The 144,179-nt window shown below is 42.2% G+C and overlaps 6 protein-coding genes across 8 annotated transcripts in view; 4 read left to right on the forward strand and 2 right to left on the reverse strand.

The window, feature by feature from the left end:
- hyal6 (hyaluronoglucosaminidase 6) overlaps window positions 1–5,964 on the forward strand; it is a 9,338-nt gene extending 3,374 nt beyond the window's left edge. Inside the window, exons 3-5 of the mRNA XM_063911122.1 lie at window positions 1,811–2,779; window positions 2,966–3,055; window positions 3,590–5,964. Of these exons, the coding sequence (XP_063767192.1) occupies window positions 1,844–2,779; window positions 2,966–3,055; window positions 3,590–4,093 (1,530 nt within the window). The 5' untranslated portion in view covers window positions 1,811–1,843 and the 3' untranslated portion in view covers window positions 4,094–5,964. The remainder of the gene's footprint in view (window positions 1–1,810; window positions 2,780–2,965; window positions 3,056–3,589) is intronic.
- Window positions 5,965–18,762: 12,798 nt separating this feature from the next.
- On the forward strand, window positions 18,763–32,928 carry hyal4 (hyaluronidase 4). The gene is given in 5 exon segments (XM_063876534.1): window positions 18,763–18,859; window positions 28,295–28,525; window positions 28,527–29,285; window positions 30,394–30,483; window positions 31,654–32,928. Coding segments are annotated over 4 exon segments (1,551 nt in total). The 5' UTR covers window positions 18,763–18,859; window positions 28,295–28,327; the 3' UTR covers window positions 32,158–32,928.
- A 5,911-nt stretch (window positions 32,929–38,839) lies between these two features.
- LOC134858330 (hyaluronidase-4-like) lies at window positions 38,840–44,322 on the forward strand. Of its 2 annotated transcripts, XM_063874164.1 has the most exons (4): window positions 38,840–39,035; window positions 40,118–41,040; window positions 41,574–41,663; window positions 43,776–44,322. In XM_063874164.1, exons 2-4 carry the CDS (start codon window positions 40,123–40,125, stop codon window positions 44,103–44,105), a joined length of 1,338 nt encoding a protein of 445 aa, XP_063730234.1. In that variant the 5' UTR covers window positions 38,840–39,035; window positions 40,118–40,122; the 3' UTR covers window positions 44,106–44,322. The 2 variants fall into 2 exon arrangements, with proteins under 2 accessions (XP_063730234.1, XP_063730242.1); XM_063874172.1 differs by lacking the exon at window positions 38,840–39,035 and having other exon boundaries at window positions 39,926–41,040.
- A 1,451-nt stretch (window positions 44,323–45,773) lies between these two features.
- On the forward strand, window positions 45,774–52,606 carry LOC134874856 (hyaluronidase-5-like). The gene is made up of 4 exons (XM_063899085.1): window positions 45,774–45,997; window positions 49,540–50,483; window positions 50,722–50,811; window positions 51,087–52,606. The coding sequence occupies exons 2-4, from the start codon at window positions 49,560–49,562 to the stop codon at window positions 51,507–51,509; spliced, it is 1,437 nt and encodes a 478-aa protein (XP_063755155.1). The 5' UTR covers window positions 45,774–45,997; window positions 49,540–49,559; the 3' UTR covers window positions 51,510–52,606.
- A 7,047-nt stretch (window positions 52,607–59,653) lies between these two features.
- Window positions 59,654–65,095, reverse strand: gpr37a (G protein-coupled receptor 37a). 2 transcript variants are annotated; one of them, XM_063899207.1, is made up of 3 exons: window positions 63,599–65,095; window positions 61,466–61,888; window positions 59,654–61,323 (listed from the first exon to the last, which is right to left on the reverse strand). In XM_063899207.1, exons 1-3 carry the CDS (start codon window positions 64,691–64,693, stop codon window positions 60,913–60,915), a joined length of 1,929 nt encoding a protein of 642 aa, XP_063755277.1. In that variant the 5' UTR covers window positions 64,694–65,095; the 3' UTR covers window positions 59,654–60,912. The 2 variants fall into 2 exon arrangements, with proteins under 2 accessions (XP_063755277.1, XP_063755267.1); XM_063899197.1 differs by having other exon boundaries at window positions 59,654–61,326.
- A 1,334-nt stretch (window positions 65,096–66,429) lies between these two features.
- Window positions 66,430–119,134, reverse strand: pot1 (protection of telomeres 1 homolog). Its single transcript, XM_063899464.1, has 21 exons — window positions 119,098–119,134; window positions 102,359–102,492; window positions 101,495–101,567; window positions 100,646–100,746; window positions 96,030–96,137; window positions 95,145–95,216; window positions 94,657–94,783; window positions 92,443–92,573; window positions 91,994–92,290; window positions 90,435–90,590; window positions 72,858–73,042; window positions 72,477–72,574; window positions 71,054–71,101; window positions 70,200–70,259; window positions 69,866–70,022; window positions 69,404–69,600; window positions 68,869–69,004; window positions 68,605–68,690; window positions 67,631–67,725; window positions 66,896–67,001; window positions 66,430–66,768 (listed from the first exon to the last, which is right to left on the reverse strand). The coding sequence occupies exons 2-21, from the start codon at window positions 102,476–102,478 to the stop codon at window positions 66,626–66,628; spliced, it is 2,496 nt and encodes an 831-aa protein (XP_063755534.1). The 5' UTR covers window positions 102,479–102,492; window positions 119,098–119,134; the 3' UTR covers window positions 66,430–66,625.
- Window positions 119,135–144,179: the final 25,045 nt, after the last annotated feature.

Here is a 144,179-nt window from a genome sequence, read left to right on the forward strand (position 1 = left end):
TGAATCTGTTGGAGACAAAACATCAAGCTGAGGCTCCTGTGTCAGATTGGGGGGTCTGGAGCTGCCGTGTTTCCAGGCTTTCTGTGGTTTCGCGGACAGCCTGAGTGGCTTCACCGCACTGTGTTTGTCTTGGATCAATATCACCCATGCATCTGGAAGGATTATGAAACTGGTTTGAGCCTGAGGAAAAGCTTTGCCGGACATCATGAATAAACTTGATGAATTACAGTTTTTAAAAAAGGGAACATTTAGGGAAACATTTTGACAGTTTATTTGTGTATATGACTTCTTCTTTCACCCTCTTCTCCGCCAGCTCTTCACTCACTGATCCACATCCAAGATTACTGGGACCATAAAGTTCTCGTGCCATTAAATTCAGCAGAGAACACGAGCTCGAGGCCAGCGCCTCATCAGACACATGAAACGTTGAAATGATCGGAGAAGCCTCAGAACCACCGGCGGTTTTCCTGTCTCAAATGCTCTGGTTACAATCCCGCAAAAAAGGGAATGATGGGAGATTTTCCGTGGTGTCTTTGGAGGCAACCTCAGCAGCCATGTTTCCCAAGAGTGGGGTCACAATGTCTTTGGAAAAAGGGGAATATGAATTGCTTGCACATGAGGGGGCGCCAGGAGCAATTAGATGGGGCTCTTACATAAAGAGCCAGAGGGAATAGTTTCAAAAGGAATGACAGAGGAGAAAATAAAAAGCAGAGCTACAAAGAGACTGAGTATGTGTAACTGAGGATACACAAGATGGGTTTTCAAAGCTTTGAAGTTGTGGTTCCTAAATAAAAGTACAGAATACTGAGAAATAGCTGCGCAATTTTGAAACTATTGTCCGATACAACTTCTTCAAAGATTGTGTAAGTAGTCTTTTGAAGGTTGCATGACAAGGAATAGTTTTCCAGTAAATCAGACATCGGGCTACTTGCGATCAGTGGTGTAAACTTACTAAGTACATTTACTTAAATACAATTTTGAGGTACTTGTACTTTACTTGAGTATTTCCATTTTATTTGTACTTCTACTCAACTACAGTTCAGAGGTAAATGCTGTACTTTTACTCCACTACATGTATTTAATACCTTTAGTTGCTAGGCAGATTAGGATGAATGATGGTAAATATAATCTCCCTTAAATCAGACTTTAGTTCACCTGCAGTAAATCCAGCAGCTACCCTGCAGTATACAAAGCCATTCAAACTAGCTGCACCTTTACCAGCTCTGAGAACACTTTAATGATCAATCATTATAAAACATATCAGAGATATTATTCTGAAATGGACCAATCAGACAATGACTACTTTTACTGTCGCTACTTTAAGTACATTTAGAGGAGAGTACTTTCTACTTTCACTGGAGGAACATTTAGAATACTTTCACTGTGACAGAGTATTCCTACACTCTGGTACTTCTACTTTACTCAAGAACAAGATCTGAGTACTTCTACTTTACTCAAGTACAAGACCTGAGTACTTCTACTTTACTCAAGTACAAGACCTGAGTACTTCAGTTCAGTTTTAATTGGTGGAACTCTAACCTAAGGGAGAAGGGAAAGCTTATCCCGATTGCTCTCCATGTCCACAGTATATCTGCTGCTTTGGGATTTGATGCTGCGTTTGATCCTGCACCCCCCCCCACCCCCCCGAGAACAGGGAGGCTTTGTGTTTTGTTGTGTTGTGGAATCTGGAGCGTTCACTTCACTGATCATCCCTCACGTGTACTCTAGGCTGATTATCTCTGCTCACTGAAGCTCTTAATGTCTTTGTCTCCTCTCCAAACATGTCGATCTCTCTCCTCTGCCTGTGCAGGGCCACTAATTGCTCCATGAGGAATAAGGGGCCATGTCGTTGATGGGGCTCCATCTCCTGGCTCTGGCCCTGTGGGTTGCCGTTGGAGTAAAGCCCCAAGTCCGGGGGGACCAGATGAAGCCGGCCCGGGCACCTCTGATCCCTCATCGGCCTTTTGTCGTGGTGTGGAACGCTCCAACCGAGTCCTGCCGCCTTCGATTCAAAGTTGATTTAGACCTGAGTGTTTTTGACATCGTAGCAAACCTTAACGAGACCCTGAGCGGACCGAACGTCACCATTTTCTACCACAGCCACCTGGGATACTATCCATACTACTCCAACTCCGGGGTCCCGATCAACGGTGGCCTGCCGCAGAACCAGAGCATCTCCAAACACCTGAGCAAGGCCAGGGCGGATATTGACAAGGTAATCCCGCACAAGGATTTTCGAGGACTGGGTGTCATCGACTGGGAGAACTGGAGGCCTCAGTGGGTGCGAAACTGGGGCGCCAAGGTTATGTACCGCGACAAGTCCAAGGAACAGATCCGGAAACTTCACCCGAACTGGCCGGAGAGCAAGGTGGAGAAGGAAGCAAAGGAAGGCTTCGAGAGGGCCGGGCAGTCCTTCATGAACATGACTTTAGCTCTGGCTGAAAGTCGCAGGCCCGACGGGCTTTGGGGGTTTTACCTTTTCCCAGATTGCTACAACTATGGGTACAAGCAACACCCGCAACGGTACACCGGCGAATGCCCCAACGTCGAGCACGTACGCAACGACCATCTGATGTGGCTTTGGAAGGGGAGCTCTGCCCTCTACCCGTCCATCTACCTGGACTACGAGCTCAAGTCGTCCCCCAACACGGTCAAGTACGTCCACTATCGAGTCAAGGAAGCCATGAGGATCGCGTCCATCGCACGCATAGACTACACGTTGCCAGTTTTTGTCTACTCCAGACCTTTCTATGCCTACACATTTGCCGTTCTTTCAGAGGTAAGCTTTTCAGTTCTGTTCACAAACCTTTAGGCTTGGTGTCACTTTATAAATAGTGTAATTAAATGGAGTTGAAGTAGAGTACACTTTTAATTCTCTTATTTACCTCAAAGACCCCAACACATCTGTTGTCCCGTAGAAGAGAAGGTGTAAAGCATTTGTTTTTTTGGCGTCATTGTGTTTCAGAGCGACCTGATTCACACCATCGGGGAGAGCGCCGTCTTGGGAGCATCGGGGGTCATCCTCTGGGGATCATCCGAGTATTCACGAACACAGGTAACAGCACAAAGTATAACAACAAATATTGATCAAACTGAGCAAACACAAATTCCCTTTCGGAAGATTTTAAATAAGCTCAGCAGCTTCTATAATCAGAACAAAGGATGAGCCCTAAACCACATCTTTCATACCATTGCTTCCACATTATGGCATACTCAATTAAAGGACAATAAATGTGCAGTCACTGTGCATAAAACAAGGCATCTTTTACATCATTATTCTCTTGAATGTTTCCAAAAAAAAGTGATTTATTTTTCACCAAACCAGAAGAGAAAGCATCTGATTTGTGTGTGAACGTGGTCTGGATTTTTGTCGGAGTCTGTGGATTGTTTTACATCCTGTTTACAACATACTCAGCTGTAAATCCAGGAGTGGAAGAAGGTGTCATTTCAGTCATCAGACTCTTGAAACCCCTTACATACATCACGTAATCATCAGTGTTTACCCATTATTCAAACTTAATTTGTTCATGGGGTTAGGGTTAGGTTTTCGGGTCTCTAATTGACACTAATGACCTTTTGTGTCCTGCAGAGGAACTGCCTGACAGTGAAGAAGTACATCGATGGTCCGCTGGGACATTACGTCATCAACGTCACCTCTGCCGCCAAGCTGTGCAGCAAGGCGCTCTGCAAGAAGAACGGCAGGTGCGTTCGAAAGAGCCTCAACTCGGGCGCCTACCTGCACCTGAACCCTCGCTTCTTCCACATCCACCGAAACCCGGCACCCAGGGGCCCGCTCTTCCACGTCAGCGGACACCTTAACAACCACGACATCCTGGACATGAAGCACAAGTTCACCTGTCAGTGCTACCAGGGCTGGACAGGTGTTTACTGCGAGATGCCCCAGGCTCCAAACCCTCCTCCTCCTCCTCCTCCTCCTCCTCCCCTACCTGCTCAGCCAGCCGTCCCTTTTCCTCACCCCAGGGAGAACTGCCTGCTGGGGGAAATCCTGCTCCTCATATCCCTCCATTTCTCCTGCCTCTGTGTCATCCTGTTCCTGGGACTCTGTCTGATTATCAAGTGTTTCATACTGTAGACGTGAAGTGTGACCGGCTGCAGTACCTCTACTGTCCACTAGAGAACTGTGTTGAAATGAATGGCAACAAAAACAATCCCAAAAGCTGTATTTCCTTCCTCTTATGCAGGTTTTAAATCTCAGAAAATATTCTTGTATTAAAGGAATATTTATAATCTATGTTTTAAGAATCAAAAGCCACTTTTTAAAACATCCACTGACAAACTAAACCAACCCTAGCCTCCATGTTTCTCCAAAAGGACGTCTCTTCTAATCCACGTCTTTGTGTTCCTCTTTGTTTCCAGGGTTACGACAGCAACAGTACTTCCAATCGACCAAAACAAAGCAGGCCACAGTTTATCGTGCATGGAAAACCTATCAATTACATCTCATATTGCAACTCAGAGCAAACCGTTCGGTGCAAGAGTTATTTTTTTTGCCAAATAGGTTTAACATAAGCTTCTGTTGCTTTACTTAGGGGGAAATAATACCCTCAGATACACAGAATCATAAAGTTACCTATGCAGGAAGTGGTTTTCTAATGGCTCCTTCACTGTAAATTCCTAGAAAGCTGAGCCTGACCGGGTTTCCTTTAAGAGAAACCACTGAAGATTACCTGTACCTGCAGCCCCAATACTCCACTATTAAGCTGTGTGTTCAAAATGCTCTAACCACAACACAAAATATGTCTTAATAAGTTATGAAAATGGGTCCCTATGTGGATCTAACTACAAGTAATGATCTTTACAGAGACTACAGGAGGAGAATATACTCAAAAAGTTACACATTTGGTTGAGTTTTCCTACAACTTCAACTTTTTACAACTCAAATAAAACAGATGAACTCAAACTGTTAGCACACATAAATGTCTGAATACACCAAAAGTCTTCTGTCTCTGTTCTAAGGCCTTCGTTGTAGAGACTGCACGTTTTTCTTGGGTTAGCATTGTTGTTTCTCCACTTCAAAGACATGCAAGTTATGTTAAAAGTGACTCTAAATCCGTCTTTTATGACCATTTATTTGTATGTTATATCGTCTGGTGAAAAGCTGAAGAAAGAGAGAGTGATTGAGGTCATTTTTCCCAGCAAGAGGACACATAATACACATAACATTTCTGCAGGAACCTCAGTAAACAATCAATAAATCAACAAACTCCAACAAGACAGTTGGGTCGGTTCAGACATTGTTTAGTTTGGGATAATGACTGTAATGAGGCTGACATCACAGCCTGCTGAGTGGATATGTAGATGGGTGGTGATGGTTCAGTCGGTTAAATGAGTCATTGAGCTGTGGCGCGGGGGGGGTCACATGACCAAACAGTTCAACAATTGTGTCTGTTGGTCCCACGGGAAAGGGAGGGACGGACGAGTGCCAACAACTGTTTTGGGTGATGAGAGGAAGACGAGAGGAAGACGAGAGGAGGAGGAGAAGCTTCTGGAGTTCATGGATCACGGAGAAACTGTCAGAGTAAACTGAGGATTACAGAAAGTGTTGCAGTCAGCTGTTTATAAATCAAGGTCTTTGCCAAATCCACTTTAACAGCAGCTTCAGAGCTTCATTTCTGCTGCTGCTGCAGGAGGATCAGGAAAGCTGCATGACGTTAATGTTTATTTGACTTGTTTGTATATTTATTTGTGGTTTTTAGTGAGGAGGTTTACAGTTTGGCCTCATTTTACTGAAATATTTACGCAGATGGACAGCTTTAAAGGAATAGGTACGCTTAGCTTAAAAACCTGAATCAAAGATTAAAGGTATTTGATCTCCTAGGGTTTGGTTAAAGGATAGTTTTCTGAGGTTTTTGTAGAAGAATAATGTTTATTGTTCTCCTCCTTCTTGAGAAAATGAACTCCAGATCAGACACAGACAACTATTGAAGCATACGAGCACTTTATCTGGAGTTGTTGGATCCATAGAGAAACAGAAATGTCGCAATCACTGTTGGAGCTTTTATGAAGGAGCTGTGTGTATCTGGATAATAAACGTTTGATAGACCCACGGAGTCTTTGAGATTACTCAGAACAGCCTCGGGCATCAGCTGGAAGAAAAACCCATTAACACCCCAACTGGAAGCTTTCCAGTCGAACCACAGTGGGATCTGCTGGTCTCTAAACAGCTTTAATTGGTCCAGTTTTTTGGGAGGTTCAAGGATTTGCAGAAAACCACTTTAAATGATCGGAAAGATTCCAGTAAACTGACTTTGCATACATCAGTCGGGGACATGGTACAAGCTTTTATCGTGGTGACTTTTGCAGCTACACAGACACCTTTTTTGATATGCATGTATTACTTTAACCTACCTTTCCTGTCTGATCCTGATTCAGAATAGTTCTGCTTACTGTATGTCATGCTGGAACCAGGATCCCTCCGGTCCCCTCTGGATGGTTAAAGCCTCTTCTCCAATCTGGTAAAAAAAACAGTACAGTGGTCTTAAGAGTACAGTTTTTCTTCAGGATGTGATCTCCTGAACTCATTCTCTGCACTGCACCGCAACATATAGTTTCACTTATTACTACTAATAATAATAACTTGGATTCATAGAGCGCCTAGGATGCTTTACAACAGAACGCAAACAAATAATTGGATAAAAAACAGCAGAAATAGTAGTAGTTTGTTGAGTTGTGTGCTGACATAACACCAGATGTTTTCAACCATATTCAAACTAAATATCTATCATTTGAATCAGGGTAACAGACCGTTGCTTTGGGTCTTATGACATGGCGGCGTGTCCCCCCTTTGAAGCTGTAATAAATAGATGAAGGATTCTAATCAATATCTTGAGAAATAAGAGGAAGAAATGCTAGCGACTGCACTGAAAAAACACTGAATTAAAGGTTAGCTTTTCCTGTACTGAATTTGCTTGGATATAGTGCATTGTTTTTTCTTGGCTGGGATTAAATTATTGCCTGCACACTATACTGTATTATGGCAAAAACTACACACCCTAATCCAACAAGCAAAGGGACGTCTTGACTTTGCTCTTCTGAGAATCACCTCCTGATGACCCTCTGCCGGGCTCATTAAACTCAATGACTCAGAATAATTCAGAAGGGATAAAAGCATGCAGAGTTCGGCCAGCAAAAACACAATTAAGCAACTTTTAGTGGTTTCCCGCTCCTCAGAAGAAGGACTGTCGAACCGCCAAACCCCTCCACCCAGGGATGAAAATGCCCAGTTCACTCAGGAGGAACATTTATTCTCTTCTGGGTTTGTTGTTTTTGAAATACTGACAAATAATCACCCACAGAGCTCCTGCCCTCCTCAAAAACCTCCAGTTTTAGACCCCTTCTCTTCCTCACAGTCATTGGTCTTGGTTCTAACAACAGGATTCAGTACATTTATCCTATAACATATGCTTTTTCCCCAGGTTGTCTTACCGTTTGGTGATTGAATAATCCTTCTGCAGCAGTGGCTGAAGGTACATTTTGATGCCTGGAGTTCAGGTTTTCCACCTTAAACTGGAAAAAAGAGAGGAGCTTAGGTTGATGTGAAATTGGGAAACAGCGACACAAAGTCTGCCCTTACCCTCTGTGGCGTCAAACAAGTTTGAGTGTAAGACCAGCATCTGTGGAGGAACTCCAGGCTTGAAGGGGGCAGAGAGAGCTAACCTAGACACACCCAACAGACAAGATGCAAGCCATGTTTCTGGAGGGACTGATTTCACCTGCGCACCTCTAAACACGCAAGGGTATAAAATGTTTGGAGCTAGCTTAGCGAGCCCTCTTTGCTCGGTCTCCTCAGCCTACCGACACAGGTCGTGTTCAACCACAGACGCAACTGGTATGGACTGAGTCAAATACTTTGTTTGAAGGAATCATTTGTTAGCGGTTTGATTTTTGATCTGTTTTGAATTTGAATGTGAAGTCCAAGCTAAAATGTAATGGAAATGCTGGCAATTGGTAGTTTGATACTGATTAAGATTTTAAACCAAGCAGTAGGCTGGTGTAATTACTTTGATAAAACATGAGAAATAACTCACCGTCTACTGGAAGGACTGGGAAAAACATTCATAGTTCCCAGAGGATGAATCTTCATGATGTTAGTGATTCGATTGAGGTCAGAATTCATGGTTTTGAGATGAAAAGTCTTGACAAATTTATGTTCTCAAGAGGATGAACCAAAAAAACTCTTGCGATTCTTGGACTTTACCCATTGCAACACCAGCAGGTCAAAGTTTGCAAACATTCGTGGTTCCCAGAGGATGAATCCTAACGACTGGTTCTCATTCCTTAAGTGCAATTTTTAGGTTGGCATTCATGTTTTTGGACTAAAATGTCTTGACAACTATTAGATAAATAGATTAAATGGTACATGCATTCAAGTTCCCCAGAGGTTGAGCCCTAAAAAATGTGCTAATCCCACTGCATTTCGCCTTTTTCTGACTGCAAAATCTCAACATGTAATGGATGGATTTGGGCAATAATTCATTGTTCCCAGTGGATGATCCCAGAGGACTTTTAATCCCCTTTAGCATCAAGTTTAAATTCATGGTTTTGTGAGAAATAAGAACTATTGGATGTTCATTTTTCCCAGAAGTTGAACCCTAGAAACTTTGGCATTGTTCCGTTTAACACACCATGACGGAACGTTTAGAACTGAGGTTGAAATGAATGTTTTGGAGTGAAATTTCTGGCCAACTATTGGATGAATTGGATTAGTTTTTTAGACATGTAAGATCCCCACAGGATGAATAAGAATAACTTAGTGGTTTCCTAACTTTTCCCATAGATCTTTGTGCGTTTCTTCCTTATGTAGGGTCGGAGGAGCGAGTGCAGTTTATATTGTGGAGCTCTTTGAAGCAGATGTGTGACTTTATAAATGAAATGGACTTGACATCTTGTCATGAGGTTTTCCACAGGCTTATATTTGGACCTTTGAGAGGATCTCCAGGAAAGTCAGAGGATCAGCAGAGTCATTAGGATCCATCCTCCCTGGACAATGAATATCTGAACCGCATTTCACAGCCTTCCCATTAGCTCTCGTGACCTTTTGGCAGAGCTGGAGCTGACTCAGCGGAGTCGTTCTGTTGCTGTGATTATCGTATTATGATGACTGACAGACGAGGATGTCAGCCTCTGGAATCCAGAGTCCGGGTCCTTTTTATTCTCCGTCTTTCGACATGACATGTTAAAGAAAACTTCAACTGTTTTCACACAACCACATTTAAAGAGTTCACTTTCTGGATATCTATATCCAATTTATAAAATAAACTCCTAAAGGTTCATCACTCAGTATGTCTTAAACATACAGAAACCAAACACCTGTAATTCAGCGGCCCACAGACACCAGTTAGCTCCTGTACTTTAGCTAATAACCATAATCAGCTTCAGTTCAGTGTCAGCAATCAGTCGTCTGGAAAACATTCAACCTGAGCTTCATGTTCTCCTAAAAACCTGACAGAGACGGATCTGTCAGAGGACTTTTCTACTCTAACAAATCGAAACATCTGTAAATTGAAGCAAAGAACCGTCCATTCAACCCGAGGAAAAGAGCAAAATCTGAAATGTGAAAGTTGGTTTTGCAGTCCGTCGCTCCAGGCTCATTGGCTCAGATGCAAATTCCGAGTCGGCTCACCAATGTGTAGTTTCAATTCAAATAGATACATAAAAATAAGGCTTTGGTTGGGGACAAAACCAAGGAGACACACAATGGACCTACAACCTTAGACTAAACTTGGCCTGTTAAAGGACGAGTCAGGCGTAATATTTCTGTACGTTTTCATTTCTTTCATTGTCAACAAACCAAATCTGAAACGTGAAAGTTGGTGAGTCCAGGCTCATTGGCGCAGAGGCAAATCCTCAAACGTCTCACCAATATATGGTTTTATTTAAAAAGAACAAGGCACGTTATCCTCCAAAAACGGCTGGACAACATACTGTAGATTCTAGTAACTAATACTCAAACAGAAGGAGTTTGTTGGGGACTATTTGCAGCGGTGGATTCATTTGCATTTGGTGTTCTGGATTGTTTTCGGTTGGTGACAAAACCAGAGATCAAGTAGCGAATACATGCTAAATGGATCTACAATCATAGACGTTATGCTGTTAAACTTAATGTAAAAAACAACCAACATTTACAAAGTTTAGCCTAAAGATGTGTCTTACAACTGGATAATAAAAGCTATTTACTGCAGCTTCAAAGGGGGACACATCGCCATTACTTCAGACCAAAAGCAACGCTCTGTGACCCTGATTATAAGGATGGATCTTTAGTTTGAAAATGCTTGAAAACATTTGGTATTATGTCAGTACACAACTCAACACACTACATAGCATGGGTTAGGTTGTTCTTAGACATTTTAAAGCAGGAATATTTCACCTTTAAAGGTCCAGGGTTGGACCTATGGCCGGCTCAGTCTGCAGCTCTGATGGTTTATCATCCGCTCGTCTCTCCGCTGCTCCTCCATCAGTTCAATCTGCTGCTGATTACAGGCCGGGAGGGGAAGCAGAATAACATTTACCACCTCTGTACACAAACAATTAACGACGTCCAAACACTGACGACTGATGATCCAGATAGATGTGTCACCTCGTATGGAAAAATAACAACTTTCCAAACCAGCTCCACTTCCTCTTGATCCCTTAGCTCATGGAAAACCCATAATTTCCCCCATGAAAGTACAGAGGAGATTATCTGAGGAGAGAGAAAGGAGCGTTTACAGTTGCTGTGCATGTGGTTTCAGAGACAAACATTTAAATTGAGTCAACGGTTTCATGCTAATATGCCTCTGAGGTCAGGATGTTCCTCAGCAGATGGGTTTTACTTTATTGTCTTAAACACCACTTTAAATCAAAGCCGACTTTATAGTAGTGACAGGACGTCAATGCTATGATTGTTAGGAACGTGACACAGACACTTGGACTCAATTGCACGACTCAAAAGACTTGAGGTAAAGATAAAACGTAGAAAAACAAAACGTGGGAACTAAATACACTTGAATATGGAAAGGTTTCTCTCTTGACGACTCAAGAAGAACTAGCACAGGACAAAGCGAGGCAAGGACTATATATAGAAGAGGTAAGGGGACACAGGTGGCAACAATCTAGGGAGGGGCTGACAATCGCACACGGGCAGGAAGGCTCTGAGGGAAAGGTAAGTACAAAATAAAACAGGAAGTGCAATGACAAGACTAGCCATGAACAAAGAGACTTGACTAAACGTAAATCTAACCTGGACTTGAACTAAACATGAAACGTATAACATGAACCTGATGAACTAACTAACGGGATGTTACAAAAAGGCCTAGGGTCAACAAAGATGGATAGTAGCAGAAGATTTATATGAAAATCAATCAAAAGTAGACTAAATTTGAGAGATGTGGGAGAAAAGGTTTGTATTATCTGACCGATTTCTAACCAAGTTTATAAACAACCTCATTTTCTGCTCAACAAAACACTGAATCCCTTGGAGGCCTTTTTAAAAATGACTCCCCCAGTAAAACCACCAACATGGCTGCCGTCCAGAGACCTGGCGTCAGACTGTTGATCTTGAGTCCAGCCGACCCCTCAGATCCCGATCCTACATCAACACAACAACGCTCCGAAGCTCCTGGAGGGTCGTACAATGCAGAGTTAGGTCGGTGGGTGTAGATGGCATCAGAAACAATAATACGAGCATCGGGGAAAACTGGCAACTCTGCAGTAAAACACACAGTCTGAAAGAAACCACAGGACTGTGAGAGAGACCATTGTACACCTAAAACCAGCAGAGAAGCTCGAGTTACTGGAGGCCAAAGGTCAGAGGGAGAGAAATTGTGTCCATTTCCTTCTGTGTGATGGTCTGATAGAGAGGATCAGAGAGGTATAGGAGGCTGGTTTGAACAGGAAATGATGATTCTGCTTCACAAACTTTGGTACGTATCTCTGAAGAAGAGATATCACTAAGGAAGGGAAAATGTAAAATCTGCTGCTTTTCCTTCCTAACTTCGTACTGTCCATGGTTGAAGAGGCCCTATTCGGCACATTCAGGTGTATATCAGTATGTAGTGTCTCTACTTTAAAGAGTCCTCTCCTGCTGATGTTCAGGTGTATATCAGTATGTAGCGTCTCTACTTTAAAGAGTCCTCTCCTGCTGATGTTCAGGTGTATATCAGTATGTAGAGTCTCTACTTTAAAGAGTCCTCTCCTGCTGATGTTCAGGTGTATATCAGTATGTAGAGTCTCTACTTTAAAGAGTCCTCTCCTGCTGATGTTCAGGTGTATATCAGTATGTAGAGTCTCTACTTTAAAGAGTCCTCTCCTGCTGATGTTCAGGTGTATATCAGTATGTAGAGTCTCTACTTTAAAGAGTCCTCTCCTGCTGATGTTCAGGTGTATATCAGTATGTAGTGTCTCTACTTTAAAGAGTCCTCTCCTGCTGATGTTCAGGTGTTTATCAGTATGTAGTGTCTCTACTTTAAAGAGTCCTCTCCTGCTGATGTTCAGGTGTTTATCAGTATGTAGTGTCTCTACTTTAAAGAGTCCTCTCCTGCTGATGTTCAGGTGTATATCAGTATGTAGTGTCTCTACTTTAAAGAGTCCTCTCCTGCTGATGTTCAGGTGTATATCAGTATGTAGTGTCTCTACTTTAAAGAGTCCTCTCCTGCTGATGTTCAGGTGTATATCAGTATGTGGTGTCTCTACTTTAAAGAGTCCTCTCCTGCTGATGTTCAGGTGTATATCAGTATGTAGCGTCTCTACTTTAAACAGTCCTCTCCTGCTGATGTTCAGGTGTATATCAGTATGTAGTGTCTCTACTTTAAAGAGTCCTCTCCTGCTGATGTTCAGGTGTATATCAGTATGTAGTGTCTCTACTTTAAAGAGTCCTCTCCTGCTGATGTTCAGGTGTATATCAGTATGTAGCGTCTCTACTTTAAAGAGTCCTCTCCTGCTGATGTTCAGGTGTATATCAGTATGTAGAGTCTCTACTTTAAAGAGTCCTCTCCTGCTGATGTTCAGGTGTATATCAGTATGTAGTGTCTCTACTTTAAAGAGTCCTCTCCTGCTGATGTTCAGGTGTATATCAGTATGTAGCGTCTCTACTTTAAAGAGTCCTCTCCTGCTGATGTTCAGGTGTATATCAGTATGTAGTGTCTCTACTTTAAAGAGTCCTCTCCTGCTGATGTTCAGACTTAGCTACACTAAACTGGAGATGACAGGATGGAAAGAGAACCAGTGATCCCACAGTAGATAGGATGACAGGATGATGACCTCGATGTGCAGCGACACACAAACCAGTTTTTAGTTTCCCTCCTTTTAGGAACAAATTACATTTCTGTCGACCTCCCTCCTGCAGGAGCACGTTACACAGATGCAAGTCTGATCATTCTCCCCCCGAAACCTCCACATTATGCGGCGCGTATCGACTGCAGGGCGACCCTGAACCATCGCTTCCTCCCCGAGCAACTCGATGCCTCGTTACCGCCACGGCCATTAGAGCCAGCAGACATTTCCATAACACACTCCACATGTCGGAGAGGAGCTTTTATCCTCGGTGGTGGTGGAAAACGAATCTGCAGTCGGGATCACCGGCCAGGCCCCCCTCCCCCCCCCCATCACCACCACCATCACCACCACCCACTGTGGGAATGTGGTTTCCCACACGCACTCTGTAGGTGGGTTTTCCTGTGAGTCTGCATTTATTCGAACGTGTGTGTGTGTGTGTGTGTGTGTGTGTCATCTATAACCTAAGTAAAAGTAGTATTACTACAGTGTAGACCTACTCTTTTTTATTTGTGCTAAAGTACAGAGAGTAAAACTTTTCATGATTCAGAATTATGTTCTATGATATCATTAAATTGCTGCGGTGCATTAATGTGTTGAAACTTTAATTCTGCAGCTTTTAAAATGCTTGTTTTCTACTATAACACATGTTTCAGCTAGTTGGTAAAGCTGTTGCTTCATTGCATGTGTTTTGGCACATTTGTGTTTTTATATTTGCATTGTTTTTGAAACTACAGCGCCTTTTTCATAATGGGCTACTAAAAGGGAACTAAGAACTAAAAGGCTCAAGTAAATGTTGTGCATTAAAAACTGCATTTGCCCCAAAAAGATTAGATTAGATCAGAATCATTGATTGTTATTAAACAAGTACAATGGAGAGGTGCATTCAGAATAGAAATGCTACGACAGACACGCAGCATTCATACAAACATACAAGAATGATGGAATAAAGTGCAGGAAATAATTCAATTAGTAGACTAAAGTAAAGTGTGTATATTCAGTTATATATATATATATGGCACATGTATGGGTTATTGACTTCAGTGCCATTATGGAGAAGGTGATGGAGTAGAAGTAGATGTGGAATAAATTGGTGAAACTTATGTCCAATAGTAAGTATGCTACTATTTACACGAACACTGTTCAAAACCTTCAGTAACAGAGGCTCAGTGCGTGGCCTACATGGATTAAAACCACATTCTCAATCCTTTGATGAATAGAATAAAAGATAACACTAGTTCATAATGTGTCACGCTTGTGTTTGATCCTTTATTACAGATGCCATGGAGTTGCAGTAATCACAAAGGACGTTCATCAGTGCACCAATCAAAAGCTCCATGAGCTGCGCTGCTGTCTCTTTCTTGTCAAACCAACGCTTAACTTCCTCATCATTAGTCTAATTTACTGGCTGAGGAACGCTTGTGGCTCTTTTGGTGGAAAACAGCCGCTGGTTACTGAGGGAAACTTGGCTTTAGGCTAATTTTCCTTGGATTAGAAACGTGCATTTTCCCCAAAACTCCAAACACAGCTCGGCTTAAAAGCCACACCATTCTCGTATCCGAACTGAAGCTGCCGCAATCAAACGCAGATGACTTCACAACACTCACATTTCTCTTCACCCTGACAACGAAACAAACCGTGTGTGTGTGTGTGTGTGTGTGTGTGTGTGTGTGTGTGTGTGTGTGTGTGTGTGTGTGTGTGTGTGTGTGTTTCTTTTATAAGAATAAATTGTAAGGTGCACAGGGAGCAAATTAGAGAAAATTGCAGCTGATGCGTTCAGAGAGAAGATCTGAGGGATCCCTGAGGCTGGTGATCTCAAGGAAACACACACACACACACACACACACACACACACACACACACACACACACACACACACACACACACACACACACACACACACACACACACACACACACACACACCCTTTTCCAGCAACAACAGCATAAATAGATAGGGTTAGGGTTAGCAGAGAAAGGCTTCTTTAAAACACCGTAAAGAGACGGGGTTCCTCCCCAACCTTATTATGGGAAACAACACGTATGGCAGCCCACAGCGAGAGAACAACACTATTTTAACCCAGTTGCACATTTCAAGGATCAAAGAATCAAAGTCACTATCTCTTGAGGTATAGTGCTGTGGAAATGTATGCATGTAATTACAAAACCTGATCTTGCTTCAACGATGAAGCCCAAGACATGTCGCTCAAAGAGACCAGCACCACATGGACTCAAAATGAACACAAACCTTAAATAATTACTACAAACAGACAGCAAAAAATAACGCCATCAATTAAAACAATACACAGAAAGAGAGGCCTTATCTAAGTATCAAAATATACAAGTAATAACCTGACTACTTCCTGTCACCTTGGGATTACCTCAATATCAAATGGAAATGGAAAACAACAGAATTCAAATATAAGTTTGATGTTTTTTACTCGAGTGTATCATGTAAGAAAACAGAACAATTGGACCTTAGAACAGAAAAAATGAAGCATCAAAAGTTACATTTAATAATAACTACACCTGCCTTTCATTACACATATTCAGGAATTAGCCATATCCTGATTACGTCTTCCCATTACATGTAATCTGTTATTCCCCAAGCATGCATGCGCCTATAAGTGGCATTTTGCAGGTCTGTGCCCCCGGGTGCATTGTCTCGTGATCCGTTCAGGACAATGCCGGATTGTCTCGTTGTTTTTGCTCATTTTTTAGCCTCCAAGATCCTCAGAAACGCATCTGTGCAGCCCGGGTTTGAGCCTTATAAGAGTGCAGTCAGGTTATTTAAACAACACTAAAAGAAAAGAGTTCGTAAAAAGCATGACATGGGAAAAACACACAGTTTCTTCCTCACCACTTGAAGCTTTCTTTGCGTGAACTCTGCTGTTCTCATAATGAATAAACTCAGAGCTGATAATATCTTAATTATAAGTAAGGGACGAGAGGGGAGTCAGGTTTCTCCCATAATAGCACATTCTCACATGATTGTGTGCAATTAAACATGTTGTAATTCTTCCCACGGATGGAGATCACTGTAGTTGGAGGACATATTTACCCAGAATAAACGGTGTATATTTCACAGAGGGATAGAGTTCACTGAGACTTTTGTCTCCTGGTTGTAAATATGTGAGGTTAACCACAGGATTGTGAGCTGGGCTAAAGTGCCGGATCCACATGTAATGTCATTTAATCAGCGCAGCGACACCGAGAGAACAGCCTACAAATGACCGAATACGTGAAGATGCTCGTTAAAGATGTTTGTTGACATTTGACCGCGTGAGACCCCCGCTTTGCTTTCTCAGGGGTTTCTGTGGCTTTGCTTATTGAACTGGTTTTGAAGGCGGCAGACAGGAATGTAATGCAAGAGATTTCCTGTTGCAATGTTCAGCAAAATTAGAGAGAAAGCACGGCTACAGAAGTGCAGTGAGTGGGGCGAAATGCACCAGACGTGCAGAGTTGACACTCCATGTATCACTGCCTCACTGCTTGCTAAGACCTATTAACTGCAGTGTTGTATTTATTGAGTTATTCGCCTCATGTGATTTCTTCTGGCTTAGCATTAACATAACTGAAACAAAGGAACTACTACTACTACTACTAAGCACAATTGCCAGACAGACTCCATACAAAGCAATCTCGATAGTTTCCTCTTTCTTCTTTTTGCAATAAATTGTTCAAATATTTTAAAACAAGTTAACCTACAGACCGATTTCACTCAACCTGTCAGTGGCTATTTAACTGGTTAGCAAACGTTAGCTATATCTATCAAAGAAAATAGCAAACATTATCCATCCATCAAGCTAGCTAGCAATCGTTAGCTATCTACTTTAAGTTGACTATATATCAAACGTGCTAGAAAACATGATCTATCCATCCATTTACCAAACATTAGCTATCTATATAACAAGCTAGCTAGTGAACATTAGCTGGGGTAGCATTCACCAAATGGCTGGCTCTCATGAGTTAGCTTAGTTTTACTACCCAAAGGTTGAACTCTGTCTCACACATTTCATCCCCAGCAGCTCTAAATATCTGCTTACATTTCCTAAATGTGCGTTATTTGGATAAACTCATTTCCTATTTGCAATTTGAATGGTTATTTCCACGTCTGATAACTAATTAAACCTTCTTTTCGTTTAAAAGTGTAAAGAAAGTTCCATTGGCCAGTATAGGACGATAAAGCTGAGAGACGGAAATGTGAACGCGCCCTAGATCAGGCGAAGAAAAAGGTGAATAGCATTTCCAAATCCTAAAATGGCCCTGAGCTCAGGAAACCTGTACTGTAAAAAGACTCTGCAGAGCCCCATAAAGTTTAAATGCATTTAGTTTGATTTGAAAAGTGATCACACATTTCTTTGCTGCTTAGGCTACTCTCTTCCCCCACTTTTCCCTCCTCTCATCTAGGCTATAACTAAAAATGCAGTGACTGCTTAGTCCCCAACAGAAGACATAATACAAATACATTGAGCTTCACATGTTCCTCTTGACCGTCCAAACAGCTGACTGCACATCTTGGGCTTTGTGCATGTCACACCTTCTAAACTTTCCGATGCTCTCTACAGTTTTTACGACTCGGACTTCAAACATTCAACACATGAGTACATGAGCGAGACGATTCCCTGCACACAAAGCAGACCGAAATGAAATATAATTCCCCTCTGATTGCTCTCTCTGCATTAAAATGAAGATGGGGTGGAGTTATCTCACGTGGAAAATGAGCATGTAGATGTACACACTCATTACCCTGAGGAAGTTAAGTCTGGAATTCGAAGTTTAACCTTCAAACTAAAAGGTAAAAAGTATTTACACTCCTAAACTGAACGCACTTATTATGCATTTTAGGAGTCAAACAATATCACTCTATCACAGTTGGTGTTGTTACATAAATGCAGAGGAATAAAGAGTGCAATATCTGCCTCCAAATTGCAGTGGAGTACGTATGAATTAGCATAAAATGGAAAAAGTAAAGTACAAGTACCTCAGAATTGTACTCAAGTAAAGGATTGATAGATTTACTTTCCAACACTGACATTAGATATTCTATATTCGTCTTAAATTATGAATATTTTGTGGGTCAGAGCAGCACGTTTACAGTCATTACACAAGTTTGAAACAAAATAGAATAAAAACTTAGACAACACTTTTCTAGAATAACAGATCTATAACATATCCAGAGAAAGTTGGAATATTCTACAAACATAGTATAAACACACACCACACACAGTTGTTGTTGACGGTGTGTGTGTGTGTGTGTGTCTCTGTCTCCCGTCTAATGCTGATTGAAGAGGATGTGTTGGGACTTCTCTTCAGGAGAGGATCAAACCTCGGAGGAGCTCAGGAAACTCACGAGGATTTTAAACCTCTCCTCCTCCCTCCCTCCCTCTCTGCTCTGTAATCGCTGTGTTGTGGTTGTGAAGCTCCCTCCTCCTCCCCCTCCTCCTCCCTCTCCTCTCCGTATATAAGTGTGGATGTCTGCTTGTGTTTGAGACTCAGAGGGAATGAACGCACGCCTGTCGGACGTACAGAGCCGAGGGCCACCATGACCTCTACGGTGACCCCCAGAGATGAGACCCCCACATCTACAGGTGAGCAGTAAACCTCATAAATCTATTTATACCAGCAGCCTCTCTTCAGGGGAAAACAATGTTCCAATCTCTCTGGATAATCTACAAATTACTGGTTTCAGATTTCTTAAAGAAGTATTTGTTGACTGTGAGGTTTGGGAATTACGCAACAACGTAGAAAACAGTCATGACTACACGTCTATTCAAAAGCATTGTTTTTTTTATGTCAATTAACAGGTTTTAAACAAGTTGATTGATAGCCTGGAATATAGAATATTTAATTACCAGTTCAATATCAACGTGCTTATGGATATTGCATTAGTTCTATTATTCTATACTTCTGTATTTTCTAATTCTTAGACACAAAATAACTCATTTATTGAAAGTCAAAAACTTAAAGGAGCCGCATTCTCCCTCCTTTAATGTTCAGAAAGCTCTTTATGTTTCTCATACTGCCTGTGCTGCAGCTCCTCTTTTCACCCTCTGTCTGAAACCAGAGCCCAGTCTGCTCTGATTGGTTAGCTCTGTTGTGATTGGTCAACCAGCTTAGAGATGTCTTGCCCCCTTAGCCTATCACGTGCAATGTGTTGGAGCGCTAGCCAATAGAAGTGTGTCACTATGTTATGGAAGTAAACAAAGGAGTCCAATGGAGGTGGGGCACAGGGAGTTTTAGCTTTTGTAGACCATTGACGTGCACTAAAACCTATATAACACACTACAGGAAAAGGAAAACCACAGAAAAGCTTTGGACAAAAATGGTGTATTGATCTAAGGTTCACTCAGGTTTTCTTTACCTTTTTTTTAAGGCTACAGATTCCCTATATTTTCATAAAGTAGATCCCTCTCCCTGGAGCTCGATCGCGTTGCAGTTCCAGTTTTTTTTTTTTTGCGGCACGGGAGGCTGATAAAGTGTATTTATAACCTCCGAGGGAGGGAGGGGGCACGCTGGGTGTTACGCGTCTGTTTTGGGTGATGCAGGAAGGGAAAAGGGGGGAGGAGAGGAGGAGGAGGAGGAGGGAGGGAGCGCAATGCCATGCAAGGAATGTTGGCTCACCCTGAACAACAGTGGTGGAAGAAGTGCTCAGATCTTTTACTGAAGGGTGACATAATACGGTGGTAGGATCCTCTGCTGCATTGAGAATATGATATAAAAGGGTCTCATTCTGCTCATTTTCAGCTTCATATCTGAATGTTTCCACGCTTTAATGTTCAAAAAGGTATATTTCTCACCCTGCCTGTGACTGTAAATGACTTATTGATGCAGAGCTTGTAAATGTGGAGCTAATCTCAAATACTTTGTATACTGCTGCTTGATATCCGAATCATGGTTCATGCATGAGTTGATTTCAGCATGCATTAATCTGTAGCTACAGCTGTCAGATACACAGAGTGGAGTAAGGAGTACACTACTGACTTCCAAAGTATGGTGGAGTAGAAGTTTAAAGTAGCATAAAATGAAAAATGCTAAAGTAAAATACCTTAAAAATGTTACTTTATCACGGTCCACCATCCCTGATCTTTCTTTGATGATCTTTTTATTTAATTGGTGCTAGTCTCTTTATTTAATGGTGTACCTTACTCAACTTCAGTCTATAATTACTGTACAAGTAGCTTTATATTATGTACAAGCTAATAAATCTGTTGCTAAAGCTATCAGACAGTCGAGTAAAATATTGACTTCTAAAATGTAGTTTAGAACAAAGAGGTTTAAAATGGAAATAGTTATTTAAAATCCCTCAACATGACGCTGAAGTACACTGAGTATAAATACTTTCTTACATTTCTACACTGCTAAACAATACCCTAGATTGTTTTTGGCTCGACCGTTCTGCTTTAAAGCTGCACACCACGAGAGGAGACACTTAAAGTCTCAGTGAGGTGGAGCTTCAGTCATTTAAAGCGCTGACTCATAAAGACTTACAGTAAATATTCAAAGAGATGAAAAACACGGGAGGTCACGGGAGGTTTTCCTTTAAGGAAGAACATCTGGATTAAAGTTCATCCCAGGCGGCTGTTAAACTGTGTGTGGGAGCTGGTTGTGGTCCAGTCTGCCCTCCGCACAGAGGAGGTTAACAAGTCTGGGGTTAAAGATCAGAAGCTGAAGCAGCGAGTCTTGATTGGCTAACGGGATTTCAGGACTTGGCTCTGCAGCAAAGGTGTAAAGTACATTTACTCAAGGTACTTTGTACTTCTACTCCACTACAGTTCAGAGGTAAATGGTGTACTTTTACTCCACTACATGTATTTAACGCCTTTAGTTGCTAGGCAGATTAGGATTAATGATGGTAAATATAATCAGCCCTTAAATCAGACTGTAGTTCACCTGCAGTAAATCCAGCAGCTACCCTGCAGTATACAAAGCCATTCAAACTAGCTGCACCTTTACCAGCTCTGAGAACACTTTAATGATCAATCATTATAAAACAGATCAGAGATATTATTCTGAAATGGACCAATCAGACAATGACTACTTTTACTGTCGATACTTTAAGTACATTTAGAGGAGAGTACTTTCTACTTTCACTGGAGGAACATTTAGAATACTTTCACTGTGACAGAGTATTCCTACACTCTGGTACTTCTACTTTACTCAAGTACAAGATCTGAGTACTTCTACTTTACTCAAGTACAAGACCTGAGTACTTCTACTTTACTCAAGTACAAGATCTGAGTACTTCTACTTTACTCAAGTACAAGACCTGAGTACTTCTACTTTACTCAAGTACAAGATCTGAGTACTACTACTTTACTCAGTACAAGATCTGAGTACTTCTACTTTACTCAAGTACAAGATCTGAGTACTTCTACTTTACTCAAGTACAAGATCTGAGTACTACTACTTTACTCAGTACAAGATCTGAGTACTTCTACTTTACTCAAGTACAAGACCTGAGTACTTCTACTTTTACTCAAGTACAAGACCTGAGTACTTCTACTTTACTCAAGATCTGAGTACTTCTACTTTACTCAAGTACAAGATCTGAGTACTTCTACTTTACTCAAGTACAAGACCTGAGTACTTCTACTTTTACTCAAGTACAAGACCTGAGTACTTCTACTTTTACTCAAGTACAAGATCTGAGTACTTCTACTTTACTCAAGTACAAGATCTGAGTACTTCTACTTTACTCAAGTACAAGATCTGAGTACTTCTACTTTATTCAAGAACAAGATCTGAGTACTTCTACTTTACTCAAGTACAAGACCTGAGTACTTCTACTTTACTCAAGTACAAGACCTGAGTACTTCTACTTTACTCAAGTACAAGATCTGAGTACTTCTACTTTACTCAAGTACAAGATCTGAGTACTTCTACTTTACTCAAGAACAAGATCTGCGTACTTCTACTTTACTCAAGAACAAGATCTGAGTACTTCTACTTTACTCAAGTACAAGATCTGAGTACTTCTACTTTACTCAAGTACAAGATCTGAGTACTTCTACTTTACTCAAGTACAAGATCTGAGTACTTCTACTTTACTCAAGTACAAGACCTGAGTACTTCTACTTTTACTCAAGTACAAGATCTGAGTACTTCTACTTTACTCAAGTACAAGACCTGAGTACTTCTACTTTACTCAAAGCCTTTGTCACATGACTCTTGTCAGCCAATAAGAAGCGTCTCTGAATGCTTAGAGCTCTAAAATAATGAAGGAATACCAGAATAAACCGATTGAAAGGTTTCGATTCTCTACGTTAGTATTTTGATCTGCATTAATTTGGATCTCTGAGGTCATCCATCGCGTTTCTCTTTTTTTCCCTTTAAATCCTCCTCAAACCCGAACTCTCCATCTCCTTCCTTCTGTTGTTTGGCGCTGCTCAGTGGAAATGTTCCGGCCTTCCTCTCTGGCTTTTTTTCTCCGCCTCTCGTGTGAGGAACAAGAATCACGACCACATTTCAGCCACCAGGAATATTTGATGAAATGCTTCTCTCTGCTCTGGTTAACGCGCTTCAACCAGCGCAGTGTGTGAAGTGCTGAAGCAGAGTGGAGCTGCTGAGTGTGTGAGCTGGCGATGAAGGACACAAAACATTCAAATCTGTAATCCTTTATTCATCCTGAGGCGAGGCGCTGTACAGATGATTGGCTACCATTTAAAAAAGCTGCTGAAAATATTAAATTAAGAGGCAAGAAGAAGGTACACCACCATACATACAAATAACAGCAACTGTAGAAGAGGAACTCCCTCTGGAGGTAACAAAGGAATTCTAGCCTTGGTAGACCATTTACATGCACTAAAACCTATAGAACACACTATAGGAGAGGGAAAACCCCAAAAAGCATAAAAGAGCCTCTTCAAAGTTGCAGACAGACTTGCAGAAACTTAAAAACATGCAGGTATTTATTTATCAGTCACAGATTCAGGCCTGCAGGTGCATCACGGGACATCTTTCTGGCTGTTGGAACAGATTATTGCGACAGATGGTGCATGTGAGGGAATCTGTTATTTTGGCTCCTGTCGCTCGGCCCTCCATCAGGGGTCCGGCTCGATTCCCAAACATCAAACGGAGGACAAGCTTCTTCCTCTCCTGGCATCGCTGAATGTCCTCCTCAGCTTCATTTACTCCTGAGTTTGAAATGCTTTTCTCTGGGCTTCAAATCCACTCGTGTTCCAGGAGTCACTGGGGAGAAATTGAGCTCCTTCGAGGTTGCTGCGCATAAACGGCTTAAGGAGTAAATCATTGTGAAGGAATACATTTGTAAAGTACCTCTGTGTGTAAGGAGCCAAACTGAGCCCCAGCATTAAGATAGTGAACTGCTATCAGTAATTTGGAGATATGCAGGGTGCCAACATCATATCTTCCTTTTGGCCTTTGGCCCACATCATCATGTCGGCCAAAGACCCGTCCACACTTCAGACACTGGCAGCTTCCCTTCCCATTCGCCCCAGTTTTTCAGACAGAGACACTGTAAATTAGACGGTTGCTCTGCTTCGTGTTTTTGTTGAATGACTGCTCCACAAGAACCACAGACATCAACAGACTCTTATCTTAAATCGAAGCCAGACCGGTCCGCGGCTCCGAGCTACTCTGGATAAATAATTCACTTTGACACGAAGCCAGAGTTTAAACATGAACAGGAATGAATTCAATCGGAGGCGGCCCCCTCCATCCTTCACCAGCATCGAACCATTGACTGCGGAGCACGATGGATTGGTCCATCAGCCGTAGACTAAGGTTGCATAATAGTTTTTAATCAAACTACTTGTTGTCCTAACCTGAAAGACCTCTGCACCGTGGCTATTGACCAGTCTTGCAGGATTCTTGTTGTTCTGAATGTGTATCCTCCTCCTCCTCCTCCTCCTCCTCCTGCTCCTCACCAACCCTAACCTTAACTTTCGCTGACATAGTAGTACATCCTTTACTGGTTAGGAAAAACGGTATCTGCAAAAATAATATTTTGACAAAGGACTTACTGTTTCACTCCTCCTTCAATAAGTGGATTTATTAGACGCCACTTTGAGCAATGGGAAATGATCATGAGACATTTACCTGACAGACCTTTTATCAACTAAAGGAGAAAACCATCCAGAGTTTCATTTCAAATAATTGGTAATTCAAGTCCCCTTTAGAAAGATAGGTGTTTGTGACCTTTCGCTCAGACCTGTGACCTCTTCACACACGTTCACACACGTTCACACATGTGAGTGGGTACACTCTCACGCCTGTTCTTAGATTGGTTTTATTGTTTGGGGCTGAGCCCAGATGCTTCGTTAGACACCTTATGTGTGACCGGGATGTCACGTTGTCCTACATTGTTTAGTCTGCTACTCTGAGAATGTTGATTATTGGAACTAGTTAACACCTCTTCCTATCCCTGAGACCTTCAGAATTGGTTTGGCAACCGCTGTGGCAACTCGTGTCTACCGCAAATGTCTTGTCAATTCTCCGGCCGTAACTCTGAATAAATCCAACAGTGTTTTGACATCAAGTTCCTGCTCTCCAACGTCTCTCTGTTTTGTCTCCATTGCTTCAGAAGTTTCCACCACACTTAAACTGGGGTCACACCTTAAATGAGCAGTATTGACTTTACATACAACTCAAGCATGTATGTTCTGCAAAGGAAGCTCTGTGAGAGAGACACTGCTGCTCGAACACATCTGATGTTAATACATCTACAACACACACTGGATAATGTACTCAGGAATAACTGACAAACGCTATGAGAGTCAATTGAGAGCATAAAGACAGACAGAGTCTACAATGGAGAACAATTGCTCCCACATGCAAGTAAACAAAGTGTCTTTATCCATCTTGTGTTAGTAAGACAACCACTTTTGGTGTCCTCTGCTTATACACACTCTACCTTTACAGAGTTGTTTTAGCTGCCAGAGCTGAACCGAACCTGAGAGCTGATAGATCAGAAAGCGTTTGAATTAATTGTTGTTTTAAAAGGTGATATGAGTTGATTTGCAAGACTCAAGGAAGTTCATAAATAAGGTGGACAGGACCATTGATACTTCAATATGTTCTGAGTCTTACAATCTTTTGAGAAAGTTGGAAGCATCACCTGCAGAAATAAGCAGAAACTAATCAAATAAGTATCCACAGAGGTTCACTAACCAGTGTTGCATGTTGAGAGTTATGTATCTGTAAACTGATCAGTGAAGGGATTATAAAGATCTGTCAGTTCTGATGTCTCTGTAAGTAAAGTTCAGAGATTTCCAGCTCAAGGAGAATGATCAGACACATTCCTATCATCAAATCTCTCCCGTTCTGGAAGTGCTTTCAGCCTGACTATTATTAAGTCAGACGTTCACTGTAGTGCTGCAGCACAGTGGGCTTTGAAAGAGGATCTGCTTTCACTAAGTGCAAGCAGTCAAATTATTTCCAAACCTTCAGGGAGAAACTGGCAGGAGCACAAAGAGAGGAAACGACTTTGATTCCAAAACGACAGATCGGAAAAAAAAAACAACTCTCATAAACTTTGAACAACTTCTCAGGACTACTAGCCAACACGCTTAGCGGTGGAGACGTGAAGTCATGTGACCGTGCTGTAGTTCCTATATAGCCCAACATTAGCCGCCTTTAGCTTAGCGGTGGTGACGTGAAGTCATGTGACCGTGCTGTAGTTCCTTTGTAGCCCAACATTAGCTACCTTTAGCTTAGCGGTGGTGACCTGAAGTCATGTGACCGTGCTGTAGTTCCTTTATAGCCCAACATTAGCTACCTTTAGCTCAGCGGTGGAGACGTGAAGTCATGTGACCGTGCTGTAGTTCCTTTATAGCCCAACATTAGCCGCCTTTAGCTTAGCGGTGGTGACCTGAAGTCATGTGACCGTGCTGTAGTTCCTTTATAGCCCATGAGCTTTTTACTTCAGAACTCATACAGTGGTGTAAATATGTGCAGATTATTCTGCTGAACAAACTTTTTTTTTCGAGAGCTCTTCCGGGGCGGCCTACAAAAATACGTGACCACCGCTCACTCCGGGGCTCGTGATAATGCATCATCTTTAGTTACAGAGCATCTTTGGTGAAAGCATGACAGACAGAGAGGAAATCAAACGTCAGATTTGTCTCTCTGCTCTCCGACTGCATGTTGGATTCCTCCAGCTGTTTCAGATGCGACACTGAATCTCTCTGAGGGTTTTGGCAGGGAGCCCTGTTATTGTGGCCTGAGGCTGCGGCTCTGGTTAGAGGAGGACGAGCTGTGGACAGAGAAGTAGCTGAAGTCCTCCTTACAGTCCCTGGGTGTCAACTCACTTCCTCTCTGTGACATCTGAACCCCGGGTGCCATGGGAAGAGCCAAGGACTATTTATGTCTTACTTGGACGTAGTGGAAAGAGTACAAACTGGGGCCACTAAAAATATGACAAATCATCCTGTGGGAAGCAAAATTAACAGCCTATTATCTGTAAACCCAGTCATAATTGATTAAAGCTGCAATAGACAACTGTTTTTATTGCATATAAATCATCTCAAAACCCCAAAGATATTCAGTTTACATTCACACGAGACACGTAAAAGCAACAAATCTGTTACGTTCGGGAGGTTAATAGGATCCAAACTCAGAATAAGGGGAAGGAATTCAAAGTGTAACCAAAAGCGAGCTATATTTAACAAAAGCCGTACATCCAAAATATAAAAAACTTCAAGGACAGGCTAGGTGAAACAAAAGCAAAGAAGAAGACTAAACTGAACACAAACCAGGAACACTCGGAGGACAGACCAGGGACATCCAGGACACACCAAGAACAAAAACGGGGAGAAAAGGGAGACGAAGTGAAGAGGAACACAAGGGAAAGCGAGACTGAATACACAGGGACCCATCACAACACAGGTGATCACAAGAAGACAATCAGACACAGGAAGTAACAACACCAGGAGAAGATCAGTGTCAAAATAATCCTCTAAAATAAGAAGCACATAATCTATTATCAAAATACAGTAGTCAGCTAATAATATCCACTGATGTGTTATTCAATTTAGCTCTTTAATCAAAGCTTGTGCAGTTATGTTTAACAGGTAATGAGACTCTGCACACTACAGATGTTCCCGAAACCGAACCTCCAAAACAGAAGATCGATTCGAGCCTCTGAATCCAGATTTTTTTGGGCAAATATTCAGATTCAATAAGTTGCAATAAACCAAATGGCTTATGCATAAAGTCAGTTTGTCTGTCCATGGTATTAAAAGGGATCACCGAGGAATTTTAAATGTCAACAGCTGGAATATAAATGATTTAATTTCTGCAGCGCGTCGACTACAGCCCAGATGTTTTAACAGTCTCATTAAATCACATGCAAAAGAAAATGTGAAAAACTGTCATGATGCTTTGTGGTGCTCGGCAGTAAGAACAGAAGTTGTGGACAATAAGTTTCAGAGTCATTTCACAAAACTGTAAAACTCATCCATAAACTCACAAACAATATAAAACCAGTCTCAGGGTCAAAGGAAGTTGAGGAGTCTCCATGCTGTCATTAAAGGCTCTGGGGAGGTGCTGCTTATTCTGTCAGTCTGTAAGAGAAATGCAGCATCTTTTTATATCTTAAGTGCGTTATATTGTTGGAGGAGCCGAGGAATTAAGACTTTCATTGCCAACAATTACTCTGAAGCTGTTGTGCATGTGACAATAAAGCCTTTTGACTCTTTAAATCGGGTCGGGACTCAGCACTTTGTTTACAGACAACATCGCTGAGCAGGCGTTGGAGGAGGTAAATAAACCAAGACAAGGCTGGATACCTCACACACATCAGACTCCCTCATTGTAATAGAGCAGCGCAGCAGAGTTGGAAAAAAGGGAATCCAGAAGCGCAAAAATACTGATTCTTTACTGGGTTTGGGACTCATTCCAGCACCACTTTATGCAGGCATGGAAAGAGAAATTAAGTCAAATTCAAAACCATGAAATAAAAAACAAACACCTGTGGTCATGCTCACTTTTGGAGCTATAACTGTCTTTGTTTCCAGCACAGAAACATTCTACCTTTCTGTTTTTCTCTTCCCTTCCCCCTTCAGGATGATTGACAGCTGCTCCTCCTGATCCCCAGGATGCCTGTGGTGCCGGTGGGCGGGGCATCCTCCACCAACCAGGTCGTTCCCGTCGCCCTCACCTGCTCCTGGCTGCTCCTGCTCTTCCACGCCGCCTTCGGTCAGAAGCCCGCCAAGCTGCCTCTGATTCCCCGCAAGCCCTTCATCGCCGCCTGGAACGCCCCGCTGGACATGTGCACCATCAAGTACAACGTCACCTACCAACGCCGACCGCCTCTTCCACATCCACGGGAGCCCGCGGGCCGATTGGACGGGTCAGAACGTCACCATCTTCTACGCCAACCGCCTGGGGTACTACCCTCACTACACGCCTCAGGGAGTGGCGGTGCACGGTGGGGTGCCGCAGAACTGCAGCCTGGACCTCCACCTGGTGAAGGCCTACCAGGACATCAACCACTTCATCCCCTCGGAGGACTTCCGCGGCCTCGCCGTCATCGACTGGGAGTTCTGGCGGCCTCAGTGGAGCCGTAACTGGCACAAGAAGGACATCTACCGGCAGAAGTCCAGAGAGCTGGCCGCCAAGGCATATGCAAATGTGACGGAGGCTCAGGTGGAGGAGCTGGCACGGAGGAGGTTTGAAAAGAGCGCCAAGGCGTTCATGCAAAGGACTATCCAGCTGGGGACTCGCCTTCGCCCCAACGGACTCTGGGGTTTCTACCTCTACCCCGATTGCCACAACTACAACCTGCACGAGCAGAACTACACCGGCTTCTGCCCCCTGCTGGAGAGGCTGAGGAACGACGAGCTGCTGTGGCTGTGGAACAGCAGCACGGCGCTCTTCCCCTCCGTCGCCATCAGGAAGAGTCACTCCAACAGCATCAGCAACCTGCACTTCGCCCAGCACCGGATCCGAGAGTCGCTCCGCGTCGCAGCACTCACCTCCAAGGAGTACGAACTCCCTACATACGTGTACCTGAGGCTGGGCTACAGGGACGAGGCCATGGCCTTCCTCACCATGGTAGGAGATAAATGTAGATGAACAAAGTAGATTATCTGATTTACAAAGTTTGCTCTCTTATTTTCCACATTGCTCCTAGAATTTGGAGCTCAACCTCCATCAGCTGCATGTTGCACAGATATATTTCTTCAGCCTGTTTTAGCGGCCCAGTCGCATTAAGACATTTCTAACGTCTGTTCCACTGTGACCACGTCTGGGATGTGAGTTGTCTGTTTAATAACGACAATGAAATGTCCTTTAACGTCACACTTATACTGTTTCTTTATTCTGCACAAAAAGGAAACGGAATAAATGTAATTTAATGGAAAGAATGGCCTGCTGAGCTCAATTTAGACTGGAAAAACTGAAGCAGCCCTACAAGCAAGGTTTAGTTAGTACTCACAAGTTCATGGGATGTCAGCAGAAAGGTGTGAGGTGGTTTCCAGTCCAACAGGGTGCTCCATCTGACCGCGATTGGGAAATATCGGCTTCCCACCCAGTCCCCTGGTCGTCTATCCCAGAGTCACTGAAACTTACACTCACGTTACTTTAGCTTTTAGCCTGGAGCTTCATCCTGCAGAACGTGTCCTCTAAAGCCTTATAGGTAGTACATTTATGAACCCACATTTTCATTTTTAGAAGGATGTGTTGTAGAGAAGCTTCACAAGCCATAATATCTAATGCAACTCACACAGAAATACTTAACAAAGACAGTTCAACACTGGCTGTTTGCACAGACTGGGGGTCTTAATTTACTCCTTCACTCCTGCCATCTAGTGGAGATCGACAGAAAAGCAGCTCAGATAAAAACCATGCTTTGGTTTTCTTGTTCTCCATAAATTACATAACCACAACCACAATTCTTCCCCCTAACCGATTAAATATGTCCATTTGTTTGTGCAGGTTTCAAGATTCATTACATTTGAATAAATCCATGCATGTGGAGGAAAATCCATCCTGAAAACAGCTTTGCATTTTAGTTAATGAAATATTTCCTTGTGCTTCACATACAACTTTCATTGGACTCTGGGCCCAGTGTTGTTAAAGTAGATGTGCTTAGATGATTAAATGTGTGTCAGTGAGGGGAACAGACCGCAAGACGTGACTTCCAGCTTTGTGTTTCCTGCAGAGAGACTTGATCCACACCATCGGAGAGAGCGCTGCCCTGGGAGCTGCAGGCTTCGTCATCTGGGGAGACCTGAACCTCACCTCCTCCAGGGTGGGTTTCTCCTTGCCTGTTTCCAAAAATAAAATAAAATCGTATCCCTCTCTTTCTTTGAAAGGTTGCCCACAGAGGGGAAGTATGTCCTGACTTCCTCTGTTATAAAATGATTGGTTAATCCACAAAGAGGATTTGAATACACGTCATGTTGATTTACTGCCACGTGTTTCCTTTCTAATTTGCACCGTTGAGACAGAAGTCTTTCCTCAAAGCTTCTTGATTTGTTTTGGACTCCAAACAAACCACAGCAGTAGTAAATATAGCCAGACAATAGAGAGCTGACATCATGTGGTCGTGGCGTGTCGTGAAACCACTCCAACAATTTTACAAACTATAATACACATGTTTTTATGGCCTGCAGTTATGCTGGAAACAAGTTCATCTAGGAAGCATCTCAGGCAGTCAGGGAGTTCATTTTCAGCTGATATTCACATATATGTTCCACTTCAGCTGCTTCATGGTTTATTCCTGCCATCAAATGTTTTCTGAAACACATCATGGGGAAGTATTTTCCTAAAAAAGGTTGAAAAAGGCCCGATGTTGGTCCGAAATCTGGGGGTAGACAAGCTACAAATTAGAGCCTCAGCCCAATCTGGGACCTAAATCATGTCATCAAGCATCCGATGCTAGGATCCCTTAAAAACAAATGAAATGATGGCAACTTCAGCAACTTTATGGTTTATTTCTCCCATCAAATGTTTTCTGAAACACATCATGGTGAACTATGTTCCTAATGTTAAAGAAAAAAAGGTTGAAAAAAGTCCCAATTTCGGTTGGTCTGAAATCTGGGGGTAGACAAGTCACGAATTAGAGCATTAGCCCAATCTGGGACCTAAATGTATGTCAATCAAGCATCCGATACTAGGAAGCCTTAAAAACAAATGAAATTAAGGCTGATTGACTTCATGGCTTGTCCAAGGTTTTCTGAAACATCTCGTGAACTTTTATGGCACGGAGAAAAGTAAAAGCGTTCCTCAAAATCAGGTCACATTTGGGATTCAATGCTAGAAAGCAGCGCGACCACTTGTATCTTAAAACTCTATTGGGCTGCAGTGGGTTTACCAGAGCTTGCTTGGTCCAAGTACTAGCCTACTGCCACTGGAAACTTAAACCAGCAGCTGAACTGGAGTCACATCATGACTGTTGTGTGTCGTTTTGTTTCCACAGTTTAACTGCACCAAGGTGAAAACGCTCCTGAGCCACCGCCTGGGACAGTACATCACCAACGTGACGCGAGCCGCCGAGGTCTGCAGCGACTTCCTGTGCCAGGGGAACGGCCGCTGCGTCCGCCGCAACCCCATCGCCCGGCACTACCTCCACCTGAGCGCCACCAGCTACCACATCCACGCCTCCGACGACGGGGACTTCTCGGTCACCGGGTGGCACTCGCAGCACGAGCTGCAGCTGCTCACCAAGAGGTTTCGCTGCCACTGCTACGAGGGCCACGAGGGCGAGCGCTGCGACTCCGTCAACATCGTGAGGGAGGACGACGAGCCGCGGCGGGAGGAGGAGGAGGACGAGGAGAAGGAGAGGAAGAGGACCGAGTGGGAGGACGAGCAGGGTGAACGGTGGGAGGGAGGGGAGAGCGAGGCGCCGGCGAACACCTGCAGCCTTCTCCTGATGGTGCTGATGCTCCTGCTGAACTTATCGCTAGTAAAGACGGTCGTATGATGACACGGATGTTAGTTTTTAACCTACAGACAATGTTTGTATTACTTGAGATGGAGAAAGACTGGAATTGAACCCGAGATGATACTGATCAGCCGATACACCACAACATGTTGTGACTATGAGTGATTCTAAAGAAAGTCTCGTTCCAGACCAACGAATCAGTGCAAACATCTCTGCACACGGGTCCTTCAGAACAGTATCATTTTGTATGATACTGTATGTATGTGTTCTCCGTCCGGACCAGATCTGGTGCTGTACTCATTATCCACAGTATTCCGGTCTGCCTTTACCACAAAATGTTCATCATCGGTTCCCAGAGTTCAAAACGATTCTTATAATTGCTTTTTTACGGTTTTAATTGGGATTAAAATTCATGCTCAGCAAGGCGCTACATTTGAATTTAAGCTGACTGCTAACATGCTAACGTAAAGCAGGAAGATACTGTTTACCTAGCCTACCATTTCTGTTTAGCATGTTAGCATGGTAACATTTGCTATGTAGCATTTAGCAGAAAGCTAAGCTGAGGCTCGTTTCAGGTGTTTCGTTAAAAAAGAAATGTTGGAGGATATCCCATACATGCAGAGGTGGAAGAAGTACTCAGATACTGTACTCAGTAAAGTACAAGTACTCAGAGCTTGTACTTGAGTAAAGTAGAAGTACTCAGGTCTTGTACTTGAGTAAAGTAGAAGTACTCAGGTCTTGTACTTCAGTAAAAGTAGAAGTACTCAGATCTTGTACTTGAGTAAAGTAGAAGTACTCAGGTCTTGTACTTGAGTAAAGTAGAAGTACTCAGATCTTGTACTTGAGTAAAGTAGAAGTACTCAGGTCTTGTACTTGAGTAAAAGTAGAAGTACTCAGATCTTGTACTTGAGTAAAGTAGAAGTACTCAGATCTTGTACTTGAGTAAAGTAGAAGTACTCAGATCTTGTACTTGAGTAAAGTAGAAGTACTCAGATCTTGTACTTGAGTAAAGTAGAAGTACTCAGATCTTGTACTTGAGTAAAGTAGAAGTACTCAGATCTTGTACTTGAGTAAAGTAGAAGTACCAGAGTGTAGGAATACTCTGTCACAGTAAAAGTATTCTAAATGTTCCTCCAGTGAAAGTAGAAAGTACTCTCCTCTAAATGTACTTAAAGTAGCGACAGTAAAAGTAGTCATTGTCTGATTGGTCCATTTCAGAATAATATCTCTGATATGTTTTATAATGATTGATCATTAAAGTGTTCTCAGAGCTGGTAAAGGTGCAGCTAGTTCGAATGGCTTTGTATACTGCAGGGTAGCTGCTGGATTTACTGCAGGTGAACTACAGTCTGATTTAAGGGGGATTATATTTACCATCATTCATCCTAATCTGCCTAGCAACTGAAGGGATTAAATACATATAGTGGAGTAAAAGTACAAGTACCTCAGAATTGTATTTAAGTACTTTAGTAAATCTACTTAGTGACTTTACACCTCTGCATATATGTCAACATCTTTCCTGTGGGGGGGGGGGGTTAAATGTTTTTAGCAATTGTTAAAGCAAACCATCCAATCAATTTTAAGACATTTCATTAAAAACACCAAAGTCGACCTCATGGTGGCGCTACAGGAACAGGCAAGTGATTACCAAAGTGTGTAGGGTTCATCCTTTAGGAGACGTGTCATGCTAACCAATGCCAGTTTAGTATTGCTGGTGGCCATTGAAAGGAAATACCACCACATGCTGCCGAGTGGAGGAAAAATACTCAACCAATGGTGTTCAATGTGAAATGAAAACAGCTGCTCAGTTAAAAAGTAACAGGACATTTATTTTGCAAATGAAGGTTTGGTTGGTTTTACCTCAGGTGAACTGTGTTTGACCTCTGCAACAATCTGCACTGCCTATCCAGCCAACAACTGCATCCATTCTTCCAGGATTGTTAGAAATACATGAGTGACAATGAGGGGATCTTCTAGCGTCTGCAGAGCCTAGGAACGGAGACATGATCCTCCATCTTTGTTTTATGGAGGTACAATGGCCATAACTATAATCTAAAAACCAAAGGGTGCTACTCCTCACAGCCATATGTAGGTAAGATAATCACTAATATGAGACGCGTGGTCTGTGGGGACTTTAAAGACATCCTTTAAGATTTGCTGTTGGTTTATTTCTAACCCCATGACACTTGATGTGCTGTTGTTGCACATGGCATTATACGTAGATGAAGTGTGTAGTTCTTTGTACTGTTACTTACCTTTATACTGCCAGGAAACGCCACATATTTTAAACTAATGGGACATATGTTAGAGGTGCTATGGACTTCCAAATACCTGTATCCTTTCTATATGGATATAAGGAGAAGAGGATCAGGTCTGTGTTTTAGTCATATTACAGAGGTTGGTGTTACTATATCTGAGTTTGGAAGAATCCAACACACTGACGAAACACTGAACAGGAAGTAAGAGATGGCACATACTGTATCTGAATTATAATGATGACAAAGAGGCTTCCTGTGTTTCTTCAATGCCTAGTTCTTGCCAAAGAAGAATCATCTGTTGCAAAACCATGACAAAGGGGAAAGCTGCACAAATACTTTGTACTAAGAAAGAGTCGGAAAAAAACATGTTCCATTCCTGAGCGTTGATGCCTCCAGTTGTTTTAAATTATCTGGCTTTTCTCTCTTCATTTTGTCTGGAACAATTCAAGCTTGAGCAAACAGAACATAGAAGCTAACAGAGATGCCAAAGCTGACAAAAACCATTTCCATTCAGTGCTCTGGCTTCTTCTGGAGCTTTAAATCCTCAATTAAAGATCAGAAAAGACTCATTTGGGAGGCCAAAGTCCATTCGAGAAAAGCCCTTTCTTTGGCAAAAGTGAAAATATTATGAACTATTTCAAATATATCTTCAGCTCTGTTCTTGCCACTGAAGTATATGATGATGAAGAAGTCTCCGGAGACACCAGCTTGTATATAATACGGTTTATTACAACAGCATAGCATCATACCCCAGCACGGGCAATACGAGGTTCCCAGAGCCGGTTGTGGAAGTCCCCCCGAACAGTCTTTGTGCAATTTATAGGAGAAAAATGTGTGTGCATGTCCAAAGTGTGTGTGCTCACAGGAGGTAATCAATAACAATGTATGCCTCACTAAGTGACATGGGTCCGTTCATAGCGGCCCCCTAACGTACAACCTCCGACTGCCCCCATAGGGCCCCTGAACGACGTCTTCTCTGCACTCTTCATGACCTCAGAGAGTAACTAGCTGTATTATGAACCGATTTAATACACCACACCACCACTCATAGCAAGTCCAACAGTTTCCAAGTTTTAGAAAATCAAACCCTTCATATTCACTTTTTGCTTAGTCTAAACACAACTTTTTTCAGCAGTTGTCAGAAAAAGACCTCTAGAGACTAGAACTGGATATCTGCTCTTCATTTGCTTCTGATGAGAGATCTGGTGCACTTTAAATCAATCAAACTAAATCCATGGCAGAGGTAGACCTGAGACCTGGTTCTGGATCCCAAAGACTTCTAATGAAGGTTGAGTTTCTTCAACTTTGACTCAAAAGCAAGACTGTTTTCCATTTTAATACAATCAATCCTGTCGTAATACACTTTTACTGTACGTTCCTGCAGCTACGGATTAAGAGTTCAATCATATTAAGAAAAAGACCTCTAGAAACTGGAACTGGAGAACTATTTGGAGTCCAATCAACATTCACTACAGCTTAGAGAACTGGAAGGAGTTGAAATCGAACCAAATTCAGAGAAGAGGTAGACCTTGGGCCTGGTTTTGGATCTGGTGATCCCAAAGACTTCTAATGAAGGTTTAGTTTCTGTAACTTTCTGTCGATTAGTCTCTAGAATACCTCTAGAAACTGGAACTGGAGAACTCTTCGGGGTCCAATCAACATTCACCACAGGCTAGACCTTAGACCTGGTTCTGGATCTGTTCATCCCAAAGATGTCCTATGACTCGTTAGGATTAGGGTTATGGTTTCTGTAACGCTCTGTTCTTTAAAAAGTAAACATGTAGCATCTGTCACAGCAGGTCTCTGCACCACTGACCCTGGGACGGTACGCTCATCTCAAACCAGCCTTCAAGTGAAGTTTGTTTTATCTCTGAAGATTGTAAAACCACATATGCAACAAAGGACTATGCAACACTTGGAAAATGTTACCTGAATGTAAATGCACTGCAAATAAAGACTTTCTCTTCGAACCACCTGACTCTCCGTATCAATTCTGTGCAAATAAAAACAGGATGTGTGCAGCCATCTTTAATTATCAGAGGAACAACTTGGGCAACCTAAGCTGGAAGCCTTAAGAGTTTCATTATTGTATGTAAAATATGTCCTGAGGGGGGGGGTTTTAAGTGCATTTACATAAACACTGAAGTCATCCTGGAGTTTCCAATTCCAAAGCAACAAACTGGGAAGCCCTGAATCCTCAAACCAGCTGGTGTCTGTTTGTAGGAGGAATGAAAAGAGGAAGAGGGGAGACTCTGACTGTTTCCACGGAGGATGACTCAGGAAAATTACCCCACACTCTAAAACGACATGACCAGATATAGCAATATTTATCAGCCACAAAACAAAGGAAGTTTCCACCGGAAGAGAAAGGCAAGGCTTGCACAATTTTTGAAATATCAGACGGGAAGTGAAAGGTTCGGTTGACAAAGGTTCAGCAAGTCCAATCGAAGTCATTTCAATTTAAATAACGAGAGCCATGAACAAGATGGGTGGATGGATGGATGGGTGGATGGATGGGTAGGGATAGGTGGATAGGTGGATAGGTGGATAGATGGATAGGTGGATAGGTGGGTAGGTGGATAGATGGATAGGTAGGTGGATAGGTGGATAGATGGATAGGTAGGTGGATAGGTGGATAGATGGATAGGTAGGTGGATAGGTGGATAGATGGATAGGTAGGTGGATAGGTGGATAGATGGATAGGTAGGTGGATAGGTGGATAGGTGGATAGGTGGATAGGTGGATAGGTGGATAGATGGATAGGTAGGTGGATAGGTGGGTAGGTGGATAGATGGATAGGTGGATAGATAGGTGGATAGGTGGATAGGTGGATAGATAGGTGGATAGGTGGATAGGTGGATAGGTGGGTAGATAGGTGGATAGGTGGATAGGTGGGTAGGTGGGTAGGTGGATAGGTGGATAGATGGATAGGTAGGTGGATAGGTTGATAGATAGGTGGATAGGTGGGTAGATAGGTGGATAGGTGGATAGGTGGGTAGGTGGATAGGTGGATAGATGGATAGGTGGATAGGTGGATAGGTGGGTAGATAGGTGGATAGGTGGGTAGGTGGGTAGGTGGATAGGTAGGTGGATAGGTTGATAGATAGGTGGATAGGTGGATAGGTGGGTAGATAGGTGGATAGGTGGATAGGTGGGTAGGTGGATAGGTTGATAGGTGGATAGGTGGATAGATGGATAGGTAGGTGGATAGGTGGATAGTTGGGTAGGTGGATAGGTAGGTGGATAGGTGGATAGATGGATAGATGGATAGATGGATAGATAGGTGGATAGGTGGATAGTTGGGTAGGTGGATAGGTAGGTGGATAGGTGGATAGATGGATAGATGGATAGATGGATAGATGATAGATGGATAGAGGTGGATAGGTGGATAGGTGGATAGGTGGATAGGTAGAATAGGTAGGTAGGTATGTAGGTAGGAAGGTAGATAGCTAACGTTCGCTAGCTAAATAGCGCACTGGCAGCGTTGGGTCTCTAAATGAATATTTAACCCTATGGACCTTTATCTACCCTTCTGTGAAAGTTATTATAAACCTTCCACATGAGCTTTAGTGGGCATGCTCATGTGCTTTGGTACTTTTCTAAGCTCCTCATAGCAGGGCCATCTACAGCAAAATACACAACAGAGTTACCTTTAAATGTTCCTCATGCAAGATTTTAGGCCGTCGTCATGTGTCATCCTGCCAGCCACTGACAGAGGATGGATGCTGTAAAAACACGGGATCACTGCAGTGCATCTGCAATGACCTCAAATCAAATGAATGGTTTACAATAGATGGAGACATGACTGTTTGAACCGGAACTGAAAAAGGGTGGTGCTACATAAAGTGAATAAAAAAGAGGAAGCTGATATGCAGTATGGCCCTTATGGTGACTTGTAATGAACTAAAATCTTCCTTCTAAATATATCTTGCAAGGGGAACAGAAATGTACCCTGAAGTCTTATTTGTTTTGAATTACAAAGAAAAAGGAAAACCTGAATTAATAGAACAGATCTGTGGAGTGAAAAGAGTTATTGTTCAGGCAGGAAGTGACACGTTTTCTCTTGTATGTAAGTCAAACTGTGACTTACATACAAGAGAAAATCTATAACAGCTATCGAATATCTAATTCTGATAAAACCACCTTAAAGATATGATTTTAAAATGACCTGCACGTTACACGACAGGTTAAATATCACCTTCTAACTTCCCTGGTTCATTACTGACGTTGAGACAACTGTTTTTGTGTGATTATATCTGGAAATGAGGTTTTATCCAATGCTCACTTTTGGTAAACTAAGGAAAAATCTACAGTCACAAAAGACACAGTTAATGAAACAAAGACCTGAATGTGTTTTCTGATTTCTACTTGTCTGAAAGGAAGCAAAACTCCTAAAAAGCGATGTTTTCTAAAGTGTCCCGTATGTTTAAGTGAACATTAACTTGTGATTGTAAATGTGCATCGAATTGCAATTTCAAAACAACACAACAAAGGTGTTACTGTGACAAACATGAAGAAGGCGCTGACCTCAGCATGTGAGTGATTTCTGGACGGCGAGCAGATAAAGATCGATCAGAGAGGAAACAGTTTGACACGAGAAGCTGCAGAAAACAGAAGGAGTTCAGACACAGTGACGAGTCCTTCAGAAGACGGCAGCAGGTAGGAGCTGATGACATGTTGAGGAAATGTATAAAATACGGCTAAAGATATCTTGTCATTGTTTCTAGTTTGATCAATCTGATAACTGAACATGTATTAATGATATGGAGTTGATTATAGGAAGATTTGGGGAGTTTTTGTAAAATATCTTTTGAATGTGATTATTTTATGCATTAAAGGCTAAAGTCCTTTTATATAATCTGTTATCTGCAGTAGGAAACTTTATCTCTACGAAATGTCAAGTCTTTAAAGATTAGAGAAAAGGAAATAAATCAAGAAAAAAAAGTTTGGTTTTTTGACGGTTGCTCCAATTTTGAATAAAACTAAATAAAATAACGTTGAAACCTTCCCTTTAGTTCATATTCAGCCGATAATTGGCTTTATATTCAGCTTTGCAAAGCACACAAAGGAGTTTTTAGGGAACATGTGGTCTCTCATTTTACTAAAGTTAAATTCATCAACACGAAGATAATTTGAAGCAAACACGTTTCCATTTCCATTTTGAGTAACAAGCACACTTTTACAATAAGTCCTCCGATTGGGATCTTGCACGTTAATTGATAATGCAACCTGTAAAATTATAACACTTATCGATTCTGTGTACACTTTCATCGCTGTACTGATTTTACTTCAAACATTTTTTTAGATTCTCATTGTTGTGTTACATTAGTCAAATCTGCACATTTTCCCTGAACTAGTTTTGTTTTAGTTTATCTTTTTATTGCACATTTGAGATTTTCATGTTGATATTATTTTTATTATATTCTTTTTGCTCAAACTTTTTATTTTTATTTTTTTTGTTGTAAATGTTTGCATATTTTTGCTTTAAATTCTGAAGATATTGTTTTATTCTTTATTCTTTTTTTTCTTTTTTGTATATCATTATTGTAAATGGAGCCGCTGTCACATAAATAAAGGAGTATAAATAAGTGTTCTAATAAATGAATGGAAAGCAGAAGGTTTGTCTGTCCCCTTCCTGTAAACACTAACAGATTTGGGATGTTTTTAGGAGTGGAGAGGTTGATTCTGTTGGGCTTTAATTAGGACTAAGCGTAAATTGTCTCTCCTCCATTTGTCCACAGCCAACATGAATACCTCGTCCCTCCTGTCCTCCATCGCCCTCTGTGTCATCACATCTAACGCCACCCACCTCCCTCTGCCACACACCGAGCCGCCGCTAATCCGCGACCACCCCTTCGTGGTCATATGGAACGCCCCGACCAGCATGTGCCAACGACTGGAGATCCCTCTGGACACCGCGGCCTTCCAGGCGGTGACCACGCCCAATCTGGTGCCCGGTCAATTCCTCACCCTGTACTACGAGAACCTCCTCGGCCTCTACCCTAAAGTCGACATCAAGAAACACAAGCAGTACGAAGGCGGAGTCCCTCAGAACGGGAACATCACGGAGCATCTCCTCAAGGCCAAGGGTCAAATCGATCGCTCCATCTCCCAGGATAACGCTCCGGGGCTGGCGGTCATCGACTGGGAGGCCTGGCGCCCCCTGTGGGACCAGAACTGGGGATCCAAAAGAATTTATAAGAACCTGTCCATCAATAAAGCCATGCAGATCTTCCCGTTTTTGTCCTCGGATAAAATATCAAAGTTTGCAAAGAAACAATTCCAACTGGCAGGGCGTCGCTTCATGGAGGAGACCATCGAACTCGGGATAACGGAGCGTCCGAGCCGCCGCTGGGGCTTCTACCTGCTACCAGACTGCTTCAACTACGACTGGGAGAAGAAAGACTACACGGGGAAGTGCCCCAAGAAGATCCAGAACCAGAACGACCAGCTGATGTGGCTGTGGAAAAGGAGCACCGCCCTCTTCCCCTCCATCTACCTGCGTAAGTCCATGAGGAACTCCCCCAAAGCCGCGCTGTTCGTCCGTAACCGTGTCCACGAGGCGCTGAGGGTCGCCGCGCTGCCGAAGCGTCCTTACACGGTGCCGATCTACGTCTACTCCAGACCTCTGTACCGGGACCAAACTGAGATCTTCCAGAGCAAGGTGAAAATTCAAATCTATCCTGGCTCCGAAGAAGAGTGGTGCAAGAATGGGTCCCAACGTGTTAGCATTTAAGTACTTCCTGTTTCCTCGTCTTTAAGTCAATGGTTTTGCTGCCTTTAGCTTAGCGGTGGCAGACGTGAAGTCATGTGACCGTGCTGTAGCTCCTTTATAGCCCAACATTAGCCTCCTTTAGCTTAGCGGTGGCAACGTGAGTCATGTGACCGTGCTGTAGTTCCTTTATAGCCCAACATTAGCCGCCTTTAGCTTAGCGGTGGTGACGTGAAGTCATGTGACCGTGCTGTAGTTCCTTTGTAGCCCAACATTAGCCACCTTTAGCTTAGCGGTGGTGACGTGGAGTCATGTGACCGTGCTGTAGTTCCTTTATAGCCCAACATTAGCCACCTTTAGCTTAGCGGTGGAGACGTGGAGTCATGTGACCGTGCTGTAGTTCCTTTAAGCATTTAACAGATTATTAGGAGTGCAACAATTTTGTTAAGAAATGTTGAATCTCTGTGTGGTTGGGTTTCTTTCAGACCGACTTGTTGAGCACCATTGGAGAGTCTGCAGCTGTGGGAGCTTCTGGGGTCATAATGTGGGGAGGAACCAGAGACTACAACAGCAAGGTAAACACACTGGCCTGATCCCAGTGCAAAGGGCCTTCTTTACTCTCTTAATGAGTTTGTGTTAGGTGTAAATGACGGAAATACAACAAAGGCATTGCAATTGGTATATAAAAAAAAAGAGTTCTGTGTAAACTCGGGGTGGCTGAATATATATAATCACAATCTTAAAGACTTTTAAAAGTTTGTGTGTGTCTGCAGCCACGAGGACATACTGTGTGTGAAACATTCTTCAAAGGTCTGAGAACAGGAACACAGATGACCGGGCATTAATCAGCAAATAATTAACCTACATGTGTTTCCTGTTTAAGGAGGAACTGACAGCTGTGATGTTGCAGTGTTTGTTATCTCGCCTGACAGATGTGAAAAAACTCATCTCACTTTTCTGCTCTTGTGTATCTTAGTTTGCAGCTATATTACTGGAAATGTAAATGCACAGTCTGTCTGATGGATGCACGATTGATCACTCACCACTATACCTTAGCGGTGGTGACGTGAAGTCATGTGACCGTGCTGTAGTTCCTTTATAGCCCAACATTAGCTACCTTTAGCTTAGCGGTGGTGACGTGAAGTCATGTGACCGTGCTGTAGTTCCTTTATAGCTCAACATTAGCTACCTTTAGCTTAGCGGTGGAAACGTGAAGTCATGTGACCGTGCTGTAGTTCCTTTATAGCCCAACATTAGCCGCCGTTAGCTTAGCGTGGTGACGTGAAGTCATGTGACCGTGCTGTAGTTCCTTTATAGCCCAACATTAGCTACCTTTAGCTTAGCGGTGGTGACGTGAAGTCATGTGACCGTGCTGTAGTTCCTTTATAGCTCAACATTAGCTACCTTTAGCTTAGCGGTGGAAACGTGAAGTCATGTGACCGTGCTGTAGTTCCTTTATAGCCCAACATTAGCCGCCGTTAGCTTAGCGTGGTGACGTGAAGTCATGTGACCGTGCTGTAGTTCCTTTATAGCCCAACATTAGCCTCCTTTAGCTTAGCGGTGGTGATGTGAAGTCATGTGACCGTGCTGTAGTTCTTTTTTAGACCAACATTAGCCGCCTTTAGCTTAGCGGTGGTGATGTGAAGTCATGTGACCGTGCTGTAGTTCCTTTATAGCCCAACATTAGCCACCTTTAGCTTACCAGTGGTGATGTGAAGTCATGTGACCGTGCTGTAGTTCCTTTATAGCCCAACGTTAGCCTCCTTTAGCTTAGCGGTGGTGACGTGAAGTCATGTGACCGTGCTGTAGGTCCTTTATAGCCCAACATTAGCCTCCTTTAGCTTAGCGGTGGTGACGTGAAGTCATGTGACCGTGCTGTAGTTCCTTTATAGCCCAACATTAGCTACCTTTAGCTTAGCGGTGGTGATGTGAAGTCATGTGACCGTGCTGTAGTTCCTTTATAGCCCAACATTAGCCACCTTTAGCTTACCAGTGGTGACGTGAAGTCATGTGACCGTGCTGTAGTTCCTTTATAGCGCAACGTTAGCCTCCTTTAGCTTAGCGGTGGTGACGTGAAGTCATGTGACCGTGCTGTAGGTCCTTTATAGCCCAACATTAGCCTCCTTTAGCTTAGCGGTGGTGACGTGAAGTCATGTGACCGTGCTGTAGGTCCTTTATAGCCCAACATTAGCCACCTTTAGCTTAGCGGTGGTGACGTGAAGTCATGTGACCGTGCTGTAGGTCCTTTATAGCCCAACATTAGCCTCCTTTAGCTTAGCGGTGGTGACGTGAAGTCATGTGACCGTGCTGTAGGTCCTTTATAGCCCAACATTAGCCTCCTTTAGCTTAGCGGTGGTGACGTGAAGTCATGTGACCGTGCTGTAGGTCCTTTATAGCCCAACATTAGCCACCTTTAGCTTAGCGGTGGTGACGTGAAGTCATGTGACCGTGCTGTAGGTCCTTTATAGCCCAACATTAGCCTCCTTTAGCTTAGCGGTGGTGACGTGAAGTCATGTGACCATGCTGTAGGTCCTTTATAGCCCAACATTAGCCACCTTTAGCTTAGCGGTGGTGACATGGGACAAATACCTTTTGTTTTTTGTCGTTGGCTTCTTGGGCAACAAAAATATGTAATCTTTGCACCACACTATCTACCTGAGTCACCTTTACCCCTCCCCTCTCTTCAGGCTTCCTGTGCGTCTCTGTCTGAATACCTGACCTCCACCTTCAACCCGTACGTCGCCAATGTGACGGCGGCTGCCAAGCTGTGCAGCGAGGTGCTGTGCCAGGGGAACGGTCGCTGCGTCAGGAAGAACTACGAATGCAGCCACTACCTCCACCTGAACCCCGACCACTTCAGCATCCTGCAGGCCGACACGAAGTACGTCGCAGTCGGCATTCCCTCCGCCGACGACCTGAAGGTGTGGGAGGAACACTTCACCTGTCAGTGCTACGCCAGGGAGAGTTGCACCCCCAAACTGGTGATTCCCACCAAGATCAAGCAAATCTGGGTTTAATCAGTTCAATGTTTTCAGGATAAGACCTCCTGCTGATCCACAGAGTTCATTACGTTGTCATTTAATGTTTAATGTTGTCTTTAATTTAATTAAATGATCTACATTTGATCATCAGCAATGTATTGACTTTGTTTGGCTTTCCCAGTTCAGACACATTTGTGATTTACTGGAATTGAATAAACAAAATGCAACCAAATAAATGATTGTCTGAAATCTATTTTCTTTCCTTTTCTTGTGCTTTTATTGACACACAGTTCTACACTAAAGCAAAACAGTGATGACTCCATTAAGTCCAAATCAAAACAGTATTACAAAGAGTGAGTCACAACACAGACAAGACAAAGAAGTGGAATCTGAATTAAAATACCAAGAAAACAAAGACAAGTCCAAGTGAAAAAACACACACACCAAGACAAGTCCAAGTCGAAAAGTAGACAAGTCTAGGTCAAGACACCCACATGCCTTGGACACAACAACGAGGAATGTATGTTGGGGTACATACACACGTAAACACAGTTATAGGTAACACTTTACTTGAATGGGTGTTCATAAGACTGACATCACACCTGTCTTAACATGAATGAATACTGATGACAGTTGTCTTTAAGCGTCATTCGGTAAGTTATGTCACTTTTGATGCACAGGTGACATTGTTTGAGATGTCCTTGTTATGACAACTTGACATAAAGCAACAGAACCATCACAAACATGTCATAGCAGACCTCCATATATGACGGTTTCATGTCGCGCTAACATATCAAGCTAAACGCTTTTCTTGAGTTTGACAGTTCGGTCTGCTATGACAGGTTTATGACAGGTGTTGTTGTCTTGGTTTATGTCAAGTTGTCATAACAAGGACATCTCAAACAATGTCACCTGTGCATCAAAAGTGACATAACTTACCGAACGACATTTAACGACAACTGTCATCAGTAAGCATTAATGTTTAGGACAGGTGTGATGTCATGGTTATGACAGTGTTATGTCAGTCTTATGAACACCCATTCAAGTAAAGTGTTACCCAGTTATTCTACGTTAAAGAAATGGAATCTGGATATACCAAAAAACTAGGTGCAGTAAAGTGTTGAAAACTACTTGGAATAATAAACTAAAATATGTGCAGTATGGATATGGAAGTGGATGAGAGGTGGCTTGTGTTCAAATGTGCAAAAATATTTGGAGGGTTTTGCAGAAGAGGCAATACTTACACGAAATAAATGAAAGCCAGCATTAGTGTAACGCAGTCCATATGATGGCTGAAGTGTCAGTGGGGGGTCCCGGGCCTTGTTGATGAGGCTGGTAGTGGAGGGGAAACTCACTAAGATATGATATCTAATTACCACCTTTTCAAATTGTGTTAAACTAAATAGAAAAAGAGCTCCCTCTAGAGCATCTCAAGGGCCTCCTCGACAAAATCCAATGGGGTTGAAATCCAGCTCAGAATCTGTTGACAGTTATTGTAATTTGCAGCAGAGTGCAATGATTATCTATGATAGGGCTTCTTGTTTTTCCTGTGATTCATTACTCTGCTGACGGGATGGAGTAGATTTCCTTCAGCACAGTACATTTCCAACGAGTTAAAATTCTCCCTGCATTCTTTTGCGTGTCCCAACCAAAACTTCGGATATAAACACCAGTGTGTGTGTCCACATGGTCCTCAGCCTGGATCTTCCTCAGAGGAAAGGGAAGGAGGAACGTGTCCACATTAGGACGTCCTAATAAAAAGCAGAACACCCCGTCGAACCTGCAGATCATTCTCCCTGACAAGTTTCCACACGCCTGTAATTGAAGCTCCTGCAACAGATATTTACAGAAGAGCTATTTACACCCCGAGGAGCGGCTCACTGAAGTAATATTTTAAAGACGTTTGGACGATAAGACCACCGCAGCAGGTAGGTGCTAACGAATGACGTCTCATTTAAGGGTCTCAGGGTTCAAAGGTTCATCTGTGTTTTTCTGAACCTGAACAACTCTGTGTTCCTTTGATATGAATCAGAAGAGGAGTAGTTTATAAAGAAGACATCCTTAAACTGTCAGTCTGTAATCTGCCTAGATACTGAAGTGACACAGGTGGAGGAAGTATTTTGACTTAAGTTCGAGTAGTAATACCACAGTCTAAAAATACGGCATTGCAAGTAAAAGTCATGGGTTAATATCAAAAGTAATATCAGCAACTTGTATTCGAACTGAGTACAAGTTGAAAGCACTCATTATTGACCATTTTACAAGTTTATAGTACAAAGGGAAAACCTCAAAAAGCATCTATTTAACAGAAGAAAAAGTGTGTTTTCCACTCATTTGTTTTACAGCTTTAGTTTTCATTCTGGATGTGATCATTTCTTTTCTACGTACCCGTAGAAATTTGCACGCGACAAACAGATTTTCTTTTACACTTTTTACTATGTGTATCTGTAGCATCTGTAAACAGTTGCTGCCCATAAGTGAATCTGCTGAGCCTTCATGCCTCTGTCAGCTTTTTATCTGCAGGATATTAAAATATGTCACATAAATCTTCCCTGAAGTCACACATGTGGTGCCGTGTCCCTCGTGTTTTTGCCAAGATAGAAGTTTTTCCAGAAGATTTTGTTTCTGTTTTTATTTATCGTCCTGTTTGTATGAGACACAGCCGTCCTCACAGGAGGAGGAACATGCATAGTGTAGGGTTCAGGTGAGGCGTCTGTCTCTGCGATTCAAAGATGTTCGCGATGTACTCGCATCGTTCCTCTTGAATCAAATCTAATCTGCTGTCGTCTTGATGGAGTAATGTTGAGGAAAAAGCAGCACCTTCATTCAGAACAACAGGTTCCCTGAGCAGAATCTCTCCCAGCTGTTTTGCATCACTCTGTCACACACACTCTCTCTCTCTCACACACTTTCTCCACGTTTTTTCTATGGGTTGGACTCATCTGTAGGTCACTCCTGCCGATCAAGCTTATCTAACAGTGGGAACTATTTACTTTCCACACTACAAAAGTCCATCTGTACCAAAATATGAAACCCCCAAAACAAACAAATGTAAATAAAGACCCGAAAACTTCTCCTGAAAGTTGTATTAAAGTGTGAACATCTTTATAAAACTGTACATTTAGTCAACAAACTCGCTGATATGATCAGCTGACCGAATCAAACAGATGATTTTAAATAGACGTTTCATTTACATTCTCTCCCATCAGCGAGGGTCTGAATCCTGCAGGGAATGAACTTAGAATGTTTATATTTGAAACTTTTTATCCCTCGTCATTATTATCATCATTATTACATCTAATTTAACACAAAATTACCAACATATCAATCAACGGAAATTAGTCAAAGTGGGACGCGTCTGTTTTAAATCAAACCAAACAGATTCGATGAAGAGCTGTGACTTGTTTTTAATCATGCAGGAGTTTCTGTACTACTAATAACACGTAAAATACAGAATATTTCAAACCCTTTTGACTTTCTGATATTAAACTCACCTGTGTATTGAGTGAAACCGTTCAGAAACGTCCTTAAAAAACATGCGGGACTCACTGTTTCTTTTAAATATGAAGCTCTGAGGTTAATTTCACATTTATTTTGAACAGCAACACCTTCTCTTTGCTGTAATGACATCAGAATGCAACATTTAAATAAAAATACATCCACCAGAGACAGTCGGTTCAAAGGTTCCTGCTTTTCTTTGCCCTGGACTTCCTCTGATAATCACTCTGCTTCCTGGGGTTGAGCCAGGTGAGCTGTTGAACAGGTGTGCTATCCTCAGGGTTAGCCTCAAAGCTAAAGCTAAATACAATCCTGCAAACCTGCAAACTTTGTTGATTTAACCTCTTTAAATGTTTCTCATTATGTTGAAACAAGGTATAGATATGCAGCGCTTTAAGCTAAATGCTAAGATTGGTCGTTCTAACACGGCTTAGTTGAAGACTTGATTCTGATTGGTCAATTCCAAACATGTGACAGGTCATTATTAGAGAAATACGATCATTTTTAAGTCAAAAACTTCAATTAACAATCTTATTTAGCGAGTTAGCATGCTAATATTTGCTAATTAGCATCAAATACACTGTACAGTTGACGATGCTAGCAGTCTCATTTGTTTTGGATATTATTTAAGTGTTGAAAGTACTTTTTTTATCTGATGAAGGCGCCAAAATCAAGGAATTATTACAATTAATCGAACAGGGTCTTGTTCCACATTTCATGGCAATCCTTTAAATAGTTGTGCAGTCTGGACTGTGTTACACTTAATTATCTTCATCATTTTAGACATCAGCAAGATCAAAATCTCCAGAAATAAAAGAAAGCTTAAACATTTCTTAAAACACAAAACAATGATGGTCACTCCGGTTTAAGGGGTAAACAAACAAAAATGCAGCTTCATTCTGAAGTTGTGTAAAGCAGAAGGAAACGGCTCGTGTGTCAACACGCTTTCTGTCTGTCTGGCTTTGTAATATGCAAACAGGTTGTATCTAGTTTGTTGTTGTATTGTGTTTCCGAGGGAACACTTTTGGACTAAAAGCACAAAAGCTGAGTGAGAGCTTTAACTCCACTCCGATGAATTTCTTTCCCTCCATCTACCTGGAGCTGGTGCTCAGGGACTCCCAGCAGGCCCGGCCGTTCGTCCGGCATCGAATCCAGGAGTCCATGAGGGTGTCCATGCTCCCCAACAGCTCCTACTCCATCCCCGTCTACGCCTACATCCGACCCGACAGCTTTTGTCACTTTTCAGAATAACCCTTTAACAGAATGTGTCTCTAAACATCAAACTAATGGACCGTCTGTTTGAGGTTCAAACCTTTAAATGATCCAATATGAGAAAAAGCTAAGACAGAAAGGGGGAGTATTATCTGAAGCCGAGAACGGCCATGGATTTTCTCTTTGTTATGCATTATTATCTCGATATAACAAAGATTTACGTTACCTTATCTGAAGCAGCCGGATAGATAGGAGTTAGTCAGCCTCTCATCTGCTAACCGGTAGCCCCTAAACAAACCCAGTCAAGTAAACAAGCTAACATGAAGTGTAACTTACCGGGAGGCTAACCCTACAGCCAGTGGCTACAGAAGCCGTTTGTGGCAGCTCTTGTGGGTTGAAATCAGGTAGAACATATTATAAATGAATTCGTTATCACAAGAAAACGATCTTTGTTATATCGAGATAATAAGTCGTCATCACGACATAACGACAAAAATTAAACTTCCATGGCCATTCTCGGCTTCCGTATTCTTAGTCTTACATCAATCTTTTTTTTTGTCTACAACTGAAAATGTGGTTAGGGCAAATATATAGCCATATATCAAAAAGGGAGGCAATTTTTTCCAGAGTGAGTACTTTCACTTTAGATTCTGTAGGTACATTTCGCTGATAATACCTTTTTACTTATTGTGACCAAAACCTACAACTTCCAATCCTCATATCTTTTTTCTCACCTGCGTTCTGCTTCTTTTCCTCACAGATCAGATCACCAGTTTCATCATGAACCCACTACAGTATTTCTCCGTCTTCCTCCGCCTGTTGGCGCTTCTTTCCTCCGTCCAAACCTCCCTGAGGACGGATCCTCCGATCCACCCCGGCCACCCCTTCCTCTTCATGTGGAACGCTCCGACCGAGCTCTGCGAAATCCGCTTCGGCATGCCGCTCGACCTCTCGCACTTCCACTCCGTCAGCAGCACCCTGAAGACGGCCACCAACCAGAGCCTGTCCATCTTCTACAGCGACCGCTTCGGCCTCTTCCCGTACGTGGACGAAGACACCGGAGAGATGTACGACGAGGGTCTGCCGCAGCTCATCGACCTGCAGGAGCACCACGAGCTGGCCGAAGACGACATCGAGCACTACATCCCCTATGACCACCCGGGCCTCGCCGTGCTGGACTTCGAGGAGTGGAGGCCGCAGTGGGTCAGGAACTGGGGCAGCAAGGACATCTACCGGCAGATCTCCATCGAGACGGTGCAGAAGAAGAACGCCTCGTTGTCCGAAGACGAAGCGGAAGACCGGGCGAAGATCGTGTTCGAGCGTGCCGCCAGAAAGTACTTTATCCGGTCCATCCGCATCGGGAAAAGGCTGCGACCAAACAGGCTCTGGGGTTACTACTTGTACCCCGACTGCTACAACTACGACTACAACAAGGACATGGAGGGCTTCACCGGAGAGTGTCCGGCCATTGAGAAGCAACGGAACGACAAGCTGCTGTGGCTCTGGAAAGAATCCACGGCGCTCTTTCCCTCCATTTACCTGGAGCTGGTGCTCAGGGACTCCCAGCAGGCCCGGCGGTTCGTCCGGCATCGAATCCAGGAGGCCATGAGGGTGTCCATGCTCCCCAAGAGCTCCTACTCCATCCCCGTCTACGCCTACATCCGACCCGTGTACAAAGACAGCATCGATAACTACATGTCAGAGGTCAGACACACCTGGGGTCGAACATTAGTATCAGCTTTAGACTCAAGTATCTAAGAGCAGCATCTATTTCCATTCAGAAGATGAATATCATTCAAGAGTTTGTAGAAACTCTCTTAGAAAACAGTTCCCAAGATCAATTATTATCCGGACTTACCATTATGTTGGTATCTTTTGTTGTGTGCATGGAGGAACATTCCCTGCTCGTCTCTGATTAGCTATTTTTTCTTTTTACTTACAGCTTGATCTGGTGAACACGATAGGAGAAGCTGCAGCTCTCGGTGCCGCTGGCGTCGTTTCCTGGGGAGACATGAACGTCATCGAGTCAGAGGTAAGAACCATCATCCATAGCTGTGGGTTTTCAGGAACTTACTCTATGATTTTACAACTATTTAACCAGCAGCTTAACAGCAGGTTAGCAGCCAAATCACTCCTCAATATTCTATATACACATATCTGTAGGGCGTGATGAGGCTGGACGCTACACATCAAACTCTGCTGCTGTTTCAATTCAGACTCTCTCTTAAGTAACATGCATGATGATAATTGGCATTTCAAGCAGGCATTGTCTCACTGAACTGACTCAATATCACCACAACCCTCCAGGACTCCTGCTTCGACGCTCGCCGCCACCTGCTGGACGTGATGAACCCGTACATCCTGAACGTGACGACGGCGTCGCGTCTCTGCAGCGACGTGCTGTGTCAGGGCCGCGGCCGCTGCGTGAGGAAGCGCTGGGACGACGACGTGTTCCTGCACCTCGACCCGCGGCGCTACCGGATCGAGCGACGGCTCCGCGGCGGCCCGCTGAGCGTCAGCGGCGACGGCTACTCGCTGGACGACGTCAAATCCTTCAACGACAGCTTCGACTGCATGTGCTTCAGCGAGGCGCCGTGCCGCTCCGCGTCGATGTTCAACGCCGTCCAACCGGCCGCCGTGACCACGAGGAACAGAGGAGCAGATAAGCCCCGCCCCCTCCTGCTGGTTATCATACTGCTCGGTCTGAAGTGTGTCGTCACGTGGACTTAAATTAGAAACACACACCTGAGATACAGGACGAGAGGCTGCAGGCAGTTAAAGGACAATTTCATAATTATTTTGCATGTTGATTTAATATTTGCACTGTGTATTAAATATATTTATAATTTAGTTTCGCCAAACATCTTAGCCTCATTCACACTAGTTTTTTGGGGGAGATGCAACTCTCACTTTCAAAAGTACCACGATAATAATCATTATTAAGGGTTTGTACTGGCTAGTTCCAGTAAAAATATTTGTAATCCCTGGAGGATGAACCCTCACAACTTTGGTAAATAACATTTCTATTCAGTTCCTCCATGAGGTTGAGCATTTTTGGTTTTGAACGACTTACTAATTTAAAAAAGTCACTTGAAAAGCAGAAATTCAGCAAAATATTTTTGATAAAAAGTTAATCAATTCAATGTTGTAATTACTCAGCAACATCAAACCCTTTTATTTCTATTGGTTATACCAATCAAACCACAGCGTTTTCAAATAAATGTTTTGGGGTAAAAATGCAATACTACCCTCTAAAATTGAGTGGGGTAGGAATAATAAGTAGCACATAATGGAAATACTCAATTAAGTACAAGTGCCTCAGAAGTATTTGAGTAAATGTGCTTTATTCCCACTTATCTGTCTGACGGACTGCAGCGGCAGGTACTGAGCTGCAGTTCAGGTGGTTCTCCTGCAGAGGGAGGCAGAGCTCCGTCCCTACACACTGACAATGGATGATCTACAGATGCCAAACACACAAACAACTGACAGTAAAACACTGAGGATGCATTGGAAAGCATTTCTACAACACCCTTTATTGGCTGACTAGAAACAAACCTAAGTGGGTTTTTTCAAGACCAATAAAGGAACCAAAAGTTTGATTTCAAAGTTGCACATGACAGTAGATTAGGAGGCTGCTTTATTGTTGTATTTGAGATGTTTTGTAATAGATTAATGGAACAGATCTGTCTGATTTACAATGAATCTGACCGTAGAAAGCACTTAGAGGTAAGAGGTTAGTTAGAGCTACACACTTGGAAGTTCTGCCAAGCAGCATTAGCTTCAAGTCAGAAAAATGTAAGATGTATTAAAACGTTGTGTCGCTGCAATTCCTGCTGACTCTGGCTCCTTTTTCCTGAAGTACTTATGAATATGAGCTCAGCATTAACACTTACACAAAGGGGGAACAGAGAGCCTTAGCTTAACATCAAGACCGGAAACGGAGGGAATGGGTTAGCCTTAGCTTAGCATAAAGACTGGAAACGGAGGGAAAGAGTTAGCCTTAGCTTAGTATAAAGACTGGAAACGGAGGGAAAGAGTTAGCCTTAGCTTAGTATAAAGACTGGAAACGGAGGGAATGGGTTAGCCTTAGCTTAGTATAAAGACTGGAAACGGAGGGAAAGAGTTAGCCTTAGCTTAGTATAAAGACTGGAAACGGAGGGAATGGGTTAGCCTTAGCTTAGTATAAAGACTGGAAACGGAGGGAATGGGTTAGCTTTAGCTTAGTATAAAGACTGGAAACGGAGGGAATGGGTTAGCCTTAGCTTAGTATAAAGACTGGAAACGAAGGGAAAGAGTTAGCTTTAGCTTAGTATAAAGACTGGAAACGGAGGGAATGGGTTAGCCTTAGCTTAGCATAAAGACTGGAAACGGAGGGAAAGAGTTAGCCTTAGCTTAGCATAAAGACTGGAAACGGAGGGAAAGAGTTAGCTTTAGCTTAGCATAAAGACTGAAAACGAAGGGAAAGAGTTAGCCTTAGCTTAGTATAAAGACTGGAAACGGAGGGAATGGGTTAGCCTTAGCTTAGCATAAAGACTGAAAACGGAGGGAAAGAGTTAGCTTTAGCTTAGCATAAAGACTGAAAACGAAGGGAAAGAGTTAGCCTTAGCTTAGTATAAAGACTGGAAACGGAGGGAATGGGTTAGCCTTAGCTTAGCATAAAGACTGGAAACGAAGGGAAAGAGTTAGCTTTAGCTTAGTATAAAGACTGGAAACGGAGGGAATGGGTTAGCCTTAGCTTAGCATAAAGACTGGAAACGGAGGGAAAGAGTTAGCCTTAGCTTAGTATAAAGACTGGAAACGGAGGGAATGGGTTAGCTTTAGCTTAGCATAAAGACTGGAAATGGGGGGAACAGGAAGCTTGGCTCTGTTTAGATGTAATAACATGTTCAGAAATCTGCCTTCCAGCGCTGAGAAACATTGCACTTGGGTAAAAACAGAATTCATTGTGGAATAAAAGACGTTCTGAATTATGTGCAGAGCTCAGTTCTTCTGAAACGCTGTCATTGTTTGGTTATGTGAATGACTGAATTCCTGAGCACAGTGAGATTTTCTGTCACAACATGTTTGGCTTCATCTCACGTCTTCTCATCCATATTCAGGCGTCAGCTGCTCCACAGAGGAGTCCAGTATCTGAAGAACAGCCCACTGTTGTGAGCCCCATGAATATTTCATGTCTGGATCTCCTCCTGGTTTCACAACCATTATGTGGCTGAAAACATTTCTACAGCAGTCATTGTGGCCTAATTAAAAGCTGGTAGCTGTTGTGCTAACACAGGCGAACGCTGGCTCAACTATTTCTTTGATATCATGTTGAAGAGTTTGAGTGTAATGCTACCTTGTTACCTGGGTACAGACATCTACATGTATTGAGTATGAGGCTTTGTGCTCCTCAAGGCTGCAGGTTAAACAAATAACCGGCTTTATTCTAAACCGAGTTGATATTTGAACTTTTGAATATATTTCTCCCATGTATGCATCTGTAAATAAATAAGGCATACATACCTTGTCAAACATATAAGCAGCTAAGTGTACTATTTGTCAGATTGAAACACCTTTACTTACCCTTTATTTTAACAGGTGTATCATTCTACTGTTGTGATAAAAGGCCCTCTCTTGTGCCAACGTTTGGTTTGTCCCTTGTGAGCTACTGTAGAAACATGGCAATGCAACACAGTGGACTCACATTTAAGACCCTGTGTAGGTTGGACTCATTTTAGGTTAAGGAAAAATCAATAATTCAAATATTTAATGTCTGCCTATAAATCCCCCAAAATGCTTCTACCTCTGCTGGACCTTCGAGTTTTAATATTGCAAGTTGGTAAATTGACTAAATAAACTAAATGACTTAGAGGAGGACTTTATTATAGGGATGGATTAACAAAAAGAGGGATTATACTCACCCCCCACCACTCTCTATTCTGAAGGATAAGTGTTTACTCATTCACGTTCCTCCTCTCCTGGATTTGGGCTCTCCAAATATATCCATTATCTGTCAACTGTGGGTCTAATGGAGGAATTACTGTGGCAGAAAACCCTCTAAAGACATCCAGCCATTAGCTTTACTGAGACCCCGTTAAACTAAAGTGATGTTTACAGGCCGACCCAACCCGAGGGGGCAGGGGAGGGGGTCTGACATTTCTATTCTTTAGCTTAGCAGTGGTCATGTGACCGTGCTGTAGTTCCTTTATAGCCCAACATTAGCCGCCTTTCGCTTAGCGGTGGTGACGTGAAGTCATGTGACCGTGCTGTAGTTCCTTTATAGCCCAACATTAGCCGCCTTTCGCTTAGCGGTGGTGACGTGAAGTCATGTGACCGTGCTGTAGTTCCTTTATAGCCCAACATTAGCCGCCTTTAGCTTAGCGGTGGTGACGTGAAGTCATGTGACCGTGCTGTAGTTCCTTTATAGCCCAACATTAGCCGCCTTTAGCTTAGCGGTGGTGACGTGAAGTCATGTGACCGTGCTGTAGTTCCTTTATAGCCCAACATTAGCCTCCTTTAGCTTAGCGGTGGAGACATGAAGTCATGTGACCGTGCTGTAGTTCCTTTATAGCCCAACATTAGCCTCCTTTAGCTTAGCGGTGGTGACGTGAAGTCATGTGACCGTGCTGTAGTTCCTTTATAGCCCAACATTAGGTTTATACTTAACAAATTATAAAGTGGTGTTAGTATATAGTTTATCCTGCTGAACTAAACATGCAGGTTTCATAAACGTTTTATTTTCTGTACCTTTTCAAACATCCATTGCCTTTTAGTTGAGGGAACCAGGGAGATGCTAACATAATAAAATAGGTTGAGTTTGAACACACCCAAACAGCTGATTCTTCCTTCTGGTGGAACCATCACCCCCCAAGCTTCTTGGTCCAGCTCTGATTGGATCGGCTGCCCCCCCCCCCCCAGCCCCTCCCCGTGCTTGTATAATCCACCCTGTCAGATCAGGGGGTGGTGGGGGGGTATAAGAGCTTTATTGTCCCGATTCCTCTCCTTTGTTGGGGATTGCAGCAACATTTCTAGGTCACCGGCTGTGCCTGAACGCCCCACTGCCCAAACAGATTCTCCACTGAGGGAATTCACACTGCCCCCCCACCCCCCATCTCCCCATATTTTACCCAGTACTGTCAGGGGAAACACAATCAGAAAAACGCTCCCAGCAACAACAGCAGGGAAACTTCTCCAGCTCCTGTTCTCTGTCGCAGCAGAGAAAGGCTCTTTCATGGAGATGATCGGACGGTCTGGCTCTCAGATCCTTTCTCTGTTCCTGTTCTACCCAAGATTATCTTTAACCTTTCACCCAGATTTCTCAATCTGAGGGGTTAAGCACACATTATTGTTCAGGCACGATAATGGTTGTAGGAGCCAAATTCCTCCTTCGATATAAATTCTTGATTGCCTTATTAGATTTTGGAAAACTAGAGTGCATTTGTTCATCCAATCTGACCCTCTATACCCTATTAAGCTCTGTGGGGGTTTCCCTTTCCTGTAGTACGTTATATACTGTACAGTAGGTTTTAGCGCATGTAAATGGTCTGCAAAGTCTAAAATCCCTGTGTTCCCTCCAGAGGGCCCGTGTGTCTTTCTGGATGTGAGACTGAACAGCAGACTGTTTCAGGAGAGTTTCAGTCTAAGCGTGAGAAACTGATTTTGGGAGTTAGTCTGAGGAGCTTTAGCCTGATGTCTGCAGGGAGTCTTTAAAGGGAATCAGATCTCTGCAGCTCTCTGACAGTCGGCCTCCTCTGACACTCTTCACCTCAGCAGCAGAGACCCAGGCACACTGCAGAGAGAGAGGAGAAGAAGAAGGAGAGTCTGCAGTCAGGAGTTTCTGCTTCAGTCAGTCAGGAGTCAGGATGGGGATGTTGGTGTACAAGAAGAAGAAGCAGAAGTAGAAGACATATATTAATCCCACAAAGGGAAATACAGGTTTTCATTCTGTTAGTATATATACTGTAAATAGTACAAATACCAGTACGCACAGGACCTATTCACATTAGGTCTGAAGTACACACATGCATATTTTTAACTTGTTATTGCCTGACTGTTTTTGGAGCTGTTTCAGTGCTTTGCCGTGCCATCAGGGAATAAAAAAGTATCCTCACCTTCCAGGACGAGGGCTTTGGTTGCCGTGGAGGCCTGGCATCTGTCCACCAATCAGAGGGCAGCGATCCCCCCTCTCACCGCCGCCCGTCTGAACCCAGAGAGCATCCTGGGAGCGTTTGGAGAAGGTCAGTGAGCAGCCTGGTCCTCAGTGTACCCGTCGCCCCATTGTCCCTGAATGAATGGGGCTGTCTAATTACTGGAGCGGCGACAGGGCAGGCCCGCCTTGTTTACAAAAGACTCAAACAGGCCGGTTCGATGCCAGAGAGCAAATCAAAGCCAAGCGGGGTGATTACAGAAGAATGTGGTGTACGCACAAAGAGGCTCCTCTGGATCATTATGGGGTGAATGCAATTAGACAAGAATGTTATGTCATTATGCAAATTCACTTTTACATGATTTTATCTCAAATGATGGGGAAAGAAAGCATGATAATCAACTCTAATAGTGCCATTTAAAGATCACAAATCTTATTTTGCTGAAGCATCTGAGCAAAATAAGACATAAGACAATATATCCACTCAGAAAATGAGGCGTTCAAATTGAGGAGGTCTGGAGACACAAAGAGAAAACTGGTGAAAATGGACATAGAAGAGACGGGAAATGAGGTGAGAGTTGAGACAAAGAGACGTTTCTTCATGAATTTTATCCAGCTAACAAATAAACCACAAACAGATTAACACAAGTTCTGCCTTCTCAAGAATTAATGGTTTAAACATGACCAGTGTTGGGAGAAGTACTAGTAGAAATGCTAAGGGCTTAAATACTCCACCACAAGTAAAAGCCCTGATCTTTAAATTCTACTAAGCTTCAGTGCTTTGATGGCCAGACTGAAATTCTCTAATTCCCCCCCCAGGCGTGAATCGGGTTGTTTCCCGCAAATTACCCTGTGCTACTTTACTCAGATGAGCAGGAATGCTTCGGGCTATAATCAATGACCTACAGTATGTTGTGCATGATTAGAAAACTGCTGCTGTTCCAGAACCATGTCACTGACAGCAAGGAACTGAATCCCAGCGCTCACCAATAAAAGATAAAGTGTATACAATCGAGAGGCCGAATTCTGGGTTTTCCCTCTCCTGTAGTGTGTTATATAGGTTTTAGTGCATGTAAATGGTCTGCAAAGGCTAAAATCTCTGTGTTCCCGCCAGAGGGAGTTTCTCTGTCGTACAAATTGTTTAATGCCATACATTACGGCCCAGAGAAAGCTCATTTTTACACCTCTGTATTTCTCTGTGTGTCTGTCAGCGGTCAGACTGCGGCGGCTCAGAGCAGAACGAGTGAATGAGTCTGATGTCTCTCTGCAGCGCCGTCCACCAGCTGAGAGGCAGATTCCCTCCGACAACGGGAGGCGAGGACAATGGCGTACTGTCTGGCCGGGCGGTGGCCGTGATGACGAACCGATGGCGAGAGGAAAACCAGCCGAGCGTGACGCGGCGAATAAACTGCAAGCTTCTCTATCAGCGCGGGGGAGACGATTTAGCTAAATGCAGCAAGTTTTTGCAGAGTCAATGTTCTTTCTTTGCTTTCTGTCCACGCCTGCAGGTTGTTGCACTGACTGTAACTGTGAGGATGAGGAGAGGTTGGGTTGAGACAGTAAACAATAGAGACTGTGTCCCGAAGAAGAAGCTCCCTCTGTTCTTCAGCTTTCTTGGATTTGCTTGTTTTCTTCAGGGAGTCTTACAACAACAAAGACACTGTGGTTACACATGCTAAGCTAACTGCTAGTTGGAAAGATGTAGGATAACCCTTTAACTTAAAGAGTCCTCTCCTGCTGATGTTCAGGTGTGTATCAGTATGTAGTGTCTCTACTTTAAAGAGTCCTCTCCTGCTGGTGTTCAGGTGTATATCAGTATGTGGTGTCTCTACTTTAAAGAGTCCTCTCCTGCTGATGTTCAGGTGTATATCAGTATGTAGTGTCTCTACTTTAAAGAGTCCTCTCCTGCTGGTGTTCAGGTGTATATCAGTATGTGGTGTCTCTACTTTAAAGAGTCCTCTCCTGCTGATGTTTAGGTGTATATCAGTATGTAGAGTCTCTACTTTAAAGAGTCCTCTCCTGCTGATGTTCAGGTGTATATCAGTATGTAGTGTCTCTACTTTAAAGAGTCCTCTCCTGCTGATGTTCAGGTGTATATCAGTATGTAGTGTCTCTACTTTAAAGAGTCCTCTCCTGCTGATGTTCAGGTGTATATCAGTATGTAGTGTCTCTACTTTAAAGAGTCCTCTCCTGCTGATGTTCAGGTGTATATCAGTATGTAGAGTCTCTACTTTAAAGAGTCCTCTCCAGCTGATGTTCAGGTGTATATCAGTCTGTAGAGTCTCTACTTTAAAGAGTCCTCTCCTGCTGATGTTCAGGTGTATATCAGTATGTAGTGTCTCTACTTTAAAGAGTCCTCTCCTGCTGATGTTCAGGTGTATATCAGTATGTACTGTCTCTACTTTAAAGAGTCCTCTCCTGCAGCACCTCTTTTCACCCTCTGTCTGAAACCAGATCCCAGTCTGCTCTGATTGGATAGCTTGCCGGCTCTGTTGTGATTGGTCAACAGCTTAGAGATGTCCCACCCCTTAGCCTATCACGTACAATATGTTGTAAGCTCTAGCCAATAGAAGCGAGAGTGTTACACAATGATTTCACTACGTTCCGGAACCAAACAAAGGATTTAAATGGAGGGGTTTCAGGCAGGGGGGGGGGGGGGCTGTTTAAGTGTCCTTAAATATCACATTTGATGTTTAAATTGGACTAAGCTTTTGCCTTCTGTCTAAATTCACCGGATAGAATAGACATCTATTCTTAAAACATTATTTAATTAAAGTGACAGTTTCTCTTGTGGCTAAAAAACAACAACAACAACAACAACAACAACAACAACAACAACAGTATTTCAGTCTCATTGCAAACTGAGCAGAGTTTCACACACAGCATCATCAGCCCTGTCAGTATTGTACAGTACATCCCACTGACTCACTCACACGAGAAATAAACATTCAAAATAATAAATCCACAGGGGCTGACGGCGGCCAGTGTTGACGATGAGTTGTTTTGCCTAAACATCAAATCAAGTGAGTGACACTTTTTTTTAAGAGTCTGTATTTTCATATGTATCTTGGCACTGTTTACCGTAAAGATAGATATTGATTGAACGCTGCAAGACCCATTGATCAATGTTTTTGACAACATTTTTGCCATAACAAAGACTGAGTTATTAACATGTCAGTTGCACAAAAACAAGACATTGTCTACAGGAAACCATATTTTTATGATCTGTTTTTACTTATCGGGAGGTCCTGACGCAGCAATGTCCCTTCGTCTTAGTCAGTTTCATCCAATGGGAGACCGAATAGCAACCTTAACCATAACCATACAGAGGGAGGGTAACATTTACCCGCCCAAAAACGTATAAAAACAGCAGAATTTGTGGTTGCTTTTTTAGGGGAACGTTAACAGCTGATTGTGAATTCAACATGATGACATAGACTCAATAAAATAATTTGTATTCCAAGGAAATGAAATTGAAAAGACAGACTCGTAAATTAAAGTCACTTATCTGAGGCCGTCATCACGTGATCACGGCTGAGTCTACTCAGCGTCCATGTCTGCTCTCAGCCTCTGTGAAATACAGTGATGATAAAGAGTGCAGATTCAGAAAAACATCTGGTGAGTCAAAGAAAGGAACTGATCAAATGAATGTGATTTACTAATAATGTCTGTGTGATCTTTTATATATAAACTCTGTAAACAGTGGAGGACGGCTTCAGTCTGTCCGTCAGTAAACACGTGTCCAACAGTTTGTAGAAGCTCAGGAGTTTACAGCCTGATGTGTCAACGCCTCCACCGACAAACCCCTCATCAGTATAGAGCGGTGCAGGGATTCTGTATTCTGACCCTGAAGTTAGCATAGCAACGGGCTAGCAAAAAGCCAATGGGATTTTCCCATGTGATTTGGGATTATCCAGAGGAGGGAACCAAATATGCTGACTAATTCCCAGGTTTTAGGATTCATTCCTGCACCACTCTATATCTCCCAGTAGCGGTTGACTCTTCCCCTCAGCAGTGCGTCCCCACATGGCTGCAGGAGGCGGAGGTGGACGGCTCCCCACGGAGCGTCCCGAACGGTGACAGCTCCACCTCGGCAGAGGTGCACTCGTTGTCGTTGTCACTGGTCGCGGCGTCGGAGCGCGACGACGGGCCGCACTCCTCGCAGCAGCAGCAGCAGCAGTCCAGGAAGGCTCTGGTGAACGGCTGGCAGAGGGTGAACAGCAGCACGGGCGTCACCGCTGACTTACAGAACAGCAGCATCTGGCTGACCAGCTGCAGGATGTCCAGAGTCCTGCGGGGGATCCCCGCCGCCATGTACGCCCAGATGATGTTGCAGATGTTCTCCGGGATGATGCAGAAGCCGTAGAGGATCGCCAAGGCCACGACCGCGCAGTTCATCTGGCTCTCCAGCTGGATCTGCTTCTGTAGATAAGTCAAGATAAGATGAGATACTGTAAGTCGGGATACTGTTAGTCAAGATAAGTCCAGATAAGTCAGGGTAAGATAAGTCAAGATAAGATAAGTCCAGATAAAAGAAAGATTTTGTGAAAGATTAACATACATTCTTGTTGCCGCGGACGCAGGCACGCTCAGCGTGGCGGATCTTGCGCGCGGTGAGCAGCGAGCTGAAGATGGTGAAGAGCGTGGGCAGGCAGAAGTAGCAGCCGAAGTACCACCAGAGGCGGGCGCCGTCGTAGGTGAGGCCGAGGACGTACAGCGTGTCCGGCAGCTCGGTGGAGATGCGCACCACGCAGCGTTCGCACGGCTCCACGTCGGGCGGCTCGCCGTCCTCCGTCACCAGCTGCCGGATCAGCAGCTCGGGCAGCGCCAGCAGCAGGGCCCCCACCCAGATGACGGCCAGCTTGGCGGTGGTTGACGCCCAGTTCTCGATCATCTCGTAGTACATCTGCACGTTGGAGGCGGCGCGGAAACGGTCGATGCACAGAGCGCACAGCGTGAAGGTCGTGACCCCGAGAGACGCCACCTGGAGGAGAAGAGGAGCGGCAGGTTACACTTTCTAAGAAACCTCAAATTCAGGTTCCTGAAGATGAGTCTTAAAAGAAGTAAAACAATGATGACCGTTCGATCATTTAAACCCAAGATGGAGATGTTAAGAATAAAGTCTCAATATTTGGAGAAAATATTCAAAAACATTTTGAGATTTAAGTCAATCTTGAGAATAGATGCTACATATCACAAAATACATTTGAACAAAACTAAATACTCAATTTAAGAGCATTCATGAAACAAAAGACGGACATGACAGTAAAAAGGAATCATGAGTCTTTTTTTTTGCTCTTAACATTTACAATGACCTAATTCAGACTTTATGCTCAGAAACATGAATCATTCCCCTCAAAGTCATTCACAGAGCTTTCCCAAAATAAAAAATGCTTTAAATGACTTTATTTGACCTCCCTGTGGTACTGGAGCACTAAGGGACTAAAAACTGAACTCAGTCTAATCGTGTTAATGCTGCATCACAGACCACAGCTGTGTTGCAGAAAACAGTTTACTCTGTGTGAAAGACAACAGACAAACAAACAAACTGTAGTCTGTGTGTGTGTGTGTGTGTGTGTGTGTGTGTTGTGTGAGGACAGAGTGACGCTGACTGTCATAAAGAACATGATGTCACTTCCTGTCTAGCTGCTACTGCTCTAGCTTCTGTCAGTCAACAATATAAAAAATAAAACATGTTCTTGTTCTTTAAATTCTGAATCCAATAAAACATGAACGGGAGACAACAACAATCTGATGCATGAGGGGGAAATCATATTGATTATATGTTATGGTTTAATAATCTTAAATCAGCAACAGAAGAGAAGTGTCTATGTTTGCCTGGTGTTAATGAATTTGTGATATTTATCTAACCCCTAATTTAATATATCAGAGCGTAAAAAGCATGAAACAGTGTTTAAGAAAGGCACTGCTAACGGTTGCATGTTACACTCAGCTGATGTCAACTTTGTGAACTTCAGCTCAACTTCAACAATAGCGGGATAAGCTGGAAAGTAAAGCTACTGTACGTCAATCAAAATCCATTCTCTCTAAACCTGGCTGTAGGGATTTGCTACCATTTGGTCACAAACCCTCATAATGATCCCAAACTGATGGTTCACAGAGCTACAAATGGTTCCAGTCCTCCCTACATCCACTTCCCTCTGCATCAGCCAATCAGATCACTACTCCCTGAACGTAAGTTGGACCCAGGAACTCCTCAACAAAGACTATCCTGTTTACTATCCTGGTTCAAATTGGTAGGGGCCGTTGTCTGATCTCAGTCTGAGACACTCTTCATTAATCCTGATCTCTCCTCTGATTGGACGGCAGGATGTTCAGCAGGTGTTGTGTTGTTGACTCTGATCAGATTAAAAGCCATTAGAGCGACATTAAACCTGACTAAACCCTGACTGCAGTCTGGAGACCCTCTGATGTCTAATCAACCTCATGTTGTTTCCACATTACTGGCTAAACCTCAGGATCACATCAAGGAAATGGGAGTAACTGAGGAGCATGAGAGTGGATCACTACCCTGAGCTCTCTGAGGGCCAGTCTCAGAGTATAATTAAATTAGTTTTAAACCAGGAACATTTTAATGATCTCTTCCAGAAATACAGAAAAGGATAAATATTGTCTTATAAGCAGTCTACACATAAAAACTCAGTCACTTCCGGTTTGTACCCCCTTATCTCACCTCCAGGTAGGGGATGATCCTGCACGAGAGCTCCCCCAGCAGCCAGTTCTTGGTGAGCTCGTGGAAGAGCACGAGCGGCAGGCAGAAAAAGATGATGATGAAGTCCCAGAGCGCGAGGTTGGCCAGCAGCGAGTTGGAGATGCTCCTCATGTAGTAGTTGTGACACACGATGCACATCAGCGACACGTTCCCGATGATACCCACGCTGAAGATGAGCGCGGAAATGATCAGGACCGCGTACGCGCCGCACGCCTCCGCGGTCACCGGGTAGAAGGGGTTCTTCAGCTGCTTCCGGCGCGTGCGTGGGTTCACCGGAGTGGTGTCCGGATAGTCCGGTACAAAGTACTCCTCCTCCTCTTCCTCCTCAAAGTCCGTGGTGTTGAAGGGGGGCTCGGCCTCTTGTTCCTGCGCCATGGAGGCTTCGTCCAAGTCACTTCGCTTCCTTCTGCCGCGTCGCACACTTCGCTTCTGCCGAACAGTGTGTTCATGTTGACTTTTTTCAAGCACTTCTCCCGGTTTGCATCCATTACTCACATGAAGTGTCTTTATATCCGTGCGCAAAGCTTGGTGTTCGCGTTGGATGTGCTGCAATCCGTTTTGCGCGTCACTTTTACGCACCTGTGACCCAAACGGCACAGAGTGTGACCGCCTCTGCCGCCGGTTATGTCCGATCGTTGTCAGGTTACAAGTGCTTCCGTCTTTTTTGCCAATCACTTCTCCCGGTTTGCACCCAATACTCTCACTGGGTTTGTTTATATCCGTACGTAGAGCTTGGCGAACTCGCTCTCCATTCTGAGCGTCGCTTTTACGCACAGCGCGCCCGGGTATCTGTGTCCCTAGCAGCTCAGAGGGTGACAGATTTAAAGTATCCAGCCCCAAGGCCTCTGCACCGCTCGTCCCCCCATTGTCCTCCCCGGTGACTGTGCGCCATCTCCGGCTCTGATGGCTCCTCTCAGCGGCTGTGGATTCAAAGTGAGGGCTGAAAGTCGTCTTTGTTTTGTGGAGCTGAGTTGCAAAGGCCTCGCTGCACAGCCACATACACAGAAACCCCGAGAATGGAAGCAGCATCGTGTGATTCTGTCTAACCTGTAACATCGAACTGGTTCCAAAATGATCGATCCATCTGTGGTTTCTGACAAAATGCGAAAATATCAACTTAAGCTGCGACAGAATCTCAGTTTTCCTTCATCTTCGCGCGCAAAAAGCTTCCACTAACTCTTTGGTTGTGTATCAGAGCACGTGCACCTGCTTGGTTTGGGTGCGTCCCGGAGCGGCTCCAGTCTGGAGGCATCACCAAAGAGACCAGAGCGGAATAATTTCCTCAAACTGGATGGAAAAAAAGTTAACTGACCGCTCAGATCCTCCGTAGCTAAAGGTGGGGAATTAACCCGGGAAAAGTCCACCTCTGTCCCGGGAAGATTCTGTGAGAACAGCCGCCCAGAGGCCGGGGAGAGAGAGGCAAAATGCGGACACTGCAGACCCGAGCTCCGTCTGATAGAAAAGAGGACCAGAGAGAGGAGGAGAAAATGGGGAGAGAGGGAGGAGGAAGAGGAGGGGGTCATCTGTCAAACCTCTGATCTGATAATGAGCTGTTCAAAAACACGGAGATTTGATCTGTGATGCGTGTGAATTACACTTTCAAAACTGTCATTTATTCTTTGATTTTGTTCATGAAAATTATATGAAAAATTAACGAGAAATATCTGAAAATTTATATGAAAGGAAATCTGAAAAATATTTGAAAAATGTCTAAAAAATATTTGAAAAATCTAAAAAATAAACGAAAAATATGTGAAATTTATATTAAAAATGTTGGCAAACTAAACGAAACTTATTTGAAAATTATCTGAAAACTTAACGAAAAATATCCACTCAGTGTGAGTGTAAATACTCACAGGCTTTGGCGCCATCTAGCTCAAATTGGGGATTACACCGGCTCTCTTTGGATCTCTTTTAGACATTAGAGGAGGAGAGAGTTTTTCTGAGAGACTCCTGAGCAGTTAACTCTAGAGATACGTGGTTCTGACAGGAGTAGACAAAGCTACAAACATTTGATGATTTTAAAGAATATGATGCAACGCTGTAGATTAAACTAGCCGACGGTATGCAAAGCATGAGCACAATTTAAGACAGGAGAAAAATGCAGAATGAATTGTAAAATATGAGGAAAATATGTGAAAATTATCAGGAAATTACATTAAAAAATATCTGAAAATCAAACTGAATAATATCTGAAAAATAAACATATTTGAAAATATCTGCAAATTATGAGAAGTCTCTGAACCTTATATTCTAATTATATAAAACCTTTCTGAAAATCAAACAAAAATACTGAAAATATTTGAAAAATATCTGAAAATATTTGAAAAATAAATGCAAAATAAAGTTCAACATTTTCCAAGAGAATAAGTGAAGAATGCATGAGTTTATATACAAAACACACATTAATGCAGCAATAATATGAATCCAGAAACACAACATATAATATTAAATCACAACAGGGATTTTACACACAATTACTACATTTACTAATATTTTAAACACATTTAGTTTATCATACTTACTTACTTTGAATTTGCCCGTTACCTGTCATGGAGTACTTTCCTTTCACCTCTGGAGAACAGGAGAAACACAAAGGTTAATGTGACAGCAGAACCAGAAAACCTACAATCTTTTCCCCGTCTTATTTTGAGACTCGGTATCATATGATTGCCTTATGCTGAATATATATATATAATTTAAGGATAAAAACAAGTGTTAAATGTTATAAATAAAGGGTGTCATGTTGTCAGCGGGGCAGCAGAGGGCGCTGTGACTCCATCAAACAGAAACAGTGAAGAGTTTTCTTTATTGAATAAACTTGATTAACAAACAGTCAGTTGTACAACTTGTTTCAGCAACATTTATGTTCATCTATCCAGTTTTTCTCCATAAATACCAATAAAAACACAGAACATGTGAAATACACAAAGATTAAAGCAGCTAGGAACAGTTTTTATTGTGCATCTTCTAACGACGGCCTTTAATTCAGGCGGGGTTGGCGTTGGGGGGTGCTGATGGAGGGGGTCTGGTGACGGTGCTGTTGCAGATCTGGTAGCAGGTTTTGTTCAGACCGTCTTCATCCTCGCCTCGGTACACCGTCAGACACAAATCCATCCAGGGACGCTCATCTGAGGAAACAGAACACCGACATTGTGTATTTATACTAGTTTAACAGTAAAGCTGCTGCAGGACTTTGATCTCTTTATTCCAGCTGTTTGCGTGAACGTAATGTCCTGTAATAATTGGCAGATGTACCGGTGCTGTCCCCTGCTGGACACAGGGAGTCCATTGATTGGCTGATTCTGTTCTGAGCCTCCTGGTTGGCTGCGACGTCCTCCGCCGACACGCCGAAGAACTCCTCCTGATGAGAGGCACAAACATCATCATCAAAACTCAAGTGTTTCAGGTGGTTTCATCATGTCCTGTGTTTTGTATTCCCTGGAGAGGTTCATTTGATGTGAGAACTTCAGATCCCTGTGAGGAGGAGGCTGGACTTTATGCATCAAAACCTTCCGAGTTGACTTTTTTTTCAGCTTTTTAATTTAACTTCTGGTATTCATACAAATCTTTAAACCTTTTATTGCACATTTTAACTTTCACGTTTATTTAAATATTTGATCCTATTTTATTGGCACACTATTCTTTAAGTTATTCTGAATATTTTATTTGAATTTCTTTGTGTTTATTTACAGATTTATTGTGTTTTAATTATTCTTTTTATTTCACACTATTACCTGTGTTTTTCTCAATATCTGTACTGCTTTTTATCTTTCATCTTAACATAAATACTTTTAATCTAATTGTGTTTGAAAAGCCATTTTCCCCTGGATGAGGAAATTCATTTATTTGCCCTCACACAGGCCATGCAGGTCACAGTAGGTAAGTAAATATAATATAAGAGACACAGCGGTAACATTTTAATCTCTCCCCCTCATGATCTAATCTCCTCTGATGCTGAGTCAGCAGCTTTTTAGACTGGGTGTAACTCACGGCGTCTCTCCACAGGAAGACGTGCAGCGAGTCCGAGGCGTCCTGCAGCTCCAGCTTCATCAGCAGGACGAACCGCAGCGGCTCCACGCCCAGAGCTGAGGAACCAGAGGAGACGTTAACACTCAGGCATTTATCTCAGAGGAGCAAACCTGCAGCTGACAGACACTGAGAGCAGCCAGAAACTGCTGAGTCAGGAGAACGAGTAAAAGTTTGTGTGAAAGAGCGACGAGTTCAGACACTTTATATTTTTGTCAGAGAGATTCATGTCGCGGCTGCAGTCGAGAGCCGTTTTTAAATGATGGTGCATTCAAGGGCGAGACAAAATCACATATTTTCTTTCGTCCATGCAAGTCAGAATGTTCCCCACCTTTTCCAAGGTTACTTCTTTTATCATCACAAGTTTATAGTGAAATAAAACAGAGAAAAGCAGAAAATCCTTTCAATTTTCATTATGTTTGAGACACTGATGATGAAAAGGTCTGATCAGTAAAAGTTTGGAGCTGCTTTCGTGGCGTTGGGGTTAAAACTCTGAAACCATATTCAAATCCTGCAAAGCCTTTTCTCCTCTTTAACGTCTGATAACTGAGTTTAAACCTGGTGTTTTCCCACAGTTTAAGGCTGAGATTAGACTTACATTATCAGCATTATTATACTCCAGTGATGGCTGCATTAGATTGTTTCAGGCTACAAACTCCGGAGTGTTTTAAGTTCCAAAAGTCAGATAACTTGTAATAATATCAACAGTCCAATTTATTTTGATCTAGACAAATATTCTGATTAAATATCTGTCTTTAAAAACAATATTTTATTTGTAGTCAAAGATCCAAATCCTGTAAAGTTGATGCTTCATTTGGATTAAAGCTGCATTCATTTGTTGTTTTTGCTACTTAGCTGCAGAGGAACGAGCTGAAACTCAACAGTCACAACTCAGTTTCCTCCCATAGCCCAAAGATTCAAACAGTGCTCTCTCTCACCTTCTGCAATGATCTTCTCATCGAGTAGCTTCCCTCCTTCTGCACACACAGGTTCCCTCACTGCAGCCTCAGAGCATCGCTCACACCTGAAACACACACAGGAAACATCAAGAGGACTTTCGGGTCTAATGCTCGCGGTACAGCTTGATTAATATCCTACTGTCACGAAAAATTGTTGCACAGATTTGAATCAAAACGACTGGCATCCACACTCTCAGAAAAGTAGTGTAAATCTGGTTTAAAGGAGCTCTAAGTGTGCTGTACCCGTAGTATCTCCTCCTGCCTCTGAACAGGAACGGGGCAGACGGGTGGAGCAGAGTCAGCTGACCTCTGGACGACCTCACAGGGACGATGTTCTCGTATCCGGCCGAGAGGAGACACGTTTCCTCCAGAGAAGAACCTGCAACAACAAAGCCTCCGTCAACAGGGGTCTGACACACGGAGACAAACATAAAGAGACCCTATTCTGCTTCATTGGGGGTTGTCCCTTTCCTGGACTGTGTTCTACAGGTTTTAGTGCATGTAAATGGTCTGCAAAGGTTGAAATCCCTGTGTTCCCTCCAGAGTTACACTCGCACTACTATTGGCTAACGCTCCAACACATTGTACGTGATAGGCTAAGGGGCGGGACATCTCTAAGCTGTTGACCAATCACAACAGAGTCAGCCAGCTAACCAATCAGAGCAGACTGTGCTCTGGTTTCAGACAGAGGGTGAGAAGAGGTGCTGCAGCACAGGCAGTATGAGAAACATAAGGAGCTTTCTGAACATGAACACTTTTTTAACCCTGCTCCCGTTACCCGTGAGGAAGAGGAGCTCCTTGGACATGAACTCTGTGGACAGGTGGACGCCCATAGTCCGTGTCGGGGATCCTAGGGCGTTTCCGGGGATGTCCACCTGTCCAGAGATCGCCCAGGCGGGGGCGCTGTAGGGGCCTGAGTCCCGGGATGCCTCGGAGAAGATACCTGCCACCAGCTCGTCATCTGGGACGTCCTGCCTAAGACCGGGGAGGGGGGGGGGGGCATTTAATTTAATACAGTCAATGATTCATGATGTGGTTTAATGAAGACTTTGTACATTTTCTGTTTTCCATCAACGTCAATGGATATGCTTGGTGTTTTGTGGAGTTTTTAAATGGTATTTTTTAGTAAAGATTAAAATTATTAAACTTAGAAGTTGTGTGTGTGTGTGTGTGTGTGTGTGTGTGTGTGTGTGTGTGTGTGTGTGTGTGTGTGTGTGTGTGTGTGTGTGTGTATTCCTACAGTGATGTGCACTTGCTGCAGTACAGCTTCAGAGCCTGGTGGAGTCTCTGAGGCTCGTAGGATCTTAGCTGGACTCTAACGTGGTGAACTCCAGCCGGACCGGACCGCTTCACCTCGGACAGAGACACCGTGTGTGTGTCGTGGTCACAGCGTCTCTCTGACACACACACACACACACACACACACACACACACACACACACACACACACACACACACACACACACACACACACACACACACACACACACAAGCAGAGTGACTTTTACAACTTTATATTAACCTTAAAATTTATTTCTTGTACATTTAAGGCCTTAAGAGATTTCGCAACAGACCTGTTGAGCTGCTGGGGTGTGTGGTGCTGATTCCTGAGCTACTCTCCGCTGTGTCAGCTTCTAAAAACAGAAAGAGGGGAACCATCAGGGAGTGAAACAGGACACGGTGATGCAGAAACAAAGTCTTTAAACACACTGAACTCTGCTGAGCTTCAGAAAGAAGTTAAACCTGGTCTTTTTATCAGAAGGCTTTAATCTTACACTCTTCCTGCTGCTAAAGAAACAAAAAACAACGAACGATTAAAATGATAAAGGAACCTGCATATCAAATACACGTCTTGCTCTATTTCTACAAAATTAATAAATAAAGCAGTTTCCAAAAAATGTCTGGAGATTTAAGGCTAAAAAATATCTGAATTGTCAGTTTTATTTCTACTGAAACTCGTTTAATGTATTCAAAATAATCAGTTATAGCTCGGCAAATACAAGCAAACAATTTACAGACTTTATAGATTAGAAAAGTTATAAAGATATATTTATTCTATCACAGATTGGGAGACAGATGAATAAATACATTGCATATAAATAAGGGAATAAATAAATGAATACAGAAATAAATAATGTAAATAAAAGTACATACAAAACTTTAAAAATAGAACAAAATATAACTAATAATAATTTAGAAAAGCATGATTACCTCACCCAATCCTCAACAAAATATAAACAGCACATCAAAAAGATTGCATGGTTGCTGTTTTGAATTAAAAAGAGGTCAAATTGGATGTGAAAGAAATAATAAATAGGGACGTAAATTGAATTAGGTGTTAAAACTATACTTTGAATTTACTTTCACTTATTGTTTAAAGTACTTTATGTGACATCAGTTGCTTTAAGTCATGATTTGATTGCATTACCTTCTCCGGCTGCAGACTCCGGTATCGCTGCCCTTAAAAGACTTGGCTCTGAGAAAAAAACAGAATGATTTTTTTTGCTCCTGTAAAGAAACTGCATCAGAAATACTTTAAGAGTTACACAACAGAAATCATGCCTGCAGCTCTGAAGGAACCGCTCAGCACTCACAAAGCGGAAGTGTGTGTGTGTGTGTGTGTGTGTGTGTGTGTGTGTGGAAACCTTTAGGTCACTATCAAAGTTTGGACTTTCTATCTCATCCCCACTGAAGCGTGGGCTCTTAGACGCCCCTCTAATGGAAGTAGCTCCCGCAGCTTCGGTCCAGCCTCGCTCGTCTTCCTCCGTCCCAAAAAAATCTCTCAGAGTGAGCCGTGAGGAAGTTCAGATTTACGCTGCTAGCGAACGTTTGTTATTTAATCAAAGAGCAGCGAGCGGGCACCACTTACAGCACTCTGTCTACTTCAGATTCCAGTCACGCAAGGAAAATATTTTGGATTTTCTTTCTTTTGTTTAGTAGTGAAAGAAGGCCGACAGATCTAAATATAATATCCTTAACAAACATCACTTCCCAATTCCCGAGTACTGATGCCATGAATTTGAATTGCTGATTAGTTAGTGCTTTGATGAATACCAAACCTAAATAAGTCATGTCTACTAGAAAAAGAGGACCAACAGATATCTGTAACAAACGTTGTATCCCACATGGAAGAAACTAAACTAATAATGCGCTGTTTTTAAACCTTTTATGGTAAAAAAGCATCTATGGTAGATGTCAATTTCTCCTCTTAAGTCTCCTATTATATACTCCTTTTACATCACACAGAGTGATATAGCGCTGGAACTTCTCCTTGAATATAGAGGAACTGGCATCAACCATTTTTAGGCTGACCATATGAAGGAGGGCGCTGGAAAAAGGAAACCGACGATGTATTCTGTATTTCACTTAAGGATTAGATTTTGTCCTAGTGTTTAACGTACATGATTTCACATTATCCTTGGAGGAAATGTTGCAGCGATTATAGACAGCCAAGATGGGAGCTTGTACAACTGACTGGTGAGTTTTAGGATATGTACGGGAAAAAAATTGTAAATTAGGTAAAAATGTCTTGTTTTCCACAGTGATTTCTATGGTGGAGGCCAAATCCTCTTCGAATACAATTATTTTTCACAAAGACAGATAAACCGAGGCTAACCCAGACGAGACATCAGGGCTTCAGGTCTTTAAAACAACAAATTAAGAGTCTAAAGGGACTGTGCACGTAAGAAGTAGTTATTTGAGCTAAATGCTAACATTAGCATAACGAGGAGTTTTTGTGAAAGAAATGATTAATAAAATACTTATTTTACCATAAATTAGATACCATAGATTTCTCTTCATCCCACCTTATCTTAGGCGTTGTTATATATTTATCTGACATTGATTCTTACCCATGAACTCAGGTGGCGTGCCCCAGATCTCCATCAGAGCCGAGTCGTTCAGCTCGGAGAAATCGTCTCTATCGTCCTCTGGAATCGCCTCCATGACTCTACAGACACAGAAACAAGGAGAGCAAGACACCTGGTTATGAGACTCCAGCTCACAATCACACACATGAATACAGTAGGATGAATCGAAGGAGGATTGAGGATTGAATAACCAAAGCTCAGTTAAAAATACTTTGAGTTCTCTTTTAAACATTTGTCTTTAATTCAGAACTAAAACCAACTTTTAAGCAACTAAAAAAACTAATGGCATCCATTGTAGAAGTCAGTCCTTTTAATTTAGTTCTCTCAGTATACATTTGTCCCTCGACTCCTGCCGTACCGCACCTCTTCATCTCCTGCACCTCGGGGCAGTTCTCCGGAAGAACCCGGATCCCCCGGCCGAAGGCGTTGCCCCCGTGCAGGTGGAAGGCCAGGTGATCCAGCTCTTCTTCCTGGCTGCTGGTGAGGCCCGGCACCTTGCTGGATCCTGGGATTGCTCGCAGGTTGTAGATCCGCAGGAAGTCTCCGGGCTGATAACGATGAACAAATGGACACCAGAAAAGCGTCAAACATAAGAAACTATTATTAAAATGCAGCATTAAGAATGTTTCATTAGTTAACAGATTAGCGGCAAGAAGGAGTCAGCTCTTGGAGGACACAAAGAGTACATTTCCAGTAAATAAATGAAAACTTTGTGGAGTTTTTTGTGGTTATTGTTGTATTTTATGACATATTATGATGTTTTATTATTTACAGACATCCTGACTTCATCCTTTAAATCATGGGGTTTCTTTGGGACCTTTCCTTTTACGATGTGAGGCTCTAAGGACAGAGGGTGTAAAGAGGACAATGTGTTATCTGTGGTATTGATATATAAATCAAATATGATTTATTTTTTACTTTAAATGCAAGTTTCTGAAAAAAGAAGAAGAAAGTACACTGCTTTATCGTCTATTTTACTCTTAATTGGACTTTAATTTACAGAGAGAACATCATCCTTGATTCAAGAAGACTTGAAACTAGAGATTAAGAACCACAAATGTATTAGAAATCTGATTTCCGAGGAAAAAAAACAAGTTGGCTCATTTTCTCATAGACTTCTATAGAATCACGCATCTTTTTAGCAGAGTCGCCCCCTGCTGGACGGTAGTGAAAATGCAGGCTTAAGGCTCTTCAACAATCCTGAAAACTGACACTAGAGTTTTTGACAATTATCCTGGGATTTAAACCAACAAAATAACAATTAAATGCAGTTATTTCTACAACTTTGCCCCTAAATGTTTGTTAATGGCCATACAAGTTGACATTTAACCTCTTTAACAGCTCTTCTGATACTAACAACAAGCGGTCATGCTTCTTGATCACACTGGTCACACTGTGGAGGTGTTAGTTCAGCCTCCACCAGGTTTGATCATCACCAGATGGCGCTGTTGCACCAACCTCACAGTGATACAAGAGACAGTGTTTCAGAGGAGGCTCAGAGGACTCTTGGTTGGGAGGTTTGTCATTTTTGTTTTCCCTCTCGGTCACGACGAGTCAACAGAGATCTTTCCTCCCTCTCTTCCATGAGCGCTTCAGTGATCCAGTGTTGAGGTATTCACTCTGTGACAGGGTCTCGTCAATTTAAGACCCAGATACTCCCACACATATATATACACAGTATATGATCTTTAATTGCTTTATAGCCTGGGAGCAGAAGAATGACTCGGAAAGTGAATCCTCTATAAGCTTCCTTTAAATCCATTTTCTCCGTATGGTGAGTGAAGTTAGAGTCAGTGTCAGGGTGGATTAGCAGCCGCTCTCCGGAGGCCTCCCCTCCTCTGAAGATATGCATGAAGAGCTGACAGTGTAACTGGGAGGACTGGCAACTTTCACTCACACTGAAGGATGTATTATCTGGAGCTATATGCTCGTCTAGAATTATGTCATCATTCTGACGAATGGGAATATAAATGAACGAGCGGCCATATCCCAGTCCAATTTACAACTTACGCTCGATTTGGAATCTCTCTCAAATGGGAAATTGAGATCTAAATGGAGACTGAGTTCAAAATTAGACGTGGTCCAAGCAAGGGAACCAGAAGTCTGAGGATAGGAAGTGAGGAAAGCTCCAGTAGTTGTACGCCAATGCCCAAATTTGGCGTTCAATAGCTAACTGGAGTGGATTTTGGACACCTTTGTGTGTGGGTTTAGGACAGAAATGATAAAAGGGTCTTTGAGATATAGGGACTCACACAGTCACAGATGGAGATTGTGTGGCTCTAGTGGGCTACATGCACAAGGGTCTGTGACGTACTTCTGGTCACGCCCAATACTGCTCGCCTGTTTCTGGTCTCCGAGAGCGTCCTCCGAACTTGCGGTGATTTTGCGTTTAAGTGCGATTTAACTGTATTGTGTGGGAGAGGACGGAGCAGACCACTGAACCAGTCCCTCCGTACAAGTGAAGATGGACACAAATTCTCACAAGACATGTTTCAACTCAACAAATAATAGCCAATTACAAATGAGAGGAAATGACTACTAAAATGCATCATTACAATCTACTTACTCCAATCGAAGGCCTGAATAATTTTCTATTTCAAGATTGAAATAATATATTTCATGAGGTAAGTTACCCTCTATTCTATTTGAATTACAAAGGTGTTTTCACAAAGTTAAGTGCAATTAAAGCACAGAAGTAGCCCTCCTCTCTTTGGTTTACTCAGCAGCACTCTCTAAGTATGAAAGAGAACATGCTATACGAGTACGGATCATTTTAAAGACCATATGAATCCCAGAGTAAACTAAAACACCAAACACAGTATTTCTGTTTGCAGAATCGCAGACTTTGCTCAGGTTTTTCTGTCTCAAGAGATCTGGATGTTTAGCCGAAAGAGACACAGGAAAACAACTTTAAATTCTGTACAGTCTGCCTGTGTTTTCTCAGGGACTTTAGCAGCATTTACCACAGTTTGTGTTTGGAAACAGGTGTAGAGAGAGTGACTAATGCAGGGAGAAACAGCCACAGAAGACAGACGGCCGGGCGAATGGAGGCGGTGCCATGTGGCGGCGGCTCTGATCTGCCCGTTGAAGCGTCCTGCCTGTAGCCACAAATTAAATCCTGTGCAGCGGTCCTGTGAGGCCAGGTGTGAGAATAATGAGCAGACTTTCAGCTGAGAGAAGCAGCACTAAGTTTAGACCAGAACATGACTCATCTGATCTGAGGACTATGGTCACAGTGTGTCCAAAAAGCACACGGGCTTACAGAGACAATTTTGTTGATGGAAGTTGAGAGGGGCAGTTCTTCCTCAGTTCCTCCCTTTTCTGTTTTCTGTATCCTGATTTATGTAGGCACAGGTTTGAGCTGATCCATTAGGAAAGCATTGGTATAGGGAAAATCAGGGTGTATCATTGTGACCGCATTTTTTCTGTATTGTGACCAATCAGACCATTGTGCTGGGGCCACATTTAGAATAATGGGCACATTATCAACATCAGCATGTGCACAGGGGGTGTGCGTTCAGGGACAGAAGGACACGCTGGTCCGCAGCTCTGAGAATGATCGGCCTCTCTGACAGAAAATGGCTCCCAGCAGCTTCCCCTGCAAACAAACCATTTTCTTTTTTTTCCAGGGGAGTGGAGCAGCCTGTGGTGGCTTCTGTAAGTACTTGATCTGTATACAAAACTAAACACTCTACCGTCCGCCCACCGCCCGCCAGCCAGGACGCCGCTGCCGCTGTCTCATGGTGTTAGTGCTGCTCGGCCGCTCGGCAAAAAGGGATTCCTTAAAATTCAAAAAGATTGCTTTGGGCTTCCACTCGTCAAGCTGAGGCCCCGATAAAAGCAGCCAAAAAACTCGTTCCCTCGCTGAGAAGGAGAAACCGTTCATTTCACACTGGGTTCTTTATGGAGCGGCAGGAAATGGGCTTTAAAAGCCTGACAGAGAGAGACTAACTCGACAGCGGGGCTCTTTGTGCTGGAAAATCAACTCCATGGGGAACAGGAGACATGACCGACTGAAGTAAACCTCATTTTAGATTAAAGCACTCCAAGCGCTTTAAATAAAACAATCAATTATTTGGCCCTTGGTGCAGTACTTTTTACTATGAAATGGAGCTAGGGGCAGTATAATATAACGATCATATGAGAACACGTCCTAGGTCCCTTAATATTTAGAAAGTCATAAGTTAATACCCCACTGATGAATGTCCGAAGCTTCGATGTGAGCATAAAAACAGCGGGTGCTTACAAGTGTCTAAATGACACCAGTGGTGGTGACGTGAAGTCATGTGACCGTGCTGTAGTTCCTTTATAGCCCAACATTAGCCTACTTTAGCTTAGCGGTGGAGAGGTGAAGTCATGTGACTGTGCTGTAGTTCCTTTATAGCCCAACATTAGCCTCATTTAGCTTAGCGGTGCTGACGTGAAGTCATGTGACCGTGCTGTAGTTCCTTTATAGCCCAACATTAGCCTCCTTTAGCTTAGCGGTGGAGACGTGAAGTCATGTGACTGTACTGTAGTTCCTTTATAGCCCAACATTAACCTCCTTTAGCTTAGCGGTGGAGAGGTGAAGTCATGTGACTGTGCTGTAGTTCCTTTATAGCCCAACATTAGCCTCATTTAGCTTAGCGGTGCTGACGTGAAGTCATGTGACCGTGCTGTAGTTCCTTTATAGCCCAACATTAGCCACCTTTAGCTTAGCGGTGGAGACATGAAGTCATGTGACCGTACTGTAGTTCCTTTATAGCCCAACATTAGCCTCCTTTAGCTTAGCGGTGGAGAGGTGAAGTCATGTGACCGTGCTGTAGTTCCTTTATAGCCCAACATTAGCCTCCTTTAGCTTAGCGGTGGAGAGGTGAAGTCATGTTAGCCTTCTACTTCAAATATCATAAAGTTGTGTAAGTATGTAGAGATTATTCTGCTGAACAAAATGTGCAAGTGTGAAGTATTATGCTTTTGCCTTGGATCTAAATTTCTGCAATATTTCAAAATCCAATGGAAAATCCCATTGGCTTTCTATCAAGGGAGCTCCTATGATCCTCCGATACTAACGAAGACACATCATCACTTCAGCACCCAATTAAATAAAGCTTGAATAACTTATCAGAAAGAGATCCCTTCAATGCTAAGACAGACTGTTCGAATGTAACCTCTGTTTGTTCATCACTACTCAACATGACTGAAGCACTAAACAAACCACTGGTTTATTTACTGCTCTCTCTGGAAGAGGATCTTCTCTGGGTCCTTATCTCTTCTCATGAATAATAGATGAAGGACGACCTCGACGGTGCCACTGAAGTCCTGTCCGTCACAACGTTTGAAAAACCTTAAGCGGCACAATATATTAATCACTCTGGAGAGCAGATATGGGTCATTCTACCCGTAGGAGATTCATTATTGCCACAAGAAGTAAGACAATGTGAAAAAATGCTGGACAATAAGAGCTTTTTTGAAACTACTGGAGTAACTATTACACACACTCACATACATCTGTCCAAAGCTGTAATATCTAAATAAATGATCTGTACACAAGCTGAAGCTTCACACACACTCTGGAGCTGTGTAATGAAGCGTCCGTGTGGACGTGGATCTGATCTCTCGGCTGTTTGAGCGATGCTTGGCTCACTTCTCGAGGGTCAGAGGAAGAAGCAGCATTTCTGTTGCGGTCGGTGGTTTGTTGGAGGCAGATTGCAGCCCGCGGGCCAACATTAAATCTCATTTTCCTCAGAGCTGTGTTCACTAAACAGGAAAGTGTGTGGGAGTAAAAAAAAGCGCTTGCATTTGCACTCGACCCGTCCAAAAAACATCCAATGACATGGAAATGTGCACTCGGCTGACCGTGACTGCTAAAAAAAATGAGATAACGAGCAGAAGCTGTTGCGGCGGAGGAGGTCACGGTGACAATGTGAACACAATGATCAGAGGCTCAAACATTTGTCCACAACGTTTCAGGATGTGGCCATTAAAGAAAACAAAGTACTAGGCTGGACATAAAAGTCCCTCCTTCGGGACTTCAATCATTAAATAAATCCCACTAGAAAGTATCATCTGGAGACCTTTAATATCTGTAAGAAATTTGAGAACAATCCATCCAATATTTGTCAGGACATTTCAACGAGGGATACCCCGAACAGGGTTTTTGGGGCCAACCACCGATAGCCGATCATAGGGAGGGTGGGGGCTTGCCTTTCATACTCGCCTTATTCTTTGACGTGACAAACTCTCGAATGTCTAATGAGGTTTCGCTTCACACACGTTGCATGTAGCTATTTTCAGTTTTTATATGTACAAAACTGGTGGGGCACGAACAACTTAGATATTTATAAATAGTCTCCTTGTACCTTAAAGGTCTGCTATTATGCTCTTATGGCCTATGTTATAGGTTTCAAATACATAAAAAAACATGCCTCTGACGTGATTTGCTCAAAATACCAAACAGATCATGCATTTTAGCATGTCCGGTATCCCTCTGTTTCAGCCCCGTTTTTGAAAGTGCTGATTCTATGACTTTCCCTTTCATGCAAATGAGCTGAAGCTGGCCACGCCCCTTTGGAGCATCATGATCTCTCTGTCTGAATCAATCAATCAACTTTATTTATAAAGCCCTTTAAAAACAGCCGCAGCTGAAACAAAGTGCTGCACATGGATAAAAACGCATAGCACAAAAATCAATAACAACATCAGAACAACAAGACCAATGAAACAGATGCAGAAACGGAGTCTCATGCTGGGTTAAAAGCCAAGGAATAGAAATGGGTTTTAAGACGAGTTTTAAAAATGGGCAGTGAAGGGGCTTGTCTAATGTGCAATGGGAGGTCGTTCCACAGATTAGGACTGGCAGCAGAAAAGGCTCTATCCCCTCTGAGCTTCCGAGAGAAGAAACTCTGCTAAACGCTGCCGTGATTAAACGCCATATGATGTTCCAAACCACATCCAGCATTATCCTGAAACACTTCTCAGTGTTTACCACAAGAACAGAGACATTATATTACAACAACTCTCAGTCCCTCCTGCAGACATCCTGCACAGACACACGGAGGTGCTGCGGAAGGGATTCAGCTCACCGACTGTATATTGCGGACGATAGGTTGGGACGTGTCACGTGGGCGGGACGTTGTCAGGAGTTCAATGTAAAGCCAGCCCGCATTTCAGTTATGACGTCATATCGGCAGCAAATCTGGATCAGCTCGTTTGTACCCCCGTTTTTAAAGATGTGGGTAAGGAGGAAAAGAGAGAGGGTTGTATTTCCTGACACTTTGTGAGTCTCCTTACACACCGGGGACTCATGTTATATGTACAAAAAGTGCATTTTGCATAATAGGGGACCTTTAATTCACGGAGTAAAGAGCGCTATCACAAAGCAAAATTTAACAATAACAACAACTGTAATGCCTCCGCATGAAAACACCAGACTGTGTCTATAAGGAAAACACAGACACTCGTCACGATAGTAATGGATCCAGCCGATGGATAGCCTAAACACAGACGATCAACATAAACTCTACGTTCGCTCACCAAAGCTCCAGTACATGGTCAACTTCTGTCATGTTCTGTTTGTGTTATTCACCACTGGAGTTGTAGTCTAATCTCTCTCGTCTCCTCTTCATAACTTCGCTTTCCGCAGCACACACACTTACAATGATGAGATGACGTTTGTAGTGGGGCTGCGAGCGCTTTGCCGCGCACATTGAATAGAGAAAGACTCTGAGCATGAGCAGTGCAGTTTTCACAGTGAGAGAGGGGCAGCCCGGGGTTTACCCCACATCGCTCAGCCCGGCTCAATAGGCACACTGTGGACACTAACCAGAAGAGAAGTGAAGTCATTTTAGCGAGCTTCTTTTGCCGTGCAGAGAAAAGTCTCATGTATTTTGCATCATCTGATCGGCTCTCCTGATCGGCCTTCATAGAGAGCACCAATCAAACTATGCAGAGTGAATATCGGCCGGTAAGGATTGGCGACCGATATCTGTCTGAACTCAACAAGCGAAGGCTCCAACTTTCCTTGCAACACTTCAGGATGTGGTCATTAAAGACAACAACCAAAAACAACAAAGCCACATTCCTTGATGCATACTTTCTAGTGCTTGAGTCCTTTGTTTTTAACTTGGTTAAGCTACAGTCAAAGGATCATTCACCAGAACGTATCCCGTGTGAAGGCTTCGAATCTCTGTGATTTCGTCTAAACTACAGACACTATTCCTCGTATCTAACCAAAACAACATTTAAAACCAGTCAAAAATAAACAAGGGTACCTGGAAGTGCAAAAATGCTAACTAATTTCCGTGGTTTGCGACTCATTCCTTCACCAATATATGAGTGTGAGCTGCAGGGACAACGTGAATCAGTTTGAGCTGATAATTGAAAGCAGAAAGTGGGGGTGATGTAGTATATTTGAGTATTTTAGAGCTCTTACTTTCCATTTTGGGTTTTTGGTTTGCAATATACATATTGTCATTGTGACCATGTAAGCATGCTGACATTAGCATTTAGCTCATAGCACCATTGTGAACAGCATTCTCTTTTATCAGAACATTTCTATTCCAACAGTTTCCCTTTACAAAACGTTGCCAGTCTGTTTATCCTGGATCACATTGAGCGCATGTGTCAACTCATAAGGTTACCGAAACTAATTTGAAGACTCTGCGCCCAATAACATCAACTTTTTGGAGTAATTTCAGCACAGATTTCTGTTTGCTTCTCAAAATGCGACTTGGCAGAGCTGAGAGAGACAGCTGGAGCAGCAGAAGAATATTTCCAAATGTTCCAAGGTAGAAAAAATACAGTTCAGGGAGCAGAGCCAATGCACTGTGGACCATCATAAGGCTTATAAAAGTATGCATGGATCACTATACAGACATCTGCATGACTCCTAAAGAGATCTAAAGGATTGAGGAAGTGTTGAGCCTTGTTCAAAAGCAGAACAATCAAAAGTAAGATATCTGCTAGGGCTGCAAAATGATTTGTTATTGTATTCAAATCACAAAATGGACTAGTGCACTTTTCAAAATCGCACTATAAGCAGAATAAAGGCTAATTATGAATGAAATACCATTTTAAATGAAGTATTGTAGAGCTGCAGAGAAATCCCAGCGTACAAATGGGAAATCTACAGATTTAATAAACACATATTTGTTTGCTACCTCTTAAAATACAAAAAATCACTTATATATTTCAATCATGATAAGAAGTATGCCAAAAAGGATCAATTCCTCCAAACTCTCAAAATCAGTGATTTGTTTCAAGCTAAGCCGCTTTAACTTATCCTCAAAATGTGTGAAAGCAAATCCAACTTCATCAGGTTTTACCAGAGGTGGGAGAAGTACTCAGGTCTTGTTCTTGAGTAAAGTAGAAGTACTCAGGTCTTGTTCTTGAGTAAAGTAGAAGTACTCAGGTCTTGTCTTGTACTTGAGTAAAAGTAGAGTACTCAGTACTTGAGTAAAGTAGAAGTACTCAGATCTTGTCCCTGAGTAAAAGTAGAAGTACTCAGATCTTGTACTTGAGTAAAGTAGAAGTACTCAGGTCTTGTACTTGAGTAAAAGTAGAAGTACTCAGATCTTGTACTTGAGTAAAGTAGAAGTACTCAGATCTTGTACTTGAGTAAAGTAGAAGTACTCAGGTCTTGTACTTGAGTAAAAGTAGAAGTACTCAGATATTGTACTTGAGTAAAGTAGAAGTACTCGGATCTTGTACTTGAGTAAAGTAGAAGTACTCAGGTCTTGTACTTGAGTAAAGTAGAAGTACTCGGATCTTGTACTTGAGTAAAGTAGAAGTACTCAGATCTTGTTCTTGAGTAAAGTAGAAGTACTCAGATCTTGTACTTGAGTAAAGTAGAAGTACTCAGGTCTTGTACTTGAGTAAAGTAGAAGTACTCGGATCTTGTACTTGAGTAAAGTAGAAGTACTCAGATATTGTACTTGAGTAAAGTAGAAGTACTCGGATCTTATACTTGAGTAAAAGTGGAAGTACTCAGATCTTGTTCTTGAGTAAAGTAGAAGTACTCAGATCTTGTACTTGAGTAAAGTAGAAGTACCAGAGTGTAGGAATACTCTGTCTCAGTAAAAGTATTCTAAATGTTCCTCCAGTGAAAGTAGAAAGTACTCTCCTCTAAATGTACTTAAAGTAGTGACAGTAAAAGTAGTCATTGTCTGATTGGTCCATTTCAGAATAATATCTCTGATATGTTTTATAATGATTGATCATTAAAGTGTTCTCAGAGCTGGTAAAGGTGCAGCTAGTTTGAATGGCTTTGTATACTGCAGGGTAGCTGCTGGATTTACTGCAGGTGAACTACAGTCTGATTTAAGGGAGATTATATTTACCATCATTAATCCTAATCTGCCTAGCAACTAAAGGCATTAGTCAGATGTAGTGGAGTAAACGTACACCCTTTACCTCTGAACTGTAGTGGAGTAGAAGTACTAATTAGCATAAAATGGAAATACTAGTAAAGTACAAGTACCTCAAACTTGCGCACTATAATCAACACTCTCTTCTTGTCGTCGTGCTTACAGGTGTAGGAGTGTTAGCTGAATAAGGTGGCGTAGGAAGAGTGACAGTTAAGTGTGACAATTTGCAGCTTTGATCAACTCTTCTGCTTCTCTTAAAGAAGAACCATTGAAATAATGTTCATCTGTGTGTGTGTGTGTGTGTGTGTGTGTGTGTGTGTGTGTGTGTGTGTGAGGAGGTGACTGCAGCACTTCTCCTCCTCCTCCTCCTCACTGCTCTTGTTCTCAGCTTATCTTTTCTCTCCTAATGGCCTTGTCAAAGAGACGCCCGAGTCAATTTTACACAATACCGCCGATGATTCACCAGAGGAGCCCGGTAATTGGGGGGAATATTCCTGTTCAAACACTTCTTTAGTGGAAGGGCTCTCAGTTTGACACACACACACACACACACACACACACACACACACACACACACACACACACACACACACACACACACACACACACACACACACACACACACACACACACACACACACACACACACACACACACACACACACACACACACACACACACACACACACACACACACACACACACACACACACTTTTTATTGTATGCAAATATTTGAATTCCATTTAATCCTATTCCATTTTTTTTTTTAAATGATCTTCATTATAAAAAAGCACTTGTGAAGAGACCTGATTCTGACATTGAAACTAAACACTAGAATTCATTGTGTCATAGGATATTTTTTGGGATGCTCAACAGCTGGTAAATGGAGTCCGGTTTCATCGTGATGATGGCAGGACGTTGAGTCTGAGCGGCGTCGGTGGTCAGATCATAATGTCTTTATTTGTTTTCAGGGACACCACCTCTCTCCTGTCATTCATCTGAATCAGATTGCCTTTGTTGTAACGGTGACCTCGGCCCGATGACTCAGATCATTCAACACGTGAACGATGGAGGCGGAGAAACAAAGAGGAGCTGCTGCCTCTTCAAAACCAATTTCATCTGTCGGTTCGACTCAAATCTGACAATCACGCTTTTTCATCTCGAACAAACTGACGCATATGGTTTAAACAAGAGAAAACTCAAGTACAAACAACCTTATTGGCTTTGTGGGACTTACTTACAAGTAAAACACATGTGTGAATACCCCACTGGTGATTTTAAAAACAGCATGTCTAAATGAGACAACTGAACATCATCACACCCAACATTAGCCTCCTTTAGCTTAGCGGTGGTGACGTGAAGTCATGTGACCTTGCTGTAGTTCCTTTATAGCCCAACATTAGCCGCCTTTAGCTTAGCGGTGGAGACGTGAAATCATGTGACCTTGCTGTAGTTCCTCTATAGCCCAACATTAGCCGCCTTTAGCTTAGCGGTGGAGACGTGAAGTCATGTGACCTTGCTGTAGCTCCTTTATAGCCCAACATTAGCCGCCTTTAGCTTAGCGGTGGAGACATGAAGTCATGTGACCGTGCTGTAGTTCCTTTATAGCCCAACATTAGCCGCCTTTAGCTTAGCGGTGGAGACGTGAAGTCATGTGACCTTGCTGTAGTTCCTGTATAGCCCAACATTAGCCGCCTTTAGCTTAGCGGTGGAGACGTGAAGTCATGTGACCTTGCTGTAGTTCCTCTATAGCCCAACATTAGCCGCCTTTAGCTTAGCGGTGGAGACGTGAAGTCATGTGACCTTGCTGTAGTTCCTCTATAGCCCAACATTAGCCGCCTTTAGCTTAGCGGTGGAGACGTGAAGTCATGTGACCGTGCTGTAGTTCCTTTATAGCCCAACATTAGCCGCCTTTAGCTTAGCGGTGGAGACATGAAGTCATGTGACTGTGCTGTAGTTCCTTTATAGCCCAACATTAGCCACCTTTAGCTTAGCGGTGGAGACATGAAGTCATGTGACCTTGCTGTAGTTCCTCTATAGCCCAACATTAGCCGCCTTTAGCTTAGCGGTGGAGACGTGAATTCATGTGACCGTGCTGTAGTTCCTTTATAGCCCAACATTAGCCTCCTTTAGCTTAGCGGTGGTGACGTGAAGTCATGTGACCGTGCTGTAGTTCCTTTATAGCCCAACATTAGCCGCCTTTAGCTTAGCGGTGGTGACGTGAAGTCATGTGACCGTGCTGTAGTTCCTTTATAGCCCAACATTAGCCGCCTTTAGCTTAGCGGTGGTGACGTGAAGTCATGTGACCGTGCTGTAGTTCCTTTATAGCCTAGTGTTAGCTTTTTACTTAAGAAATCATAAAGTGGAGTTACTATGTGGAGATTCTTCATTTTCTACGATAATCCAAAATCCGATGGGAAAATCTCATCAATTTTTGCCAACTTCCTGTTCGGCCCACAATAATAGGTCATCACTGCACTTCACTATTTTATAGAGCACTCTATAAAAGATTCCGGTCATGTTCACTTTCTCTGATCTGTGCAGCAGTAACCTCAGCACGCTCTTATCCTACACATAACTCCACACTCATTATCTCCCCTGCTGTTTTAAGTGAAATAATGTGTTGATGTAGTAAATTAACAGCAGTTAGACGTGGTTAAAGCGTAATGAGCCGCCTGCGTTTGATTGTGAAGAACTCTTCAACGCCTCCGGGGTCGAGTGTGGATATGCGTCACAGAAATAAACCCCTCTCAGCCTCATGCACTCGACATTTAAATGGCTCTATAACAACAAGCGACAAATGATCACTTCAGAGAGCCTTAATTAAGAAAATGAACAAGGAGAAGTTAACTTCACTTAGGAAAGGGATTGTTTAATCAAGCAAATATTAATCTGAGTTAATTGAGTCATTTTCTATCAGCATTAAAAGAGTAAACTCACTAATTAATTCTCCACAGGAAGATTACGAAGCACACACTGTTTGCTTAAAAACTCCATTATATTTGTTAATTTATGACACAAGCTCATACAGGGATTTATAATGCCTGTTTTTGTTGGATTTTCAAGATTTCTAGCCGTGAATTAACTCAGACTTTCATAACAAAAGTGGATAATTAGTCAGAAAATGACATTTACTGTTATATATAATTACTCCCATCTTCCAAGCTTCTTTATTTCTGTGTTTTTAGACTCACAAGCTCAGCTTTTCCCTTTCAATAACACTGCAGAAGTTGTATTGTACTCACACCTACCTCATTGCATTTACATTTCTATAAAAAAAAAACTGCATATAGTAAAACGTATATAGTATCCCATGTTTATATCTTTTGCTTTTATGGCTACTGGGACATGTCTCCATGCTTTAATGTTCAAAAAGCTCTTTATTTTTCTCAGACTGCCTGTGCTGCAGCACCTCTTTTCACCCCTCTGTCTGAAACCAGAGCCCAGGCTGCTCTGATGGGTTAGCTGGCCGGCTCTGTTGTGATTACGCAACCGCTTACAGATGTCCCGCCCCTTAGCCTATCACGTACAATGTGTTGGAGCGCTAGCCAATAGAAGCAGAGTGTTCCATAGTGATGTCATTATGATACGGAATTAAACAAAGGAGTCTAATGGAGGCGTTTCGGGTAGGGTGGAGGAGTGTGTCCTTTGCAGACCATTTACATGCACTCAAACCTCTAGAAATCACTACAGGAAAGGGAAAACCGCCCCCAAAAACGGCATATTTAAGTTAATATTAAGCAACACAAATAGGAAACTGTAAATGAGCAAATATGTCCTCTTCAAGTAAAAGCTTGAAATACTCTACTACAAGTAAAAGTCCAGCATCAAAAGTGCAAGCATTGGTGTTCTGTATTCGCAAAAGTTCTCAAGCAAAAACAGAAGAGACGAGAAGTCTCTGAATAAAAGCCTGGCAGCAGTGCTCGGACCCTGCGGTATAGAAGATGTATCGGAGCAAATAAAGAAACAACAGAAAGCGACTGAAAGTGCCCAGAGGACAAACTCAGATTCCTGTGTGAAGTCAAACAGCAGCAGAGGCTGGCTGGGATTGGCTCTGTAGGCAGGAGGTCAGAGAAGGCCGGTTTCCACGGCTATAATTCCCTGATTTGCGCTGTTAAAGGAGAGTTATTTGTGGTTATTACGGGGTGGACGTCCTTGGAAGAAATAAAAGGACAAATGAGCTCTCCCCCTGTCGCTCCACGGGCCATGCGATGCTGATTACCAATGTACAAAAACCAAAAGGACAAAGACATCAGGGAGTCCAAACACTAAGTATAACACACAAGAAGAAAGAACAAGGGCATTCATGGGTGTGATTGCAGGAACTTCGAGGCATAATACTGTGTCATTTGAGGAACGACAGCTTTTACACTGGAGGGGAACTATATAAAGACAGTAATCTGATGAGTGATGTCTAACTATACCTCCGCTTTATCAAAGTGCTTCCATGCAAAGGTGGTGACTTTCAGAAGCATGACGTTGAAATCATCTAACAGAAAATGCACTTCTGCTTTTCAGATTGACAGTAATGGTGGGTTTGCATGTAAGTAGATGGACCCCACGGTCTCTGAAAGGCATTAAAGTAAACAGAGTCTGGTGGCATGCATGTCACTTTAAGCTTTTCTCAGACGTGCATCCTTGCTGAAGTTTATGGGCGATGCAAATGTAAAGAACAGCTTGACTTTTATAAGTCTCCAGGAGGTTCTTAAGTCTCTACAGGTGCAGATGTGACCTGACATGTAATCACAACGAGTCAGTTTGTTATTTCAGAAAGTGTTTGCAACGTGCACATCTTTATTATACAGAGCTGTCAAACAGAGAGACAACAGCCCTGTCTCTATGAAGATCATAATGTTGGCTATTCGACTTAATATTTACCTCTGCCAAAGAGGTTATGTTCTTGGCCTTTCTGTCCGCAGGATTGAGGAAAAACTGTGTGTGTGTGTGTGTGTGTGTGTGTGTGTGTGTGTGTGTGTGTGGAATTCAATGAGATTCTGCCACAAACAGTGTGATTTATGTCTCACAGAACTGAAAAGATGTATGTGTCACACGCACATGGGCACACGCACACGCACATACACACACAACCCTAAAACAACCAAACTTTTTTTGCTAAATCAGCATTTTAACCACTGGTCTGAAATCTAGAAAAACTGTGAATTTTATTTGGTTAATTTTCCACCTACTTGTAAGTACATTAAGGTTGAATGCTTTCCTATCCCTGCACAACTTCTTAGCTGTTTACTGTTTCTGTATACCTGGAATCTGATCTGTGTGTGTGACGACAAAAAACACTTCATATTTGTAATATATTTGTCCAGGATAATGAATATCATAACGCCAAAATTGAGATGTTTTTCAGATGTTGCAGACCTACACTCAATAAAAGGCATTCCTTTAAAATTGCACTTGTGAACAATTCGTAAGTACATGTATTTAGTCACTTTCCTACCCCTGAAAACTCCCACACATGCCTTTAAACAACACTATAGAATATAAAGTTAAACTCCCTCGTGTAAAGTGACAGTAAAGTCTGCAGCGTGTTACAGCTGTATGTAAATGAGCCTGGCTCTGCAGCGTTGATAAGACGAGCCGAGGAGCAAAGAGGATCAAAGCTGCAGTTTCACTTCCAAAACAACGCGAGCGAGACGGAGAAGAGCGAACCGAGATCTCAGATTGCATCTTTTCTCTAAAATCCACACTGATTATTGCCAGGCGTTTGATCTGAGGTGAGCCGGAGGCGCTGGGAGAACAAACTGTTTCAGGAACAGAGAGAGAAATAAGTGTATAACAAGGAGACAGAGGTCAATGGTGTTCTGTAGAGTAAGAGGAGAGGTCAGGAGTCTCAATACAAGAGTCTGACTGTCCGAGGTAAAGTTTGGTGATTTAAATTAAGGCTTATACTCAAAACTGATTGGTCAATTTGTGACTCTGTGACAATTTAACCTAAATTGCTGGCAAAAAAAGTTCAGTTTTCCTCTGTCAGAAAACACAGTAAAACCCTCAGACAGGAAGTAAACACTAAAGGGAACAGCAGAAGAAGACAGACAGGAAGTAAACATTAAAGGGAACAGCAGAAGAAGACAGACAGGAAGTAAACACTAAAGGGAACAGCAGAAGAAGACAGACAGGAAGTCAACACTAAAGGGAACAGCAGAAGAAGACAGACAGGAAGTAGACACAAAAGGGAACAGCAGATGAAGACAGACAGGAAGTCAACACTAAAGGGAACAGCAGAAGAAGACAGACAGGAAGTAAACAATAAAGGGAACAGCAGATGAAGACAGACAGGAAGTACACACTAAAGGGAACAGCAGTAGAAGACAGACAGGAAGTAAACACTAAAGGGAACAGCAGATGAAGACAGACAGGAAGTCAACACTAAAGGGAACAGCAGATGAAGACAGACAGGAAGTAAACAATAAAGGGAACAGCAGTAGAAGACAGACAGGAAGTAAACACTAACGGCAACAGCAGAAAGAAGCAAACCCTGATCAGTGCTGCTGTCATTTTAAGTCACGTTGCTGTTGTCGCAGTTCCAGCTGTGGTACGCACGTCTCCTTTAATGACTTTCTTCACAGTAAACACTGAGCCTTTCATTTCAGACTGACTCTCTCCCAGCACCAAATACATATTCAGCTCAAAACAAACATTAATGCATCTCCGGCTCCGTGATCCGTCCCTGTAGGGTCAAACAAACATCGAACAGAGAAACTAACCCCGACTGATTCCTGTTGTATCTGATAAATCCGTGTGCAATCAGCAGGTTCCATCGGAAACAATCTCTGCGTCTCACTCTGTAATCTCACTGAGCTCAACACACACACACAGACTCGGCTTTATCTTTTATTTACCAGAAATGTTGACTGAGGCTGCGAGCCGTCTTCCTCCAACTCTTCTTAGGACTTTCATTTGTTTGTTTTTTTACACACTTTATTTCAAGTCAACAGAAGAGACCTTCGAAAAACGTATCACCGAAACAGAAAAGAGAGAGAGAATCCAGTCTGAGCATCACAAACTGAAAACCTTTGCTTTAACAGCAGCTTGACCAATTAGCAGGGTTCAGTCTAAACCGGGTAACAGGGTCTCTGCCCCCTCGTACTGTCTCAAACCAAAAAGCAGATTTCCCCTGAAATGTTAAAGTGATGCAAGAAAACCATATCTCTGTTGGTCAGAAAGGGTTTGCTGAGTCCAGAAATATGGAGATGAGGTCAGATGTCTGGTCAGACGGCAGAGACAGCTTACGGAGAATAAATAGGGGATGGATGTCCGGTGGGTCTGCGGGGGACGAGTGGCAGGCAGCAGGCTGACACTGAGACTGAGATTTCTGATCCTTTCTTTACTCTCCTTTTTTCTGGAGAGGAAGTAAAGAAACCGGAGCTCTGGATCTATTTGTTGTATATACGACTCAGCAGCTTTAAGACGTGAAGACACTATTATTTTCAGCTTCGCTCTGATGCAGGATTTACACCAGGAAGTGGGCGGGGCTTAATTTTGACCGAGAGTGATGTTGGCGTTGAACGTTTGTGCTAGTGTCTTAATAAATTACATTTAACTTTGCATTCAAGCCTTTGTAAGATATTTGGTTGCTCTGACCTTCAGCTGCCGAGCGATCTCCACATGGTTGTCGTAGGCGAGGACGTTGGCGATGAGCCTCTCCCTCTCCGGAGGGAAGGAGGACGGTCCCTCCGTGGCGTTTGGCTCCACGATCACCTTCAGCAGAGTGTGATCACTACGGGTCCCGTCCCACACCTGGAGACAAAACACAGGCCAGACAGTCAGACTCCAGGGCATGGAGGTACAGAGAGAACTGGGTACAGGGTTGGAGGTGGGGCCCCGTTCATTCCTATGGAGCCTGATGGAGAAAGACCTGACTCTCCAGAACAAAAAAACACAGATCATTCTGGGTCTTCTGCAGGTTGGGGCTAAAGCAATAACGTTTTTGGTTTAATCAAATACCTCAAGCCACATGAATGATCACAATCAGTACTGTGGATATAATGTTTAAGTAATGGCCAATAATAAAAACAGCCTGTACTGAAAATGACATCAGTTACAGTCAGGGAAAAACGATGATATGTTATAATGGTAAGGTCAGGCAAAGTAATGTGGAGTGTGCGTGAGGAGCGTGGATGTGGAGTGTGCATGTGGAGTGTGCATGTGGCGAGTGCATGTGGAGTGTGAATGTGGAGCGTGCATGTGGAGAGCGAGGTTACGTCTGGAGGTGAAAGGGACTAGCTGCAGCTCTAAATCTGTAAACAAAGTTTTGCTAAATTGCAAATAAACACAACGGCCTCCGAAGATAAAGCTTTACTGTCTGCCTTATTCAGGGGGTTATTGACCACGAAGCCCCCGGACGACTCCCCTATATTCTTCGACTACGGTCTGGGAGTTATCCATAAAACATTGATGTATTGCAAAGCCCTTTTACCCCTTACAGTCAAACATGTTGCAGATAAGTCTCCGTCATAAATAATATCGATCTCCAACTGAGCATGCCAGTGAGATGTATTTAAGTCAAAGGCTGCAGTTTTTCCTTTATGAGCAATGACTGCTTCACAAACAGCAGACGATGATCTCAGGTGCTTTGGGAAGGGTATAAATATCTCTTCTCAGTCTGATAAACTGTGATGATTGGTAGACTATCCTCTCCTGGTTGTTGTGTAACAGCAGCTTTACAGACTGGCAGCAGACCAGCAGTGTGAGCCAGATCTCTGCTCACATTTATCTCCTCCATCAGCCTCTCTGGCAGGACACCAGCAGCACTTACAGCCTCGTCTCCGCTCTGGAAACCGGAGGAGGCTGCTGGAACAGCTCAGGTTAACATCGTCCCTCTGAGGACTCCTGACTGTGAAGAGCGTTTACTACCAGACGGAGGAAGGCTCCATTAATCCAAAGTGGAAGCACAAAACACTACCTTAGTTTCCACATCCAAGCAGGTAAATCTGTTAGGATTCATCAACAGTAAGAGAAAGAGAGGGGGACTTTTGGTATTAAAAACAAGACAGTAGGAACACATATCTGCCTCTAGAGAAGCTTCCTGACGCCGCAGTGTGACCTGTTGCATTGTTGGAGGAGCCTGGGAACAAGATGTTCATTGCATATCTATACTGCAGCTGTAAGCCTCTGAACGTTAGCAGGCTGTAGCTTCTCACCCTGAGCAGCGTGCAGGTGGAGTCGACGGGGGCTTTGGACAGCAGCTGGCAGGTCAGGTCGAAGTACGCTTTGGGCTGAACGTCACACAGGGGGATTGCGGGTGCCGGAGGGACGAGGACGGACTGGTTGGCGGCCCAGGATCGCAGCTCCTCGACCCTCCTCTGGTCCTCCTGGTCGAAGTTGAAGGAGCGGCTAGAGGTCCGCGGCTCCATCGACCCCCCCACCGCTCCGTCAAACGCCACCACGGAGAAACCGAACGTCTTCACCAGCGTCATGGAGTCGTTGAAGAACTGCGTCTGTGAGGAGGAACGGAACGTCATTCATCACGGATGTCATTCACGACGTCTCCTAAGAACGACGGTGGGTTAGGGATGTTTTTATTCCTGCTTTCCATATCTTAACTTGGCACAAAGGAGATCTGGGTAGTGAGAGAACTTGTGTGCGTGACCTTGACTCTGTGCAGGCGGACGATGTCTCCGATCTGGTAGATCTTCGGATGGTCCTCCAGCTTCTCGCAGAAGATGGTGCAGCCGATCTTCTCGTTGGACTGATCGGTGATCTTCAGGCTGGAGCAGAAATCTGAGGAGGGACAAACTTCCTGTGGTCAGAAGGCTGAGAAACAAAGAGGGACCAATACTGAAAACTGCAAGGACAAGCTTTAAAAATACTGAGATATGGAGCTTTATGTGTATTTTCTTTATCTGGAAAGGATTTGGAAGTGGCACATTTGGAGAAAAGATGACTAAATTAAATCGTGCAAAAAGAAGAAACGGGATCCAAACACTCCATACATTAGCTCCTGAGGTTAACAGTAAACATGGCACCAATATATTGAATTAAGGAATTTATATTCTCCCACAAAGTGTCTGTTAAATTTACAAATATCGGTTGAGTATCAAGTGCCGAAAATATCCATCTCAATCTTCAAAAAAGCTCAGCAGTCATTGAATTTCTGATTTCAGTTATTGATATGTACGAGTTACTTCAACCTGCGATATTTCCAATAAACGCAGCTATTTTGAATGTGTGGTAAAATTGTAGTTGAAAATTGATCCGGATTGAGATCCACTTTCTGTGTTTGCTTTCAGAGATAAACCGGAGGAGTGTTTGGAAATTATGGTTGTAATAAAGACTAAACCAACAGCGGAATCTGTGGATATACATACACCTATACACTGTAAATACACACATGTGCATCTCTTTATGTGTATTTCTGTGTGTGTGTGTTAGTGTGTGTGTGTGTGTTAGTGTGTGTGTCTCTGATCAGATGGATTATTGTAATATCTCTGTTACTCTACCAGACGCCTGAAGGATCCACAAAAATGACAAAGTCTGGACAGTTTCCTGCTCACACGCACGCACACGCGCGCGCGCACGCGCACACGCACACACACACACACACACACACACACACACACACACACACACACACACACACACACACACACACACACACACACACACACACACACACACACACACACACACACACACAGATCATTTCCATCTCTTTCCTTATTCTAAAAAAGAAACAGGGATTCTAGCTTTTGCAGACCATTAAAACCCACAGAGCACACTACAGGAACGGGAACGACACAAAAAGTAGAATAGGGACCCGTAAACGCACCTAAGAACGTTTATGCGCCTCTTCACAACTCTGAGTGTCTGCTGAACGTGAAATATTTCCATCCCAACAAAACTGTGTCTGCTCTCACTCCGCTGATCCATCTTATAAATCGCTTCATGGATTGAATTCCTCTCGTTGTCTGTCTCAGAGGAGGTGATGTGGTTTATAGGTTTGCCTCTTTTTAACCAATAACTATCAATCCTTCTTACATTTGAAAGAAACTCTAAAGAAGAACTCTCCTTCAGTGGCAGAGGACATCAACGTCTCTGTCCATGGTGCTGAAAACAAGTCATCCAGTTTCCCTCTGTTTTGAAAAGAGGAACTGCTCTTTATTTGAATAAACTTTCATTAACAATAAACCTCCTTTTGGATGGAAATAAAAACTGTTGCAAAATTAAGAAAAAAACTAAATTTACTTTGAAAACTAAAGTTTATTAAATAAATCAGTTTTATCAGAAATACATATTTCAGATTTGTTCTTCTTAAAAACTGACTTTATTCCTGTTATATTGTGACTTTTGGAAGAACTCACATAACATTTTGGATTAAATTCATAAATTATAAATGTTTATCTACATTAAATAGCCCTTTTAACCCAATCCTCCAAATATTGTAGCTTTCTTATGAACAATACGACCGAATGGATCAACGTTTCTTTTTATCTTAGAAAATGTTGAAATTTGGTTAAATGAAACATTACGGCTTTGTGGTGAAATAACTACCTAATTATTAACATGACTTTGGCTTATGATAAACTAGTTATTTTCATGAAATAAGGACTTTCCTTTCCTTAATAAAATCAAGATGGTGAACATGGTAGACATACCTTTCACTATCAGCATACGTGTGAACCGTGAACATGTTAGCATGCTTATTAGCATTCAATTCAATGCACCTCTGAGTCAAAGTGCATCCTCACAGAGCAGCTAGCGTCGCTGTAGTCCCTTTGTTTGTACTCTTATCTATAAAACTTTTTGAGAAACAAACATATTGTTTAAGCTCGTTGTGTCCATCGTTACTCGTCTGCAGACTGACCTGTGCCGCGGGTCTTGAACGGCTGCTTGAAGAAGACCACCACTCCGTACACGTTCACCACAGACCCCGCCTTCAGGTCACCCAGTCCCACGTACGTATATTTACGAACCTTTGTCTTCCTGGAAACCTGAGGAGAAACAGGGTTAAAGAGGCACAGGCAGCTCAGATTAGCTATGCATTTTGTCAGCATGCTAAAGAGACAGTTTGGATTGTGTAAAGTGGGGTTTTAAGAGTCATCACCCAGAGTCAGTGCATCAGTTTAAGCGTATGAAGTATAAAGTAAAATACGGTCCCAATTTGTACAAGGTGTAGGTCTAAAGACTGTGACCTGGTCTCCACATCATCCCCACCACAGAGAAAGTGAGATCTGTGGGAACTCTGACCCAGGAGAGATAGTAGCTGACATAAAGCATCCTGACAGAAACAAGACCTACACAACACACACACACACACTTTGTAACACACTCTGCAGTTAACCTGGCTCTGACCTCAGGGGAGGAGCTCCTCTTGGCAGCCGGAGAGGATCTGGAGACAGAGGGGGGAGGAGGAGGGCGAAACACCTGGAGGAAGACATTAAAGGGATGTATTCTCAAACAAATGAAGTATCAAGAGTCTCAAATACCCTGAAGATGTATACCTCAGAATGCTATAACACATAAGGCTCACGGTGAGTAAAACTGATTTGGAATAAGGTGAGATAATAACTCTGATATTATAAAGTCGTTTTCCGTGTAAAAGATCTGATTCACTTCAGAGCAAAACAGCCGACGTGCATTTACACTTCAATTGTAATAGAGTGGTGTTAACGTGTGGAGATTGTCCTGCTGAACTAAATGTGTCAGTATCATAAAGTTTTGGTACAGTTTATTATCGGAAAAATCTAAAAATCCACTGGAAAAAAAATTGTAAATTGCCCCAACTTTTGTCAGCTTTTAGCAAAGATATAATATTCAAAATAAATGTATGAAATAATCGTAATTCCTCACAGAATAAAACACATTGGGGGCTTTCAGCAACCATTTTGAATGTGTGCGCTTTATTATTTACATTTGAAGTTCTGTAAAGCGTGCAAAGATTATCTGTTCATGTGCCCTTTAAGTTAACTGAAGTTGAGGTCGAGTCTTTTGAACTTCAGTTAACTTAAAGCACATTTATACTATTATAAAATACTGTTGTTGGTATACAAACACATGTCACATTACACCTAAAAAAGTTGTAGAAATGAAAAGATTTACCTCGATTCACCAACTAATGCAGAGCCAATTATTTGTGTAATTTAAAGCGAATGTACCTGCATGTTTCTTGCTGTTCTGGGTTTGCATCTTCATAATTCATTGTAACTACACACGACTTTGATTAACAAACATCCTCACATAAACGCAGGCGCCATCCCCCCTCAGCAGCAGGTTGAATGGGTGCAGTTTGTCCTTTTGCACCGTGGGAGATTTCCCCACGGTGAAGCCGGCAGCCACCACCACATCCTGCAGGAAACAACAAGCGGAGAAGACAGGGATTAAAAACCGAGAGCATCCTCCTTCCCAGAGGGAGGACAGACTGAGGCGGCAGATGTTGCCTCCTCGCAGACGTGGAGTCAGACGGAGATAAGCGGCTGTGAAAGAGTGGAGATTGTCTTTTGTTACGGGTGTCAGCGTTGGAGCTGAGGGCTGACAAAGGGACAGCAGATAGTCTGAAAAATCACGTTACAGAGACGAGCCGCCCGACAACACCTTCAACACGCTTTACGGCAATTTCAGCTCCATCAGGGTGCCGCTGTGTGGGGGGGGGGGGGGGGGAGTAAAGACCCAGCTGACGGGAGGATTATCCCTGATGTGTTCACTGTCTGGGTTAAAAGCAGACTCACCGCTCGGTAAACAACCTGTGACACTATCGGAGGAGCCGGGAAGAAAAACCACGAGTCACTTTGTAAAGTTCAGGGAGCTGCAGGAGGTGATCCGTCAGGGACAGGAGGGATAAAGGACAGCAGTATAAGTAACAACAAGAGCAGTTCAATGCTACAGGTCCCAGAGTTATGGAGGCAGCAATCATCCATGGAGAAGCAGTTTTGTCAAAAACAACGAAAGAGCTACTGGTGATAAATCCTGCGTTTCCTGAGGCTGCTTCAAAACACATTTGCAAAGACACAAGTAAATTCCCACACAAACATATAACTCCTGCATTGATTAATCTTAGAAGAGTCAACAATATTAAATATGATGGAGGAACTGGTATGAGTCTGGAACATGGTTTACATGCTGTTAGACATGATGTGAAACATGCTAACAGGCTAACAAACATGATGTGAAACATGCGAATGGGAGGATGAAACCCTCTTTATTGTCACATACACACACACACAGCAGAGCACACACAGTGAAATTGGTCCTCTGCATTTAACCCATCCTAGTACTGGGAGCAGTGGGCAGCTATTGTGCAGCGCCCGGGGACCAATGGGGAGGGGGGGATTGGAGGTGTCCGGTGCCTTGCTCAAGGGCACCACAGCAGGGCCCAGGAGGTGAACTGGGACCTCTCCAAGTAGCAGTCCACCTTCCATATTTCAAGTCTGTTCGGGGACTTGAACCGGCAACCCTACGATTCCCAGTCCAAGCCCCTACTTACTGAGCCACTGCTGGACAAAAAAAGTAAAACATGCTTTTAAAAAATGCTTACACCTAATAAAACCACAATATAATACATGCTAAGAGTAAAACATGGTGTCAAACACACTAGTGTAAACTAAATTAATTTTAATTGCTTTGGGAACTTGTGAATTTCCACTTGGATCTCTCGATTTGTCTCTTAATCCCCAATATATCGTTATACCGTTTCAGGGTTTATTTTATTGGATTACTCTGATAAAGAAATAGTATTGTCTAATAAATGTCAAAAAGTAAAAACGTTCTCTCTGAAATATATTGGAGTGCAAATATAAAGAAGCAAGAAACACACACACACACACACACACAAACACACACACACACACACACACACCTCATTACTTAATTCAAATCAGAGGCTTTGTGATGCAGAGAAACACAATTTCCTCAGACACGCCTTTCAAAAGAGCCCAGCCTCGTTCCTTAATGAAAATAACATTTTACAATCTCATCAGCTCCACATGAATATTTATATCAGAATAATATTTGAAACCCTCACATGCTTAATGGACAGAGCTTCAATGGAGTAGTATAATCAGGGTCTCTGCTCCCTTTCTCTGTGGGCGTGCACCCTCAAACCAAAATACAGATTTCCCCCCCCGTGAAATGCTAAAGTGATTCCAGGAAACAATCTCTCTGATGGTCAGAAAGGGTTTACTGAGTCCAGAGATATGGAGATGGGGTCAGATGTCTGGTCAGACGGCAGAGACAGCTTGGTGTTTACGGAGGGTAAATAGGGGATGGATGTCCGGTGGGTCTGCGGGGGACGAGTGGCAGGCAGCAGGGCTGACACTGAAACTGAGATTTCTGATCCTTTCTTTCACTCTCCTTTTTTCTGGAGAGGAAGTAACTGTAAAACTTCGTCTTACAGTTGCCGAAATAACGGTCAAAAATGTAATTTTGGGAAGTAATATAATGATATTTACTCGCATACATTATTATTTATTCGTCTAATATCTTCTGTGCATCTCTGTATTCTCGCTCCAAAAATATGAAACATTATTTGATATAAATTGTATTATAAGGATTCTTCGGTAAAAGTATTCAAAGGTTGTACACGCTTCAACAGATTTACACACAAATAATTGCAGTAATTGTGATATAGCGGTAGGCTCCGACTTAAACTGAATGTTATCATTATTATTATTTACTTGAACTTCTTACGTGTAGATACATGAAAATGTAGGATCATAGATCAATTAAGTAAAGTTTTGCTCAAACTGCATCTCCAAATGATTCCCTTCCTCCCCAGAGAAATATTTGGCACTATTTTCTTTGAGCAGTTTTTCCTAAAACAACCATCTGCTGTTATTTAGCAGGAAACTGTGGATGCATCATAAAAGCTAAATTAGAAAAGACACATACTTTGTGATTTTAAAGGCTCCTACTACATTATCATCAAAATACATAAACCACACACACACACACACACACACACACACACACACACACACACACACACACACACACACACACACACACACACACACACACACACACACACACACACACACACACACACACACACACACACACACACACACACACACACACACACACACACACACACACACACACACACACACACACACACACACACACACACACACACACACACACACACACACCTCAAACTGTAAATGAGATTTAGCAGCCAGACATCATCACCTCCATCATCCTCCACACTTCATCACAGCAGGGTGTCTGCACACACTAAATGTAGATCCATATGATACATAATTCACATCTCAGTTTAAAAATAACAATGTTTTTCTTTACACATATCTAAGTCTGCCAAGTTTCCTCCCTTTTATTGAACTTAGTAAAAATAGCAAATGCAGTATCGTTTCATTTAGAACCATTATCTTAATTTCAAGGACTATGAAGATGTACGGAAATATCTTCTCCTGCTGTCCCCTTTAGTGTTTACTTCCTGTCTGTCTTCTCCTGCTGTTCCCTTTAGTGTTTACTTCCTGTCTGTCTTCTCCTGCTGTTCCCTTTAGTGTTTACTTCCTGTCTGTGTTCTTCTGCTGTTCTCGTTAGTATTTACTTCCTGTCTGTCTTCTTCTGCTGTTCCCTTTAGTGTTTACTTCCTGTCTGTCTTTTTCTGCTGTTCCCTTTAGTGTTTACTTCCTGTCTGTCTTCTTCTGCTGTTCCCTTTAGTGTTTACTTCCTGTCTGTGTTCTTCTGCTGTTCTCGTTAGTATTTACTTCCTGTCTGTCTTCTTCTGCTGTTCCCTTTAGTGTTTACTTCCTGTCTGTCTTCTTCTGCTGTTCCCGTTAGTGTTTACTTCCTGTCTGTCTTCTCCTGCTGTTCCCTTTAGTGTTTACTTCCTGTCTGTCTTCTTCTGCTGTTCCCGTTAGTGTTTACTTCCTGTCTGTCTTCTTCTGCTGTTCCCATGAGTGTTTACTTCGGGTCTGTCTTCTCCTGCTGTTCCCGTTAGTGTTTACTTCCTGTCTGTCTTCTTCTGCTGTTCCCTTTAGTGTTTACTTCCTGTCTGTCTTCTCCTGCTGTTCCCTTTAGTGTTTACTTCCTGTCTGTCTTCTCCTGATGTTCCCTTTAGTGTTTACTTCCTGTCTGTCTTCTCCTGCTGTTCCCATTAGTGTTTACTTCCTGTCTGTCTTCTCCTGCTGTTCCCTTTAGTGTTTACTTCCTGTCTGTCTTCTTCTGCTGTTCCCGTTAGTGTTCACTTCCTGTCTGTCTTCTTCTGCTGTTCCCTTTAGTGTTTACTTCCTGTCTGTCTTCTCCTGCTGTTCCCTTTAGTGTTTACTTCCTGTCTGTCTTCTTCTGCTGTTCCCGTTAGTGTACACTTCCTGTCTGTCTTCTTCTGCTGTTCCCTTTAGTGTTTACTTCCTGTCTGTCTTCTCCTGCTGTTCCCTTTAGTGTTTACTTCCTGTCTGTCTTCTCCTGCTGTTCCCATTAGTGTTTACTTCCTGTCTGTCTTCTCCTGCTGTTCCCATTAGTGTTTACTTCCTGTCTGTCTTCTCCTGCTGTTCCCATTAGTGTTTACTTCCTGTCTGTCTTCTTCTTCTACTGTTCCCTTTAGTGTTTACTTCCTGTCTTCTTCTTGTACTGTACCAAACTTCTTCCTGTCAATTGATATGACTGCACATAGTCCCTTGAGCAACCTTAGCAAGTCTCCTTAGCAACGGCCTATTAGTAAGAATGAACAAACTGTGGAATGTCAAAATTGACCAACCAGAATCGAGTATTCGTCCAAGCCATGTCATAATAAATCAACAATGGCTTCAAGAGAATAAAAAGCATGATAGTTGTCACACATGTTTCTGTCAAACAGCGTAAACATCATGTCTCTGACGGCAGAGTGAACGTACCCCTTGATTGACAGCTCCATCGAAGTCCTTGGCGAGCGCTCCGAACAGGATGACGTTGATGGACGGGTTCTGATGGGAGGCGTCCGGCGGGGAACCTTCTTCTAGAAAACAAACGCAGAACATGAACACGATGAGGCGTTCAGGTGACCATCCGTCATACATTAAAGACACATGTCATCTTCTCAGTACTTCTGGTGTCATGAACGACCCGTCAGAATGACAGGGGATTTGAGGAATGCCTCTCAGAACCCAAGAATAAAATAAAAAACCCACAGAAACATTAGTGAGTCTGTCGCTGATCAAACACAAAGTCCCACAATGCAGCAGCAGGTCAAACACTGTACGAAGTCTGGCAAATTGTCTATAAAACAACAATACAGGAGATGTGAGAGACACAGGGGGGGTGTCAGAGAGTTAAATGGATAAAAGGAAGGACGTCCCCCGCCACAATAAGAGTCTCAGCTCTCTGTGCCTGCTCAGAGATAAAAGAGACCGGAGACAAGACAACAATAGTGTCTGCCTGTACCATACACACCAGATAAACAGCTTACACACACGCACGCACGCACGCACAAAACAACAGGGTAACAGTTTTATGATTTAGGCTACCGAACTGTGGATCACGCTACCAAGAAATATAGAGACAAACCTTTTTATTTAGCAATACTAATCAAAAGCTAATTTAACAAGTTATTGGTGTTTATCTTTATTGTTTTATTCATTTCTTTGTTCATATCTATCTATTTATTTGAGGTTATATCTAATTAAATATATTAAATCACTGCTTTAGTGTAATTAAAGGATAAACAAACAGCTGATGAACACAGAAACAAATGAATTGATTGTTACCTTGGATGATAATCTTCAGGATAAAGTCTCCAGATGCTAACGACACCAGCGGGCATTTACGAACCACTTTCCCCTGGAGGAAAAAAAACCCACTTCATTTAGACAAACTGGGAAACATTTTGGGCCTGTCAGATGATCAAAGCCACGTCAGGAAAGTGAGAAACGATAATGAGCTGCGAGACGGGCGCTGGATTACTCTGCCGCTTTGGTTCTCACAAATAAATTCCAGCAACGTTCTAATCAAAGACAAACAGCCTGGTTTAATAAAGAGTGAAACAGGTGGTGACAGCTGACAGGCAAGTGGTGGAATAATCAAGCTACTTGACATTAAACTCCACAGGAAAGTTGAACCTGTGAAGACTCGACAGAAGACATTTTAGCTCATTTATTTCTTATTAAAGAGGTTTCACGTTTAGTGACATGTCTCCATGCTTTAATGTTCAGAAAGCTCTTTCTGTTTCTCATCCTGCCTGTGCTGCAGCACCTCTTTTCACCCTCTGTCTGAAACCAGAGCCCAGTCTGCTCTGATTGGTTAGCTGGCCGGCTCTGTTGTGATTGGTCCACCGCTTAAAGATAAGCCGCCCCCTTTAGCCTATCACGTACAATGTGTTGGAGTGCTAGCCAATAGGAGCACGAGTGTTCTATAGTGATGTCATCATGTTCCGAAACTTTGGGATGTTACCCTTTGCAGACCATTTACATGCACTAAATCTTATATGACACACTACAGGAAAGGGAAACCCCCACAAAAAGCATAGTAGGGACTCTTTAAAATACTTAAAGTGAAACTAAATCTATAGCAACAAACAATGAGAGAAATATCTTGTCCTATGTTAAAATGAAAGTACGCTGCTGTAAACACACCTTCACAGTTTTGTCGGAGCAGTCGGTGCTGGTGCTGATGAGCACGATGGGAACACTGCTCAGGTGCGTCAGTACCTTGGCGCCTGGTCCCGCCCCCTCTGAGAGCACCTGGACAGGCATGACATCAAGGTGACCTGAGGGACAAATCACAAATTCAAAACTGCACCAGCAAACTTTAAGTTAGGATTTCATTTGAGATATAAACCGTAATATAAGAGGGAACGATCATTTTCAAACATTATTCACATTACACTGTTTTTAGAATTAGACTTCCCTACGATACTTCATTCAGAAGGATATTTTCAAGGGAAGTTTATTGGTAAAGCATATTTCAACAAGGCAATTCACAGTGCTTTACAAACATAAAAAGCAATTGGACATAACGCAAAAGGAACACACGATAAAACTGCATTGAAACGCCTTTACTTAAAAGCCAAGAGAATACAAATTGAAACCAGACAGAATAGAACTGGGACAGTTACAGTGCAGAGAAAGGTATGAACAGGTATTTGAATTAATGAAAGTGTTCAGCAAGGTTTAAAAGAATCGAGAGTTGTGGTTTTCTGGGAGTTTGTTCCAGATATATGGAGCTTAAAAAGAAAGCCTCTACCAATTATTACGCGCTTACCATATGATATGATATCGTATCATATGATACCGAAAAAGGAAACTCTATTGTCAGATCAGGTCTCAAATAGTTTAGCATCAATGAATCTCCATTTCCAATATCAACGAGGGACAATTATTAAAACTACTGATAATCGGACATGTAGAAGCTGTAATTGAGCCCTTAGAAAGTGTTTCATTGACAGATCGGCTACAGATTTTTGTATCGTTCATGGTGAACGTGTATACACTTTACTTTTAGTGATTTTTTATTTTCTATTTTGAGATTTTTCTATTTTTTCTACGTTCAGGACTCAGAGTTCAGTCTGTTCCAGGTTGGTGAAGAATGACGTCTCCATGAATCATCCGATGTTCAGTTCCTCTGGTTTGAACAGAAGTGAAGGCTTCAAGCTGTCCTCCCGTCTTCTGACAGACTCTGATCCAACCTGCTTTTTAAAAGGTCTTCAGTTTCAGATCCAGCAGAGTGACCGTCCTCAACCACCGACGATTCATTACCAGGATAAAGCGTCTGACAGGAAGCACCTGATCCATGTCGACAGCGCGGTAATGGCGGGTGGGGGGATAGTCTGTGAGGCGTTTCAGAGAGGAACCCAGAAAAGTGTTGGCCGTGTTCCCAGCAGGTAGCACGTTGCTTCCTGTCAGAGCTCGTTAGTTTGATGCCCGGCAGATTTGACTGGCGAGTCCCTCGGTGGTGCGGCGTGGACGGAGGACGGCGGAGCAGGAACAGCCTGCGAGGGACGGCTGGATGTTCACTCGTCCGTACACTCGCTGCTCAGCCAGGCGGAAAACACAGCCAGGATAAAAAAAATAAAAACAAAACAGACCTACCTGATTCAGACCAGAGGGGGGCGTTACTGCATGATGACTGATTCATTGTTCAGAGCCGTTCTGAAGGTACTGAAGGTCTGTCTTTCTCCAGTCTGACCTAACAATACCTCTCACCTCTGCTTCTACTTTATCTGTTTGTCTTTCACGGTCAACTTGTATTTTACTTTTTGGTTTGGTTTGATTTTCTATTTTGAGATGTTTGTATTTTATGTTTTCTTTATTTTCTTCAAATTATGTGCAGTGCCCCCAAAAGTGTCCCAATACAGGATCAATAAAGTATATCTCACCTCTTTTAAATCTGCACAGCTCTCGTCACATTTTGTTATATTTTACTGCACTCAGCTTCTCACAGATCTATATTTTCTGTAAATATTGTCTTGTGTTTTTAATTTGGTACAATAGTCTTTCAAATTTTATCATAGAACTATTTTACTATTCATCTGATTCTGTTTCCGAGTAGTGACACTCCTCTCACTGTTCCCTGTATTGACCAAGATTGGAAGACCGGCAAGTACAAATCTTTCCGCTCAGCTAAAAATAAATCCCCCTTTGCACAATTTGAAATAATTTGAAAATATGCTGAATAGACGAGTCAGCACCAGCGGCTATCATGGAGGAGCACAACGAGATGTCATCGTAGTAGCTCAATAATAAACACTGATAACGTTTGACTGAGTTTTCTCCCGTTAGTCCCTGAAATAGAAATCTTTCCGGACATGTTGACCGGCACAAAAAGTGGAAAGGCTGGCCACTCCATCTGAAGCTCACATGGCATGAACAAGACTTGCTCTGGATGTCCGACTTCTTGTAAATTAAGACGAGGGGTTCTCAAAGTTTTGATGTCCGAGCAAAGATTTAGGAAGCCATGATTGAGAGTTGCACAGAAAGTCATAGGATTTGTAATTGGTCTTATAATGTTATATAACGACAGACTCTTCAAGCACAACTTTCCCATTTTGCAGATAAGGACGATGATATCTGTCCCTTGAGTAGTTTTATTATTATTATAGAAACCCTTAATTTTCTCCTCAACCATACTGCGTTTATTTCTGTTGAAGCGTTTCCATCTTACGTCTGAATTAAACTGAAGAGTTCTCCATGAAAAAGGCTAACTTTAGAAAAACCGAAACACTTTGTTCATCCAAAAAGGTCTGAGAAAGTCAACATCTAGGTACATTTCATCAGGGCAGCCCTCATATATGAAGTTTGTTGGGGGTTTTCCCTTTCCTGTAGTGTGTTCTACAGGTTTAAGTGCATGTAAATGGTCTGCAAAGGCAAAATTCCAGAGGGAGTTTCTCTCGCTTATTGAATATTAAAGCATGGGAACATATCAGAGTAGAGACAAAAAAACACATATATATACCTGAAAATGAACATAATAGGGCTCCTTCAACTGGTACAATGGATAATACACAATACATACAATGTATTTGCACAATATTTACTGGTGACAACTCGACGGTTCAGGAGGAGTGTGTTGTGGTGAGATGTGTGATATCTCATGACTACAGCTGACCTTCAGCCAGAATAAATAAATAACCTCAAAGGGATGATATGAGGGGCTTAAATGTTTCATTCTGCCCTTATGAACCGACATCAGAGAGTTGCATCGGATATGATCTGCTGCCAGGGATTCAATCAGAGATCCATTAACCTCAGAGTTTAGGGGAACTGGTTTATAGCCAAAGGGGAAACACAATGCTTACCGACAGCCTACTGATACATAAACCTGAAGTATGATAAACCTAAGTTAACATTGAGGGTATCCTTCAACGTATTTTCAGCGATGTAAAAACAGCCCGCAGCTCGTCCGACACGCGTATCAAACCCCCCCTGTGATAGAGTCCTGACATCTGGCCTTGCAGCAGCGTACCTCCTCCTGTAGCTGCTGCGCGTGTCAGCCTCAGTAAATGAACGGTGCAGTCTGAGCAGCAGCAACACATCACAGACCACCACTTGGCTGTACACATTCGCCTGTTTCCCCCACCGTAGGCGGGAAAGCAGCTGATCCCTGCCAAATGTGATCCAGGCCACCCCCGAGCAGACGGAGACTTCCTGCTCCTCCGAGCGTCACCGAAACCCGGCGCTCAGCTGCTCTGGGACCCTCATTAACTCTGAGGGTGACTCAAGTTCAGCCCAATGACATCAGGAGGAGGCTGAGAGGGAGAGATAGAGCCCCGAACAGGAGCTCAGTGCAAACCAGACATGACTGTTAGGGAGTGGGGGGGCACGCTTGATGGTCACACAGACTGAAATATTACAGTTCAGCTCCAGACAGAAGTGACACTGAGCAGAGAGTCCAGCAGCTCAGTGAGTGTAAGCTCTGTTTAGTGACTGAGGTCTCAAACAAATAGGAAACTCTGCAGCCTTGCTAGAAAACACAACGATGAGTCTAAACAGATCTAAGAGGGGATAAAATGAACGCGGTTGCAGGTTTGATTTCACAATAAACTTGAAACATGCAAGTGGCCATATTTGACTATTTCACACCTGGTAACTTTAGGCCCTGACCACAGGTAGAGATATATTTGAAAACTAATATTTTACTCAGGGGTTTTTCTAGCTAAATATAGCATGAGGCGCTAACGTCACTTCTGGTCAAATTTACAGCCCCGCCCACTTTCAGGTGAAAGTCCTGCATCAGAGCGAAGCGGGAAAATAATAGTGTCTTCACGTCTTAAAGCTGCTGAGTCGTATATCGCACCTCCAACAACAAATAAATCCAGAGCTCCGGTTCCTTTACTTCCTCTCCAGAAAAAAGGAGCGTAAAAGAAAGGATCAGAAATCTCAGTCTCAGTGTCAGCCTGCTGCCTGCCACTCGTCCCCCGGCAGACCCACCGGACATCCATCCCCTATTTACTCTCCGTAAGCTGTCTCTGCCGTCTGATCAGACATCTGACCCCATCTCCATATCTCTGGACTCAGTAAACCCTTTCTGACCAACAGAGATATTGTTTTCTGGCATCACTTTAACATTTTACGGGGAAAATCTGCATTTTGGTTTGAGGGCCCAGAGGGGAACAATATCCATACAAAGGCAGAGAAGACCTAAGACTTAAAGTGGCTATATTTAATTATCTTGACAATGGAGACTAAGAGCGTACCGAGGATAATTTCCTGTTACAAACACAAACAGTGGAATTTAAATGACTCCCCCATTATCCACCAGAGACAAACTAAACTCGCATATTTAATTGCTGTTTAACAATTTCCTGAGTACTCTCATTAATTATGGACTGAGATGAACTCCAACTCACTGAGTCAGTGTCGAACACAAAACCTCCAGAAGCCACAGGAGTATACGCTCCAGCGGTTTCACCTATTGAATAAATAAAAAAATAAAACCCCGGAGCTCAGGAGGTGATTTCAGGGGGGGGGGGGGTTTATCAGGTCAGGAGCAGCTTGCCAGTGCAGAGCAGAGGGAGTGTGTCGAGGGAGAGCAGCTCAAAGAACCCCATTTAATAAAACCCTTCTTTTTTTAAAAACACTCCAGCACTGAGTCACAGGCTCTCGGAGGACGAGAGCGGAAACACATTGACCTCACACACACACACACACACACACACACACACACTCCTGTTTGAAATCACACTATTTACAAAAAAGCTGTTTTTCCCTTGCAGCTCATGACAATAGAGTAGTGCAGGAATGAGTCCCAAAACCCCAGAATGAGTCAGCATTTCACCACTTCTAGGTTCACTCGTCTCTTAAGTCAATGGTTTTCTGAATGTGTTTTTGGTTAGACGCCTGAAATACAGTCTGGGTCGACAAAAGCTGAAGACATTTTTTACTACGATATACAATAGGTCAAATGGGTGAAGCTTAGTACAACCAAGAGCTTACAAAGTAATTAAACACAACTAAAATAAATCTATTGACTGCACTGTTCTTTGCTGCCGTCTGCTGGGGAGCATCAGAGCCGGTGACACCAGCAGAATCAATAAACTGATCAGGAAAGCTGGCTCGTTCATCGGCATCAAACTGGACCCTTTTGAGGCTGTGGTGGAGAGGAGGACTCTGAACAGACTGCTGTCCATCATGGATAACCCCTCCACCCTCTCCACCTGCAGCTGGACATACAGCGGAGCTCCTTCTCCAACAGACTGCTCCAGCTCCGCTGTCACAAGGACAGGTTCAGGAGAACCTTCCTGCCCTCTGCAGTAACACTTTACAATACTCCCTGGCTGCAGACAACTCACTGCTCCACAGCCTCTCTGTGAACTGGACTAAACATGCACTCCTTCACACTGAACATTGTACATTTCCATTATACTGATTCACATTATTGCCTTTTTGTACATTTGTATATTTCTAATTTTCATTCATTTCATCTTATTTTAATTATTTGTATTTGCTTTGCTTCTTTTTGTATTTCACTGCTGCAACGCAAACATTTCCCAGTTTGTGATAAATAAAGTACTTCTGATTCTGATTCAAGCTGTCTCCTTACAGCAGTATCGGCATTTCCAGAGACTTTTTCCAGCAAATAAGCTCTGATGGACACAAAATATCACATATCAGTCCAAGGGAAAACAGCGGACGTAGAAATAACTGTCAAAGTAAATTGAACATTTAGCAGATAAAGCGACAGATATTTGTTTTTAAAAAGACCAGTCAAGAGCTAAAAGGAAGTGTAAATGGAGATGTCTTTGTTTGCAGATAGTAGATCAGTGAATCTGCTGGTCTCTAAATGGTATTACACTGCATGTGGATTGATCAGAAGCAGGAAATGTACCCTCTAACTCTGACAGTGTTTGTGCTTTGTTGAAGTTACTACATATCAAGACCAGAATGAACCGAAGATTATGTTTTCCTTTTCATGTCGTTTCATCTGCTTTCTCATCAGAAGAGGCTTAAAATATTCCAGTTTTTCAGAAGAACTGGAGGAGGTACAATGATACACACTGTCTGTGCGGAAGAGATACGTTTTTTTTATCCACGAATCCCCGCAAATCATCCGTCTTATCTCCTCACCCCTGGGTGGAAAACACAGATCTGAAAAAGGATATATATTTCCACATAGGCTCGGGGAGTTTCCTCTGCAGCAGGAATCAGAGTAATCCTCTCAGAGGGCAGCGAGAGATGAAGCTACTTTCCCCCCACAGATAAGAAGAAGCTGACACAGGCTCGATAACACACACAGTGAAACAGGACGGCTGTCAGCTGTTCATTAGCCGCAGTATAAACAACATCAGGATGGGCAGGAAATTACGGATGTTTGTGTTGTTACAGTACAGTTGCATGCACAATACACGTGATGTGGTTCAAGCACGCTGCCGGGGAACTTTCATCTGTACGTCGTTAGCAACAAAACAAGCTGAGTGCCGTGAGTCAGTAGAATACTGAGAGCGCACATTAGTTGGAACAAGCCTGCGGGTTCCTGTTAAGGTTCAGTCAGAAAAGAGAGTTGGGTAAAAGACGAGAAGGGAGTCAACCAAAATTAGAAATATAGAGAGGTATACGATAGAACAGAGGTTGTTTGAATAGAACTTATTCTTAAAAAACTTAACAGAGAGGAACTAAGGCAGACAAGGTCGGAAATTGGTGGGTAAATGGAAACAAATGGAGCATGCTAACGGACATACACCTTCAAATCACTGTTTCTGTTTGTGGTGGTCAACGAGTGCGGGAAGCATTCAATGTACCGGACAAACAGGAGAGGTTATCAAATGTTGTTAGAGCCTTGCATAACGCAAACAAATATTGAGCCACGGATAAAAAAACGTTAACATAAAGTATTTTCCTGATTTTAGAGACTACATATTATTCCCATATAAAATAAAACTGTATAGAAATGTGGGCCTGTCTGGATCATTATTTATATGGTGCCGACTGGTCTTTTCAGCCCAATTCTAAACACACTTCAAACTGTGCTTAGGGGGAATTATTTCCAGCCGTCAGTATAACCGGAGAGATTTAAAATTGGTAAATACCGGCTCAGGTCTGCGCTGCTTCACTTCTGTATGTAAATGGGTTACAAATCCAACATGCCAACACACACTTGAACATCCAATCAACGTGTCTGGAAAGATTTCAATGTGCCAGACGATGAGGAGGATCTAAAGTCAAACATTATCTGTGTTTATTATTGCATTTTGAAATCACTGGATAGGACGGCTATCTAAAGAATGATCCATTATACTGGATTTTATTCAAAAGTAGGGTGTTTTTAGTCCCGTCATTAGACTCCTGCACAAAGTATTCCACTAAGCTAAAGGGATATATATTCTCAGCTGAAATTAACCAGGCATACAAACTATTTGTACCATTTTTAAGAAACTTTTGGGGGAATTATCTTTACTGGACATTGTGAGCGGAGAGATTTAAATGAGTCGGACTTTCGGGAGATTTTCCTGGTCTTGGAAACACTGTTATCGTCACTGCTTTACCTCTGGCGGTTTGTGAACGGAAACACAATCAAGATGCTTACCAAATTTCATAGCAGATATAAGATTAGTCTCTTACTTTTAGTCTGAGCTTTGATTCATTCATTGCTGTCGACAAATAAGGATTTTATTGAACAAAAACTGCTCTAAAGAATGAGCCCCCCCTTACTTTAACTGGGAAAGGTCCAAACTAAAAGGTAGAGCTCTTCTGCAGAAGTTCACATACCTTGATAATGATGTACACTTTAGTGCTTGTAGAAGCAGATCTTTTTAGATAAGCTCCTGGAAAGTGAGAGCCTGTAGAGTTGCTGACTGCAGTGACCGGTTTTATTGGATTAAGACGGTTAGAGGTTTTAATGAGCTCCTATGGAGGTGTCACCTCGATAAAAAAGCGATTTCTACTCAAATTAAATCTCGCTTTTTTTGCTGAGAAGCCGTCCGATAAGAGGAGCGAATCAGCAGCTGTGTAATTACTGAGAAGAGACGAAGATAACTTCATAATGCCATTAAAGGAACAGAGCTATTAAACACCTTTCAGCGATGTTAGATATCAGGGAGTTATTGCACGATGTTAACACACTTCCGCTGATGCATCTGTGAATTGTCAAATATGAGACGTGGCTAAAAACCCTTGATTCAGGGGATCACCTCCACTTTACCGTCTCAAACTATAGGAATAATGTACATTTCAATAACACCAATTGTTACAGTTACAGTACTGTCAATGAAGAGGATGAGATGGAGTGCATGCTCTTATTATGAAAAGCTACAAAAAAACATAATTATTATTCAGTTTTTCCAGATATAGCGTAGCCTATAAACGTGCTGTACAAAGTAATTACAGACGTCATCAAATAACATCAGCTCGATTTAACGAAAATAAGATTAATTTTTATAAGTAAATAAAAGATTTAACTGTTAGAATTTGCTGTCCATTATTCTCTTCTGATGGGCTTTTGTTCTTTTGATTTTGAACCATAAATGCAACTAATATTTAAAAACCTACAAAAAAGGATGAGTAAGAAATATATTATCGAAAGGGTATTTCAGAAAGGTGGCTGGTTCTATTCATTCACTAACAGATGGCTGACAGTGAGGAAATAGATCACTGTTGAAAAGCTGTTTGTTTTGTTCTACAATGCCTGAATCAGAAATCAAGTGAGCCTTAGAAGTTAATTAATCCCATCCTGCCAAACCTCAGCCAATCAGGACGGTGGGAAACAAGGGGGGGCACAAACACGTCCAACATGAGAGTGACAGCCGTGATTAGACGCTGCCTGTGATTAGAGCACAAACTGTACTCTGCGTTTGTTCAGCCGACGCGTTCGCTATAACATGATTTTCCTCCACATTTGCATAATCTTTGTCTTCCTCTCTTTCTGCGGGGATGAGAGGGAGGGAGAGAGGCTCAACACAAGCAGAAAACGACTCCCAGAATAGATCTAGAGAGGATTTTCCCACACTGGAGTGTTTCTCTATGAAGAACCAGCAGCTGACGGACATGCTGCTGCTGCTCATTTACAAACTCCCAGTGCTGACACTTCTACTAAGAGAGTGGTGCAGGAATGAGTCCTTCTTCAGAGTCAATGTTGTTTATTTTTTGATGTACGGTAAATACCCCACTGGTGGATGTCTGAAGCTTTTACAAAGCAGTTGCTAACACGTGTCTAAATTGTTGAACAAAACCTCATAACGCACAAAATTAGCCTCTATAGCTTAGCGGTGGTGACGTGAAGTCATGTGACCGTGCTGTAGTTCCTTTATAGCCCAACATTAGCCTCCTTTAGCTTAGCGGTGGAGACGTGAAGTCATGTGACCGTGCTGTAGTTCCTTTATAGCCCAACATTTGCCTCCTTTAGCTTAGCGGCGGTGACGTGAAGTCATGTGACCGTGCTGTAGTTCCTTTATAGCCCAACATTAGCCTCCTTTAGCTTAGCGGTGGAGACGTGAAGTCATGTGACCGTGCTGTAGTTCCTTTATAGCCCAACATTAGCCTCCTTTAGCTTAGCGGTGGAGACGTGAAGTCATGTGACCGTGCTGTAGTTCCTTTATAGCCCAACATTAGCTGCCTTTAGCTTAGCGGTGGTGACGTAAAGTCATGTGACCGTGCTGTAGTTCCTTTATAGCCCAACATTAGCCTCCTTTAGCTTAGCGGTGGAGACGTGAAGCAAAATTCAATTGCATTTTATCGAGACGGTGATGCTAACTACCTGGATAGCCCACAAAACTATGTAATCACCACAAATTTAGGATATTTTTAAGTCTGAATGATTTTTACGGACAGATAATCAGAATACTTCTCATCTTGTTTTATATTTCATGCACAATCATGTATTCAACTTATTTTGTTTAAATAAATATTTTTACTTTATTTATATTTTATTTTGTAATTAATTCAAAACTAAAGAAACTCACAAAACCCGGGATAAATAAAGTATTCTGATTTCCACTCAAACATGACTGATCCTTCAGCCCTTATTTCAATCACAGTGGCAGGTATCACTACAACAGTAGTCGCAGTCATATTTCTTTGGCGGAGTTTTATGCAGAACAGACACAGAAAGCACTTTGTAGACTCAGTCCGCTCTTTCAAGCGTGGAATCAGCAAGAAACTTTTCATGTGAAAAAGGGGGCAGGTGGTCTTTGTAATGCAGAAGCCAGCAGGCGGAGAGGAGAAAATAACCAGGGAGGCTCGGACAGATGAAAGTCCAGCGTCCTCAGCACCTCATACAGCCGTCCAGCGGGAGGTCGCCCAGGGTCACAAATCCACTGATCCATCCCACAGCGAGCGGCCGCACATTCAAAAGCAGGAGAGCACTTTCAACTCTCACAGAGGAGGGTGAGGGCAGGCAGCGGTGGAAAAAGCACTCAGATCCTTTACTTTCGTAAAGGTAGAAATAGAGGTGCAGGGATGAGTCAAGAAAACCACTTTACCACTTTATTCTAGACAAATTATCCTGTAACTTTTACAATAACAAACTTGATTGACACAGATCGTTGACAGCATAAAAATCATGTTGTTGGTGAAAGCATAGTCAACGGTTTTTAACGTGTTTTTGGTTAGATGCCTGAAAGTAGGTCTTTGGTTGACATGATCTGATTTAATAGTATTGTTCAAGACATAAACTATGTCAGTAAATACTCTACTCGTAAATATTCTAAGCTTGTATGTGTTTTAAAAAATGCTGGTTTCTAACAAGTGTCTAAAGGAGACGACTAAACGTCATCACGCCCAACATTAGCCTCCTTTAGCTTAGCGGTGGTGACGTGAAGTCGTGACCGTGCTGTAGTTCCTTTATAGCCCAACATTAGCCTCCTTTAGCTTAGCGGTGGAGACGTGAAGTCATGTGACCGTGCTGTAGTTCCTTTATAGCCCAACATTAGCCTCCTTTAGCTTAGCGGTGGTAACGTGAAGTCATGTGACCGTGCTGTAGTTCCTTTATAGCCCAACATTAGCCACCTTTAGCTTAGCGGTGGTAACGTGAAGTCATGTGACCGTGCTGTAGTTCCTTTATAGCCCAACATTAGCTTTTTACTACAGAAATCATAAAGTGGTGTACATTTGTGGAGATTATCCTGCTGAACAAAATGTGTAAATATGATAAACATTGTTAGACAGAGATAATTTGCTGCAATAATCCAAAACCCCATGGACAAATCCCATTGGCTTTTTGAAATGGGACCCCCTGCGATGCCAACTTCAGGGTCTTTCCACAAACATAGGTAATTCCTGCAACACTCTATTTTAGCAATAATTGAAGAATCCGAACTGAGGCACAACCAATTATTACTGCCATTATTTAAGCGTTTCCAAGAGAACTAGGTTACAGACGATTGGTGAGCTCTCAAAACTTCTCACAACAAGTCGACCCGCTGTGCTTATTAATCACTGCAAAGTGAACAAACAATATAACGGGTCATTTTCAATCAAACCCCTGCCAAGCTAAATTAGCTGCTGACGCATGACTGATATAATCAATGTAACTGTGACGGTTTAATGAATCACATCACTTAGTACTGTGTCCCCCTGCTGTGCACTGTAGCACTGCTCATGCTCCCTGTAGCTTCGACTACATCTGAAAAAAGTGCAAATATATCCTCTGCGTTTTGCACTTCCAGCTTAAATTAGATAAACACATAAACCACATCACCAGGACCGCCTTCTTCCAACTCAAAGACATAGCCCGCCTCCGCCCATCACTCTCATTCTCTGCTGCAGAAATCCCGATCCACGCATTTGTCACGTCAAGACTGCATCCTGTACGGCTCATCATCCAACAAACTGCGACACATCCAGAACTCTGCCGCCCGCCTCCTCACCCACACCCACCAACCACATCACCCCCATCCTTTCAACCTGCACTGGCACCCCGTCTGCCAACGATTACATCTCAAAATCCTCCTCCTAACCCACACAGCCTTCAACAACCAAGCCCCCTCCTGTATATCCCCCAACGAACCAAGCACCGAACCTGGGGAGCATTCTCCATCGCTGCCCCCCCACCTTCTGGAACTCAATTCCACAACAAATCAGAGACTGTACCGGCCGCCCTTCCTTGACCAAATCTCATCTTTTTAGACAGGGCTTTTATCGTGTGATTGTCCTTGTGATAAATGTGGCTTTATTGTTTGATTTTAAGTCGACTTTTATCTTGTTTTTTTACCTCTGCAAAGAGCGTTTGAGCACCTGATAAAGCGCATGATAAATTAAATGTATTATTATTATGAAGCAGGAGATCATGTATGTTATGTATGGCAGCTACGTCACTACTTTTATGTTACATACTTTTATAATGCTGCTACTTTCTTTTGACCTTTATTTAACTCTTAACATGCATATGTTGAACAACTCATTTTATTTGGTCTTTTAAGCACTGTCCCTTTGCTGTACATTTCCTAGATGTGTCCAATTAAGGATTTCCGATTCCTGATTGGCGAAGCTAGCACACAGACAGCTCATTTTAGTCTCGTTAAGAGGTATATTATTGGTTACGGTTGAGCTTACATTATCACTGATCGGGTCAGGTTGCAGCCTCTAAAGTAATCTATCAATATATAAACAGAAATATGCCGTTATTAATAACTGTGCAATAGTTACCTGCCTGCCATATCTCACTACAGGATGTGTATTTTGTAAATTGTGTGTTTTTCTTTATCTTCATATTTTTAATGGCATATTTTCTTTTGTAAAGCTGTCTTTGGCTCTGTTGCTGCTGTAGCAAATTTAATTTTCCCCTCTGTGGGACCAATAAAGGGATTCTGATTCTGATTAATCTACAGAGCCCGGGTTCAATTTTCATCTGTTACACCTTTTTTTCTACACATCATCCAGGGAAATATAATCTGAGGATTTATAGGAAATTCTGATTGCTTCTGAGTGTCCCATCGCTCATGACTGCAAACGTCTCTGCCCAAGGAATTGATTCAGATGATTTCACACATCCATTTCTATCACAGTTATTGGGGGTACTGGTAACATGGCAGGAAATGTAGCAGTCCTTTTTGCAAGAGTTTTATGACAAAAACATAGCGTACGATTTCTGTTAGAACCGCTGAGAGCTGTGTTTGTTTACAGTCCCAGGTTGCATTGCATTATGGGAGATGTAGTTTCCAGTGCTCTGAACTACAGGTTAAAATCTGACCTTCACAAGTGAAACAACATGAGAGAACTTTCCTTTTGTTCTTCGAGCATTTTGTTTAATCTGTTCACAACAAGATAGCTGATGTGTTGATGCAAGATAATGGTAGGTCCCTCATGCTGTTGTACTTGTGAAGACAGAATTTAAAAACTATAGTTAAAATACTTCAGAGCACAGGATCCATGTTTCCCATATTGCAAAAGGTGACCTTTGTTAAATCCTCCCTGCCAAGTACTGTAACGGCATGTTTCCATCTTATGGGAGAAATGGGACTCATTAGAGTTGGTCTAATGAGAATTAAAATACTGTGGACTAACATTTTCCAAACATATCCACTAAAGATGTGTGAGATTACATTCATTTGTTTTCGTTTTGAGGAACAGTGAACAGGTTGGATGGATCAAAGTGAAGGTTTACAGTTCATACACTCATAATTACTCCAATATGTGTAAACACCCACATATAGACTGAAAATACAGTATGCTAGACAACAGCTCAATGTGAAAAAATGTTAATGTAATTTTGTGCAGCAGTCACATCTATTAAATACATGCAGCCACTTCCTCTAAGAAAATAAACTGGTGTGCGATGCAATTTCCAATCATTTGCTCTAAAATAAACACCGTAAAACTGCAAAAAAATCTATTTTCCGAGTCATTAGGACCCGCACTGTCATCCCTCCATTGGATTAACCAAGCAGCACCTCAATAAAATGTCAGCCGTAAAAACAGGCAGAGCTGTTTTCTAACACAATCACAGCCTATTTCAACAGAGGACTCGGAAGACATAAGAGGGAAATAAGCTTTAAAGTGGGCCATTAGGGGCGAGACGACTGAATTCACCACTGATGTCTTCTTCTACTCCTGCGGCTCCAGGACTGTTTATACTTTAGTTGTTAGGATGAAACGGTCAACCAGAGAGAATCACAATGTGGTAAATAGCTCTAGTTTGTACATAAGAAGCAACCAATGACAGACAGGTCACAGGTTAAAATGTCACATTACAACATCTTACATTGCCTTTCATTTTATAACAGGGGTGTCCAAACTTTTTTCACTGAGGGCCACATTTAGAAAAATAGACGGAGGGCTTGGCTCCTCACTAGAGGTGAGGTATATTGCTTCTTAAGTTACGTTTGAAGTGAATCAAATATAGGTTAATTAAGCTTGATACTTGGAAATGCTTTAAGAAAACAAACAGTGTACATCACAGCTCGCCGTACGGTTTCATTTATGTTGTTACAAGAAGTGTTGGCAGCCCATCCCTGAAAACAGAAGCCTCAGATTGATTATAAGAAGGGGAAATATGAAGGGTCTATTTCAAGCTTGTTTCGCAAAAGTGATTGGGCTTTTTCTTTTCAATCAACTAAGATTTGTTAGTAAATATTTTCAGTTAATATATTTGGGGATATATTACGAGTTGTTTGCGACATGGACAGTTGTATCTCTGGATGATTTAAGCAAGGGGTTTACATATTTTTGCTTTAGGAAAATTAGACTTCCATGCTGGCTCCAACCCAGCCTCAACTTTGCCAGCTTGTCTCTTCTCAAAGCAAACACTGAGGCGTTTCTACATGTGCTGGGACTTCAGGTTATTTCTTGTTTGTCCCATCACTGTTGCCAACAGGTCATGGAAACTTCCTCAGTCATCATTACCTTTTTTTTTTTTACTTTTTCATTTATTTTAAATGTATATTCGGGAAATTCACAAGTTTTAGGAGTGGGCTATATTCCAATATACTTTTTGAATTTACTGAGGGCCAATTAAAAATGGACAACGGGCCACAAGGACAGTAGGATCCTCCAATGCATTTCTTTTAGAGGTACCTAAAGTATTTAACAAGAAACCCCTTGGATCTTAGAACAGCAAACTCCCTTGGAAGTTTTTAAATATAAATTAAAGACCTGTCTTTTTAATTTGGCTTTTTATTTTGGGTAATTTTAGTGCTATGGTTTTGAGACCTAACCTTTGTGTTATTATAGCTTGTTTTAAATGATGTTTCTTACTCTTTACTCATTGTTATTTATGTGTATTTTATTTTGCTCTGTAAAGCACTTTGGGCTTCATTTTGCATGAAAGGTGTTATACTGTATGAATAAAGGTATATCGTTATTATTATTTGACTGCTTACATTGAATCACTGCATAAGAATACATATCAGGTAGAGTTAGCTTTCAATAGATGACCTGAATCCCGAACATGTTAAATAACATCAGCATTTCTCACATGTATGTAAATCCAGCACAGGTTATTAAACATATTATGGCAATGAGGCACTACAGTAGGCAAGTATCCCTATATCAACACTGCTTATCCACCTGTCACACTTCCCCCATGCACTACAAATGACTAATAATGACATAAAAAGGGATAACAAACAAACAAACAAACAGCTTATGTGTTTTGGTATCATTAATCCATGTCGAATCTGCTGCTACAGACCATTAACTGCTAAAGTTAAAGCTAGTTAGCCGGTTAGCTAACTTTAGCAAACACTTCCAATGAAGGCAGCTTAGCCGGATTAAAAACGAATAAAATCTTCGTACACATGACAAGTAGAAAGTTTAAACGTATCATATCACAGTGTTAAAGTCAGCTAAAGACCAAAGAAAATCCATAGCGAGATATAGCCTTTGTTGTGTATGGTTTAACCGAGTATCAAGCGGAGTCCATTGATAAATACTGAGTTTTAAAGTTGTATTGATTCATTTCAACAATAGGAAGCAATTCAAATGAAACGTAAAGCTCTTTTATAAATGAAATGGCTCTTTAAGTGAACTCGGCTTTAATACAAAACATTTTAAATCACGTTATTTAATAATATTTTCATTGGAAGTCAACCGGTGGAGTGGCATGATTTAGAGAGCAAAACAAACTCTGGGAAGCGATACGTCAAACAAAAAACACAAACATTGGTTTTAGAAAGAGATTAAGGTCTATAAATTGAAAGCCGAACTTTCAAGGGTAATGTAGAGACTTGGTAAATGTATACAATCATACACTACGTGATGTATATATGTGGTTTTAAGTACTACAAGGCAATATGCGTTTGTTTTTTTAGATTGAGCCTGGCTACTCAAGAGAACGCTGTTTTAAGTGGCGTTAGACGGTCACTAAACAAGCTTCTACAAACTAATAAACAACATTAGGAATATTATAGGTAATGAAAGTAACAACGTGGTAAAATCCCCATCTTTAGTAGTCATTTTGTGGAAGTAAACACGGCTTTTCATGGTGGAAATAAGAGAGGAAGACTTACGGTTGCAGGAGTTTGTTTTCCCTCGCTTGGTTTCGAATTCACGCATGTAGTGCGCATGCGTGGAAACTTGACGGGGAAGATAATGCCGTAATAACAACAGAATAATAAAGAAATAAATCATAACTTTAAACCTGAGAATATGAGATGAAGAGAAAGACATTGAAAAAAAATTAAATAAAAAGACAAAATAAAAAACTGTATAAAAACAGTATTTTGTAAAGCGAGCACACATATTAAAAATGGAATATAAAATAATTACACATTTCAAGTATTCTTATTCTTATATAAAAAGAATGTGGTTATTGTATACACCGCATTTAGAAATGGATCAGTTCTGCACTGATAAAGAAATGCTTTGTATAAGGATAGTGTCTTAGCTTCAAAACCATGTTTGTTGTCATGGTTGTGCAACAGTTTCTACTTCACCTTTACATTTCATTTAGCTGACTCTTTAAAACATGAAATATAAACTCAAGACAGACAGAAACCTGCAGGTACAATAGCTTTCAATATGCCAACCCATTATAAGTGCTAGAGGATTGGCTTTAAATAAGACAAACCTTGCATTAAAACCAGTTGACATTAACTTATTTTTCCTTTCTACTTGTTTCTACGTGTGAAACAAGTAGAAAGTAATGAATTAGATGCAGATGGACAGAAGAAAATATGAAATGTCCTATTATTTAAACAAATTAAAGAAATAAGTAGTTTAATGTTTGGCATTGTACCTTTCCCCTCTAAACCTTGAGTTTGTTCTCTTTCTTTCTAACTAAGAGTTCATCTGTTTTAGGTGGTTGCACTTCAGATTACACATTATTTTCTAACAGTTAAATTTGTCACCTAAAACTCAACTTTTATTGCACTTTCACTTAAAATTAAGCTTAATTTACATTTAAACTGCTGTCAGCATTTCTGTTTCAACTGCCACCTTAATTTATTTCAGTGCCTCATTTCTGTATAAGACGTAGAAATCTACAAGGACCCACACTTTTCCATATCGAACACAAAACGTGATTTTAATAAATGTTGCTTTGTCATGTTAACAACAAATGACCCAGTATCCACCAGCTCTTGCCCAAATTATGACTTCCTGACACAGTTTGTAAGCAAATAACATGCTTGATTACCATCAGATAGGCTTTGGTGCACCATAGAACATTATGAATAAGATGCTTTAATATAATGAAACAGCCAGAATTCCACAGGTTCACTCTGCTCTGTGTGACAGTAGTTTTCTGTTATGGCCGCCTGACAGGATCTCCCAGAGAGAGGAGGTGTGATACTGACATTCTGCCGGTCCAGCTGCCAGACTCCAGACTCCTGACTGCAGCCGCTGGAAATGACAGCACACTCTTGGTGACTCCGCCTCCCCTCGTTTGGGGTTTTTGGGACCCGTTTTTGCACAATCCATCCTGTCAGGAGTCAAAATAATGTGAGCTGCTGGAGTGAAGATGCTGCCATGTTACCCAACATTAGGGAGTCTATGTCTGTTTGAACACGGCTGATATAACATGCACTACCTTATGTGCTAAAGCTCCTTCCTGTGCTGTTCAGTAGGGATTCTCATGGACATCCAGAACACATTTATTCATATACAAGCATGTTCCTACTATAAATTAGACCCCAATCAATCTCTTCTTGTATTTTATTAAAAAATATCAAAGTGGATACCAAAAATAATACAAAACACCAAAGTATTTACAACAAACAAAGAGTAATCATTTCAAATGGTCTGCTGTTGTGGGGATTGTCCGACCAAGCTGGTTTAACATACTCTTGTAAGTGTCATCAGTAATTGATCCAGTAGACATCCCAAATTGAAGTCTTTGTTTAGACAAGAACACTCAACGTTTTAACATGGGATAGAATTTTCCCAGATGCATTTCTCATCAACCAGCAGTGACGTTGGACCTCTTGATTCATCCCTTTTATCATCATGATTTTACACCTGTGATTGTGTCTGAATGTTTGTAATGAACTGATTAGATGTTGACAGAAAAGATAACGGCTCTTGAAATGAAGTCTGGATTTGTTGCTGTCCAAAGCTTAAGAAAAGTGCCTTTTTTGCTCTTTGTTTTTATGAATGTTTTTTGTCACTTTTTTTCTGAAATTCTACAAATCAAGACAACAATTATAAGGCTACCCCACCATGAAACTAATAATACACTATTAGTTCAAATAGGTGTTAATGATTGAGTAGTAATAATCGCATTATAAAATATGTAAGAGTAATAGTGGACATTTGTCTACTTTTTATATTCAAGTACTTATTCCGATCATAATTATATAGTTTTAGTTCAGCACAGTTTCATTGCAAGACTTTTAACCTTACTAAATATCTGTATACTTTTTAACTCCTAGTGGTGTGTATAGTGTGTATCAGAATCACATTCAGAGTTCCTTTATTAGTCCCACAGCAAGGAAATGTACATTATGACAGCAAAAGTGGCAAAGCAGATAAAAGAAAAAGGCTTGCCATTATACAGAATAAGCTAACACATTAATATGTAAAAGAAAAGTATACATTAGTTATACCAGAATCAAAATGGAGACATATAAGTAGCTAACACATCCATGGCTAAAAATGAGGAGCAGCAACTTCAGAACTTAGTGACTGTTGTAGGTGTTGAGACATTATACAACAAATAATACATGTTGGGACGTTCAATACAATGGTGGTTTCACATCATCAGAGTCGGGGCAAAACTTCTAAATTGCATGCAGAGGGACTACTGAAAAGTTCAGAAAAATGGTAAGGATTCGTCCTCTGGTGAGCATGAACATACGAGGGATTTTCCCATCATTCCGTCACGTGACTATTAAGATACCTCTGTGTGGAAACATCTGCATCGATCAGCTTTAACGTGGGGCAGAAACAGCGACTCATCAAACAGCGCCCTGCTCTGAGCCTCTGCAGTGTCACATCACATGTGGCATCACACACGGAAACCTCCAAACCTTTACAACCTGATTACTGACTGTTTAATTAAATAGAAAAATGCCCAGCGCTCACTATAGCCTGTGATAGAGAGCATAATTGTGCGGCTGTATCAGTAGGGGGCTCATTACTCAGCGCTAATGAGTTTCTCCTGCAGAGACACATCACAGGAGCCGGCCGGAGGTTCTGCTTTATGTGTCCAATCAACCGCTCTGTGAGGAATATCCCCAATAAACCTCATACATGGAGCCGTCCTCCACATGGAAAACAACAACTTACATAGTGTCCTATTTGTCACTGCCTGGGGGAGGATGGGGGCTTAGAGTAGTGAAGGCATGAGTCCTAAATCCCAGACATGAGTCAGCATTGTAGCAGGATCACTTGGTCTAAAAGTTATTTTCATTTGTTTTGGTTAGCCACATTTAGCTTAGCAGTGATGACGTGATTGTCCAATTAGTCTAATTTTGATCTGCTTTACTCTATGATATTATTCAGTCCAATCTAATCTTGGTTGAATAATTCTTATTTATCATCTCATCTCAACTCAAACTAGTGTCAAGTCCAGTGTCTCAGAAAGACAAACACTAGACAGCGGCTCTGGTGCCGACACTCATAAATAATCAATGAAAAGAACCAGGAGGGTCCGATGTGTCGCTGTCACCCGGCAGCAACACAGACGACACCGAAAATATGTCCATAAATCCTCATGCCGACCTCCCTGAAGCCTCAGTGCAGGACCGGGAGGAGGAGGAAGAGGGAGGAGGAAGATTTACTGATCCTGTCCTCCCAACAGATGAGCCCCATCATCCTGAGGCCGGGTCGACCAGTGATCCAGCCTGATGCCTCTGCTCATCAAGCTGACAGCAAACACTGATAACACTGTGAGAACTGAACCAACTGGTCTCCAACCTCCCCCAGTTCTCTCACACCACACCTCTCCTCTGCTCCCTCCACTGAATCCACGTCAAGACCCTGGTACTGGCCTACCGAGCTGTGAGGGGATCCAGGCCTTGGTTGAACCATACACTCCATCTCATGCACTTTGCTCATCCAGCCGGCTTGTTGCTCCATCTCCGCGAGTAAGACCCAGGTACCCCTCAAAAACACGCCTGTTTGCTAACCTGGCTCCTGATTGGTGGAACGAGCTCCCCATTGACATCAACACAGCAGAAACTATGATCCGTTGTAAACTTAAAAATGCATCTGTTTCCATTGCATCTTGGTGATTAAATGCACTTTATAGAGTTAGCTTAGGCTTTGTTACTAATGCACCAGCACTAACGATATGACTTGCTTGAAGTGAATAAATCTGACCTTTCCTTGATGTTCAGGGTTTGATTCTCTATGTTTCTTGCACTTATTGTAAGTCGCTTTTGATAAAATCCTCAGCCAAATGAAATGTAACGTCACTGTGAAAACTGAGTGAGTTGATCAAGGTTGTTTATCATGTTTGTATTCTAAAAATTCCATCTTTAAAAGACTTTTGATGTATTCAGACTTTTAAATAAGAACACTTTTCTGGAGATCTCAGGGGTGGAAAGCTTTAAAGTCAAGAATCTTCAGTTCATGGTAAAAATAAGAAGAAAACATGAAGAAGCTGGTTTGAGTGAAGGAGGACGGCAAATACTTCTGAATCTTCTTTTAAAAGTCACACCGACATCTATGCATTTCATTGGTGTTGCTGCACTAAACCCATTCGTCAGCATGCATAGTGTGCCATCCAAAGACCCTGACGAGGTGACACAGGTTTACAGAGACCGCTCTCCTGTGACTCCCTGCATGGCGTGGTCACCTAGTCCTCAGAGAGCCATTTAGAGCTTCTTTAAAGAGCGGCCGTCGGACCAGAGGTGCAGAAATAACAAGACGGAGGAGAAGGATCATTACAGGTCAGTGTGTGACGGTGTGTCGGACAGTGTGCTGCAGAGGCCTCCGGACACACAGCCACGGCGAGGCTAAATGTCCTTAAGTCTCCAGAGTCGGCCAATTAGACTCTGCAGGCTTCAGTTATTACAAGAGTTCATGCTGCTGACCCCTTGCAATTCTTTTATGACATCTGATTAAAAATCACTTTGCTTATTCGAGTCGTTTTGCTCAGTTCAGGTCAAAGATTCGTAGCTACCCACTGTGGAGTTTGTTCACTTTTCTCAAGGCTAAGTGACCATCATTGTCAACTGGTTTTAATGCAGCACTTAGCAAGGCTTGTCTTATTTAAAGCCAATCCAGAAGCACTTATAATGGGCTGGCACATTGAAAGCTAATGTACCTGCAGGTTTCTTTCTGTCTTGAGTTTATATTTCATGTTTTAAAGAGTCAGCTAAATGAAATGTAAAGGTGAAGTAGAAACTGTTGCACAACCATGACAACAAACATGGTTTTGAAGCTAAGACACTATCCTTATACAAAGCATTTCTTTATCAGTGCAGAACTGATCCATTTCTAAATGTGGTGTATACAATACCCACATTCTGAGAAAGAAAATGACGTTTTGGATCCAAATAAAAGTTACAAGAGCTTACTGATTCATGGAAAAGAAAAGGACTGAAAGCAAGAAGGCACTCCCAACACTTAATCAAATCCAAAACTAGTTAGGCAGAGAATCATAAGTGCTATTTTGAGTGCATATCGGTCAAAAAGGTATGTGTGGAAGCTATCTTGGCTACTTAACGGACGTGATTGCTCTGGTAAACACAGCAATATTCACATAAAAGTTAACATGTGGTTCTATTCAATTAACATTCTGTACTGGTGTTGAAAAGAAGCCACGGTTAATTCAGTCGGGTTAACTGAGCAGTCTGTAATCATTTGCTACCACGACAATAACATAGCTAGCCAGATAGCACATAGTGGCTGTCGTCTCTTCCTCAGCGCACAGCAGCCGTTTAAGATTTGAGACAACACTACCCAGTCGCACACTACACAAGTAGTGTGTGACATGCAGGTAACTAAGGAGAGCATGCACATTTATACAGTGTGACACCCTGCCTCTGGTTTTACACGGGTAAGATAACCAAACTCAGCAAGGACATAAAATAAGGGGGGGGGGGGGCAATTGAACAAATCTTTGGTAAGACGTGAAACTTCCTCCTCCTGGTTGTTGTTTTGCTGTGAATAAGTTGCGTAATATCATGCCAGTTTACAAATGATTTCTTAGTTCTGGTGCAGCTGAGTTCAGTGTACTCTGATGGATAAACTCTGTGGAAACAGACGGGGTTTGTTTGGGCAGCTCCATCATCAGCATCATTACAGCGAGCTGCAATATTTGTCTGGTTTGTTTAATTAAAGATGTGCGTGTGTGACAGGGAGGCTCCTCTCAGTTCAAACTCTGATGAGATGCCTTGTTTGTTCCCGCTCATCTTATTGGCTTTCATGTGAAGAATGAAAGCCGTTCACTTCGTAGAGAATCTAAATGATCATACTTCTACAGTGGAGAGAATAATGCCTCGTTATTAAAAAATGGTTCTGGTGTAAACATTGATTAAAGACACAATCTGCATGCTGCCCACTGACTTTATAAAAAGAGGCTGGTTTTAATGAATCCTGGAGAGCAGGAGCTCGTTTGTCAATCACTACTTTAAATAACTAAAGGAGACTTCTGGAATTCAACTATTCTTCATCATGACATATTTTGCAATTACAACAGTGCTGCTGCTGCTGCAAACACACATCTGTTGGGTTTGCCTTCTTTGCATAATGACTATAGACGTGCTGAAACCAGAGGGACTGCTGGATCACACAGTTTAGAACTGGGAGTGTAAGGATGTTTAACAGTTTTAACAAACGTGTTTAACTCGGACTGTCAGACAACTAACGTGTTTATCTGTTCACGAAGGAAAACTCTGAAGACCAAAAACATTGTGACACGCCTTATGCAGATTTCCAGCTTTGTTCATTTAGAAATGTCAGCTGGGTTTCTACATGATTAAGCAACACAAACTGCTGTCACACATCGTTGTGTCACTTTAAAGCATTACGCACCAAATGCACCAGGCAGGCTGAGTAATAAAGGAACAGCAGTATGGAAGTGTGTGTCGGGAGGGAAGTGTGTGTGATAAAAACGATGCTTTTTGTTGATAAATGCCCAGAGACAGAGCAGGGATTTTGCCCAATAAAGGACTTGTCACAATATGCAAAACATCTGTCTAGAGTAGACAGATCATCTAGCTTAGCGGTGGTGAGGTGAAGTCATGTGACCGTGCTGTAGTTCCTTTATAGCCCAACATTAGCCTCCTTTAGCTTAGCGGTGGTGACGTGAAGTCATGTGACCGTGCTGTAGTTCCTTTATAGCCCAACATTAGCCACCTTTAGCTTAGCGGTGGTGACGTGAAGTCATGTGACCGTGCTGTAGTTCCTTTATAGCCCAACGTTAGCCTCCTTTAGCTTAGCGGTGGTGACGTGAAGTCATGTGACCGTGCTGTAGTTCCTTTATAGCCCAACATTAGCCTCCTTTAGCTTAGCGGTGGTGACGTGAAGTCATGTGACCGTGCTGTAGTTCCTTTATAGCCCAACATTAGCCGCCTTTAGCTTAGTGGTGGTGAGGTGAAGTCATGTGACCGTGCTGTAGTTCCTTTATAGCCCAACATTAGCCTCCTTTAGCTTAGCGGTGGTGAGGTGAAGTCATGTGACCGTGCTGTAGTTCCTTTATAGCCCAACATTAGCCTCCTTTAGCTTAGCGGTGGTGAGGTGAAGTCATGTGACCGTACTGTAGTTCCTTTATAGCCCAACATTAGCCGCCTTTAGCTTACAGACATGAGTATAACCTAATATGTCTAACTTTTACCACATCCAGAATATAAATCCTCCAAAAACCTTGTAACTTCAACATCAATTGACTTTCTAGTTTTTTTCTCCTCGGTGGAAGGTTTCAAAATGTGTGGGTTTAGAAAACATCTCTAGGAGGATGTTTCACCGCCCTGCAGCATTAAACCATACGGCAGATAAATATTAGTTTGCTGTAGACAAAGAGAAGACATTTCCCTGAGCTTCCCGAACAGATTCAGCAGAAAACTCCAGTAAAACCTGCAGGATATGTTTAGCAGACTCCTTATCAGCTCCATACAGATGTTCATATTAAGTTTGATGCATTTAATATGTTTGATTAGCCTCTTCAGTCCACAATAAACTCAGATTTATTTTGTTGCTCCTGCAGTGACCCTGTCTCATTTGCATTAATATTTCACATTGCCTAAAAACATTAAATGGGAGCGAGGCATCCTGGTCTTTAATTCCAATTTGAATAATTGATGCTGTTGGAATCTGATGCACCACAAAGCTTCAGCTTCGCCACTGGAGGAAATTTACATCCACTTACCCACTGATCTACAATCCCCATCAGAGCGCCTGCCAAAGCCTTCACTAAACACAGAGAAACCGGAGAATAAATTCATTGTTGAAGTGCTGCAGCTCTGTCTCACTGTTGTATTTCCTCAGTGTTGAATGTTCTTCCATTTATAAGTCAGGTTTTATAGGATGCAGATTGATGAAGCCTGGCTAGCTGTTGCTCTCTACTTCTACTCTTTATGCTAAGCTAGGCTAACAACTCTGTACCTAAACATAAACTCATTGGATTTTGACTTTGATTTAAAAAAATATATACCGTTTGGTTACCATAAAAGTACTTTAAACATTATCAAGCCCAACATTAGCCTCCTTTAGTTTAGCGGTGGTGACGTGAAGTCATGTGACCGTGCTGTAGTTACTTTATAGACCAACATTAGCCTCCTTTAGCTTAGCGGTAGTGACGTGAAGTCATGTGACCGTGCTGTAGTTCCTTTATAGCCAAACATTAGCCGCCTGTAGCTTAGTGGTGGTGACGTGAAGTCATGTGACCGTGCTGTAGTTCCTTTATAACCCAACATTAGCCGCCTTTAGCTTAGCGGTGGTGACGTGAAGTCATGTGACCGTACTGTAGTTCCTTTATAGCCCAACATTAGCCGCCTTTAGCTTAGCGGTGGGGACGTGAAGTCATGTGACCGTGCTGTAGTTCCTTTATAGCCCAACATTAGCCTCCTTTAGTTTAGCGGTGGTGACGTGAAGTCATGTGACCGTGCTATAGTTCCTTTATAGCCCAACATTAGCCGCCTTTAGCTTAGCGGTGGTGACGTGAAGTCATGTGACCGTACTGTAGTTCCTTTATAGCCCAACATTAGCCGCCTTTAGCTTAGCCGTGGAGACCTGAAGTCATGTGACCGGGCTGTAGTTCCTTTATAGGAGATTGCATTTAGGCTTCAACAGTGCTGAACAAGCTGTGTACACATCATAAATGTCATTATATTCCAATATCAAAGGTAAAAATTCCATTGGCTTTTTGTTGCTGAAGCTTTTGTGATCCTAACAACACTATTCATAATGATTGAGTCATCAGGTCAGAGCCCAAAACATCTTAGTTAACCATTCTCTCTCCACACTCGTCTGGCGCCATCATAGTTTTGCCTCTCTGGGAATAGAGTGACTCATGTTCCTGCTTTAGTATCTGCACTCTCATGTTCTCTGTCTGTAATATCGCTGGTGAAGCTCCGGAGGTGTTTTAATGTATCGGCGCGAAGTTGCTGATTTTCCTCAAGTGGGGCAGAAAATGCGAAACGCTTCAGGGAGTTTCCACCTCGGCTCTGAACCGAGACACAAACTCCTAAAGTGCTTTTATCACTCCGGGGACAAACAGCATTTCACAGCTTCCTGTAGTGAATCCTGAAAATGGCTTTCTGCTGCCAAATACCTGTGAGAGCAGCAATAAAAGGAACGATAATGGTGCACCTGCTTTAATACTAATGAAAATCCTGATTTATAACCATGGCTCTCTGGGTGTGAAGGGGACTCTGATGGCATTCCCAAAAGTTGCTGCCTGTTTACTCAACAACAAACATCACACAGCCAAATGGCTCTTTTTGGACTTTCAGGTCACATTAAGCTATTTTAAGACACAACTGAAGGATACTCAAGTTACATTTTTAGGCACATTCATACTAGTTTACTTACAGGCTTCCTATTCTGCTCATTTTCAGGTTCATATCAGTATTTCCTGTCTCTCCTGGGACATGTCTCCCTGCTTTAATGTTCAAAAAGCTCTTTATTTTTCTCATAGTGCCTGTGCTGCAGCACCTCTTTTCCCCCTCTGTCTGAAACCAGAGCCCAGTCTGCTCTGATTGGTGAGCTGACCGGCTCTGTTGTGATTGGTCAAAAGATTTCAGATGTCCAGCCGCTTAGTCTTTCACTTACATCGTGTTGGAGCGCTAGCCAAAAGGAGCACAAGTGTTATGTATTGATGTCATTAAGTCCTGGAAGTAAACAAAGGAGTCCAATGGAGGCGTTTCAGGTGTGTGGGAGAGAAACACAGGGATTTTATCCGTTGCAGACCATTTACATCCACAAAGGCCTTTGCATTCCGCCTCTGAACACAAATGAATACACACGTTCACACTCCTGCACTCATGCATTGCATACATAAACACACACTCAATCTGAGCCACCCACTCACAATTACAGTATAATTACTGAGCTCGTTACGCGTCTCTGCGGGGGGCTCGGATGGTTTAGATGTTAGAGAAACATTTCTTAAATCGGCAGCTGGAAGAGAAAGGATTTTTTTTTGAAGAGACGCCATTAAAGACTGTTTGTCACGACCCAGAGACACAGTCTTGAATGTAACAAAAAGGTCTTTTAATAAAGATGAACAAAAATCCTTCCACCAGAGTAGGTATAACGGCATAACAAGAAGCGCTCACAAGGAGGAAAAACAACATGTACTATCTTTGTCATTCTCCTCAGTAAAGAGATATGGTGGCTTTCTTCTTGCGTCTCGGGGAGGGACGTCTTAAGTCAGGTTTTCAGCACGAGGACAACTCACGTGTGATACCGCGCAGCGACACAACGTAAACCACGAAGGAGGGAGGGAGAGAGATGCGCGTGTTCTAGCTGGAAATACAGTCACTAGTTTGAGTTTGAGTCAGCTAAAGATGACAGTATTAAGGTTCGTTGTTCTCTGTGCTGGAGACAAAGTGCTATCTAGCTTCAGAAACACTACGTCAAATCTGAAGAAACATTTGGAGTCGCAGCACGGCACAGCCAGACTAACAGAGCATGTGGAGCGAAGCAGAGAGCTGCGACTAAAGCAGGAGGCCCCCCACCACCCAAACAACAAAAGCTGGACTTCGGTGCAAAACCAATAAGTGGGGGAGAGTTGAAGAAGATCCCCCCCACCCCTATTGTCGGCAGCTGCTGAAAGTAACTCATAAAGTAACTTGTAATCTAACTTGGTTACTTTTAAAATCAAGTAATCAGTAACTTAATCACTTTTCAAAGGAGTAATCGGTAATCAGATTACTTTTTGGAAGTAACTGCAGCAACACTGATAGAAACAAACTTGACTTGAATATTACTTTCTCAAACCTGAGGCCTGGCACGACTGCACGACTGCACGACTGCACGACCGGGGGACGGGACCATTCATACATGAGGTGAGAGGGAACAGGTGGAAACAATCAGGGGCGGGGCAGACGCTGACGATGGCGGGAAAACACCCAAAGGGAGGAAGTAACAGGGCCTGGAATGAAAAATAAGAGGTAAGTACAAAACAAAAACAGGAAATGGAAAACGAGACATGACATAAAGACTTAGACAGACATGACATGACGTGAATGCATGAAGACCTGACCAGACATGAAATAAATACTTGATTAAACATGAAATGAAAGACATAATAAATAAACAGAACTAACAGATTTAACGTGACACAAAATGGTCAAAATGATCAGTTTTACTGTTGATATGCTTGTGTATCAGATAGTCATTTAATGCACTTTTATTGATAACATAAGAGGTACTTTATGGATCCCAAACTGGGACATTTTTGCATTGTAGCAGCATAAAACAAAACAAGGCATTGCACATAAATGGAAATTAAAAGAGTAGGAATAAACAATTCTAAAGTTATATATTAACATCTCAAAGAAGGAATACATCAGCGTTAGAGTAATATATAGCGCTCACCAAGCAGACACATTTGAACAATCCTAACAGGTTTGGTATGTTACATTGTAAAATCATCACCTCCATATTGTGTTTGTTTCAGTGACGTTATTGCTGTATTAAAACACACTGGTTCCTCCGGAGCGTTATATTGAAACGCGTCCTAAGGATTTCCTCATGTGTTGGATGGTTTCCAGCTGAGTGTCCTTGAGAGGCTGCAGGACCGTCCTCTCACTTCTCTGGGAAACAACAATTTCCTCCGTGTCAGTCTCGGACGGCCTAAGCATCTTGACACTCCAAATTGAATTTCCAGCTTTTGTCTGGCTGCGGGAGGACTTATTGAAGTGTCACTGTGAGCGGCGGCACTGGCCATTTATTTTTCCATTATTCCAGCTGATAAATATTTGGATGTGTCTGTGTTTTGTTGTGGCAGCGTTAAAGTGTCGTCTGAAAGTCACAATGAGAGGAGAAAAACGCTCCGCTTTTGTTTTAAAAAGATGCACTTCAAATGTGACTCAAATTAGACTCATTTGGGCATGGGTGATGCCAACAGCTAACGGTGTTTGACATTAGGCTTCAAAACAAACAGCTCAAAGTCACTTTTAGTTCATTTGTTTAAACCAGCATGGTGTTGAAAAGACTCCCTGGATGAAGAGCAATGGGATATTTCCATTGGATTTCCGAATAACGCAGAATTAAGATCTGTGGCAAACACAAGTTTTATTTAACAACCATGCTATTGGCACCCGGCGTGTTAAGCAATATTCTGTCAATCAAAGCTGCTTAGAAAAAACCACAAACTGATCAAAAGTCTTCTTCATACTGTCTGCTTTCTTCAGACATTTTCTTAAACATAAAGACGTTCATACTGAGCCCTTTAAATCCACCATTGTGCCCCAAACATATTGGATATTCACCCGGGTGCAAATAGCATCTGCCTTTATTTAATCAGCGGCAGAACCACACGAGGGAACAATGAACACTGACACTGGGAAAAACTGAAGAATATATTCTGCGTCGACCCCAGCCTTACCCCCCAGTGGCGTGTTACCTAACAATTCTCCTTTTTGTATTCAAAGATGACACTTGATTTGGAGCACCCGGTCCGATTATTTTTTGTTGTCATGGTAAAGAGCCAGACCATGACAACAAACTCAGAACCAATCACACTGACAAGACACAGCTGGAGAGGTCAGGCAACAACGCAGCAGGGTAGCAGGTGATTACAGGTGGATAGAAATCAGGGCAGGGAAGACAGGTACAAAAACCAAAATCATCACAGTCCGTTTGTTGGTTGGTCTGTCAGGCAATGGACAAAACTGAAAACCCATTTCACTTTGATTCGACTGAACCATTTCTAAACATATACTGTTCCTTATATTCGTATAATGCGCACGTTGACGGCAATCAATGCATTTCATACGTCAGGAGAGTAAAACAGAGCCCCCTTTTTTGGGAAAAACGAGAAACAACCAGAACAAGAAAACCTGGTTTACCCTAGATACTGGTTCGTAGTACTTGTTTATGTTAGTACTTCTCCCTGATTAGGGTTTAAGGCTTGGTTTAACCAGCTAGAGCAAAGAAATAGCGGCTCTGTTGATCTTTAGCATCACAATACATTTCATTCAGCTAAAACTCTCATCCAAAGCGACTCAAAACAGAAAGAAATGCAGGTTCTGTATATACAAACCATTGTAAGAGCTGGAACATTAGTTTCAATGAGCTGAAACCCTTGAGGTATAATCCATTTTGGGTGTTTATTTTCTAAGATGAACTGCAAAACAGGTGTGTTTTTGCATCATAGTGCAGCTTGGGTCTTCCTGAATGTGCATCTGGATGATCTGCGTGCCTGAAGGCAGCGAAAGCATTACACTTTCAAACTCTGAACTTTGTAAATGTAAATCAACAGCAGCTCTGCGTGCGACTCTGTTGCAGAGGCTGATGGCTGTCAGGGAACAAAGCGCGATGGAGAAAGAGCTTAAAGAGGAGCATCTCTTCTGACTTACTGCTGCATGCAACAACACAACTGTATTTACTTAGAGGTGAGTTTGATTTTCATGCACACAGACAGGACGGTGGGGTTCAGCGTCTCCATCTGAAGACAACATGTCGGATGACAGCAGGGGGGTTGTTGGGGGGATGGGTGAGTAACGGCTGAGCTAAAGGCTCCGGTGAAGCTCCACGTCTCATCTGCTCTGACAGATTCAGGACGGAGACATCAGCACGACAAAACAACAATAACTGCTGCACGTGCTCCTGCGGGATTGAGGAGTGCAGAATGTGAACGTTGCATAATCCGAGTCTGCCAGGTGTAGTGAATGTACAGGAGAAGGAGAAGATGAACAAGGTATTTGTGTTTATAGACAGGCAACAACAAAGAAGGAAGACTCAGCATATCTCTGTTTATTCATTTGATTTCATTCTAAAGTTTAAACCTTTTTTCTAATCAGATGTGGGCCGACCCGCTCTGCAGCTTCAGAAACGATGCAAACATAAAAACATCAACGTGCCAACACACATGCAGATGAGGAAACATCTTCACCAACTTGAGGAAACATGCACATCGTTTGCTTAAAGCGCTGCATAAACGAAACGCTGCAAATACAAAATGACACATGAAGCTCGAAACACAACGGAGACCAGGGGACACCCAAGAGAGACACAGCGGGGACCGGAGCGCTGGGTGATCTTCAGGATCATAAAGTCGTCCAACTGTCTCCGTTGTTGGAAACTCACCTGAAATGTTTTCTGGTTTTATTTTAACAAAGTGATCACATGACTCCTTCTGATGTCACTGCAGATCTGCTGTAAGCTAGCTAGCTAACGTAGCTAACCTTCAGATATACTGACCAACACTTCCAGCTCTGAGACAGACTCACTCTGAGACAGTTGTCCAGCTTTATGATCCACACACTTCTTTGAATGCCGTTTAGAAACACGACTAAAAAACGTGAAATAAAAATGTACCCTTATTTCACGAGACCAGGTCAGTGCATTTAAAATCGGACTGCAAAAACCAATACTGCACCAAAAAGTGTTTCTAATCTTTGACATATCCAACAGTGTGATAAAATAATAAAAATCCACCGCCCAACATTTATGAAATGGAACATAACTTCCTTTTTGTGCATGTTTTTCCTCGTAATGTTGTCAACATGGCATTTAAAGGGTTACATTCCTGAAAATGATTAAATATTTGGTATTTTTTAGATGGACTGAAGTTGGTTAAAAAATGGAAATGTCCTTGTGGCAGCCGGGTGTGGTTAGAGCGCCGGCTGCTGGGGTGAGGGGAGTGGCTCGGCCCGAGACCAGACAGCTGATCGGAATCAGGTAATCAGTCAGTTAATATAAAGCATGTTGGTAACCTGGTTCTGGTCTGTCTTGCAGTAGGCTGGGTCCTGGGAAGCCGACACACCCCGTCCTGGCCTTGCCCGTCCTGGAAGTGCCGGGGAGCAGTCTTTCGTTGCATGTTTCGTATGGAATAAACGCCCAACCCCGAACCCTTCTGTCTCTTACCTTCCACCTGAGCGATCCTGCTCACAGTCCTGAATGGTCACGGTAGTGAATTTGAATGATACCGGAGGGTTAAGGACAGACATTTTAACACAACATCTGGTTTAGTGTAAGTCAAGATGTATGGTTTATATTAAAACATGTAGTATGATCAGGCACATGTTAACTTCACACAGATTATCCTCTGGGTGCTTCTGGATTTAATGATTCTCCAGTCTTTGAAGGATTATTGCTATTTGGTAACAACAACATGCTCCTCTCAATGCACCACTGAAGGCAGACATCTTCACACCGGCCTAAAATAAAGATTAGGAAACGTTGCATGTTTCTGTTTTACATAATCTGTTTGTTCCAATCCGTCCTTGTTTGTTTCTCTGCTCAGAAGCATCCCCTCTTCTCCAGCACTGTATTCACATGTTTAGAAGAAGTATCCTCTATTGAGTGTTTAGAAGAAAAGGCTTCAGACTGAGTATATGTAGCAGCTTAAACCCTGATGCAGAGCCATGCATTGTCACAGCAGCATTTCTTTGTTGGATCTGTTTAGGTGTATCTCATCACACTTATCTGTCCGCAGCATGTGTTCTCGGCGGCTGCTGCCTCGTTCTGAATGCATTACGGCGAAAAACATTCATCCGCTGTCAACAGAACACCTGTAGGCCCAGATTCACTTCAGCCGTTCTCCTGCAGCCCGCCGTCCTGTTTGCATAGAAGAAGAAGAAGAAGAAGAAGAAGAAGAAGAAGAAGAGAAGAAGAAGGAGAAGAAGGAGAAGGAAGAGGAAGAAGAAGAGGAAGAAGAAGGAATTGAAGGGGAAGAAGAAGAAGAGCTTCCGTCGGCAGAGACATCACAACACACCGTGCAGGAATGTTGAGCAGTGAAACACACATCCTCATCCTGCTGCCCTGGTTGTCATATTGATCCATCACGGAGCCTGAGGATGGAGGGGGAAAGTTTCCTGTAAAACACAAATGTTATTTTAACTTTTAAATAACATCACTGTCAAACACAAGCCTCCACACACTGTATTTACCCGCCTAAAGCAGCCTGTGACATATATCATCCCATTTACTCCAGCCTTTCAGTCTATACATATTTAAAGGGGTCCTATTATGCTAGTTTCCTACTTCATATCAGTATGTAGTGTCTCTACTTTAAAGAGTCCTCTCCTGCTGATGTTCAGGTGTATATCAGTATGTAGTGTCTCTACTTTAAAGAGTCCTCTCCTGCTGATGTTCAGGTGTATATCAGTATGTAGTGTCTCTACTTTAAAGAGTCCTCTCCTGCTGATGTTCAGGTGTATATCAGTATGTAGTGTCTCTACTTTAAAGAGTCCTCTCCTGCTGATGTTCAGGTGTATATCAGTATGTAGTGTCTCTACTTTAAAGAGTCCTCTCCTGCTGATGTTCAGGTGTATATCAGTATGTAGTGTCTCTACTTTAAAGAGTCCTCTCCTGCTGATGTTCAGGTGTATATCAGTATGTAGAGTCTCTACTTTAAAGAGTCCTCTCCTGCTGATGTTCAGGTGTATATCAGTATGTAGTGTCTCTACTTTAAAGAGTCCTCTCCTGCTCATGTTCAGGTGTATATCAGTATGTAGTTTCTCTACTTTAAAGAGTCCTCTCCTGCTGATGTTCAGGTGTATATCAGTATGTAGCGTGTCTTTATTTTTCTCATACTGCCTGTTCTGCAACACCTCTTTTCACCCTCTGTCTTAAACCAGAGCCCAGTCTGCTCTGATTGGTTAGCTGGCCGGCTCTGTTGTGATTAGTCAACCGCCTAGAGATGTCCCGCCCCTTAGCCTATATCGAACAATGTGTTGGAGGGGTAGCGAATAGGAGCGTGAGTGTTATAGTGATGTCACTGTCTTCTTTTTTGACTGTGGTTTTGATTTTGAATTGAGTACTTTTTCTACCCGAAAATATGAGCATGTTTCCCTGTTCTTCCTTTGGTGCTAACGTGACCCTCCTCTTGGTCTTTTAACTCTATTTTTCCATGTGTGATGAAGAGTTTGACCGCTGAGGACATTACCTTCACTTTTATCAGGCGCAGCATCTCAGAGGGAGCTGGGCTCGACTCCTTCGGAATCAATCAATAACAGCAATGATGTGGAAAATAAATGAAGCGTGTGTCCTTGTTATGTTATGAGGAAGGTTATCTTAATCAGAGACTGGCTGAGTGTCGGCAGGGCAAGGTAAACGAGACATGTGATCTCTTCATCTTCATCCTCTTCTGTGAAAAAATCTGAAATGTGTAAATGAAGCCATGCTATACATTGTAGGGGTTTCCCGTTTCCTGTAGTTCTATAGGTTTTAGTGCATGTAAATGGTCTGCAAAGGCTAAAATCCCTATGGTCCCTCCAGAGCCCTGACTGAAACCCCTCCATTGGACTCCTTCAGGAACATAATGACATCACTATAACACTCACACTCATATTGGCTACTGCTCCAACACATTGTACGTGATAGGCTAAGGGGGCGGGACATCTACAAGTGGTTGTCTTATCACAACAGAGCCGGCCAGTTAACCAATCACAGCAGACTGGGCTCTGGTTTCAGACAGAGGGTGAAAAGACGGCTGCAGCACAGGCAGTATGAGAAACATAAAGAGCTTTCTGAACATTAAAACATGGAGACATGTCCCAGGAGAGACACTACATACACCAAGCAAAATAGGGGCCCTTTAAAAAAAGCACAGTCAAGATGAGCGGCTCCCCAGTTTGAGCCTCATCGGCGAATAAACACCTCATTAACAACACTAAACCCACAGCGCTGACGTCATCCTTGGGTACAGAGACAGTTTCTATCTCCCACAATCCTCTGGGTGCCTTTTATATGATATATATATATATGTATAATGAAGAAGAATGAAGCGCTTCCTGTCGCTGCCAAAGTCAACGGTAAGAATTACACAACGTGCGTGACAGGGCGGCGTTCGGATCATTAATTCCCGAGCGTCCAGGACGGGTCATCTCTGCTTGCAGGGTCCCCGCGGGGCCACGGCTAATTATAACCCAGCCCCAGGAGGGTGATGATGAAGAGGAGGCTGCTGAGTCTGGATGTGTGTCTCTGTGGAGTGTGTGTATCAGCAGGATGGTGTAGGTGTGTGTGTGTGTGACGTGTGTTCAGCACCTGTGTGTATTTTTAGTCACCGATTATTTAAAGTGTGAAATGAGTAAGTATTGAAGTCGCAGCCTAACGTCTCTGATCTCTCAGAATCTAGAGAGAAACCCGGTTCCTCGAAATCTTGTCAAATGTCTTTAAAGGAAACCAGTCGTTCCTGATTTAAATGTTGGACTTTGGACAGGTTCCAAAATCAGACGTGTTGAGTCGGGGGAAGATGTTGTTCATCTTATTGCTTTTCATTTGCTTAGAGATGTCCCATCACGTGCGATGTGTTGGAGTGCTAGTCAATAAAAGCACAAGTGTTAGTGATGTCACTACGTTCTTGAGGTAAACAAAGGAGTCCAATGCAGGCGGGGTGGGGGAGTGTGTGAGAGAGGAAGGTGGAAACACAGGGATTTTTGCCTTTGCAGACCATTTACATGCACTAAAACCTTTATATCATACTACAGGGAAGAGAAAACCCCTAAAGATCATAATCGGGCCTCTTTAAAGGCACCAACGGAGATGAGAGGTTACATTTATGCAGAAGAGAACAGTAGCATTTCTATCCCTGGATAATTAAGCGTGTGTCTGCTTGTTCTGCTGCTCCCACGAGGCAAGCATCACCTCTAATGACAGCTGTGATTGAGAGAATTATTTGCACTGATGCTCCCGGAGTATTTGCTGTCTTTCTGTTTGGTAACAACTGTTGATGAAGAGCATGTAGCGCACTGATACACTTGACTTAAAGCCAGTGCATTAATCCTGCAGACTTCAGGGAGCAGCCTGCTGAAGGAGCGTCTGCAGGAGGCTGCTGAAGGAGCGTCTGCTGCTCCTCCGCAGGATAATGTTTATGCATGAGTTTAGGCTACGTTTGAAAAGTCAATTTGGTGCAAACCATCTTTCATTGTGCCGTTTATAAATAGTCAACAGAGTGAGATGCAAACAACAGGTTTAACATGCTTATCATCCGTCGGATTTACATGTTAATATCGGCAGAGAATCACAGAAAGGGATCCGAGAGCAGAACATCTGAAGACGTTAAATCTGCTCAAATAAACACCCACACCCCCCACGCTTCCTCCCACGTCTGTGGAGGATAAATGTAAGGCTTAACGTGTTTTCTAAAAACAAAAAAGGAAAATGAATGTGGAGTGTGACAGCTGTTGAGTTAGGAGAGGCTGTGGTGCAGAAAATCTGGTCATTAAACCGTTTTTAGATTTTTCGGCCAAAAATTCTGTAATTTCTTAAGATTATTTAGCAAAAATTTGGCAGAAATTCAGTAATTTCTTTTCAAATATTTGGCAGAAAACTCGGTAATCAAATAGTCAAATTTCAGATGAGTTGGCATAAAATCCACTACAGAAATTAAGTAATTATTTTACATTATTAGGCCAAAAATGCAGTATTTTATTAGATTCTTTGCAGGAAATTCAGCAGCAAATATTGCAACAATTTGGTAATTATTTCTGATTAGTTGGCAAAAATTCCACTAGAAAATCCAGTCATTATTTTACATTATTTGGCTGAAAATTCTGTAATTATTTTAGATTATTTGGTAGAAAATTAAATAAAAAAACATTTGTAATTTTTGTGCAAATATTTCCAAAAACAAGCCTCTCAAATGTATGCGGAGTGTGACAGCAGTAAGAGCTGGAGGTGATACACAGGAGTCATGAAGGGTAGTTTCACCACCTGGAAAGATGTGTGTGTCTCTGTCTTAAGAGTCACTCTGCTGCAGTTTCATCACAGAAGGCGTTTTGAGTTCAGGAAACGTACAAATTCTACTCCACAGATGTCTGAGGCCGTAAATCAGGAATGGTGAAATGCAAGCTCAGCTCTTTGGGATTCACTTTCCCAATTTTTATATATTTAAATTTCTCATTCCAGGCAGGGAACTTCAGTGTGTGTTTGTACGATGAAAAATATGCATATTTGTACATATATATATATATATATATATATATGCTGAATTGCATTATTGGACATCTTGTGGTTTTTGTATTCTTCTTTAAATTAAATTGTGTCTTTATTTTACATTTTATTTTATGTAATATTTTATTGACATTTTACTTTAACCTGTGCTCATATAATTACAGTTTTTTTTATTTCAGATTTTTATTGGACATTTTTTCTTTAACTTTCTTTGTTTATATAAATATTTTTATTTGCAAATGGAGCAACACTCACTACACCCAATTTCCAAATCGGAATAAATAAGGTATTTTTTATATGTCAACCACATTAAAACATGTATGCAACACTTCCTCTAACACACACACACACACACACACACACACACACACACATATAGAAACAGTGTATATGTACACGTGCAGAGTGAGCAGTGACCTGTGAGCTGAACTGCCACAAAGTGAGAGAGAGACCACCTGGGACTGAACCCACCTACAGCCAATTAAATACACACACACACACACACACACACACACACACACACACACACACACACACACACACACACACACACACACACACACACACACACACACACACACACACACACACACACACACACACACACACACACCTTTGAATCAATACTTAGGGGGAGGGCGTTATAAATACATTTCCTGTCGCTGCGTCAGAATCCATCAGGGTGGGATGTGAGGTTTCCTGTGATGAACAAAATCTGAATCAATATTTATATTCTTAAATATGAAAGCTGTCGGAGCAGTGTGTTAAATAAATATGGATCAGAGCGGAGCGGCAGTCTGCAGGGGTTGATGGAAGATCTCCTCACTCTCTCTCCAGCATTTAAAGGATTATTACACACAGTTTTTAAACCCCTTGTGATGTTCTCAGAGTTTCCCAAAGAGACTTCAAAGCTGGTGTTGTGGAAATCCTCTTAGATTAGCTAGCAGAAAATTAAACTGAAAATTCTGCAGAAATTATTTAAGATTAATTGAAAAATGCTTGAATTATCAGCATCTTTTTTAGAATTGCATGCATGAAATTTGGTAGGAAAAAGAATCATTTAAATAATTAATTAATTCATAGTTTTTGTGAAAATTCAGCAAAAAGATTTTGTAATTTTTGTTCAAAAGTTACAAAAACAATGTGTTCGTATACTTCACTTATTTTTAAATACTTCTTCCATGCTTACTATACTTTATATCCACTACATCTCAGAGACAAATGCTTTGCTTTCAGCTCATTTATCAGACAGCATTTTATTCTTTACAATATACACATTTGCATGCAAGAAGGTTATAAAGTATGAAGAATTGATTTGAATTAAACAAGCCTACTAAACCAAAGCTGCAGAGCGTAGTCATTTAATCAATGAGGTAACAAAACGCTATGAGGTTTACTGTGAGTGAAATATGTCCACATTGTTCAGGGTTATCCTGTGCTGCAGACTTTAAGTCCTGTAACAAAGAGCAGTCAAAGAAATATAAAATAAGGCATCATTTAATAAATAATACAGTTTAAAACTAACTCACTTCTCTTTAAAGTTCACTTAAATCCACATTTCCCTCTGTGTCTCTGGAAGTTTCAGGAACAAAGACCCCCTCTCTTTTTGTCCAGATCCGTCTGTATAAAAACCTGTCTGAAAATGAGCTGATCAGTTGTTGATGACTTTGTGATGTCACAAGGATTTTTTGGGGTTGTGCAACCATTAGCCAATAACCAAACAAGGTAAGCCCCGCCCACTTTACCAGTGAATCACATCTCAGAGGGGGCGTGGCCAGCAGCAGCTCATTAGCATTTAAAGCTACAGACACACAATCAGCACTTTTGGAACAGCGCTGAAACAGAGGGGGTTTATGGGATGCGGCAATGATCTGTTTGGTGTTTCAGCCAATCAGAGACAGGCTCTGTATATATCTGAGACCTGGAATATGTCGTTGAAGATGAGTATAACAGGTGAGCTTTAAGCTTTCTTAACTGAATCTGGTCAGAATCGATCCTCACTTCCTTCTCTCTGTAAATCCAAATTCATTAAACAGTGTAAACTCTCAGACAGTAATTGGCCCCGGGGCCACCTACAGCGTCTGGATGAAAGTGCTGAGTCATGAATAAACCCCACAGAGTGTCTGTCAAACGGCCAATTAAGCTGACGCTGCAGGTTCAACCGCAGAGAAGAGGAAGCTGCTGAAGTCTGTTATCTGTCAGAGAGGAGGAACGGACTTTATGCTGTGACTTACTTTCATCTATTTAATACAGGGCCAGCTAACCAGACTGGGCTCTGGTTTCAGACAGAGGGTGAAAAGAGGTGCTGCAGCACAGGCAGTATGAGAAACATAAAGAGCTCTTTGAACACACGAGAGGACTCTTTAAAGTAGAGACACTACATACTGATATACACCTGAACATCAGCAGGAGAGGACTCTTTAAAGTAGAGACACTACATACTGATATACACCTGAACATCAGCAGGAGAGGACTCTTTAAAGTAGAGACACTACATACTGATATACACCTGAACATCAGCAGGAGAGGACTCTTTAAAGTAGAGACACCACATACTGATATACACCTGAACATCAGCAGGAGAGGACTCTTTAAAGTAGAGACACTACATACTGATATACACCTGAACATCAGCAGGAGAGGACTCTTTAAAGTAGAGACACTACATACTGATATACACCTGAACATCAGCAGGAGAGGACTCTTTAAAGTAGAGACTCTACATACTGATATACACCTGAACATCAGCAGGAGAGGACTCTTTAAAGTAGAGACACTACATACTGATATACACCTGAACATCAGCAGGAGAGCACTCTTTAAAGTAGAGACTCTACATACTGATATACACCTGAACATCAGCAGGAGAGGACTCTTTAAAGTAGAGACACTACATACTGATATACACCTGAACATCAGCAGGAGAGGACTCTTTAAAGTAGAGACACTACATACTGATATACACCTGAACATCAGCAGGAGAGGACTCTTTAAAGTAGAGACACTACATACTGATATACACCTGAACATCAGCAGGAGAGGACTCTTTAAAGTAGAGACACTACATACTGATATACACCTGAACATCAGCAGGAGAGGACTCTTTAAAGTAGAGACACTACATACTGATATACACCTGAACATCAGCAGGAGAGGACTCTTTAAAGTAGAGACACTACATACTGATATACACCTGAACATCAGCAGGAGAGGACTCTTTAAAGTAGAGACACTACATACTGATATACACCTGAACATCAGCAGGAGAGGACTCTTTAAAGTAGAGACACTACATACTGATATACACCTGAACATCAGCAGGAGAGGACTCTTTAAAGTAGAGACTCTACATACTGATATACACCTGAACATCAGCAGGAGAGGACTCTTTAAAGTAGAGACACTACATACTGATATACACCTGAACATCAGCAGGAGAGGACTCTTTAAAGTAGAGACACTACAAACTGATATACACCTGAACATCAGCAGGGAGAGGACTCTTTAAAGTAGAGACGCTTAAACATGGAAGAACAAACATATGCTCTTGTGTTCTTTTCTCCTCAGATTAGTAATGCCTGTGAATCTTTTATCCAAATTCCTATTTCTGGACACCTCAGTGGGCAGAATTTCATTTTCCTTTTGTTGAGTTTTTATTATTTTGGCAGTGAATGACTTCCTGGCAGTCGCTTCATAAATAAAATCTCCTGCCAACCCTCGGCTCATTCTTCCTCCGAGGAAACACACTCACTCCGTCTGTCATATTTCTCCTCCCAACACAGAAAGATTATAAATATTATTATTATTATTGATTATTGGATGGATTTCTGACACACTGTCTGTCTATATATTATACCAACAGCAGCTGCAGTTAGGATGGAAACAGATGGATCATATTCTGTGATTCTGTGACAGATGGCTGCTATGATAATACATTACATTTAAATTTAAACCTTAATGTTTTTGGCAGCTTGTTTCTCTTCTACATTATTTTGTTGTGATGTTTTATTGTCAAACCGTGACTGAGGTGACATATTTGTGATTATGTTGTAGGAGGATGTTGAATTAATTCTGAAATAAATACATATTTATTGTTGTTTTTCTAATCAATCACTTATGATTATATAAAAAATATACAAAATTAAAAGCCTCAATTATTTATTTATGAAATGATACATAAAATAAAATAAATGAATCCAATAAATAAAATGAGTAAATAAATAAATAAAACAAAATAAATAAAATAAATAAAATAAATAAATAAAACAAAAATAAATAAAATAAAATAAATAAAATAAATAAAATAAATAAAATAAATAAATAAAATAAAATAAACAAATAAAATAAAATAAATAAATAAAATAAAATAAATAAAATAAATAAAATAAATAAAATAAATAAAATAAATAAAATAAATAAAATAAATAAATAAAATAAATAAAATAAATAAAATAAATAAAATAAATAAATAAAATTAATAAAATAAGATCTTTTTGCAGACAATTTATTTTTCACTCAATCTTCAGTTATCCCTTATTTTTAATGTATCCTTTCTGTTTATAAGTTTACTTCCGCAGATAAATATTTCATTTATAGAGACTTGATCCTGTGATTTGAAAATAGAAGATTAAAAGTG

This window comes from Eleginops maclovinus, chromosome 2, assembly GCF_036324505.1.
Source record: "Eleginops maclovinus isolate JMC-PN-2008 ecotype Puerto Natales chromosome 2, JC_Emac_rtc_rv5, whole genome shotgun sequence".
In the NCBI taxonomy this organism is placed as follows: domain Eukaryota; kingdom Metazoa; phylum Chordata; class Actinopteri; order Perciformes; family Eleginopidae; genus Eleginops; species Eleginops maclovinus.

Bases quoted from the DNA above. Each gene is read 5' to 3' on its own strand.
- pot1 (XM_063899464.1), bottom strand. From the start codon at position 102,478: ATGCCTGTCCAGGTGCTCTCAGAGGGGGCGGGACCAGGCGCCAAGGTA. The intron at 71,102-72,476 runs GTAAGAATCAAT...TTTTTTTCTCAG, and splicing joins CACGCCACCTGAGTTCATGG to AGCCAAGTCTTTTAAGGGCA. The intron at 69,005-69,403 runs GTAACGGGAGCA...TTGTTGTTGCAG, and splicing joins GGAGCTCCTCTTCCTCACGG to GTTCTTCTCTGGAGGAAACG.
- LOC134858330 (XM_063874164.1), top strand. From the start codon at position 40,123: ATGAATACCTCGTCCCTCCTGTCCTCCATCGCCCTCTGTGTCATCACA. The intron at 41,041-41,573 runs GTGAAAATTCAA...GGTTTCTTTCAG, and splicing joins CTGAGATCTTCCAGAGCAAG to ACCGACTTGTTGAGCACCAT. The intron at 41,664-43,775 runs GTAAACACACTG...CCCTCTCTTCAG, and splicing joins CCAGAGACTACAACAGCAAG to GCTTCCTGTGCGTCTCTGTC.
- LOC134874856 (XM_063899085.1), top strand. From the start codon at position 49,560: ATGAACCCACTACAGTATTTCTCCGTCTTCCTCCGCCTGTTGGCGCTT. The intron at 50,484-50,721 runs GTCAGACACACC...TTTTACTTACAG, and splicing joins TCGATAACTACATGTCAGAG to CTTGATCTGGTGAACACGAT. The intron at 50,812-51,086 runs GTAAGAACCATC...ACAACCCTCCAG, and splicing joins TGAACGTCATCGAGTCAGAG to GACTCCTGCTTCGACGCTCG.
- gpr37a (XM_063899197.1), bottom strand. From the start codon at position 64,693: ATGTTACAGGTTAGACAGAATCACACGATGCTGCTTCCATTCTCGGGG. The intron at 61,889-63,598 runs GTGAGATAAGGG...CTTCTCCTCCAG, and splicing joins GGATCATCCCCTACCTGGAG to GTGGCGTCTCTCGGGGTCAC. The intron at 61,327-61,465 runs GTATGTTAATCT...ACTTATCTACAG, and splicing joins GCGTCCGCGGCAACAAGAAT to AAGCAGATCCAGCTGGAGAG.